The 118,248-nt window shown below is 52.5% G+C and overlaps 1 protein-coding gene, 1 non-coding gene and 1 pseudogene across 4 annotated transcripts; 2 read left to right on the forward strand and 1 right to left on the reverse strand.

Annotated features, from left to right (window-relative positions):
- Window positions 1-2,832: 2,832 nt before the first annotated feature.
- LOC142440998 (large ribosomal subunit protein eL28 pseudogene) lies at window positions 2,833-3,436 on the forward strand (annotated as a pseudogene).
- A 7,743-nt stretch (window positions 3,437-11,179) lies between these two features.
- On the reverse strand, window positions 11,180-11,343 carry LOC142441948 (U1 spliceosomal RNA). Its single transcript, XR_012783224.1, has one exon. It is a non-coding gene; the product is annotated as a U1 spliceosomal RNA (small nuclear RNA).
- Window positions 11,344-47,849: 36,506 nt separating this feature from the next.
- On the forward strand, window positions 47,850-95,094 carry JADE2 (jade family PHD finger 2). 3 transcript variants are annotated; one of them, XM_075541563.1, is made up of 12 exons: window positions 47,850-47,945; window positions 59,255-59,312; window positions 60,836-60,924; window positions 71,913-72,070; window positions 76,119-76,279; window positions 77,780-77,991; window positions 79,059-79,226; window positions 80,594-80,710; window positions 82,695-83,159; window positions 88,403-88,520; window positions 91,548-91,676; window positions 92,484-95,094. In XM_075541563.1, the coding sequence occupies exons 2-12, from the start codon at window positions 59,255-59,257 to the stop codon at window positions 93,299-93,301; spliced, it is 2,493 nt and encodes an 830-aa protein (XP_075397678.1). In that variant the 5' UTR covers window positions 47,850-47,945; the 3' UTR covers window positions 93,302-95,094. The 3 variants fall into 3 exon arrangements, with proteins under 3 accessions (XP_075397678.1, XP_075397677.1, XP_075397679.1); XM_075541562.1 differs by lacking the exon at window positions 47,850-47,945 and adding an exon at window positions 48,858-49,538; XM_075541564.1 differs by lacking the exon at window positions 47,850-47,945 and adding an exon at window positions 50,201-50,283.
- Window positions 95,095-118,248: the final 23,154 nt, after the last annotated feature.

Consider the following 118,248-nt stretch of genomic DNA (forward strand, 5'->3'; position numbering starts at 1 on the left):
CCTCCTGGAGCCTGGTTTTTCACCAATACCTTCAGGGCAGCTCCTGCCTTTCCTCTGCACCATCTGTTCTTGATCATATGCTACCTCTTGAAATTGTTGGACATTGACCACTTCTTGGGACAGTGTTCCTTCTATCTTCTTTTGATGCTTCCTGCATCATTCAACATTTTGGCCACAGAATTTTCAGATAGCCACCCTGTGTGTTAGGGGCCATCAAGTCAGTTCTGGCTCTTAACAACTCATATGTACAGCAGAACTAAACATTCCTGGTTCTGCACAGACCTCACAGTTGTTATGTTTGAACCCATTGTCAATTAATTAACCCACTGTGTTAATCCATCTTGTTGAGAGTCTATTGACCATCCACTTTGCCAAGCATGATATCCTTCGCCAGATAGCATCCTTCTCCTGATAACATGGCCCAAAGAGCAATTCATCTGTCCTCACAACACAGATGTGTTCAGTTTTCTGGCAGCCATATGTATTCTTCACCAACACCATCATTCAAATGTGTACATTCTTCTTTGCTCCTTATTCAGAACCCAGCTTTCACGTGCTCATGAGGTAATTGAAAATAAGAGGGCTTAGATCAGGTGCACCTTAATCCTCAAGGTGATATCTTTTTTTTTTTTTTCAGGGGATGTCTTATTTTTCTTTCTTTTTTTATTTTTTAATCATTTTATTAGGGGCTCATATAACTTTTTTTTCAATCACTTTATTGGGGGCTCATACAACTCTTATCACAATCTATATATACATCCATGTGTCAAGCACATTTGTACATTTGTTGCCATCATCATTCTCAAAACATTTGCCTTCTACTTGAGCCTTTGGTATCAGCTCATTTTTAAAAAATCATTTTATTAGTGTCTCATACAACTCTTATCACAATCCATACATACATCAATTGTGTAAATTACATTTGTACAGTCATTGCCCTCATCATTCTCAAAACATTTGCTCTCCACTTAAGCCCCTGGCATCAGTTCCTCACGTTCTCCCTCCATCCCCACTCTCCTCTCCCTCATGAACCCTTGATAATTTATAAATTATTATTTTGTCATATCTTACCGTGTCCGACGTCTCCCTTCACCCACTTTTCTGTTGTCCACCCCCCAGGGAGGAGGTCTCAAGGTGACATCTTTAATGAGATCTTTTGCGGCAGTCACGCCCAAGGCACTGCGTCATTTGGTTTCTTGATGGCTGCTTCCATGAGCGGTGCTTATGAATGCAAGTGAATGAAATCCTGGACCACTTCCATTTTTTCTCCATTCATCATGACGTTGCTCACTGGCCCACTTGTGAGAATTATGTTTTCTCTCCTCTGAGATGTAATCCATACTGAAGCTGAATGTCATCTTTGATCTTCATCCATAAGAGTGAAATGATCTCTCATTGAGAATCTTTTCCTGTCTTTTGGTGCCTACTTAACCTCCCTGGAGGTAATCCTGAATGTGGCTCGAGGTAAACGTTAACTGTCAGAAGTGGTAACCCCAAGCCACACTCAGGATTACACTGCAGAGAAATATACTGCTTGGTGATATGTCTTGTTTTTAATTTCTATTTTTTTAAAGTCCTTTGCTTATTTTGTGACTGGATTATTTGTCTTTTTGTTGTCAAAGGTTTATGTATATCATGTTAGATTCTTATCAGACATATAGTTTCCAAAAAATATTCTTCCAATTGGGAGCTTGTCTTCCCCCCTCCCCTTTTGGTAATCTTTTGATGTACAAAGGTTTCTAATGTTTACGAAGTGTCATTTATTTATTTTGTCTTTTGCTAGTTGTGCTTCTGTTACTATATTAAACAATCCGTTGTTTAAAGTTGGGCCCAAGAGCATTGCTCGTGCATTTTCCTCTAAAAATGTTATAGTTTTCGTTTTTACATGTAGACTACTAATCCATTTTGAATTTGTACTTGTAGATGGTATGAAGCATGCATCCTGTTTAATTTTCCTGCATGTGGAAATTCAATTTTCCCAACACCATTTACTGAAGAGGCTTTTCTCTCCCCATCAAATGGACTTAGCACCCTTGTCGAAAGCCACTTGATCTCTAACAATTAAAGAAATGCTCTCAATCACTAGCCACCTGAGATATGCAAATCAGAACAACCATGAGATGCCACCTCACCCAGTATTGATAACAAAAGTTCAAAGGAACAGGAAACAGCGGTGCAGAGAAGTTAGCGCACTCGGACACTGCTGGTGGAACTGTAAAACAATACAGCCAGTGTGTAAGACGGTGCGGCATTTCCCCAGGCAATTGGGAATAGAAATACCATGTGACTCAGCAATCCCTCTGCTTGGCGTATATCCTTCAGAAAGAAGGAACACAGCACAAACTGACATACGCACACCATGGTCACCACAGCACCAAACGCAATAGTGAGAAGTTGGGAGCAATCTATGCCCATCGATGGGAGAACGCATCAGTAAATTTGGTACATACACAATGAAATGCTATGTGTTGCTAAGATATGATGATGAACCTCTAGAACATCTCATGACATGGATGGGTTTGAAGGGCGTTATGCTGGGTGACGTTCCCAATCACAAAAGGACAAGTATTGTATGAGATCGCAGACTCTGCTGGTTCCCAGGGCAGGGGAGGAGTGGGAGGAGGGAAAGTCATTGTCTCGAGGGTGGAGAGGTGTTCACTTGCGTGAAGGGGAAGACGATATCCTAAAAGAGCAGATGAAAGAAGGGAGAAGGCAGCAAGCCAGAGAGAAGGCTGATGAGGTGTTTAAGTTGCTGAATGCAAAAATGATGATATGTAAACCCTCACTAATTCAAAATTTAAAAGTTTCTAGAAATAAGTTGACCATTCTTTCCGTCTCCGGCCGCGGTAGGGAGAGGAGCCGCCGCCGCCATGTCCGCGCATCTGCAATGGATGGTCGTGCGGAACTGCTCCAGTTTCCTGATCGAGAGGAACAAGCAGACGTGCAGCACCGAGCCCGATAACTTGAAAGCCCGCAACTCCTTCCGCTACATCGGTGGGCGTCGAGCCCGCTGCCGACGGCAAGGGGGTTGTGGTGGTCCTGAAACGAAGGACAGGTCAGCGGAAGCTGGCCACTTCCTACGTGCGGACCACCATTAACAAGAACGCCCGGGCCACGCTCAGCAGCATCCGGCACATGATCCGCAAGAACAAGTACCGGCCCGATCTTCGCATGGCTGCCATCGCAGAGCCAGCACCATCCTAGGCAGCCAGAAGCCTGTGATGGTGAAGAGGAAGCGGACTCGCCCCACCAAGAGCGCCTGAGCACCCCTGGCCAGAGCAATAAAGAGAACTGCCCTCCAGAAAAATAAATAATAAAATTTTAAAAAAGAAATAAGTTGACCATCGAAATGTAAGCCTATTTCTGGACTCTAAATTCTATTCCATTGGTCTATGTTACTAGTAGGGTTTTTGTTTGTTTTTAATAATTTTATTGGGGGCTTATACAGCTCTTATTATAATCCATACATATAACCATGTGTCAAACACATTTGTACATTTGTTGCCATCATCATTCTCAAAACATTTTCTTTCTACTTGAACCCTTGGTATCAGCTCCTCATTTTTTACCTTCCCTCCCTCCCTCTCCACGCTCCCTCCCTTATGAACCCTTGATAATTAATAAACTATTATTATTTTGTCATGTCTTAATTTACAATGCAATGAAGAGATATCTCCTTTTACCCACTTTTCTGTTGTCTGTCCCCCAAGAGAGGGGTGTTATATGTAGATCATTGTGATTGGTTTCCCCTTTCTCCCCACCTTTCCCTTACCCTCCTGGTATTGCTACTCTCATTATTGGTCTTGAGGGATTTTAGGTTGCCATTGTTAAACTAGTCCAAAGACATTTTGATAACTGTACCTTTATAATACATTTTAAAGTTGGGAAGTATGAATTTCTGTACTTTATTCTTCTCTCTAGACACTGATTTAGCTATTTGGGGTCTCATTCCATTTCTGTAAAGAACACCTCGCATTTTGATTGCATCACATTGAATCTGTAGATCACTCTGTTAAGACTGACATCTTAACAATACTGTCTTCCAGTCCACGAACAGTGAATATTTTTCTATTTATTTAAGTCTTCTTTAATCCTTTAAACAGTGTTCTAAAAGTTTTATTGTACAGGCATACCATAGACTAGGTTCAGTTCCAGACTACCATAATAAGGCAACTATCACAATATAAAGAGTCACATAAATTTACCCAGTACACATAAAAGATATGTTGACACTGTACTATAGTTTATTAAGTGTGCAATCATATTATGAAAAGGTTTGAAAAATTATAATTACCAACATCTAACTCAGAAACATTAATGGATCATATATTGTTGGAAAAATTGCACCAACAGACTTGCTTGATACAGGATTGCCACAACTTCCAATATTTTTTAAACGCGTTATGTGAGAAATACAATAAAGAGAAGTACAAAAAATTACTTGGAAAAGGATATCAAGAATGGTTGTACAATTTGACCTTGAGTGTATGCCACCTGAATTTCAAGAACATATCAAGAAGAGATTTAATGCATTGAACACAATTGACAGAATGCCTGATGACATCCCATGGTGGACATCAGAAACATCATTCATGAAACAAGGAAAGAACATTGAAAAAGACAGGAAAGAAGAAAAGATTAAAGTGGATGTCAGAAGAGACTGTGAAGCTTGTTCTTAATCATAGAGTAGTTAAGGCAAATGGAAGAAATGGTGACGTCAAAGAGCTGAGTAGAGCATTTCAAAGGGCAGCTCAAGAAAACCAAGTAAAATATTATAATGAAATGTACAGAGTTCTAGAGTTAGAAAGTCAGAAAGGACAAACAAGCTCAGCAGTTCTTAAACTGAAAGAACTCAAGAGAAAAAACTCAAGTCTCGAGTTGCAAGATTGAAAGATTCTTTGGACAAAACAAGAATGATGCAGGGAGCATCCAAAGAAAATGGATAGAATATGTAGAGTCACGGTACCAAAAAGAACTGGTTGACATTCAGCACATTTCAGGAGGTAGCATATGAGCAAGAGCCAATGGTGCTGAAAGATGAAGTTCAAGTTCTGCTGAGAGCATTAGCCAAAAACAAGGCTCCGGGAATTGATGGAATAACCGTTGAAATGTTTCAACAGGCTGATGAAGCACTGGAAGCACTCACTCATCTATGCCAGGAAATTTGCCAGACAGCTACTTGGTCAACTGACTGGAAGAGATGCATATTTTTACCCATTCCAAAGAAAGATGATCCAACAGAATACTCAAATTATAGAACAAGATCATTGATATCACATGCAAGTAAAAGTTTGCTGAAGATCATCTATCAACATTGACAAGGGTCTGCCAGAGGTTCAGGCTTGATTCAGAAGATGTGGAACAAAGACTATTATTGCTGTTGTCAGATGGATCTTGGGTGAATGGAGAGACTACAAGAAAGGTTACTTGTGTTTTATTGACTATTCCAAGGCATTTAACTGTGTCGATCATGAAAATTATGGACATCCTTGAGAAGAATGGAATCCAGAACACTTCATTGTGCTCGTGCCATTTGTCCATGGAACAAGAGGCAGTTGTGTGAACAGAACAAGGGCATACTGCGTGGTTTAAAATCAAGAAAGGTGTGTGACAGGGCTGTATCCTCTCACCATACTCATTCAATCTGCATGGTGAGCAGATCATCAGAGAAGTTGGATTATGTGGCATCAGGATTGGAAGAAGGCTTATTAACCACCAGATGACATACTTGCTGAAAGTGAGGAGGAGCTAAAAACCTTGCTGATGGAGAACAAGGACGGCAGCCTTCCAAAGTGGCCAAAAGGCAACAGCACAATAAGTGGAGAAAAGATTGAGGACTTAGCAAGGATTTTATCTTATTTGGATCCATAATCAAGGCTCATGGAAGTAGCATTCAAGAGATCAAACAATGTACAGATAAGAGCTGGAAACACAGGGAATCCAGGACAGATAAACCTTCAGGACCAATAGCAAGGGTAGCAGGGGGCTAAGGGAGAGGTGGGGGAAGAAAGGGGGAACTGATCACAATGAGCTACACAGAACCCCCTCCCAGGGGGATGGACAACAGCAAAATGGGTGAAAGGAGGCAGCGGTTGGTGTAAGACATGATATATTGATATATATATATATATATATATATATATATATATATATATATATATATATATATATATATATATATATATATATATATTCAGAGATTCATGAGGGAGGGAGGGGAGGGGGAAAATAAGCTGATACCAAGGGCTCAAGTAGAAAAATACTTTGAAAATGATGATGGCAACCTATGTACAAATGTGCTTGACATAATGGATGGATGGATGGATTGTGATAAGAGCTGTCAGAGCCCCAATACAATGATTTCTTTGAAAGAGAGAGATATCAAACAATGAATTCCACTAGGTGAAAATGCTGAACAAGACCCCTGGGACAGCTGACCTTACTGCTGTGGTATTTTCAATTTCTTCATATGCACGTGAAAGTTGTCCACTGAATAAGGAAAATCAAAGAATCGATGCATTTGAATCATGGTGCTGGCGAAGAGTATTGAAAGTAGCATGGGCTGCCAAAAGAACCAACAGATCTGTCTTGGAAGAAGTACAGCCATGATGCTCCTTAGAGGTAAGGGTGGTGAGACTTTGTCTCATACACTTTGGATGTGTTATCCGATGAGACCAGTCCCTGGAGAAGGTCACCATGCTTGGTACAGTCACGGGGCAGTGGAAAAGCTGAAGGCCCTTGACAAGTTGGGTTGACACAGTGGCTTCAACAATGGGGCCATAGACAGGACCAGTTGTGAGGATGGGGCAGGGCCAGGCACTGTTTTGCCTCGTTACACATCGGGTCACTCTGAGTCAGAACGGACTTGATGGCATCTGACGACAGCACCACGTAGGGTTGCAGTATTCTCCGCATCTGACAGCCAAACAACGAAACCGCAGTGAGACTTTTTAACTACGTTATTGGTGAAGACTATTACATACACCAGGGACTACCAGAGAGCAAATAAATCTGTCTTGGAAGACGTGCAACCACTTAGAAGTGAGGCTGGGACTTCGTCTCACGTGTGGCGGACGGGAGACTAGTCCTGGAGCAGGACCTGATGGAAAAGCCATGTCGGCGATGTAGAGGGTCAGCGGGACAAGGGAGAGCCTCGAGGAGGAGGACTGACACGGTGGTCTTAGCTAACATAGGGAACCAACAAAAATAAATAGGAAGAAGGCAGAGTGGGAAAGGGGGGAAAAAAGCCGTACTTCATAGATGCTGCAATTGTAAACACTGGAAAAAATGTGATGTACAGACAATTAGGATTAATAAGAGTTCAGCAGTTCTCCATTTAAAAACCTTAATCAATATGCAAAAATCAATCTGTTTAACAGCAACAAAGAGCAAATTACATTTTAAATGGATACCATTTATAATGTCATTTTAAAATACCCAATCCCTAAAAATAAATCTAATAAAAGTCGAGTCAGGCTCTAGTACAGAGCAGTCGAAAGCATTATTGACAGAAATGAAAGATCTTACTGAAGAGGAAGATATGTGATCTTTATGGAGCGGAAGACTTGACATTGTCAGTTCTTCCCACAATGATCTATAGATTTGATGCAATTTCTAATAAGAGCCTATCAGGATTTTTTTGTGGCATTTGACAAGATGATTATTAAAATGTTAAAAATCATTTTATTGGGGCTCATACAACTCTTATCACAATCCACACATACATCAAATGTGTAAAGCACACTTATACATTCGTTGCCCTCATCATTCTCGAGATGATTCTAAAATTAATATGGGCATGCAAAAGACAAAGAGAAACAAAGTCACACCAGGAGAAGAACCAGGAGAAGAATTGTTCTACCAGATTTCTATACAGCTATAGCTGTGGTAATGAAGAGCATGGCCTTGATTTGGACAATTAGTCCCATGGAGTGGAGATGACATTCCAGAAACAAGGAACTACTATTGGAACAATAGTGAGATGCCCCTACATATTTACTAAATTGGCTAAAATTAAAATCTGACAACACAAGGTTTTGACAAAATGCATCCATATGAATTTGTATAGATTTGTACAACCCCTTCAGAGAACAGTTCAGTATCCCCCACCAAAAATCTGAAAATAGTATACTCTTACTTGGATCCCCAATCAATGCTCATGGAAGCAGCAGTCAAGAGATCAAAAGAAGCATTGCATTAGGTAAATCTGCTGTATATGACCTCTTTAGAGTGTTGAAAAGCAAGGTTGTCACTTTGAGAACTAAGGTGTGCCTGACTCAACTAAGGTGTGCCTGACTCAACTAAGGTGTGCCTGACTCAGCCATAGTATTTTCAGTCACCTAAGATGTATGTGAAAGTTGGACATTGAACAAAATGGATGCATAAGCAAATGTGATGAAGAAAGTTGATGGTGCCCTGCTATCAAAAGATATAGCATCTGGGGTCTTAAAACCTTAAAGATAAACAAGCGGCCAGCTAGCTGAAAAGCAACAAAGTCCACATGGAAGAAGCACATCAGCCTGTGTGATCATGAAGTGTATCAGGCATCAAAGACACAAAACAAAAGAAAAAATCATTTCAATGTGAATGAGGAGGAGGGCAGAGTGGAGACCCAAAGCCCATCCGTAGTTAATTAGACACCCCCTGTCAGAAGGGCCATCAGGAAGAGACAGCCAGTCGAGGTGCAGTATAGCACCAACGAAACACACAACCTTCCTCTAGTTCTTTAATGCTTCCTCCCCCACCCCGCTATCATGATCCCAATTCTACCTTACAAATCCGGCTAGATCAGGACATGTACACTGGTACAGATAAGAGCTTGCAACACAGTGAATCCAGGACAAATAAAACCTTCAAGACAAATAAAGAGAGTAGCAATACTGGGAGGGTAAGGGAAGGGCGGGGGAGGGGGAACCAATCACAGTAATCGACGTATGGCCCCCCTCCCAGGGGGACGGACAACAGAAAAGTGGGTAAAGGGGACAGTGCTCGGTGTAAGGCATGAATATCTATATATCTATATATAATCAAATATTCATGGAGGGGGGATGGTGGGAGAGGGAGGGGGAAAATGAGGAGCTGATACCAAGGGCTCAAGTAGAAAGAAAGTGTTCTGAAAAAGATGATGACAACATATGTACAGATATGCTTGACATAATGGATATATGTATGGATTGTAATAAGAATTGTAAGAGCCTCCAATAAAATATTTTTTTTAAGTTGGACATTAAATAAGAACAACTAGAGAAGAATCAGTGCATTTGAATTGTGCTAGAGAAGAATGTTGGAAGCACCCTGAGCTGCCAAAAGGACACACCAATCTGTCTTGGAGAAAGTATACTAGAGTTCTCCTTAGGTGACCAGACATCCCACTTTTGGCGGGACAGTCTCAATTTTTAACAATTTTTTCCCACATCCCGCGGCATTTTGAAAAAGTCCCAATTTTGGAAAGAATGCACGACGAGCTAGGGTATACGGTTTCCGGCTGCCATGTGGCTATTTCGCCAGGATATGAGTTTTATCAATGGTGTCTCGCTTTACCAATGTTAAAATCTGGTCACCTTAGAAGAACAGCGAGACTGTCTTACATACATTGGACATGGAGTCGGGAAAGACCAGTCCCTTGAGAAGGTCATTATGCTTGGTAAAGTAGGGCAGCCAAAATAAGAGAGGGATTCAGGAAGGCCCTCCAGGAGATGGACTGGCTCAATGGCGGCAACAATGGGTTTAGGCATAGGAGCTATTGTGAGGAGCTACCGGACTGGGCAGGACTCTTCGTTCTCTTGTGCATGAGAGCCAACTGGATCGTACCCGACAGCAACAACAACCTGACCCAGCAATCCCACACAGAGGTAAATAGCCTAGAGAAAAGTATGCTTATGTGCCTCAGTATGCACAAAGAATATTCACAAAAACATTGTTTGCAGTAGCCTTGTCACTAATCAGGGTCCCAGTTAACAGGTGCTGAAATGGGGTTTGAGGTGCAAGCTATTCATCAGCATCAACATCTAGGAAAAGAAGAGAAGGAAGAAATACTGATCAGAAGTCAAACTGCAGTGCAGGCTGGACAAAGTTCAAGTCACCCCGGCACGGAACACAGTCGCAAATATTGGGCATCAGAGTTGTCCCTTCGTGGGTGAAAATGGCCCAGCCTTTAGACCAGCAGTTTTCAATCTTCCCCATGTCAGACCCTTTCATACAGGTCCTCACATTGTGGTGACCCCCAACCATAAAATTATTTCGTTGCTACTTCATAACTGTTATTTTGCTGCTGTTATAAGTTGTAATGTAAATATCTGATATTCAGGATGAATTTTCTTTTTTTATAATAAATCATTTTATTGAGGGCTTGTACAACTCTTATCACAATCCATACATACATCCATTGTGTCAAGCACACCTGTACATCTGTTGCCATCATCATTCTCAAAACATTTGCCTTCTGCTTGAGCCCTTGGTATCAGCTCCTCATTTTTCCCCTCCCTCCCCATACCCTTCCCTCATGAACCCTTGATAATTTATAAATTATTATGTTGTCATATCTTACACTGTCCGATGTCTCCCTTCACCCACTTCTCTGTTGTCCATCCTCCAGGTTATATGTAGATCTTTGTAATCGGTTCCCCCTTTCCACCCCACCCTCCCTCCACTCTTTTTTTTATAATAAAACATTTTATTGGGCCTCATACAACTCTTATCACAATCCATATATATATCCATTGTCAAGCACATTTGTACATTTGTTGCCATCATCATTTCCAAAACACTTTCTTTCTACTTGAGCCCTTTGTATCAGCTCCTCATTTTTCCCCTCCCCACCCTTCTTCCCTCCCTCCCTCCCTCCCTCTTGAACCCTTGATAATTTATAAATGATTATTATTTTTTCATGTCTTGCACTGACCGATGTCTCCCTTTACTCATGGGCTGTTGTCCATCCCCCATTGTGATCGGTTCCTTCTTTCTCCCCCACCTACCGCTTATCCTCCTGGTATGGCTACTCTCAATATTGGTCCTGAGGAATTTATCTGTCCTGGATTCCCTGTGTTTCCAGCTCTTACCTGTACCCATGTATATGCTCTGGTCTAGCCAGATTTGTTAAGTAGAATTAGGGTAATGATAGTGGGGGGAAGGAAGCATTAAAGAACCAGAGGAAGCCTGTATGTTTCTTTTTTTTTTTTTTTAGGGGAGAGCGCGAACGCAGTCCCCCACTACCACAAATTATGCAGTCGAGTTTCCCACATTTGGGGAAATCGCAGGGGTCAGCACATCCGGAGTGCCATGGATAAGCCTCGCCCTGGGAAAACCACCTTCGTGATCATGGTATCTCCCCTGCCAGGTAAGTATGCCTGTATGTTTCATCGGTGCTACACTGCACCCTGACTGGCCCATCTCCTCCCCACGACCCTTCTGTAAGGGGATGTCCAATTACCTACAGATGGGCTTTGGACTTCCACTCTGCACTCCTCTCATTCACAATATGATTTTTTGTTCTGGATCTTTGATGCCTGATACCTGATCCCATCAACACCTCATGATCACACAGGCTGGTGTGCTTCTTCCATGTGGGCTTTGTTGCTTCTCAGCTAGATGGCCGCTTGTTTATCATCAAACCTTTAAGACCCCAGATGCTATATCTTTTGATAGTGAGGCACCATCCACTTTCTTCACCACATTTGCTTATTCACCCACTTTGTCTTCAGCAACAGGATGTATTTTCATTGTTACAAATTGAACATAATTAAACATAAAGCATAGTGATTAATCACAAATCAATATGTAATTATATACTGTGAAATAGTTATGTGTTTTCTGATGGTATTAGGCGAACCCTGTGAAAGGGTCATTCAACCCCCAAAGGGGTCGTGACCCACAGATTGAGAACCGCTGCTTTAGCCCCTCACCTTGCTTAGTCACCAGATACTAGCTGCTGCAGAAGGCATGTGCTCTTGAGCAAGATAGCTCTGTGCAGCAGAGGCAGGCCCTGAAGGAGTTGCCAGCTGGAGGCATCTACTGATCACACTCCTGACAGCTGGACAGCAAATCTCTCCTTAGAGAAGGATCTGTGTGGCACATCTTCAGGTCTGCCACCAGCCCTTCGCTGGAAACAACTTAAAAGACCTGTCAAATGAAAGCGTAAACTGCTGCTCATGAAACTTACCCAGTCCCTCAGCATGTCCGCATGCCCCTCTGTGATCGAACCCTCTCTCCCTAAGTCTGTCTGCTTTTTTCTAGGATTTTGTATAAAGGGAATTATATAGTACATGCTCTTTATACTCTGGCTTCATTTTCCCCTCTTTTTTTGTTTATTGACATAATTCACACACCACACAATTCAGTGGTTTAAACACATTAAAGAGTTGTGCAATCGTCACCACTATCAATTTTAGGATGTTTTCTTCACTTAAAAAAAATCATTTTATTGGAGGCTCGTGCAAGTCTTATCACAATCCATACGTACATCCATTGTGTCAAGCACATCGGTACATTGGTTTCCATCATCATTCTCAGAACGTTTGCTTTCTGCTTGAGCCCTTGGTATCAGCTCCTCATTCCCCCTCCCCCTCCTTCTCTGGCTTCATTTACCCAGCGCCATTATTTTAAGAGCCATGCACATCGTTACATAAAACCATCATTAGCTGCCGTCCAATCAATTCTGACTGTGGTGGTTACATAATCTGGTGTCAACCTGGGACTTGTGTGGGCATGGCCTTCTCCTGAGAATTCTGGGAACTCTTGGATTTTTCTTCCTTGGAGGTGGGAGACACTTCCTCTCTCTCTGCTCACTCACTTGGAGATGCTCTACTGACAAGGCTGACTTTCTGCGGAACATTCCTGAGGAGAAGCCACATGGACCTACCCTGATGCAACCAGACCTCTGGAGCCGAGAAGCCACATAGAGACCCCTGCCAGCACTGAGCTGTTTGCAATGCCACTGGATCCACAAGACTTCCCACCCACTGGCCTGTGAGCTTCCTGCATTCTCTGTCATTGCATGTGTTTCTTGAGTCTGAAGAGAACTTTATAGATTCATATCAAACATATGGGCTAATATTGGGCTTACATAGACTTGATCTGGACTGGGCTGAGATGTTTTCTAAATATTCAACTGTTCTTGGATATAAACCTCTTTTTGATACACATGGGAGTGTCTATGAAGTTGTTTCTCTAGCCCTCCCAGACTAGCACAGGGCCCTTCTCTACAGCATCCTCACAATCAGGAGCAGGTTCAAGAGGTCTCCCACACCCTCATTGGCCCTCCCCTTCATCAAGCACAGTGTCCTTCTCTAGAACTCAATCTTTCCACATGAATGTGCACAAAGCAAGCAAATTGAACCGTGTTTCCTTGTGGTGCATATAGGTTTCATTGCTTGGTTTTTGAGGTGTATTGCCAGGTCTTTCTTCCTGGTCTAGCGTAGTCTAGAAGTGTCACAGAAACACGTTCACCATGAGTTACTCTGCAGGTGTTTGCAATGCTGGTGGCATAGCTTCCGGCATCATAGCAACATGCAAAAATAATAGAAATTAAGTCCTTTTGATTATTGATAGTACCCTATTTTATGTATTACTACTACACTTACTTATCAATTGATGGGCATTTGGGTTATTTTCACCTTGGGGGTATTGTGAATAATGCTTCTATGAATATCTGTGTCCAACTTTTTGTGTGGACCTATTCTTTCATGTCTGTTTAGCAAAGACATAGGAATTAGAGCTTCTCGACATTGTTAAGGCCCATTGAGTTGTCTCAGACCCATAGTGACCCCGTGCACAACAGTCCTATGCCATCCTCACAATTGTTCCAGTGCCTGAGCCCATTCATATAGCCACGGTGTCAGTCCAGCCCGTTGAGGGCCTTCCTCTTTTTCCCGCTGCCCCTCCACTTTACCAAACATGATGTCCTCTACAGGGACTGGTCTCTCCTAACAATGTGTCCAAGGTATGGAAGACGAAGTCTTCCGTGGGCTGGGAATGGCTAGGAATTTGTTTCTCTAGTCTACCCAGACTAACAGTTTAAACTCAGGAAAGGTGTGAGTCAGGGTTGTATCCTATCACCATATTTGTTCAATCTATATGCTGAGCAAATCGCCAGAGAGATTGCATTCGATGAAGAAGAATGTGGTATCAGGTTTGGAGGAAGGCCCACGGAAGGAGTAAGACGGAGTGCCTTTGGGCAGGAGGCCAGCTTGCAGAGCGGAGTGCCCTTGATGCCTTAGCCAGAGCCAGATGAGCCTTGTAACGCTTGCTGGAGTGGGACAGAGGGCAAATTACCACATGAACATGAGGCTGGAGACCAGAGAGCCGTGCCTGCCACCAGCGCGTCTGAGAAGGGGCACTCTGAATGGACTGTATCCTTCATGTTTTCTCCATCCTGACTTATAACCTGTAACCTTCCTAATAATGCCCCATGCTCATAAGTATTATCTGTGAGTTCTGTGCGGCCATTGCAATGGCTTCTCAGGCCCAGCCGGGGAGGAGAGGGCAGGGAGAGGATGGCTGGGGTCCGAATTGAGTACAGAAGGAGAGAAGGCGGGGAGTATCTGACTGCGTTGTAACCATCTGCCTCAAGCTGCTATGGGGTTGGGTTCTCCAATCCCGTCACAGGGATTGCCTGTGTCCCCTATAGCATCGCTTCACCACATGAGTGTATGTCTCGGACATTTCTCTTTCATGGACTTAGCTGCAGTTCTAGCATCAGTTCCATGATACGAAAGTGTTTTGGTTAATAATCTTCCCGAGAAATTAGAGGGAACAAGCCCAGAGTTCACTTGCTCTGGAAAACTGCCTTTCCTCACCCTTCATTCCACTCTTAGCTGAGGTAAAGAAGGTTCCAGACAGGTACCCTTCCCTTCCCACCTCCCAACAAGCCCAGCCTCGCCACCCCTGCCTCCGAACTCATCTCCTTCTTAGAGGAGGGCGCTCAGAACCCCTGAGGATCCTTCACCCCAGGACCCTAAGTCCCGTAGGGCTCTGTCTATCCCTTTTCTGACTCTATCTTTTCTCCCCCATGTCCAGAAAACCTTTCACTGGACTCTCCAAAACTCATAGCCTGCCATCAGTAAATCAGCCTCTTTTCTGAATGGCTCTAATGGAAAGCTAGCTTCCACTTCCCTTGCAGCCTTCCAAGTGGGGGCTGTTTTCTCCCTGTGGTCCTTGTTCCTGGGGTCTAGGAGTAGGGAGGTACCCACTTTGGCTTCTTAGTGCCACTTCTAGACAGTGCGTCCTCCCGCCTCCTTAGAAACACCATGCTTGGGATGTCATCGGGCTCCTGTCTGGGGTCATCTACAGACGCCTGGATCACTCCCCTCATTCTTTGACCCCCGAGCTCCTCGTCCACAGTCACGCTCTCCGATGCCACTCCTGGCTGTTGGTGATGTCAGGCTGGTTGTAGGCGAGCAGGCCTCTCAGTGGCTCTTCACCAACTTGGCTTCAGCCTCACATTCCCATAGCCAGACTTCAAACCAGTCATTATGTCTCAGTGCAATCCCTTCATCATCTCCAATTCCTGCAGCGCACTCCCTGATAAACACTGTCTGCCTTTCCAGCTCACTCCCCCCGCCACCCCAGACCCCTCAACTGCTCCAACACCTATCGGCCAGCCAGCCAGCAAATGTCCATTGCCCCGCCCTCCTTTCCGTCCTCCTTTCCTCCGACCTAGCTGGAAATCCATCTTCCAATACTCTTCTCCCCCCTTTGCCCCTCCTACAGGAGAGCCACCTGGCAGATATCACAGCCCTGGTGAGAAACAGCCCTCTGCCCACTCCATACCTCTGCCCAAGAGACTGGGCCGAACTGAAGGAAAGCCTACAGCTCAGCTGACGGGTCTCACTTCCAGTGAATGACCACAAACACTCCAGTGAGCCCTAAAAGCTGCCCGGAAATTCTACTACATCCCCCCAAGTGTCTTCACACCCTCTCTCAGAAGACAGCTCCACACCTCCCCTGCACCTCACTTGGAGCTGACAACCTCTTCTTATGTTGCTGAGAAAATAGAAGCCCTCAGAAGAGCTATACCGCGGGCCGCACCATACCTCTCGCCGCCCACCTGCATCTGTGCCCACCACCTCTACCTTCCACTCTGCTCGCATGGGGGGGCTGTGGGGCTCCTGTGCAACGGCGGCTTTTCTGTGTGTGCAGCAGACGCCACCCCCGCCCGCCAGCCGCCTACTCAAGAACTCCACGTCAACCCGGTCCTCTTCTCACTGCCATCTCCAAACGCGCCTCTCGCCAGCACTGCTTCCACCAGCACGCCAACATTCCCGAACCATTCTGGCTGCAAGGAAGACCGTCTCCTCCCCTCAAGCTCATTCGGACTCTCCTCCTCTTTCGTCTTTTTTTTTTTAATCATTTTATTGGGGGCTCATACAACTCTTATCACAACCCATAAATACATTAGTTGTATAAAGCACATCTGTACATTCATTGCCCTCATCATTCTCAAAACATTGCTCTCCACTTAAGCCCCTGGCATCAGCTCCTCATTTTCCCCCTTCCTCCCCGCTCCCCCCTCCCTCATGAACCCTTGATAATTTATAAATTATTATTATTTTGTCATATCTTACACTGTCTGATGTCTCCCTTCACCCACTTTTCTGCTGTCCATCCCCCAGGGAAGAGGTTATATGTAGATCCTTATAATCGGTTCCCCCTTTCCACCCCACCCTCCCTCTACCCTCCCAATATCGCCACTCTCACCACTGGTCCTAAAGGGCTCATCCATCCTGGATTCCCTGTGTTTCCAGTTCCTATCTGGATCAGTGTACATCCTCTGATCTAGCCAGATGTGTAAGGTAGAAATGGGATCTTGATAGTGGGTGGAGAGGAAGCATTTAGGAACTAGAGGAAAGTTGTATGTTTCATCATCGCTACACTGTACCCTGACTGGCTCGTCTCCTCCCCGCGACCCTTCTGTAAGGGGATGTCCAGTTTCCGACAGATGGGCTTTGGGTCCCCATTCTGCACTCCCCCCATTCACAATGATATGGTTTTTTGTTCTTTGATGCCTGATACCTCATCCCTTCGACACTCATGATCACACAGGCTGGTGTGCTTCTTCCATGTGGCTTTTGTTGCTTCTGGGCTAGATGGCCGCTTGTTTACCTTCAAGTCTTTAAGACCCCAGGCACTATATCTTTTGATAGCCTGGCTCTATCAGCTTTCTTCACCACATTTGCTTATGCACTCGCTTTGTCTTCAGCGATCATGTCAGGAACATGAGCATCATGGAATGCCCGTTTAATAGAACAAAGTATTCTTGCATTGAGGGAATACTTGAGTGGAGGCCCAATGTCCATCTGCTACCTTAATACTAAACCTATACATATATGCACATAAATCTATTTCCCCATTCTCATATCTAAATATATTTACATGTGTGCATGCCTTTATTTAGACCTCTATAAATGCCCTTTGCCTCCTAGCTCTTTCCTCTATTTCCCTTGACTTTCCTCATGTCCCACTATCATGCTCAGCCTTCATTTGGGTTACAGTAATTCCTCTGGGTTACATTACCCTGATCACACCCTACCAGGCCTCCTACACCCTCCTCACCACTGATCTGGATTACTTGTTGTTCCCTTGTCTCTGGGTTTGTTAACACCACTACCTTTCCCCCCTACCTCCCCTTCTCCCATGTCCCCCTGGAACTGTCAGTCCCGTTGTTTTCTCCTCCAGATTGTTCATCCAGCCTATCTTATTTAGACAGACCTGCGGAGATAATAACACGCACAAAAACAAGACAGAGCAAAACCAAGCAACAAAAGAAAACAAAACAACAACAACCACAAAAAGCCAATGACAAAAAAAACAAAACAAAAAACCCACAACACAACAACAACAATGGCCTTAAGGAGTGTTTTCCAGTCAAGTCTGTTGGGGCACCAAGCCCTGGCCCCAAAGTCTATTTTTGGTATTCCCTGGGGACTTTGTTGCTCTGTTTCCCTAGCTGTTCTGTTGCACCCCCTTAGTGTTTTGCGTCGGTGTGGTGGGATCAGATCGGGGGAATTCCTACACTGTGCTTCCAGTGCTGTCCCCTGTAGGGCTATGGGTCAGTGAGGGAGTTCGTGTTGCATGGTGGGGCGGGTCTCCTCTTCTTTCTGGTGAAGAGATTGTCCTCGGTTCTTTTTGGCCCTTTTGCCCACCCGCTCCCATTAGGCCCCAGCCCCAACACAGCCCCTTCACTGTCTGTCAAGGATTTGACGCGTGCTTACGCCCAGTGGTCAGTGTCCAGGCTTCGTCGCATCTGCCTCTGGCACCGGAGGGTTCCTCCCTCTCAGCGGGGGTCATATCGTCCCTATCCTGGCCCAGTTCCCCTCCTCTCTGCCTCTCTGATTGCTCCTCAGCAGTCACCTCCTCACCTCCTGGACCTCTTAGTAGGTGGGGAAATGGAGGGAGGAGGTGGGGGCGTGGCTTCCTGCTTGCCACCAGCTCTTCCTCACTTAGCCACGCCTCCTCCTCGCTTAGTCACGCCTCATCCTCACTTAGCCACGCCTCATCCGCACTTAGCCACGCCCACTCTTCACTTAGCCACGCCTGCGCTTTACTTAGCCACGCCTCCTCCTGTGATCATCTCCTCTAGTAGGCTGGCGTTAAATACCATTTCGTTTCTGACACGCTCAGATTTACCATCCCGGGCCTGAACCCTTTTCCTGCATTCCAGACTCAGATGGTCCTGGGACGGTCCCCTGAAGGCCAGCGCTGGCCGCCCCTTCCACCCAGACCAAGGCCCGCCAAGTCTCCCCAGTTTGGATCTGGCCCACTGGCCTCGAGACACTTAGGTTTTTTGTTCTCTTTCGTTCTTTGTCGCGGCGAAGGGCCGAGAACATAAAACCCAGCGTTGAGTGTACCATATAGTTGCATTCATTATGTTCGTGGCGTTGTGCCCTCGTCGGCTCTGGTTTCCTCCCAAGCGCCATCTCTCGGAACAGAAATACCGGGCCCATTAATGCAGGACCTACCCAGCAGACATTACGCCTGAATGCCCTCCGTGCCCTCTCCACTCGGCCCACGGTACCCACTGATCTGCCCACTGTTGCCGCGCATGTGCCTCTTTTGGGTATTTCCTATCAATGGCATCCCACAGGAGGCGGCCCTGGTTTGGCTCAGCATCAGGTTTGGAAGATTCATCCAGATCAGCAGGTGGATCAGAACCTCGCCTCCCTTCCTGACTGACCCATCTCCAGGTGCTTGCGTATACCATGTTGTGTTTATCCACTTGTTCACAAACACGTGCCTGTGGGGCTACTGTGATGGAGACTGATGTTCAAGTGTTTGTTTGAGTGCCTAATGCCAATTTTGGTGGGTTCTGAGGTTTTTGACCCCGATCTGCAAGAGGTAACGATGATCCTTCTCTGTACAGGCCTATGGGGTGAGGGCCGCTGGGGGTAGGGGTGGGAGGAGGTTAGTGACTGAATGAACGCTGGCAGGCTGCTGAGTTCACTCCCCACTGCGCTGACCGGGCAGGGGCCTCAGTGAAAACACCGTTGGCAGGGCTCAAGGTGACCCCTGTGGCTGTGGCTCTGCCCCTCACAGGTATGTAAACACCTGTCCCTGACACCTGCTCATCCTGCCAGCCCTCTGCGTCCCCTTCCTGTCTTTCTTCCCAGGACACTTCCAGGAGGACACTGCCTGCTAAAGGCCTCCTCCCCAAGTGGCCTCCTAGCCAAGCTGGGATGGCCCCTCCCCTGGACTCTAGGTCCTTGGGAGGCGTGGGAAAAAAGGTCACGTGGGGCACTTCACCAGAGCCCTCTGGTAGCTCATCCACTCTCTAGCCTCCCTCTCTAGGACCCTTGATGCTCTGGGGAAGCCACCTGAGCTTTCGAGGAGGGTTCTGTGGGCCGGCCCAGCCTCTAGAAGGAAGAGGGGAGAAGGACTCTCGCTGCCACCAAGCTGTCTTCCCGGAAACCTGGTGAGGGGGCTTCTCAGCAGTTGGTGGTGATGTCGGGCAGCCTGCCCCTCCCCGTAGCATTCAAGGCTGTAATTTTGGAAACCATGAATTAGAGCCCGGGTACTCAATGCCCTGCGGTCTCCCTTAGTGGGAGGGTCCCAAAGTCGCATCAGTTCCTCTCAGCAGCTTGGCAGACACGTTGATAGGTAAGCCAGCAATCGAGGGGCGACGTGAACCTGTTCTTTCCTCTCCTCCAGAGTGTCTGGCGGAGTCTAAGTTGAATTATTCATCTAGTCCCGGGTGCCTGGGTCCCTTTTCCAGGGAACCAGCTTATGCCTGCCTGACTCGCCCACTATCAATGTCAGCATGCAATTTGCAATGAAATTTGACTGATCAGCAATACTGTAACTAGTTACAAATGTCTGCGCTTGTATTTGGTTGGTATGGGGGCTTTTTCATTCAAGTGATGGAGGCCGGTAAACACCATGACGTTGCCTGGGGTGTGGGACCAGCAGCAGCTGTGTCATGGGCAGGGACAAGCTGGCCAGTAAAGAGATGGTGGGCACTGGAAGTCACACACCAGGAGTTGTGTTTTTACATGTGGTTTCCAAGAGTGTTCCAGGTGGGGCAGGTGATGACAGGCGCTGTCCAGGAGGAAGAAGGTTATCCTGCTTAGCCTCCCCAGATCTGCTTGCATACCTCCAGTAACAGGCGGCTTCCTACCTGACGAGGCAGCTCTGCTGGTCAGAAAGTCTTTCCTCCTCTGGGATCCCACCTCCCAATTATAGGTCTATCCCACCCCTGCCTGGAGTTTCTGGTCTCAACTCAGATATTACCACCACATCTCATGAACTTGGGCCATCTCTAAGCCTCATTTGATCCATTTGACACAAAGGGGATAAGCTACTCATCGGAGTCGAGTTCTCATTAAGTCATCGAAGATTATTAGCTGCAAATAACAGACTTAAGCAGAAAAATAACTCCTGATAAAAACCTGGGGCAGCTCAGAGACTCTCTGGCAAAGCAAACAGAACTGCCCCTGCGGGTTTCTGGAACGGTAACTCTACAGGAGTAGAAAGCCTCATCTTTCTCCCACAGAGCAACTGGTGGGTTTGAACTGCCGATCATGTGGTTTGCAGTCCAACGCATCCCACTGCCCACCAGAGCTCCCGAGATCCCCAAAGGGGAGTTAATAGCCGGAGGCGTCTGAGAAGACCCACAATTCCCCGGAGCTGAGCTGCAACCCGCATCGTCCCTGCTCCTGGAACCGCACATCAGTACCCTGGTGTCTCCCAGAGGCCTCCAACTCCAAACCAAACGCCCTGCCATCCGTCCGATGCCGGCCTCTCAGCGAGCCCATAGGCAGAGAAGAACCACCCCCTGTGTGCCTCCACGGCTGTAACGCTTTTACGGGAGTGCAAAGTCTCGCCTTTGTCCTGTGGAGCAGTTGGTGGTTTCAAACTGCTCACCGTGCAGTAGCAGCCCAGCCGCTACTCCACTACCCCACCAGGGCTGCTGAGAACAGCTATGGCTTCTGAGCTTAGCACTGATCCCTCTGCTTCTACGAGCGGCACCCCAGTGGTCATCCTCTGTTACTTTTAACACACAACTTTCAGGTGGAGTTAATTCCCTGAATCCAGAGTTAACAGGTGTGAAATGAACTTGTATGTCATTAAAGACTCCAAGTTTGCTTTGGATTCACTTTTCCTCCATTTTTAGCCACTCAGACCAATATTTAGATCTGAGGGGGGTGGAGTCTGTAGGCTTGTTTTTTGTTTTTTCAGTATGCAGTTTTTATTTATTTATTTTTTCATGCTAAACCCTCCATTTTTCTTGTCCCACCCCCTCCTCATCCCTCTCTCCTCCCTGTTCTCAATCCTCCCTGTTCCTGCTCAGAATTGTACAGTGATTGGTCGAATGGTGGGCATGTGACCCAGACCTAGCCCAGAAGTCAAATTAGCGTTACCCTTTGGTATCTAAGGGCCTCCTGCATCAGTGGGCTCAGGTATGGGGACCTTTGTGCGCATGGCACAGGACCGTGTTGTGTTTCGTTCTGTTGTTCACAGAGTCGCTATGGATCGGAGCTGGCTGCCAACTACATGGTACCTAACACCACCACCAACATTCAGCATCTGAGTGGCCCTGAAAGAGCTGTTCTCCTTCCACCTGTATTTGGACCTTTGTCGGGTCAGCCCGGAGCTGCTAGTAGCTGCCTTGCAGCCACAGTCGATCTGAGAACAAGGTCAGTGCTGGAGGAAGCAGAGATGAAGTAGGACCCGGTTCTGATGACGTTTTCCAGCCTCTGGATCCAACTCTGCCTCTGAACTTTTCCATCACATCAACCAAATAAATAAATAAAGCCACTTGGGGTGGGTTTTAGATCACTTGCAGCTAAAGGATTCTAACTGATTCTCTCACTCACACACACCTGCCAGAGCAGGAGCCTGGAGTCGGCTCCTTCAGAACGTCCACAGCGAAATCAGCAGATGGCCTTCACTGGTGCAGGTCTTCTTCAGAGCAGCCCTCTCACAGCGAACCCATTTTACAGAGGGAAATGCAGAGGCACTACTGACCAACAGCCAGGGTTACTTAGCAACCCTAAGATCAACTCCGAGGTCAGGTCTAGGGATGAGGGATGCTAGTGGCCTCCTGATTTCATCCTCCAACTCATCCCATCTCAGAAGTAAGTCCACAGAAGCCAGTCTGGAGGAAGCCCCCAAACAACCCAGCCACATGGTCAAGGCGATGGCCGGTAGGATATATAGTCAAATGTAAATGTTGTCTGAGTAGAGTTAAAGAAACTCACCTTGATTTGGTATAAAATTGTTCCTGGAATGAGTGTGATAATCAAACTCCAAGTCCCGGGCCATGTCTGGTCCAGGTCTCTTCAAAGACAGCTGTCAGAGAGACCAGCCTCTCGCAACAAAGACCCAGAAGTGGAAGAAGACTATGGGCTAACCTTCCTCACTCCCACCAGCGAGCAGTCAGTTCACCATATTTGTCCTTGATGGCCCGCCCAAAACATGAACCATGAGGGAGCCACCCTCTGCCCAGTAAAATACAGAGGTGTCAACGCCATTCTAGGGAGTGAGGGCTGCAGAGAGCAGGATCCACTTTGGGGGAACCCCTGAAGGTGTTGACAGTGGCAGGGAAACCAGGGTCCCAGGGCTTTCATAGCAATTCAGAAAGAACCAAACCAGACTCCAGGACTAGCCCGCCACCTCCCCTATGTCATGGTTAAGTCAGCTGCAGAGGTCGAGCCCTGGGACGGCCCTCAGGCTCCCTTCCAGTTGGATGCCCTGTGACGGTATTGGGTTGGCTATTCTTTTCCACAGAAAAGTGGCTTTCAGTGAAGGTCCCAGTTTCACTATTCTGCAACCATTGTAAGACCTTATATTGTTGCTTTGAAGGCGTCCTGGTGACCTACTGAGTGGCGCATTGGGCTGCTAGCCACACGGTCAGCAGTTCAAAACCACTAGCCTCCCCGTGGGAGAAAGATGAACCATTCCACTCCTGTAAAGAGTTAGAGCCTCAGAAACCCACAGAGGCAGATCGACCCTCTTCTACTGGGTTGCTGTGAGTCATAATCGACTTGATGGCAGTGAGTTTTGGGGACTGGATGTTCTCACCTGGAGTTCTGAAAGTATGGGTCCCATGGCGTTTGAATGGAACTGTTGCCGCAAGGGCCCGCGGCCTGACACTATGTGTCCTCTGCAGGCCCCGGCACCCACGCCTCATCAGCAGGGTTCACCGGCAGGCTGCCCAGGGGGCCACTTCTGCACCCCCTTTGGAGTCGACCTGGCAGGTATTTGCAGCCCGAGAAATAGATTGGCACTGCATTTCTACATCAATGTAAGCATTTCTGGAAACATCACCTGATGTTTCAGCTTGTGCTTAAAAAATAAAAAAGTTAACTGCCAAGTAAACCACTTAAAGAATTGTAGAGCAGTGTCCTCAAAGGCTGACACAGGGACAACCTGTGACCGAAGGCCTCCACTCCTACGTGTCTCTGTCCAGCAGAAAGGCACGCATATGTGGGTCCCCAAAGACATGAACTATTCGTCACAGCCCATACTGGAAACCAGCCCATTTCCCATCAGCCATGGAATGAATAAATAAGTAATTTATGGTAGATTCATGAAATGGAATCTAGCCATGCGAGTGAGCAAGGTATTGTATCCTCAACAACATGGATGCATTTTATGAGCATATTATTGAGTAAGAGAAGCCAGGTATAAAAATAGTGCATATTGTATGAGTCTGTTATAGAAAGTTCAATAGAGGCGAGGACAGCAGCAACCCCTGGGGACAGTGACTTAGAGGGAGCACAAGGGGCCTCTCAGGGCCCTTGTGTTCCTTGTGACACTGGGTTGGTTATACAGGTGTGGTCACGGGACCTGTATGCTTATGATTTCTGGGCTTTATGTATACTGTGCTTCAAGAAAAGGCTTACTTATAATAATATCTAACCTCTCAGACTTGGCCTACTCAAAGCGGGAGTTCCAGAAAGAGCCCCAAAACCATGCCTCTCTTTCTGTGGTGTTGCCTGCTGGGCCTCAGTAGATGGGCTTCTCAGCAGGCTGATGGCCAAGGTCAGCAGCCTGTGCTGTGGGGACATAGGCCAAGGGAAGAGGCCTGATGGGGTCACTGTCTCCGGGAAGAGCTTAAGAGTATGGAGGGTGCTCAGGAGGGGTTCAAAAGGGCCTCTCTAGACCGGTATGAGCATATTCCCTAGACCACTGCTGATGCTGAGATGGGGTTCGTGAAGTCCACACTGAGGCCGGCCCCTCGCATCTCTTCCAAGAACCTTGAGCTGTTCCCTTGCCCTTGGAACAAAGCTGGAGTGCATCTTGTCACACTAGAGCCAGAGCTAGTGGGGGCGAGCCTGCCTCAGAGTTGGCATTGGGTCCACATTCACCAGGTTCTTGCTGTGTTGATGGGGGCTCCCAGGCCCTCCACTCCCTCCCTCATGGCTCAGCTCAGCAGCACTCAGGACATGGTCTGACTCTTGGGAGATCCCCACACACACCTATCTGAAGAACAGTCTTGGCGTTCGTGGCTCCACCACCTCTCCCTCCCCAGATCTAGATGAACAGGCAATAGGGACTCATCGGAACATTCCAAGATTAGGAGCCCCTAAATGTGTCATAAAGAGCCCTGCTGGGGTAGTGGTTAGGCATTGGGCTGCTAACTGCAAGGTCCTAAGTTTGAAACTGCCAGCTACTCTGTGGGAGAAAACCGAGACTTTCTACTCCCGTGAAGTTGCGGTCTGGGAAAGACACAGGGGCAGCTCTACATTGCCCTATGGGTTCACTAGCAGTCAGAGTCAGCTTGATGGCAGTGACTTTAGTGAGTTAGTGCGTTCCTCGCACACAGTAAGTGCTTCCTGGCCCTTGTGGAGGGGCTAGATGGTATGGGGTTTCCTGTCCCGGAGTCGATAAGCACCCACTCACAGGCCGGAGAAGCCCCAGGGACGGGCCCAGGAGGGAGAAGCACCTCCCCTGCTAGGGGACACGGGAGCCCCACGGGAGCCCCTAGGGACGCTGCTATTGGCTGGGAGAAGAGTGTTGGTTGGTTTGGAAGAGTGGGTATTGAAGCCAGGGAGGAGCAGAACACCACCTCCCTTCACCCCACGGTACAGAGATGGCCAGTGGCCTGTCCAACTCTTAGTGAGTCTGCTGGTGCCGGCTCCTCTAAGCTCTCCCTCCTCCCCTACGTTGAGCATCTCCTCCCCTCTCCCGCTCCCTCACTCTCCCAAGCTCTGCTCCCTGTAGCGCAGGGGCCAACAGACTGTTTCTGTAGTGGGTCAGAGAGTAGATCGTGGTGGCTTCGCAGCCTCCCTAGCCGGGTGTGCAAGCATGAGAGAGACCACGGTTGGTGCACGCAGTCCCGGTTGCTGCCGCTCCTGTCTCCGCTCCTCGTCGGAGTGTGGACGGCATGGCCATCGAGTGTACGCTTCACAAGGCGTGGCTGCGCTGCTCTCTTGGTGGACGCTGGACTTGGAATGTCATTTTCACACGTCATGAGATATTATTCTCAATTTTATTTGCAACCATTAAAAAATGTACAAACTATTCTTAGCTCCCGGGCTGGACAAAAAAAACCAACAAAAAACAGGCACTGGGCCAGTTCTGGCCCTGGGGCCATCGCTAGCTGATTCCTGTTCTAGAGTGTACTGTCCTGGGGCCCAGATTCCCCAGAGTCCCTCATGCTGCCTCCTTAGTCAGGTCACACCCTGTCCCTCTGTCCTGGTTTGCCCAGGTTGGCATCCCCTGGATGCAGGACTTTTGATGCTGAACCTGGGGACAGGGGGTGACCGACTCTAGGTGCTCTCAGTCCAGAGGGCTGGCTCCTGCAGCCAGCCAGGGTTCCAGCAGGCTCCCTGGCTCCTGTGCCATCCCCCCTTCAGCCCAGGCGGGGGGGAGGGGGGCGGGGGCGGGGGTTGTGGCCAGGCCTTGCTGAACTCCAACAGGCCCTGGGCTAGGAGATGCCCCCTCCTCCACGCAGAAAACCTCTGTGGTCTGGGCGCTCTCAAAAGGCAGGAAGTTGAATCATCAACTCCAGTAACGTCTCCGTCAGCCTGTGGGGCTGCCAGGGGAGCTCGGGGCCCTGGGCCCAGGGGGCTGGCTCCACACTCAGCGGCCAGAGGAGTGCTGTCTTTGATCAGGGAAGCTCTAGAGGGAGGTTTCTGGAGGAAGGAGAGTTGTCCGGTCAGGTGGGGAGGAGAACTGGACAGCAGGTCCACCTGGCCTGTCCCCCAGCTCAGGCTGGGGTTTGCTGTGTGGCCTGCCGCAGCTCCCTCCCCTCTCTGTTTCTTGGCTTTGGCTTTCACCACAGAAATGCTGATTCTGGAAATCCCTTTGAATGAAGAATGTGGATGGTGACCCAAGTAAGCATGTCCCGGGTCCCTGGAGGCCTCCCTCAAGCTTAGCCACACACCACTGCCTCTGTGTGCCGCAGGCCTGCTCTGTGGCCTGCCACCTCAGTTCAGGCTCCAGAGACTTTAGGAAGACAGGTCTGATTCAAGTGGGCTGGAGGGGGGTGGGGGTGGGGGTGGGGGAGACCAGGTACGCCGCCTGCTGTTCCCCAAGCACTCACTTGGTGTCAGTCCCTGATGGCGTCATTGGACCCTGATCCTTGAAGAGGAGAGCTTTGTTTTGCTTAAATCATTTTATTGGGGGCTCGTACAACTCTTATCACAAGCCATCCATCCATCCATTGTGTCAAGCACATTTGCACATTTGCTGTCATCATCTTTTCCCAAACATTTGCTTTTACTTGAGCCCTTGGTATCAGCTCATTTTTCCCCCCTTGCTCCCCTAAGGAAAACTGTTTTTATTTGCATTTTCTAATGAACCCAGAAAGGGTGGGTACCTTGCCCAAGGACACACAGCTAACCAGTGGTGAGGCTGGCATGAAGAGTGACATTAGTCTGTGGTGCCCGCGTTTATGGGCTACAGCTCGGATGCGGGATGAGCATCCCACCGACTCAAGGATAGGGTGCGGGGAGCAAGTGCTCTGCCTTCCTGGTGCCCCACAAAGACCTGGTGGACAGTCAATGTCCTAGCTCTGGCTGGACTTGGTCACTTCACCCTGGTACAAGGCCGATGACCACTACCCCTCCGCCCCCCAGAAGTGCCCAGAGATGGCCTCTCAGGGTTGAGGAAGCAGAGATGGCCTCTCAGGGCTGGGGAGGCAGTGGACTGCACGGCAGGATTTCACTGCAGAGCCAGAGCTGGGCACGTCTTCTCTGAACACAGGCTACTGATCTGGGTGTCTGTATGCTCCCCACCCACCCGGCAAGGGTGCTAGGTCCAGGGTCCTGTGTGAGGGAGGGGACAGTGGGAATTTGTAAGGTTTGTCCACCCTTAGCAAAGTACCAAATCCACGAGGGGCCAGCAGGGCCACTGTTGGGGTATGCTCCCAGGTGAAAGCAGGCCCCAGTAACCCTGGACAGCCCCAGGGAAGATAGCCAAGTCAGCTGCCCCAGGTCACTGACCGATCCCCAGTGTAGGCTCAGACCAGGCCCTGGCCATGCCTCCACCCCGGCAGACAGGAGGCTTTGCCAAAGCCCTGGACAGTCCTGCTCTGAAGGCCCTAGGAGGGGTCAGGCCTTCTTAGGGTGGAGCTGAGTGTTCTGGAAACCAGCTGCCTGGATTGAAGCTGACCTCCAGAATCCCCCTGGGTCTACCCGGGTGCTCCATCCTCAAGAGCCAATGGCATTCTTTTTTAAAAAAAATTAATCATGTTATTGGGGGCTTTTACAGCTCTTATAACAATCCCTACATCAATTGTATCAAGCACATTTGTACATATGTTGCCAATCATTGTTTTCTAAACATTTACTTTTATTTGAGCCCTTGATATCAGCTCCTCTTTTTTCCCTACCTACCCCCCCCCTCATGACCCCTTGATGAATTATAAATTATTGTTTTCATATCTTACACCGACCACTGTCTCCCTTCCCCCATGTGTCTGCTGTTCATGCCCTGGGGGTGGGGGTATGTACATTGAACATTACAATCCCCCCACCTTTCTCCTACCGTCATGGTATTGCTCCTGTCATTATTGGTCCTGAGCAGTTTTTCTGTCCTGGATTCTGTGTGTCCAGAGCTCTTATCTGTACTAATGTACATGCTCTGGTCTAGCCGGATCTGTAAAGTAGAACTGGGGTCATGATAGTGGAGGGGAGGACCCATTAAGGGACCAGAGGAATATTGTATGTTTCATCGGTGCTATACTGCACCCTGGCTGGCTCGTCCCTTCTTTGTGACCCTTCTGTGAGGGGATATCCAATTGTCTACAGATGGGTTTTGGGTCTCCTTTGTGACCCCCTTTGTTTGTATCAAAATGTTTTTTTGTTTTGGGTCTTCTGATATCTGATCCCTTCGACACCTCATGATCACATTGGTTCGTGTGCTTCTTCCATGTGGGCTCTGTTGCTTCCCTGCTAGATGGCCACTTGTTTACCTTCAAGCCTTTAAGACCCCAGATGCTATATCTTTTGATAGCCCGACACCATCAGCTTTCTTCACCACTTTATCTTATGCGCCCATTTTGACTTAAGCGATCTGGTCGGGAAGGTGGGCACCACAGAATGCCGAGTTATTAGAACAAAGCGTTCTTGCGTTGAGGGAGGATTTGAGTAGAGGCCCAATGTCCATCTACTACTTTAATACTTAATCTATAAATATATGTACATAGACCTATATCCCTATCATTATATATTAATATATTGACATATGTACATGCCTCTGTTTATACCTCTATAAATGTCTTTTGCCTCCTTGTTATTTTCTCTATTTCTTTTATTTTCCTCCTGGCCCACTGTCAGCTTCTACCTTCATTCAGCTCTCTGTACTTCCTCTCAGCTACAGTTGATTGAACCCCACCAGGCATTCTATACCTTGCTCACCGTAGATTTTAGAGCTCTTGTTGTTCCCTCGTCCCTGGGTTTGTTGGCTCCCCCCTCCCTTTCCCCCACTTCCTCCGCTCCCCAGCCCCCCTCCCCAGAACCATGCCAAAGCCATTTTGCAGGGACTTGACTTCTATTACTTGACTCTTTCAGGCAGTCTTGAGTGAGACTTGATCACTACAAATCTGAAATGGTTCATTATTCCACATGGCCTGGCTCATCTTTCCAATGAGCCTTCATGGGTCCCTTGGGGGCTTGTGGTGAGCATACTCCCCAGCTTGCTCTCCAGTCCCCATGGCAGAAAAGCGGAACCGCCCAGGCAGCCCAGCTGTGCCAGGGCCTAGTGCCCAGAGTCCACTCTCCAGGGGTATCTGTGGGGGTGAGGGGCAGGGCAGCAGTGCCTCTGGCCAGGCCATGGCCCTGCCCCTTTCGCTGTCCCTGGGCCTGGCCCAGATGCCAGTTCCTCCCTAGGGAGAAGGGACAGAACAGGACCAGCCAGTTGCAGACTGTGGGCCTGAGCCTGGGAAGTGACCCTTTGGAGCCTCTCCCTCCTCCTCTTGAGCATCAGGCTGGGTGTGGTGACCGCAGAGGTCCAAAGGCCACCAACAGCTCTGTGTCTAGGAGTTTGTGGAGGGGCCCATCTTCAGCCAGGGAAGTGTGGGCGGGCCTGGGCACACTTCTGCCTGGGCAGGGCAGGCCCACCCCAGGGCTTCCCACAGCTCCCTGCCCCACCTTCCTTCGCTGCCCCGGACACAGCTCTGCAGGATCTCTGTCTTCTCTAACCCCTCTTGCGCTTGGTGGCAAGTCTCCTACAGGAGTTCAGTGATATGTCACCGGGCTCCCGGGCACCAAGAGGCAGAGACCCTGTCCTACTATTCTAGGCCTCATAGGGTAGGTGCTGTCAGACTTCCTAATTCATGGTGGTATTTCAGACACATGTCAGGGGCGTGAGGAACATGATTTGGGACCGGGGGCCCCTTCAAATGGCCTTAGATAAGCAATGTTCCATTTCAGCCCTGCACATGGGGCTACAGGTTGGGGGCCGAGGGGTGGGGGTCTCTAACTCCCAGGAAGCTCCACAGTCAAGGTGGTTGGGGGCTGGCCGGTTCTGCCTCAGAGGGCACAGAGTGAGAAGAGATGCTGCAGGGGACATTTGCCAACAGCCAACTCAAGGCACCCTGGTCCTGACTTCGGCACTGGTATGGGATGAGGAGGTGCCCACCTGGATGCTGTGCTGCCAGCTTACGTCTCAGAAATCCAGGGAAGGCGGCCATTCTGCGTTCTGCCGAGGCTTCCCTGTCAGAGGATTTCCTGAGGATGTGGGGCTGCAGGCTGAGGAAAGAAAGCATTCAAGGGGGTGGGAGGGGCTGGGGGGAGCCAAAGCCTGGAGGTAGGGCCCTCCCAGACAGGTGTAGAGAGAGGAAGCAACCGCAGGGAAAATGTTCAGAGAGGTGGTGTGGGATGAGGTGACCAATGCTGTATCTATGCTCCCTGCCCTCCCACGCCTTTGCCCAGGGACTCTGCTGCCCAGAGTGACCTTCCCCAGCTGACGCCTCAGCTCACCCTCTCACTGCCACGGGGCCCATCATCTGCTCCAGCTGGGCAAGCCTGGGCACAGCTTCTCTGTACTCCTGCCTCTCTGTGCCCAGCCCTGACCGTCTCCCTGGCAGGACCTCAGACTTTGCAGGGAAAGCAGGGGCTTAGGAGTAGCAAGACTGAATGAGGTTGAGGGGTGATGAGCCCCTATGAGGATGGAGTGCCACCGTCTGCCTGGCATGGGCTGGGCACACACAGACTCTACAGAGCATCACCCACGGGGCCCATCCCATCCCCCGCTCCCTCCGGGCCCCAAGGGAGTCTGACTTACTCGTGGAAATCCCTAACCTTCCCTTTCAATCGGCCACAGACCCTCAGAGTTTTGCAGCCACATGACTGTTCGGGTTCCTCTGTAGCCCGATGACTCTGCCAGGCTGAGGAGAGTGCCAGCCAGGGCAGGCTAGGAGCTTGGACATCCCGTGGCCCCAACCCAGTCCTCAGGAACAGAGTGTCCTCAAGGCTCCAGGACAAATACCGGTAGCAGGGCGGCCGCTCTCATTGGAAACCGAGACCCCGGTGAGGAAAAGGGGCAGGCAGGGCAAACAGCCAAGCACCAAGGCCCAGAGATAGAAGTAAAATCAAGAAATGAGATGACAGGTACCCTGAGACCAGAAGAACCAGATGGTGCTCGGCTACCACTGCCAACTGCCCTGAAAGGGGTCACATCCGAAGGTCCAGGGTAGAGGAACAGAAGTCCAAACCAGGAAAGAAGACCACCCAGCACATTGGTCGCTGTGAGTCTGGTAGTCTAGAGGAACAAATCCATAGAATCTCATATGTATATAAGAGAGTTTTCTATACAGGGTCATTGTACATTAAGAAAGTATCCCAACCCAGTCCAGTCCAATCCATAAGTCCAATATTAGCCCATATGTCTGATACCAAAATATAAAGTCCTCTTCAGACTCATGAAACACATGCACTGACACCGAATGCAGGATGATCACAGGCCAGTGGGTAGAAAGTCTTTTGGATCCAGTGGTGTTGTAAGCATCTCAGCACTGGCAGGGGTCTCTCTGTGGCTTCTCCGGCTTCAGAGGTCTGGTTGTATCAGGGTAGGTTCATGTGGCTCCTTCCACTCAAGACACTAACGTAGTTCCATGTGTCTTGTCAGCTGCAATGTCTCCCAGGGCATGAGCAGAGAAAGAGAGTCTATCTCCTGCCTCCTAGCAGGAAATATCAGAGTTTCCAGAGTTCTCAGGGGAAGGCCATGCCCACACAGAGGTCTCATTGGCTATGATCTGATTGACAGACTAGCCTCCACGCCTTCACTCTTTATCCTCTCAAGTCCCAAATTGACACCACATTATGTAAGTACAGTCATTCCCTGTCCCCCCTTCCCCCCTCCCCCACTCTGGCCTGGGTTGCCCTGTAGGTCTGGAACTTAACTCAGCCCCTATGTGAGAATCAGCAGCAGCCTTCACCCTTCTGATGAGAAGACAATGCAGAATGGAAACAGGAGCTGCTGGGAGTGAGTGGGATGAGGGGGACACTGAGGGGATTGAGATGGCCAGCTGAGAGAAAACCAGCTACTGGCCTGCTCCGCTGGCCTGCTCGGCAAACCTTCGCCGGAATCACAATGAAATGCTCCGGAAGGGTGGTGAGGGAGAGGTCAGCGGTATGGCCTGCCGCCCATGAGATCCATGGAGCTTCACCTGAGTCGTCCAGGCTTCTCTCACCATCTCCTTTAACCCCATCTCGCCCAAGTACCTTTAGTTGTGTAAAGGGACAGGTCCATCGCCAGCTTCAGGGATGAGGATGTCAGAGTCTTGGGGAGTGGTCCTCCACAGTTCTCACATCCTCCTCTTTCCCTCCTATGCTGGGTGACGTCTCTGTGTGCCTGTCTACCTATGTATTTGGAACCCACCATAGATCTATGGATCTATTTGGAAACTGACTATGGATCTATGCTCTCTCTGCCTACCCCTTTGAGGAGCCCTGCTAGGGCAGGGGTTGTGTGTTAAGCTGCTGAATGCATGGTCAACAGTTCGAAACCACCGGCCCACCCTGCGGGAGAAAGGGAAGGCTTTCTACTCCCAGGAAGAGTCACAGCCAGGGATCTCCCCCCTCCCCAACAGGGGCAGGTCTACCCTGTCCTATAGGGTCTCCATGAGTCAGAGTCAGCTAGATGGCAGTGGGTCCCACACCTGTTCAAGTATCCAGTTATTTTTGTGGTTGCTGTGGGGCTGGTGACCTTGCGATGTAGCATTTCTTCCAAGCTTCCTAATGACTGTTACCAAAACTAACTGCACAGCAAGCCTTTCTTCAGAAGAGCATAATGCTCAGGGCAAACATTCCTTTTCTACCTAAGCAAAATATTGTTTGACGTAAAACCCCCTTTCAGGAGACCAGTTTGCAGGTCAGTCATTTTTCAGGTGCCACAAGTTATCGATCGCTCCACCATTTCGGTAGGACTTTCGCCTTCCGTTCTGATAAGTACCTCCCTCCAGCCGCCTCTCTCTTTGATGAGCCAGCCCTTTCTCAAGCTGCCCCTTCGTTCGTTGTCCTGTGTCTCTGTCAAAATCGGTCACCGCACTCCACTCGTCCCTAATCCATGTCCGCTAGTAGGCTTGACGCATATTCATGAGCGCTGGCCTTGGGCCCAGTTCTGTCATGGATGGGGAAGACAAGGGACCAATGACACCTCAGTAGCCACATAGAGTCCTCTCTCTTCACTATCCTCCGCCGAAGCCACCACCGCCTCCTCCTCCTCCTCCTCCTCCTCCTCGGCCGCTGCTGCCCCCAAGGCCATCATTGGTCTTGTTTTCCATTACCCACGGGCTGTCTTTCATAGGGACCTGCCAGCCCATTCTAGGCTGTTCCAGTCTGCCTTTTGCTCACGCATCAGTCTGCGGGGAGCAGAAATAATGCAGGTTCATTTTAACTCGGTCTCCGAAAAGAAATGTGGGTAGAAAAGTCTATCTGCTGGGCAAGCATCTTGCACATCGCATAAGAAATCCTCAAGTTAAATGGAGACTATTTTTAGGGTGTCTGGGCAAGTAGCAAAGAAGATGGGGACTTCAGAGATGTGACAGCAGGCATGTGTGGGCACACACGGAGACACACAGCACACGCCTGCACATGGCACACACAAACGCACATGTGCATACGCAAGCACATGTGCACTCATGCTTCCCTCCCCCCTCAGCCCCCACAGTGCCAGTCCCTCCCTCCCCCTTCTCCCCACCACACAGGGTGAAAGTAGACCGGCCAGCACTGACTCATGTCCTACCTCATCTTGTTTCCAACGTAGGAATCTCACCTCCCTGCCTTGGTGGTGAGGTCTCCCAGGGCAAGGACTGGCACACCCTCCCAACCCGGCCAGCCAGAGAGGGCTGGACTCCAGGCGCTGCAGGCCTGAGAGCCTTAAGTTCTGAGGACAGTGAAGGACCTGAGCAATAGGGGATTCCAGGGCACCCCCTGCTGCTCCCCAGGAATCTGCCTGAACCATGTAGGGGTGCCCTTTCTTTGTGGAACTGTCCCAGTGAGCTGCCTGTGAGGAGCTGCATTAGGTGGGTATCCGGACTGGCGGGGCATGAGCTCAACAAGAATTCTCTGGTTTCCAAGCATCTCGGCCACGCAGGCATCCAGGCTCAGCTTCTGGCCCAGCCTCGCCCAGGGCCCTGGCGGGACACCCCCCACACTGAGGCAGCCTGCCACCTGCCAGAGCCATGGATCCTGGGCATCCAGCAGTCAGAGTACCCGAGGCCACCCCCAGCTCACAAATCACAGTGTCCACAGCCCAAAGGGAGGAACAGCTTGTTCACCAGGTCCTGCAGGGGACTCCCAAGACAGGCAAACATGCACCCTGGCACACGTCCTGGCAGCGAGCAGGAAGCTGTTCAAGGCCAGAAGGCCATTACTGAGACCTTGACTGTGCTGAGGTGTCTCAGGGCCAGCTGGCATGGCTGCTTCTGGACCCAGACTGTGAGCTCGGAGCCTGTCCATAGAATTAACCCCCCTCCAAATGCAGTGCATGGCCCTCCCCATCCTGTGGTGCCCGCAGGCCAGGGGCTTCACCTGACAGCTCTCTGTAGTCAGCAGCCAGCCTGGTGTGGAGCTCAGAGCAGCCAAGAGATGAGCGTACTGAGCAGAGCTGCATCTGCGCACAGCTCAGCCAGCATCCCTGCAGCAGGCCCAGAGCTCCAGGCCAGCAGCAGGCAGTCAGTCTCCGTTGCCCAGAATCCTCCGTGGGGCGGGCACGCTCTCACACATTGGATAGGAACCTACCAGGTACCGAATTGTTTCCACCTTGACTCTTTCTCAAGGACTCCCGGTGGAACTCTGAGGTAAGCACTGGACTGCTAGCCACAGGTCTGCAGCAGTGTCAAGAGTAACAGTTGCGGACACCAAAGGTGCAGTTCTATCTTGTCCTGTAGGGCTTGCTGTGAATCAGCCATGGGCCGGACCACCTCAGGAGCCAGTTTTTGTTAGTTGCCATTGAATCTGTCCCAGCCCCTGGTGACCCTTTGCACATCAGGAAACATTGCCAAGTCTTGGTCCGTCCCGGCCAGGCAAGGCCAGGCAGTTTCCAGTCTTGGGGAGAAATGACACTCCACTTGTGTGGGGGGGGCCCTTCGGGATGCCACACTGCCCCGAAACGTTCTCATCTAGGGACCCAGGTGAAGTCCCAGTAGGACAAGGTCAAGGCAGGCTTCCCCATGCCTCTGTCACTGCTCAACCTTCAGGAATAGACTTGGAATCCAAGGCTGGTCCACCTGGAGGAACCCAGAGACGTTGCCCCTGAGGTCTCAAGGGGGTCCAAAGGGCTGGCTGCCACCTTACTCCCACCTTGGCTCGGTTTCAAGAAGCCTGGCACTGCCACTAGCGCAGGCTGGCTCCCTGCTCTCAGGCGACACTCTAGCCCATCCCTGAGCTGGGGGAGCACATCTGCCCACCCCACAGCCTTTGTTTCTGCCCGTGGAGGAGTCTAAGCACTTGTGGTGCCAACCCAGAGTGCCAATCATATAAGGCCAACCTGACCACTGCCATCCCGTTGATTCTGATTCACAGCGACCTATAGAGAGAGAGCTTCGGCGGCTGTAGATCTTTAGGGAAGCGGATGCCTTCCTCTTTCTCCCTCAGAATGGCTGGTGGGTTTGAACTGCCAACCTGGCAGTGAACAGTCCACCTCTCACCTCACGGTGCCACTCTAGCTCTTTGGACCAGAGCCAAGGCACGACTGCAGGGGACAAGGTGTTCCCCTGCAGAGAGCCCCCAGCCACAGGCTCGGTTCTCCCTCTCCAATCCCACATCCCTCCCAGCTTCCCAAGTTCCCTCCCTGTGGGCCGACACAGGCAGCTGCTTTCCCCTTGGGCGGGGCTCCTTCCAGACACCCTGTCCTATGAAATCACAGACATGCGTGCTTCCAGAAAGCATAGACCTTTATTTCATAGGCTTTTAATGTTAACGGGTCGGGCTGCGCCCACCGCCCCGACTCTTGCTTCCCACTCTCACTGTTGTCTACCTAGCCAGGTCTTTAGCGAGCGGCATGCCAGTTGTTTGCAGGTGGGTGCTGTTCCAGGGTCTCCTCGTGCCCACACCGGGGGGGGGGGGGAGTGGGTAGGAGCTCTCAGGGGAGATCCCTGGGAGCAGAACTGCTGCGTCCAAAGGCCACTCTACCTCCCTGGCCAGCGGTCCCTCTCCCTCTCACCTCCCTCCAGCCCACGACAGCCAGTGGGTCCCAGCTTTCACCCTCAGGGTGCTTCCACAGGCATTTTCCTCAACAAAGGGCACTCTGTCCTGGAGGAGGGACCCCCAGAACGCTCCTTAGAAGCAAAGATGGAGAGACTTCGCCTCGTGTGCTTTGGACATGCTATCAAGAGGGACCGGGCCCTGGGAAAGGACATCGTGCTTGGTAAAGTTGAGAGGCAGCCAAGCGAGGAAGGTTCTCCACGCGATGGAAGGACACCGTGGCTGCATCGCAAACAGCCACGTTCATAAGAATGCGGCAGGAGGAGCAGTGCTTGGAATGGCTGTACCCACGGTCGAGATGAGTTGAAGCAGACTCGAGGGCAGCTAGGGAACCCTGAAGAAGGGCCTCTGGGCCATCCTGACCCCCAGCCTGCTGGTGCTGTGAGTTCTGTGGGCCAGGGGTCAGCAGCCATCATGGAACCCTCTGCCACGGTTCTCAAGAAACTCCCCATGACCGTTCCATCCCACCAGGCCTTTCTTCCTACATGGGCCCAAGTCTCTTAAAGACAGGCTCTGCCTCTGAGACTTCTTCGGGACTGAACACTGCTCTAAGACAGAGCCTTGCTTGTGGAGCTTCTGCAAAAGCATGTTGCTTCTAAGAAAGTTCTGTGACCTTCAGCTTGGCTGTGAGCTCATCGGTATACACACTGTCCCTTTCGCTTTGTCAGAAGCTCTAGGAAAACGCAGAAGACCATCTTTCACCCCGGTGGGATTTTGCTTACGCTTGTGGAAGTCAGAGCCAGGGCCCTTGCTAATAGGTCGTTCTTCGACAGGCAGGCTTCGCTGTTCCCCAAGCTCAGGGTGGGGCGTCTCACACTTTTGACTGGCTGAGCTGGCCCCTGACTTGGCTGGAGTCACTGCCTGCTGCCAGTTGGGGGGAGGTGTTTGGAAGCCCCAGGGATCCTCATTGGCTTCTGCCATCTGTGGCCACTGGGCCGAGTCTGAGAGTCTGAGAAGGGACAGGTGGCCTGGCTGGCACCTCCCTCAGACGCGTCCTGGGGTTGGTCAGCGCCATCTCTGGACCAGCTGGTCAAGGCTTTCGAGGGGTGCCTTTCTCAGGCATGCATTTGTGGTGTTCCCTGGTAACAGCCAAGTCTGGAGTTTGCCAGGGTAGCCCGGTCAGCCACAGACACAGCTCTGGGCAGCAATTCTCCCTGCCCAAACCCAGCTGCAGCCTCTGCCTGGAGCCCAGAGACCCAGCTTCTGGATTTGTTCTAGCCTGACAGCACAATTGATGACTTTTACTCGGTGCCTGGCACTTAGTAGATGCCCAGGAAATGTCTGCTGAGTGACCAACAGAATTGAATGTTCCTCCTTGCTTAAGGAGGCCACCTAAGGCGACTGTTGTTTTTGGGTGCCTTTGAGTCGGTTCCTACGTACAACCGAAGGAAACCCTGTCCAGTCCCGTGTCATCTTCACTATCGTTCTTCTTCTTCTTTTTTAAAAAATACTTTTATTGGGGGCTCTTACATCTCTTTTCACAATCCATACATTCATGCAGTGTGTCAAGCACATTTGCACATATGCTGCCCTCATCATTTTCAAAGCATATTCTCTTCCTACTTGAGCCCCTGATATCAACTACCCATTTCTTCACGAACCCTTGATAAGTTATAGATTATTATTTCCATATCTTACATCGTCCTCCATCGCCCCTCACCCACTTTTCTATTATTTGTCCCTCCTGGGAGGGGGTTCTAGATTGATCCTTGTAATCTATTCTCCCTTTCTCTCCCACCCCCAGCCCCTAATCCTACTGGTATCTCTACTCTCCTTGTTGACCCTGAGGGATTAATCTATCCTGGATTCCCTGTGTTGTGGGCTCTTATCTGTAGCAGTGTGCATGCTCTGGTCTAATCCCATTTGTAAGGTAGAATTGAGGTCATGATAGTGGGGGGAAGGAAGTGTCAAAGAACTAGAGGAAGGTTGTGGCTTTCATCAGTGCTATACTGCACCCTGACTGGCTCATCTCTTCCCTGTGACCCCTCTGTGAGGTGATGTCCAATTGTCTACAGATGGGCATTGGGTCTCCATGACACATACCCCCACTTCACTTTGGGTATGATTTTGTTCTGGGTCTTTGATGCTTGATATCTGATCCCATCAACATCTCATGATCACACAGGCTGGTGTGCTTCTTCCATGTGGACTTTGTTGCTTCCCTGCTAGATGGCTGCTTGTTTATCTTCAAGCCTTTAAGACTCCAGACACTATATCCTTTGGTAGCCAGGCACCATCAGCTTTCTTCACCACATTTGCTTATGCACCCACTTTGTCTTCAGAGATCGTGTTGGGAAGGTGAGCATCACACAATGCCGGATTGTTAGAACAGTGTTCTTGTGTTAAAGGAGTACTTGAGTCAAGGCCCAATATCCATCTGCAGCCTTAATTCTTAACTATAGATATGAGTACACAGCTCTATTCCTCATTCGTTATATATGTATTTATATATGTACATGCCTGCATTTAGGCCTCTATAAATGCCCTTTGCCTCCTGGTTATTTTCTCTATTTCCTTTTACTTTCCTCTTGTCCCACCATCATGTTCAGGCTTCATTCGAGTTTAGTAATTCCTCACTGCTACGTTGCCCTTGATTAGGCCCCACTAGGCATCCTACGACCTTCCTTCCATTGATTATAGTTCACTTGTTATTCCCTTGTCCCTGGGTTGGTTACTGCCTCCACACCCATTTCTCCCTTCTCCCCCAGAACCATTGGTCCCGTTCTTTTCATGTCTGAATTGTTTATACCGCCTCTCTTATCTAGATAGGCATGCAGATACATTAATAAGCACAAAAACTAGGCAGAGTCAAAGAAAACAAAGGAATAACAACAACAACAACCAAAAGCAAAATAACTATAATATAAAGAAAGCCACTGACAAAAATGGAAAAGCCTATAAATAGTTCAAGGTCTGTTTGTTGGCCTTTACGAGTGTTTTCCAGTTGAGTCGGATGGGGTGCCACACTCTGTCTCCAAAGCCTATTTTTGGTATTCCCTGGGGGTTTCATGGGTCTGCTCCCCCTGCTGCTCTGCCGCATGCCCTCAGTGCCTCGCTCCAGCGTGATGGAGCCAGACCATGCACTGTTCCCGCACTGTGTCGCCAATGCTGTCTCCCACAGCACCATGGTTCAGGGAGGGACCCCATGTCCCAGGGTGGAGCCAGCTCTACAACCCTCCCCGGGCATTGTCTGCTCTACCAGGAACATCATACTCAGGGTTTGGTGGGCCAGGGTGTCCTCTCCTCCCTCTCCATCCCTTTGCATTTCTCCCGTGTGCTATACCCTGACATGCCCTTCTCCCCAAGCTGTAGCCTCAGTGCTGTCCTCTGAAGTGCATTCTTCTGAGGGGGTGGGGGTGTCCTCATAGTTGGGATTGGGGCCGGCCCCCGCAGACCTCTCTATTGGTTCCCTGGAACGTGCCTGTATGTTGTATTCGTATCTTGGTGCATCGGGTTGAAGCCTGGTCTCTCTTCCTCTCCTGTGGAGAGAGAAACAATACCCTCCCCTTGGGTGGGTTAGTGCCTGCTCCCCCCCACCCATGTCTTTTTGTGTGTGTGTTTCTTTTCCCCTCTTATTTAGCTGGCTGCTGTATGGATCCTTGGATTGTGTTTGGCCCCTGTCATAATTGCTGGACCTGCCATAATTGCTGGACCTCACCCCAGGGATGTATGTATATAGTAGCTTTTCCCCTATGCCCCATTTTGTTTTGTTTTAAACTTACCTCGGTAGACTCAGGTTGTACTTGTCCTTTTGTGCTTTACTTACTTCACTTAGCATGATTTCCTCCAGTTCTTGCGTACGGCAATGTGCTTCATGTGTTCATCGCTGCTTTTTAGGCACGCGTAGTACTTCGTTGCATGTATGTACCACAGTTTTTTGACCCATTCGACTGCTGATGGAAATTTAGGTTGTTTCCAAGTCCTTGCAATTGTTCACAATTGTTCTGATGTTGGAGCCCATCAATGCAGTCATTGTGTCAGTCCATCTTGTCAAAGGTCTTCCTCCTTTTCGCTGCCCGCTACCTTACCAAGCGTGGTGTCCTTCTCCAGGGACTGGACGCTCCTGCCAATGTGTTAAGGCAACTGGAAGAAATGGTGAAGTAGAAAAGATAAACAAATATTGTCAAAGGGCAGCTAAAGAAAGCACACTAAAATATTATAATGAAATGTGCAAAACCTGGAATTAGGAAACCAAAAAAGAGCATGGCCAGCAGATCTGAAACCAAAAGAACGCAAAGAAAACATTCAAAGGCTCAAGTTACAATACTGAACGATTCCATGGGGAAAATAGTTAATGATGAAGAAAGCATCAAAGGAGGATGGGAAGAATACACACAGTCACTATATCCTCCCCCCCCCCCCCCCAACCCCGAAAAAAAACCCAAAACGCTTCAGGAGGTAGCATATGAGCAAGAACAGTGGTACTGAGAGAAGTCTAAGCTACACTGAAAGCATCAGCCAAAAACAAGGCTCTGGGAGATGATGGAATATCAATTGAAATGTTTCAACAAGTTGACATAGCACTGGGAGCACTTGCTTATCTACGCCAGGAAATTTTGAAGACAGGTAATTGGCCAAATGATTGGAAGAGATCTATATTTGTGCTAATTCCAAAGAAAGGCGCCCCAACAGGATACTCAAGTTATACAATAATATCATTAATATCACATGCAAGTAAAATTTTGCTGAAGATCATCCATCCATGATCGCAGCAGGACATTGACAGAGAGCTGCCAGAGGTGGAGGCGGATTCAGAAGAGGGTGTGGAATGAGCGATATCATTCTTGATATCAGATGGATCTTGGCTGAAAGCAGAAAATACCAAAACGATGCTGACTTGTGTTTTATTGACCACGGCAAGTCACTCAGCTGTGTGGACTATAACAAATTATGGATAGCCTTGAGAAGAATGGGAATCCCGGAACACTTCTTTGTGCCAGTATGGAACTTGTGCATGGATCAAGAGGCAGCTGTGTGAACAGAACAAGAGAATGGTTTAAAATCAGGAAAGGTGCGTGTCAGGGTCGTGTCCTCTCACCAGACTTATTAGCTGGATTATAGAACAGGAATGTGATATCAGTATTGAAGAAAGGCTATGTAATACCACTGAGGACATGTGAGCGAGCAAGAATTGGATTCCAGAAGCAGAGGAGACAGAAGAAAGTGTGCACCAACCTCACCTGGAACCAAGAAATCAGCAAGTTCCCTGAGAGCTTCCTATGTTCCCACCCTTTCTCCCCAAGATTTCCAGGAATTCTCAAAAGTTAAAATAGGTGTGGTGACCGAATTTCCCTGGTCCTCTAACCCTTGTGCTACTTTGAGGATGGTCCATAGACCAGCGGTTCGCAGCAGCAGACCCTCGGAAATGCAGGCTTGCCAAATCAGAAAGCTCACTATCACGAGAGTCCAGGTGATTCGTGTGCGTGGTGCCACTGGAGCAGTGGTCTAAGCAGCTAGGGAGCGAACACGGGTCACATCCCTAAACAAGGACTTCCCACCTGGCACAGCTGCAGGCTGCTGAGGAGCATGCCAACTGGGGCTCCTGCCTGCCTCAGTGACTCGGTCAAATCAAGAGTGAAATATCGCCTATGTCTCTGGCCCTGGACTATTACCAGGAACATAGTATGCGCTCAATAAATAGTCAATGAAGAAGTGCTGAATGGTGCTGTGTTCTCCGTTTAGAATGTGTAGATATGCTGGACCTCCCATCGGGACATGCACTGCAAGTCATTTAAAGAATCTTTCTGTGCAACAAGCGCTGCTGGACTTCTAATGAGAAATTACTGAGTGCTAAGCCAATGCCTGATAGCCTATGGAACAGCATATGGTTCCAGGCTGAGGGCATCAAAAATAACCAGGTGTTTGTTAAAAATGAAGATTCCAGGCAGACGCTGTCCCAGGCCCATCGCTTGAGAGCACTTGCGTGATTTTGGCAGTCGCAGGGCTGGTGGATGATGGAGACCAGAGTCAAAGCCAGGTCTGGCTGGCTCTGGAATCCACGATCTTAACCATCTGCCAAGTCCCCTAGAAAAACGGATGCCCCAAATGACTTTGTATATTGAACCATGTGCTGTGTGTGTTTCATGTGTCACAGGGGTTTGCAAGATTATAAACTCTGGGAAGGCAGTGAGTGTGTTTCATTTCCCTCAATATTTATAGCATCCATCACCACGCTGAGCACAGGGAGGCTCCTCAACAACCGTTAGTTGAATTGAGTGTCTGCAGATACAGGGTTCTCCATCTCTATACACACTCACAAATACACACTAGAGTCGGTGGGAAAGCACTGCTACAAAATCATAGTGACCCTTAAGCAAAAAATCCGAAGGTGAAGCTATTGCTTCTTGAAGCCTCCTCCTTCTAGGTCTATAGACTTCTGAGGGTGATGCTTCCTTCTCTCCAGCCCTTCTCCCAAGAAGCCCTGGGGATGCCGAGCGTCGCTCATTGGCCTGCTAACTGTCAGTGCGGCAGTCTGAAACACCAGTTGCTCATTGGGAGAAAGAGGAGGCTTTCTATTCACATAAAGATTTCATCTTCAAAACCCACTGGGCAAGTTCTACTCCGTCCTATTGAGTCGGAATCGACAGCTTCAGTGAGTTTAAGGCCTTACCCCAAATAATTCTGTGCTCCTGGATTTATACCGGGTCCAAATGTCAGTTTGGACATTCTTGAGGAACTCGAATTGCATTCCTTTACAGTGTTCATTGAATTTGGGGAACAAAAAGGTGTCTGAAGGGACAAGATCAAGGCTGTAGGATAGAAGGAGTCTAGGACAGATGAAGTAAATTTTTCCAATGAAATTCGGCTAGCAAAGCCCTTGCTCCTAAAAAAAAGAAGCAAGTTAATAATAATAATAATAATAATAATAATAATAATAATAATAATAATAATAATAAAAACCTTGCTCCTCTTGAAGAATGAGCAGAGAGATGAACTGTCTGATGGGGGGTGGAGTGGGGTCAGTGGGGGATTCTACAGGGCAACTCTTTCCTGGCCTTTTTCTCACAATGCAGTTTTCAGTTTCCATAAAACTTGTTCATAATATGCCCCTGTGATTGGTCTTTGGGAAAATCTATCAAGATGAACCCTTTGAGATCCCCCAAGATAATTTCTTGCCAAAGCCGTCTGGGCCAATGCCTTGGATTTCACTGGTCCAGCAGGTCTCCTTGAAAACTTTCTGACTAGATTTTGGTTTTATATTTTGTTTTTTTTCCCCCTGAAGGCACTCTAAGGAGCCTAGGACCAGTAGGTGGCTGAGAGAACTTGTGTGCCCCTCCACTGGCTGCAGAGCCATGTGTCAACAAGCTGGGCTGGAATAAACCTGTGCCTGTATGACTGGGACCTTAGCAACAAGCGCTTTGGACTCACCCTCGTGTACAAGACACCTTGCTGTTGGCCAGTAGCTGGAGAAAAACTGATCAAGTGTAAATGGTTTTTTTTTCTTTTTAAAATAATTTTATTGGGAGCTCATACAACTCTGATCACAACCCATCCATCCATCCATCCATCCATCCATCCATCCATCCATCCATCCATCCATCCGTCCATTCATCCATCGTGTCAAGCACTTTTGTACATTTGTTGCCATCATCATTCTCAAAACATTTTCTTTCTAAAGTGTAAACTTTCTCACTCTCTCATGAACCCACTCTGATCAAACTTGTGCTGAAAATACTCCACTGACATCGCTGTGGTCAAGGTCATCCGTGACCTCCATGTTGCTGAGCTGGCTGCTAATGAACTCTCAACTCTGGTCTGACCCATCAGCGGCTTTGGACGTTAGCCTTTCCTCCCTCGTAAAGCTCTCTCCTCACTTGGCTTCCAGGACACCATCCTCTCTAGACACCGTCCCTCCTCCCTCTGAATGCTTCCTGTCTGTCAACCTCTTGTTAATTCTTCAGCATCTTCCAGACCTCTCAACCTTGCAGTGCCCAAGGACATCACCGCTGGACCGCTTCTCTTACACCACTCACTTCCTATAGATTAAAATACCGTTGATCAGCTGACAGCTGTGAAATGGCATCATCTGCTCAGACCTCATCCCTGAACTGAGAATCCATGGATAGCTGTCTCCAAGATGGTTGCATGAGGGAGTCTAATAGGTCTCTCGAGATGGTTGCACGAGGGCATGACACTATGTTCCTGAACATCCTCCAAAGTCGGATGTTGCCCTCGTCTCCATGAATGGCAACGCCATTTGTTCACCGGCTCAAGACCAAAGTGTGGAAGGCTTCTCGACTTCTTTCGAGCACGCACACACCACAGCAGATCCCGCCAGAGCTACCTGCCAAACAGACCCAGAATTCAGCCCACTTCTCACTACTTCCGTTGCTAACCACTCTGGTCCAAGTTCGCATCAATCGCCTCTTGCTGGCTGATTGCTGAAACCTTTCCATTGTTTTCCTGTCTCTGCCCTTGTCCCCTTCAGCCTGTCCCCCGTCAGGATTTAGTAAGTCAGACCATGTCACCCTCCTGCTTAAAACCTTCCACTCACTTCTCAGCTAACTCCCAGCAAAAGGCAAATTTCTAACAGTGCGCTATATAATCTCTTCCCAGGACATAAAAAGCGCCTTCCGACCCCAGGGCCTTTGTGCTTGCAGAGACAGGGATTCTTTACCTTTGTGCTGTGTGTGCCAGTCTGTAGTGCCCATGGACTCGTTCTGAGTGTGCTTTTAAATCTGTGAAACACATTGCATAAATTACGAGGAAGACCGATTCTCTTGAAATACGACTGAAATATTTTTAAATGTGTAATGTAGTAATTAATGTATGTGCTTCTCATTAAGTCATTAAATTGCAAGAGCTCGCAGCGTAATTTAGAAGTGCTGGTGAGGGGACTATATGGGAAGCTAACGGCAACAACCATAATGTGATATGGAAATATCTGTGGTTTTGGTTAGCAGCATCACAGGTGCTACGAATCACCACTGTGATCTGCTGCCTGCACTCATAACGGAAGAACATGCTACATTCTAATTAGTTCAATAAAGATGGAATTTCTTTTCTTTTTCCTGCCTGCCTAAGATCAGGACTCTCTGAACTATATCCATAGACCTCTTGGGGGAATCTCCAAGTTAAGAACCTTTGGCCCAGAATGCTCTTCTTCCATCTGCCCGCATAGCTTTCCTTCCTTCTCCTCATAGCCAGCTTCTGGCTGATGTCCTTAAATTGCACCCCCTTCCTTCTCCCCCTTTCCTTGTTTTCCCCTATACTACGTAGTCACCTTCCAACACAGGACATAGTTTACTTTTTTTTCAATTGTCTAGCTCCCTCCACTCGTAAGTCAGTCCCCCAAGCGTTGAAATTCTTTTCTGATGTGTTGTGCTCTGATCCCAGGACTTAGAATTGTGTCTGGCATAGCCCACTCCCCTCAATCAGTGGCCATCAAATAAATAATCACATCTCCAAACTGCTCCATATCCATCCCCCCGCAAAGGGTTAATGAATGATTTGTGAGACTTTTAATAAAGATTAAAGTGTTAACAATTAACCTTATCGTTATCATTATGCTAATAGTGCTAAGACTAAACTTAAACAGCAGCAGGGGCTCAACGTGAGAAATCCTGGTGGGGCTTCCAGACTTCTGCAACAGGTGTCTCCCATGAACCTTTAGGGGGTCTGGGACCCACTCAAGCCCCGTAAAATCCTGCTCAGTTTTCCACGATGGCAGTCGGGCTCCCAGCCCCAATCAAACCATTACTAATGCATTGATGTATGGCCTCGTGATCAGTGGAAGCCGGGATGGTTTCCATAGGCCTTTGGGGTTACCTGGACCTAAGTACCCCTTGTGTCTCCACTTATAAGCAGTGTCCCCGTTGATATGTTCTGAAACCTTTCCGAACACTTGAAGAGAGGCTTTGGTAAGGATGGACTGGCTCCATGCACCACACAGAGCAGGTGCTCTGTACATGGTCTTCGACAGCACATTTTATCACCATGTGCCAAGGCACTGGAGGAGAGAGCCTGGCTTGTCCTCTCATGCATGTCAACACTCTGCAGCCACACTCGACCACTGTAGATGCTGCCACTGTAAGCTGACCCTTCCCTCATCCCGCTGGACCCCAAGCCACAGAGCTGCGGCTAACGTTTGGACCACCGTTGCTATACCTATGGTTCTCTTGCTCATCCTTGGAGACCGCGTGTGTCTTCAAAGAGAGAAAGATGGCAATGACGGTCCCCGGTTTCCCAGTGTCAAGAGCGTCTCAGGAAGCACATGCAGCCTTCCAAGCACAGACTTGTGGGCAGGAGCACACCCAGCCTCAAGAGCCCTCCAACCACTCCATTCTACAGCTGAGAAAAGAGAGGCCCATTCACTGCCCACATCAGGTCGGCTCTCTTCTACTGACTGGCAGAATCAGGATTCATAAGCAGGAATTTAACCCTTTCTCCACAAGACCACAGCCTGTGACACCTGTTTCCAGGCACTGGGCGTGGGTTTAGGAAAATCCTACTAATTGCCCACAAAGAGCCAGAGCCAGGTCTAATGGGTCGTGAGCCCCAGTCCCTCCTCCCCCTTCTCCTCCAGGGGCCTTCCCAGACTTTGTGAATGAGCCCAAGGAACAGAAGCAATGCAATGGCTCCCTTTGAGCTCATATTTCTCTCTCGTTGCAAAAAGCTCTTATTTCAGCATCCATCATCTCCCTCTTTGTTGTGTAGACAATCCGCCCTGTCGGAGGATTGGTGCTGTTATTATGAGTTTGTTTATTATTAGATTTATTTTTCCTATAAGCAAATGTGTTCACAACATTCCATCGGGGAATCTTCTTAATTGTCACATAAATGTCATCTCATGTAAATTGAATATTTATCTTTCCATGGAAGGGAAGGAAAGAAAAAACAATCTTCAGTCTTGGAGAGAGAAGGCGGTTCCTGTTCCCGGTTAACACAACTCACTCATGTGCCTTCAAAGTCAAAGGTGAGCTGAGCTGGGGGGGGTGGGGAGGGGGGAGAGGGGAGAAAAAGAAAATCACTGATCATCTTTTGAGGGCAGCCAAGGAGGTGTGGGGGAAAGGGGAGGAAAAGTTGGCAGTGATCCTAGACCTAGGGGGATGTTGGGCCAAGCTCCCACATCTTCCCTTGCTCCCCCGCCAGAGGCCAGACCACCCCCCTGCCCAGCTGGGGGCATCCGGAGGAGGTGGCAGCTTGCCCTCTCCTCCCCATCCAGGAGCACAGCCTTTCTCCTTCCTCGAGAGAAGGTGAGCGCCGAGGCGGGCTGGGTGGGTGTGGCCGGCGGCTCTGGGAACGGCCCCAAGGCCCCGCCACCGCCCGCGCGTCGCCCGCCAGCCCGCCCGCCCGGCAAGCGCAGGCTCTTCTTCCAGAAACTGCGCGGATCCGAGCGCTCTGTTTGTGCACCACAAGGTCAAGTCGGGAACTGGAGCCGGAGGAGGAGGGGCGAGGAGGCGAAGGGTGGGGAGAGGGGCGCCCTGCTTCCTCGCCGAGTGCCAGCCTTTGGAAGTTGCCCCTCGGTTTTTAACCCTTTCGTGGCATTGGAGAAAGGGGTGGGGTACAAGGGGGATGGGATTAACCTGGGGCGAATGAAAACTCTTACAGGGTCAGACGTGCCACCAACCCACCACCCATCACCGCGTCCCCTACCCCCCGGAAATGCAGGGCAGCCCTGGGCGCCTGGAGGCCACGGGACCTGAGGGGGGGGAGGGGAGGGGTCGGCGGGCCTGTGGGGGACCCTCACTACGGCCCGCCCCTCCATATTCCTGAGGTTGCCCACAATTTCAAGTTTCCCCCGCCCGGGCTGTTAGTTTCCATCTGGTGTGGGTGGGGGAGGAGGGCCGCGCCCCCTCCCCTAGACTCCGGCGAGCCCCTCCTCTCCGCTCCTGCCAGCACTTTCAGCTCACTTCTGGCGCTGCAAAACGCCACGCGATTTATTCCAGTCGCATTTTTAAATCAGCGATTTAGGAGCTAGGCCTTGGGCGAGGGTCTTCTAGCGCTGGAGCCCCGGGGGGCGGGGTGCTCAGTGCAAACCTCGTTCCCTCCGTGAGTGTCGCCTTCAGGCTGTTATTTGCAAAGAAACGTCTTTTTGACGCAGGGAGAAATGGCAAATTTTAAGTACGTCATTAATATGGCGCCAAAAGATTTTTTTAAGTATAAGCTTGTCTTTTTTTTTTTTTAAAGGTTGCGGGGGGCGCCGCCCGGGTCTGGGGAGCGAAGGGGGCGGGGTGTGAGCTGAAAGTGTGAGTGAGAGTGGAGGGGCGGGGTATGAATGTGAGTGTGTGAAGTGTGAGCAGACCTGATGGGACTTGCACGGGCGCTGCCGCCGCTCAGGCCCGGCCCTGGGGACAGGACGGGCTGGGGGCGCCCTAGAGCCTATGGGAAGTCTGGGCCCGGGGTGCGGGCGGCGGGCGGCCGGCCCGGCTGGGCACCCTCACCCTGGGGCGGGCAACGCTACCTGGACTCGCCGCGGGAACCAAACAACTGGGCTGGGGGAGGGGGAGCGGACGGCGGGGGGTGTCAGGAGAGGAGATCGGAGTGAATAAGAAAAAAGTGGCTACTCCCCCTCCCTCGCTCCTCCCGCCCGCCCCCACCCCCACCCCAACACATTTTTTTTTTCTCTCTAAAGAGATCACAAGGAAGTCTTGGTTTAAAAAGAAACAGAAACACACACAGGGGGTTGGTGAATGGTGCCGACCGCGGCCATCGCAGGAGGAGGCTGTATTTATTGGGGGTGGGGGGGTAGCGTCCATGGAGTTACTTTGCGCCCACTCGTAGCGGCACCGGCTTTGGCCCGGCAGCTTGACGGTCCCCGGCAGGGCCACGGGGCTGGGGACGCCGTGGGCCAGGCTGCCTCCCTCGCTGCAACCCCGGATGGATGCGCGCCCCCCGCCCGCCCGCGCCGGCCCCTGGAGCTCCGGGTTTCGGGAGCATCCTTCCCGCTCCGGCCCCTGCCGCGGCGCGTAGCCGAGGGCAGCGCCCTTCGGGAGGGCATCGCGGAGCAAGGTAAGATTCAGTTCACGGCGGATGGGCCCTGCGCATCTCCACGGCGTTATTTTGTGTTTTTGCAACAGATCTGCCAGCGCTCCTTGCTCTCTCTCTTTCTCTCTCTCTCTCGGCTTGCTCGCTCTCTTTCCTGCTGGCTGCCTGTTCTAGGAAGCTAGCGCGCGCGGGGGGGGGGGAGGGGGGGATGCACAGCACAGGGGAGAGAGATTGCGCATGTTGGTCAGTCGTGTTTAAAGAGTACAGTGCGGGGAGGCTGAGAGGGGCGCATGCAACAACTTTTGGAAGGGTGAGCTCGGCGACCTTCTTTATTAATGACTGCGGCAAAGCGCCCCCAGGCAGGCAAGGGGGCGCGGGCGGGCGGGGGCGCGCCGGGCTGCAACTTGCCCCGCGGGCTCGGGCCAGGAGGAGGAGCTGCGGCGGGGTAAAGGTGCGGGGCGGCGCGGGGGGGCGGTCAAGCGCCTTGGGGAGGGCACTCGGAGCTATCTGCCCTCCGGTCGCCGCGAGTTTCATTTTGTTGATACGCAGCACGTCCGGGCGCCGAACCGGGCTTAGCCGGTGCACATGACCCCGCTCTGAGCTCACGTGCAGCCGGTCCGGCCCCAGATACCTTCCGGGGGCCACCGCCTCCGCCCTGTCGCCCCCTCTCCGGGCTGGGTGCACGCGGGGGCAGCATGCTCGGCTGCAGGGCACAGAGGCGCTGCACAAATTAGGCAGTTTTTGGAGGGGCGGGGGACACCCTTTTCAGGTGAGTGTGGCCGGTGCTCGGCCCCGACGCTGGGGGCGCGGGCTGGGATCTTGAGGTGCTCCCCCTCCGGAGCTGCGCGGGAGTCCGGCTGGGGAGAGGCTCTGGGCGAGTGGAAATGTACCGGCTGCGGCCGGAGCGGCGGGTGCGCGCCCGCGGGGCGACGGCAGGGGGCGTGGCCCTTGTTTACCTTCTCCCAACTCTGCCGGTTCGGCTCCCGCTCTGGGGACGGCTTCGCAAACCCCCCCCCCCCCCCCGCCCTCCCTGCCCCTGCACCTTGGGCGGTACTGGGAAGATGCAAGCAAGTGGCGGCCCCCGCCAGGGACGCACACACCTGACCCCCAAATGAGTGACATTATAGCTCCCGCCCCCACCAAGCACCGCTGCAGTCCCTCTGCCAGATCCCCGGCCCCGCCCCGCCCCCGGCAGTGGCATCTTCCCGGCCTCACCTCCTTCCTCCCTCCCTCTCTCCCTCCCTCCCTCCTTCCCACCCACTCGCCTGCGTATGCGGAGCGGCTCCCGCCCGCCGCCTCCTCGCCTGGGTGCAGACTTCTAGCTCCCTCCGGTCGGTCCCTTCCCGCCTATCCCTGGGCTCTGAGACTACCTCCTCTCCCGACCCGGAGACTGGAGTGGGTTCGCCGGCGAGTGTCGGCTTTCTGCCGGAGGAAAGGGCTGTCTATGACACAGGCAGGAGGGGTTCGGTTCACTCTAGCTCCTTAGCCGTGGTCCCCCCCCCCCCCACGACATCCAGTTGCCCACTCCCCAAGGGGGAACAGCTGCCCTTTTTGGCATCACCTTCCCCACCGGCGTCACGCCCACCTCCCGCGTCGCCCGAGTCCTGCACCGCCTCGTGCCCTTCCATCTCCCGAGCCGGAGCACCCCCCCCCCCCCCCCCCCCCGCCAGCCACCTCCGGCTCCTCCTCCTGCTCCCGCGGTCGGAATCACGCCGGCGCGCCTCCAGCCTGCGGTCCCGCCGGCTGCCTCCGGGGGCAGGCTGGAGGCGCGCCCTCCCCTCCCAGTCCCCTTAGCCCGGCAGCCCGCCGCGCCAAGCACCCCCCAGCTTGGCGACAGGCCTCTGGCGGCACTGGGGTGGCTGGGGACAGGGGAAGGGAGAGGTGAGGGGTGCCTAGTCACCCCTTGGTCCATGATGACTGCTCGCTGCAGCGGGTCCCTGCAGAGTTCCAAACCTCCTCCCTCGGCTGGCATTACTGGTTCATCTTCGTCCAGGATTCCGACACTCAAAAGTTGTATCCAGGGGCAGAATTTTCAGGGGTCACCGCGAAACCCCAAGTTTATTTCCACTACTGCGCCAAAAGGGATCGGAGAAGCTGAGAGAGTCACTGTGGGCTTTCCAGCCTTCTGGCCCCCTTTGTAGGACTGGTGAGGAGACCTGTTTGAGTTGAGGCAAGCTCTCCAGACACCCCCTTAACTTTAATAGTAGGTGGTAGCCAGTCCGTCCTTTCCCAGGGTGGCATTAATTTATTCCCTCACTGCACTGGTAAAGTTCCCAGTAGGACATTTGGCAAAAGAGTGTGGCAAGGGGCTGCCAACCAGGCCTGGCCCTGTGTTCTGGGTTCCCGGGGTACTTGGCTTCTTCCCTACCCAGACTTCCCCTCGCACCTTAAATCCCCAAGGGAACACAACAGCCCCCCTGTCCCGTCTTCCTCAGGCGGGCTGGGACTTGCTACCTCCAAGCAGCAGAGGAGGAAAATAACAGTAACTGTAAGGGGAAGGGATGAGTAATAAAGCGGACCCAGGCAGGGAGGAGGGCGCTCATGTTTTAAGAGATGCTGTTTGCTTTTTGGGTCACAGGCTGCAAAAACAGGCTTTGATCCGAAGTGGGCAAAGAATTTATTGAGAAAGTTTGCATGGTAGGGGAAAAAGGCCGTTTGTTTGATCTGGAGCCCTCTCAGTTGTCCCGAGTGCTTCGGGCTGTTGTTTGGAGAGGGGAAGCATTTGGTTCCACAGCAAATGCCTCCCAGAGGGAATCCTTGCCCCGGCGGGCAGCAGGACTCACAAGTGAATATTGGTTTAGAAACTGTTTAGCCAAGGGTCTTCGCAGCACTTTGGGAGATGAAGTGTTTAAAGACATGAGTGTTTGGGTTTGCGATGCTGCAGCAAATGTTTCCAGAATGTTTCCCATCCAATGTGCTTTTGCCTCTCGCTCAATTGCCTGGCCAAACAGTAACACGGAGCCAAGAGGCTGTCACAAATTGCTGACTACCTTTCATTGGCAGGTGAGGTGGGGGTCAGCTGGTTCCCAGCCCCCAGGTGCACCTCAGGATCTTAGGGATTCCCCCCATCCTGGGGTGCGAATCTGGGTGATGTTTTGGTTAACTGGGGTCCTCGTGAATGGAAACATTGACCCGGGTCAGAGGTCTCCTGTCCAAATTCCAGCAGGTTCTTTGAGGGCCTCACAATTTTCCCTTGAGGTTGTCCTCTGCAGAGAGGCCAGGTACTACTGGGGAGGGGAAGACCCATGGCTTGCCTTGTGCTCGATGCTGGACAAGAGCTTAACCATGTGGCTCAAAGCTTAGAATCCCAGGTTCCAGCTCAAAACTTGGAAGCGCAGAAATTTTAGTCCTGAGGGAATCCACTTAGCCTCCTCTTCAGACATCCCACAGGTCTCTGGACTGCCTAACTCCTACCCTGGAGCCGTAGACCGCCTCTCTGTACTTAAGCTTAGGGGGGATCAGGATATACCGACTGGAGTCAGATTTGGGAAGTTGGAATCATGTGCCCCCATCCCTACATCTGTAAAAATGGGATTCATTACAGTACCTACCGCCTGGTCTGGACTGAGGACTCATGCCAGGCACGCTTGGTTAGTGTGAGCTGGTCTTATTCACGTCCTAGGGAGGGGTCCAATGCAGCTCTGACCTTTGATCTCTCACCTTTAGCCTAGGCCAGGGAGCCAACTTTCTTTTCTGAAGACCCAATGGGCAGCCAGCTCTGGGAGTGAGCAGACTAAGCGGTACCTTCCCCGAGGAAGAGAGGAGAGTGAGAAGGGGCTGGAGGGCTGGAGGACATTAGGCATCAGTCCTTTTACTCTCTCAAGGTCCCGGCTTATGCGCCAAGAACTGAGTCAGGGGTAGAAGTCAGCAGCATGCTGTGTGAATCCAGTGCCATCTGGGCCACTTGGAGTGGCAGGTGGGCGGTGATGGGTGCTGGAGGACGTTTCAGGCTCCCCTAGGCTTAAAGAAGCTGGCTGGAGAAACAGGTTTGAGGAACCAAGGCTGCAGCCTCTCTGTTCTTGTGACTGCAATTACTGTCCCCGAGAAGGCATTAAAGTTAATGAAAGATGGGAAAGAATGGGGCTCTGACCCTCGTTTAAAGCGATTTTAAGAGTGTGCAGCTCTTGTTTTCTGAAAGTCTGGCCTTCCCGACACAAGGAGGCTCTGAGGACAGGTTTTCCAGCCGAAATATCATTAAATTGTATTAGCATCTTATTACACACATGCCTTAGCGGTCTGCCTCAGACAGGGAGAGTTTTTGTTTCTCTTTGAAAGATTGTGTCTGGAATGGTAAATTGCCTGTTTGAAAGCTGCTTTTTTTTAAGGAGGAGGACGGAATCCTGCTGTGTGTGGTGGCAGGGAGGCAGGCCTGGTGGCCCCTGGAGAGTGAGATGGAGGCCAGGTTGGGGTGTTTTAACTGCCCAGGGAGCTGCTGCTGCAGCGCGCCTGAAAGGCCCACTGTTCCTAGGGTCGCCTCGAAGGGCGTTAATGGAGGCCCAGAGTGTTTATTTGAGTTTATTTGCAGGAGAGGTCTTTAAGGGGGCTGGCAATGGGCATGGGTGTTTCAAGTGCAGGCCCAGGGCCCCCACTAAAGACCAATGGTTAGTGCAGCCAAGAAAACATCTGCCACCAAATTGCTGCCCTGTTCCGGAGTTGACATTGATCATTAGCCCAGGTCCAACCAAGTAAGCCTCCTGGAAAATGTGAGCCTAAGGCGGGGAGGGTGGGCTGGGGAAACAGGACAAAATCCTGGGCTGGGGTGTTTGTTCTTGCAAGCTGCTGGTGGGCCAGCTGGGCTGTTGTGGTCCCCATGCATCTGGACAGAGGGCCTGAGAACAGAGCGCACTGTGCAGCCGGCTGGCGTTGAGCCCCTTGTGTGTGCAGGGTCCGAGGCTCTGGGCTCCATCTTCTGACTCTCCTGGAGCGCACCTTCCCAAGGAGGAGGATGGGACAGCAGCAGCTACCTGACAGTGTGACCGGGGCTCTGAAGAAATTGAATGGCAGATTGGAGGACTTTCTTTAGCTAGAGTGACAGGCAGAGAGACTTCTAGTGACACTGGAGCCTAAACCTAAGAGGAAAAGTCATGCTTCAGCCACCGGAGAAACTCTGCAGACAGAGGGACCAGCCTGAGTCCAGTCTTGGATCAGGGAATGTTGGGACAGTGGTTGATAAGAATGTGTCCAGGCAGCAGATGAACACAACCTTGTGGTCCAGAGCTTGTGTTTGGTCTTTTGAGCAAAGGGAAGCCTTTGAAGGACTTTAAGTCGGGGCATGGTGTGATCTGATTCCTGCTTCCTTGAAGAGCATTCGATGACTTAGTTATCCAGTGCTAGCTACCAGAACAGACCAAGCATCCGTGCCTCTCCAAAGTTCAGTGTTGGCGAAGAATATTAAAAATACCGTGGGACAAACCAATGTGTTGAAGAAGTACAGCCAGAATGCTCCTTAGAAGTGAGGCTGGAGAGAACAGACATCGGGAGGGCCCATCACGTTTGGTGCACGAGAAGGGCGGAGGAAAAAGGCAAGCCTTCAACAAGGTCGACTGACGCAGTGGCTGCATGGGCTCAGACATGGGCACAATTGTGCGGGTGGCCCAGGGCCGGGCAGCGTTTCATTCTGTTGTCTACAGGGTCTCTCCGAGTCAGAACCAATTCGACGGCCCCTACCACTAAGAACTATAACAAATACCATGAGCTGGGGGCTCCATCAAACATATTTACTTTCACACAGTTTTGGAGGCTAGAAGCCCGAATTCAGGGTGCCAGCCATCCCCGCTTGCTTGGGTTTGGCCTATTTTATATCTCAAAAAGCTGGCTCCCGTTACACCCTCCACACATCCTGCTTCAGTAATCTACCAAACATGGCTCATTATAATCACAGGCAGAGAGATTAGGATTTACAACACATCTTCTGGGGGGACATAACACTCTGGCTGCTGTGTAGAGCCTGGGTTATAGGGGAGCAGAGGTGGAAGCTGAGGATAAACAGAGGGATCCAGGCAAGGGAAGAGAGTAGCACAACTTTAGTAGTAGGCTTCCCACCTGGGGGGTGGGGGGGCTAGCTTTGGCAGGCTGTGGCTGCCACTCCATCACAGGGACTCTGGCACACGCACCCTGCATCCTGGTGCCGTGTGCAAGGCTGGGGCTGGTCTGAATGACTGGAATCGGAGACCATTTCTTTCCCAAGGTCTCCTTTGTAAATACAATCTAGGGTGCACTTTCCGTCTCCCAAATGGAGACAGGTGGCACGGTCAGGTAACCATTGGACTGCTAACCACAAGACCAGCAGTTCAAACCCACCGGCCCCTTCTTGAGAGGAAGACACAGCTGTCTGCTTCCAGAAGTACATACAGCCTCCGAAACCCTCTAATCCAGTGCCTGTGAATCAGAATTGACTCGATGGCTGTAGGTTTGGGTTTGGGTTTGCTTTCTGTCTCCTCAAAGCAAAACCTTGTTCTCAGAGGGGCCTGAGCTAACTGGGCCAGGGAGGACAGAAAACCAAAGTCCAGGATCAAATCCTAACCCTCACCTGGGCCTTTGGGTGGGGCAAAGAATTAGCCCACGTTTTGGGGAGGGGGCAACCCAAGCCTCATTCAGGCCTTCATTTATGACTGTGACTGTTGGGGTGGGGGACGGCTTACCTGAGACAGGGAGGCCTTTGGAACAGACTCAGTTCAAAGGAAGAAGCTTCCCTCACAAAATCCCTGCGAAGCCTAGTGATTATTTTAATTAAATCACCACAAAATCTTTTCCTTAATAACAGCCTCCAGTGGGGTGGGGGTGGGGGGCCCTGGCCCAGGAGTGTGATCTGGGAGTGGCACCCAGAGTGTCTCATGAAAGGCAGGTTGGAGGGGAGCGGGCTGAGGGAGGGGGCAGGGCTGCATGCTGACGGGCCACCTGCTGACCAGTCACTACCTGGTCCCTGGGCAGCAGGAGACATCACTTTGGGGAGAGAGGAGCATGGGCCGCGAGGCATGCCGGTTCCAGAGAACATTCCTGACAGCAGAGGAGGACTGGCCTCCCTCTCCGTCTGGGGCATTGAGCTGCCTGGGTAGGCACTGGCCAGAGCCCTCTGCGCCTGACCAGAAGCTGCCGTGGGATTGCTAACGAGCACCAGCTCTGTGGTGCTTCTGCCCCGGTGGTAAAGGCTGTGCCCTGTGCTCCTTTAGCCTCACCAGATGACTCTGGCCCACAGATGTGTTTATTTTGGCCCTCTTAACGTGTTTTTAAAATCCCAAAGCTACATATAATCTCCTCTCTGGGGGACAGACAGCAGAAAAGTGGGTGAAGGGAGACGTCGGACAGGGAAAGATATGACAAAATAATAATTTATAAATTATCAAGGGCTCATGAGGGAGGAAGGAGCGGGGAGGGAGGAGAAAAATGAGCTGATGCCAGGGGCTTGGTTAAAGAGCAAATGTTTTGAGAATGATGAGGGCAATGAGTGTACAAATGTGCTTGACACAATGGATGTATGTATGGATTGTGATAAGAGTTGTATGAGCTCCTAATAAAACAATTAAAAAATCCCAAAGCAGTTGCCAATATTTTAAATGCAGGAGATTTCACCCCAAACTCCAGGTCCTGTGTGTGTATCCCCGGGGAGTTCTAGGTCTCCCAAGGTGCCTGGACTAGTGAGGGGTCCAGTGAGGATTTGAACAGAGCACCCTTGCATCCAGATCTCCTGCCTTGAAAGTTTGCTCTGAAAGACCCTGGCCTGGAAGCCAGAACCCCGGGGGACTTGGAAATCATGGACTGTTTGCAGGAGAACGTGTCTGGCTGCAGGGAGACCCCTCTCCCTGCTTTCTTACATGGGAGCTCTGGTGGTTACCTGTTGAACTGCTAATTACAAGGTCAGCAGTTTGAAACCACCAGCTACTCCTCCAGAGAAAGACAAGGCTTTTTACTGCAGTAAAGAGTTCCAGTCTTGGAGACCCACAGGGGCAGTTCTACCCTGTCCTATAGGGTTGCTGGGAGTCAGCAGTGAAGATTATTTTTTTACCTTTTATTTTTCTTCCCTGCTCTCGCCTGGTCGGCGGCAGAGCTGGGAGAGATGTGGGATAGAACCCAGACTGTCAGAAACTTTCCTGGAGGACAGCAAGAGAAGCAGCTGAGCACAGTGTGGGCGGCGGTACATAACCTCGCTCAGTCCATGACCTGGACCGCCTGCCCTGCACTGCTCAGAGGCAGGGGTGTCTGAAGGCCAAGGGCATTGTCTCCTTAGTCAGACCCGGTACAAGCATCATGGCCACTGAGGAGGCATGCTGGTGTCATAGTGGATTACACAGCGGGCTGCTAACCTCGTGGCCAGCGGTTTGCAATCACCAGCCGGAGAGAGACGAGGCTTTCTAGTCTTGTAAAGAGTTCCAGTAGTTCTACCCTCCCCTCTAGGGTCTCTATGCTTCAGAATGGGCCCAGTGACACTGACTGTTTCTATGACCCCTGCTCCTCTGAATGCCACTTGCTTCCTCTAAAATGAGGATGCAACTAGTCTACCAACCCACAGGCGTTTCTGAAGACCTGGTCAACTCCCTGTGCCCCACGAGCCTAGCTGTCATTCTGATCCTGCCCGATCCTGCCCTTGTAGGCCACTGGTTGGAAAATCCTAGGGAGGTTGGAGGGAGCGCCTCCCTGCTCACCTAGATCTGGGTGATCACGATCATGCCCCACCTGAGGGGAATGAGTGCTCCTGGTCTCTGCAAGGCTGCGGTCAGATAAGGGGCAGCGCGGGGTTCAGCAAGAAGAGACCAGACGAGGAGTGGCCAGCAGGTGGATCCGGGCTCCGGCTTTCTCCACGCTGATTCGCACCGCTAGTGAGGCACCCTGGAGCCCGTGACCAGCTGGGACTGGGCGGAGAGCACTCTCCACCCCCTGAGCCCCCAGATCTGTTCTCACTGAAGGACTCAGTCATGGGGGTGGGGGGTAGGGGGGTGGTGTTTAACCAGCACCCCACCCCCTTGGTGAGCTCTGGTCAAGGAAACTGGCTGCCTGGGACTACAGGATTAGGGGGGGGCGGAGGGAGGGGGGACTGAGCTGACTGAGGTCTCCAAGGCCGCTCTGCGTGGGCAAGGCGATCAGACCAGCGGAGGATTCAAACCCCTGTCCAGCCAGTGACTAGCAGCTAGGCCCTGAGTCTCACGGGTCAATGGAGCCTGCAGCCCACATCTCACAGGGCCACTGGGAACAAGAATTGCGAGTGGCTTATTACTGAACTTGAAGCTACGGACTGATGTTGAGCAAAAGATGGTTTATGTTTTGCTCTGAGAAAGGGGTATGACTGGGACAGGGGTCCGGGAGAGCCTAAGAATGTATTCACTGGAGAAGCCTGTGTCCCATGCTCTCAGCCCAAAGACTTCCCCCCGCCCCTCCCTCCCCCCCACCCCACCCACCCCCCCCCGGCTCCTCTTCTCTCCTTGGCATCCGTCAGGGCACTACTGTGGAAGGGGGGACTCTGGAGGGGAAGCCGAGGCCCAACAGCTATCAGCACTGTTCGGTTTGGGGCTGCTGGCCTTCTTGTCCTCCTCCTCGGTCATCTCTGACCAGACGCAAGGGCTATGGGCTCAGGAGATGGGAGGTGCAGGCCCCTCTCCCAACCCCAGGACCCCCTGGGGTGGAATGAGACTCACGGAGACCAGGAGCAGGGCTGCTGCCGCTGCAGTCTAGCGAGTGTGGGGAGGACTTTGTGAGCGTGAGGATTTCCTAAGCCTCTGTGAACGTCACTGGCCTGTCTTTTGTTGCAGATGGAAGAGAAGAGGCGAAAATACTCCATCAGCAGCGACAACTCTGACACCACTGACAGTAAGGCCTTGGGCTTGGGGTTCCTGCCGGGAAAGCATTAGAGTCCTTCGCAGGCCCAGGTGGGGGCAGGCTGCCCTGATCAGGAGCAGGCTGGTCACAGAAGTGTGGTCATGTCGCTCTGCTCCTGAGGAAGCCCTGCCCTTTACCCCTTCATCGTGGCCTCTCTGCACTCCTTCCCTGTCCCCTCTGGCCCAGTTAGAATATCCCAACACATCAGACACAGGCCTGTCCTCCTCGGTTCTAACGCCCTGATAGGTGTCACCTCCTAACCTCACTGATTTGAGCGGTCATGTCTGCCTGGTGCTTTTTCAGCTCTCAGCTAAGGTCTGACGCACCGTCGGTGTTTCGTCGGTGTTTGCTGAGCTCTGCATGGAGAAATGTGGCCAGTTTGGCAGCTCGGGGTAGAATCTCAGAGGTAGACTTGTGGGTGGGCGGGCGTGGCGTGCAGTTGGACATCTGGTGAAGGAGGCTATCAAGGAGAGAATGGGGCTTGGGGGACAAACATCTACTGGAATCTGCGACAGAAGGAAGCCTGTCTGCCCGTGGTGAGAGCTCTTACCGAGTAAGGTCACAAGGCAGCTCCTTAGGTGGCCCAGGGCGCCAGGCGTGCCTGGGGAGAAGCACCACCCTTCAGGGAACATCCCAGCCAGCCGTGCTGGCCCTCAGAGCGTGGGCTGCAGTACCAGAGACCTGGCTTGGCTTCTGTTTGGTCATAGTCTGTCTGCAGGTGGAATTAGAAAGATGTCTCAGGCCCCTTACTAGCATCTCATGCCCTGCAGCTTCCTGGGAGCCTGAGATCAGATGACCGGGATGGTGGGTCAGGTCCCGTCCCCTTCGCTCTCAGTCTCTCTGTCCTCTGAGGTCTGTTTGTTCAGCGTGGCTCCCATGTCCGAGCCGGCTAGCCCTTCCTCTCTGTGGCCACAGCACACTGCGTGTGGCCTGGCTCGGGAGAGCTAGCAAGAACTGCATCCTCCGTTTCTAACTTTATGTCAGGCAAGGGAACCCAGTGAGGGCCAGATACCGCTCAAGGGGGCATGTCAGGGCTGTGAACCCCGTAGCTTCATTAAGGTTGGGCCAGGCTAGGGAGCACTCACCCCCACCACCATGCTTGCTACCTGCTGCTGCTCCATTCACTCCAAAGGACCCGAAGTCACAGACTTGTAGTCCAGCAAGGACCTTAGACCCTAATAATGGCCACTAACGGGCACTGTGGTACAGAGGGTCAGTAAGAGTCGGAAGAGACTCAACGGCACCTGACAACACCACTGGGTTTATTGAGGAATCGCTGTGTGTCGGGGCTTGTGTTAAATGCGGTATCACGGCACCCTTTCAACCTCCTTTGAAGGTAGCTATTCTCCTGCCCCCTTTTATAAACGAGGAAATAAGCTCAGACAGATTGAGTCATTTGCCCAGGGTGACACAGCCAGTAAGTGGCCACGGTTTCCTTTGAGGCTTCCTCTCCTTGGCCAGGGGTGGGAGGGGTAGCCCTCAGGCACTCCTAACAGGCTGTGTTCTCTCTGCAGGCCACACTACTTCTGCTTCAAGATGCTCCAAACTGCCCAGCAGCACCAAGTCGGGCTGGCCCCGGCAGAACGAAAAGAAGCCCTCAGAGGTGGGTAGAGTGACCAGTATCAGAAAGGACAGGAGGTGGAGGAAGGGGATTCCTGGCAGGGCATACAGTCAGTGTGGCGTGAATGGGAGAAGGGTGACAACGCAGGTGCCCTTGCATGTACGCCTTAGAAGTCATAGCTACAATGGTCCTACTGGTCTGAGCAGGAGGGGCAGCTACTGAAGGACCGTGAGCAGGGTAGCTGGACCGTTTGGTATTTAATACAAGGCCCCGTGGCCCCTGTGAGGAAGAGGGGAGATTGTAGCAGGGTGGGCAGAAGGCATCAGGAGGGCCACCAGAGAAGCTGCCGTCCTTCCAGCTGAGCCGACTGAGGGCTGGTGGTGGAGTCAGAAGCTGGAGCTTGCTGTACGTTTGGAGGCTGAGCCACGGGTGACATGGTTTGCTGATATGGGGATGAAGGGAGTGCCCTATTTTTTAAAGTCACCCCCTTCTGCTTACTTCACACACATCTGCACTGGAAGCCTTCCTTACTTTGATCTGATCCGGACGCAGAGTGCTGGGGAGAGAGGGATGGACATGAGGACACCCCATAGCCCCCAATAAAACTCAAACAGCCAATTGCACCACCGAGACTCATAGCTACCTACCCTTTAGCCTAGGCTTTCTCCCCAGAGGGGCTGATGGTTTGCAACTGCCTATTTTGCAAAACTCCAAACCTGCTAGGACTCTACTCCCTAATGCTGCTCAGGCCTCTCCACCCCACCCCCGCCCCTTCCCCCACGACAATGAGAAGGATCGGTGCTGCTCAGCTCCGGGCCCAGGGTCACAGTCCTCAATGCTTGTCAACTACCTGAGGCGGGAAAGAGGTTCTCCGCCAGAGTGGATGGGGCTGACATGTGCCAGGCTCTGAACCTGAACCTGGTTCGTAACCCGGCCATTGTTTGGTAACCTGCAGGGCAGCTAGCCAGTGGGTCGAACACTCTCACAGACTGCCCCCTCGTTAATGTTTAAAACGAACCCCGGTTCTCAGTCCACCTGTGGACGAAGGTTGCCCAAGGGCACAGAGCTAGCTCGCGTTTGAAGTGCTCGAGGTCGGCCGGCCCGGGGACTGGGAGACCAGCGTTCCAGGGACAAAGTCCCTTGAGGTGGCAGGCCCTTGTTCCAAGCCAGGCTCCTCCACTGCCCAACAAGCCCTCACCACGGGGCAATCCTGGTGACACCTCTCTCGGCCGGCCCGGGGAGGGTCTTCCTTCCAGACTAGCATCTGAAAAAGGGGTCCACCTCCGGAAGCTGCCCCCGCCGGTGGGGGCAGCAACTTTGTGATCTGCTGCTGCTCCCGCCCCCCTCCCTACCATTCTCTCCGTCTTTCCCCTGCCCCCACCCCATCCCCAGCTTAATTACCCTGGGTCTTGGGATCCCAACGTGGTGCCTTCCCAGGGGTCCTTGGGAGTGGTGGGTGGAGAAGGATGGAGCCATCTCCAGGAATGTCGTCCGGGCAGGAATGCTGGGCTGGGGGATGGGAGGACGCGCTCCAGACCTGCTGGGAGAGGGGGAGGGGTCCCTAAGCTGGAGGCTGGGGGTGCTGGGCCTGCCTCCTTGAGTGTGTTTGGTCCGCTTTTGGAGACCCCTGTGGCTCTTCACTTGTTGCAGTGAGTAATGGTCACCTTTCTGTGCCCATTTTGAAGACGGGGGCCCTGCCGCTCTCGCTCTCCGTGGGGAGGGAAGGGGCGGGTAAGCTTGACTCCTACCCTTGATTTCCGAGCGTGCTCAGCCAGCCCCTCCCCCTGCTCAGCTCCCTCCGAGTCCCCCCTCCCCCGGGGGCGGGGCCACCTGGGGGGCGGGGGGCTGGAAGATCCCAGGGGCTGGGCTGCCTCCACACCCCGGCCGGGGCGGGAGGAAACAGGTGTCTGCGGAGGCCTGGGGAAAGAGCGATTTGCATGGGGCCGAAAATTCCCCGGCCTCGGGTTTTCCAGCCCAGAGCCTTTGTACCTTTCCTCACCCAAATTAGCCCATCCTCTGTAAAGGGTGGCAACGCCTGGTCCCGCCGGCGCAGCCCTACCCCCACCCCCACCCCCATCCAGTGCCCGCCCAGGAGCTTCTGCAGGTGGCTTTGAGGGTGAGGAAGTTGTCCCCACCTTGAACCTTTGCCAGCGCAAGCTCCCGCCCCCCCCACCCCACCCCCAGAAGGGCAGCCTCTTCCTCCAAGGGTGGGGGAGGCCGAGCCGAGGCCGGCATAAATTCCGAGTTACCGTGTGGCGGAGAGGAAACCATCAATGAAAGCTTCCAAATTATTTGGCTCACAAGAGGGAGGAGATGTAAACGAGGGTTTGGCCGCAGATACGTTGGCACTGCATCTCCTAGCTGGGCTGCACCCTTGTCGCCCTGAATGGAAAGAGGGGCGGGACTCAGAGACTACGCCTGGAGTTACAACTCCATGACTTACATGACATTAGAACTGCCCCCTGTGGGTTTCCAGGACTGTGACACAGGAAATAGAAAGCCTCATCTTTCTCCCTCAGAGTGACTGGTGACTTCGAACTGCGGTTCACAGCCAAACAAGTAACCAGTGCTCCACCAGGGTTCCGGGAGAAGGGCGGGAGAAGGGTTTTATAATCTGCTGGGGGGCAGGGTCTTCAGGCACCCTGCAGGAAGGGGGTCGAGGCTCTTCGTATACCCCTTGAGTAAGTCCCCAGTGGGCGGGGTGGTCGACAAGGCTAGCCACCCATTCAGAGCCCAACCTGGCAGTGTCCTGCACAGAAGTTGTTGCAAAGTGATGTGTGGGGGTCAGGAAACCCCTGCCTGGTGGAACCAGGAGCTAGGATGTGAGCGCAGCGTTGCTTGGCAGGGTACCTGTCCTGGGCCCATAGTCAAGCCAATGGCTATGGGGCAGGCAGGGTTTGGGCTTGGGTACTGCCCAAGGTTTGCTCCCTCAGGTGCCTGGGGAGGAAGAGGGTTCTCAGAGCAGGAGTCAGGACCCTGGACAGAGCTGAGACCCTGAGGGCCAGCTTCCCATCTGGCCTTTTACCTGGTGGGTAAGCCCTTCTTCAGCCAATAGAATGGGGCAGGGGACAGACCTCAGTACTGAGAATAGAAGGCCCAACTTGTAAGTCTTCTAGGAGGTTGGGTTAGTATTTTTAGTGGAAGTGCATAAAATGTGGTCAGCTCAGGATTCCACGCTTCATACACCCCTACTCCCCCAGCCAGTGGGGGGGGGGGGAAAGACGGGGTTGACCCCCAGGACTCCGACTCCTGCCTTCTTCAGACCTGGTGGGTCCCATCCAAGTTGAGGTCTGTCCCGTGGAGCCCAGAAGGAAGGGGAAGGGATTGATCAGCGTGTTCAAGACAGTGATACTATTGTGTAAACAATGTTGAGGGAGGCCTCATATTTCTGTCCTGGTTCGCCAAATGGCATAGCTGTTGTTGGCACTTAATCCTTTGTGGGACATGGAGCTCTGAGAATCTGCCGGAAGCCACAGAGAATCTTTCGATACTAACGCCAGCAGCAACCTCCCTGCTCCCCTCGCTCCCGAGACTGAGTTAGGAGGTGCAGGACTGGGTGCCTGTAAAGCAAAAGGGAATCATAAATAAATAGAGAGTTGCCAAGGAGGCTCCTGACCCACAAGTCCCATGTGTGCAAATGGTTAACAGAGCGCAGCTGGTAGCCCAGCGGGACCTGCTGATCCATTTCCAGTTGGCCATTGAGAATCCCAGGGGACACAGTTCTCCTTTGATACATGGAGTTGTTGGGTACCTGTACCCTTTTTCGGTGTGTTTTTTTGTTAAATCCCTTCTGCTGGGAGCCATCAACTTCAATGTGCAGTTTGCTTAAGCCAAGGATCCCCTGTCTAGGTTGCTCTTGGAAGCTTCTCAGTGGATGGAAGCTGAGTCTAGGCGGAAGGGGGGTGAGAAGCGTTTCTGCTGGAGTCAATGACCTAAGCAAAGGCAGGGGATGTAGGTGGGGGCAGTCCCTGTTCTGCCCCACGCCACACAGGCAAGGGAACTGACTAGTTTCTGTGAAGCCCTCGGCCTAGAGTGGGCCTTGAGGGCAGCTGGGAAGAGACCCAGAGGCCAGCCCTGTGGTTCAGAGGTTGCTGTGAGAGGCCGTGTCATCCTCAGGCCTGGGGCAGAGAGACAGGCATGGGGTTTCCCCTGGGCAGTCTGTCTTGAAGTATAAAACTGTGTTTTCAGGAAGTGAGAGTCCCCAGCAGTCAGCCAGCAGACTGAGACATTGGCCTTGCCACCCAGGACCCTCTTAGACTGACACAGTTCCGTCAGCACTTGCGAGCACTTAGTTGGCAGAGTCCAAGCACTAGGGGGACAGAAGGAGCAGGCCCTGCCCCCGGGGGCTCGTCCACGGAGTGGAGTGTCCACAGTACACAGGTGCCTCGTAGGAAAAGGTGCCTCTGGGAAGTGCCCCCAGGGTGGCCTTTGCCTTTGCTGCTCACGTGCTCTTTGACTTTGGTCAAGTGACTGCCCCTCTCTGAACCTTGGGGTCCTCATCTGTGAAATCCTGCTCCTGCCATGCCTGTGTACTGTTTCTTATACAGGGGACCAGGGCCCAGAGGAGGGAGGGGTCAGGTGAAGCTGACCTCTGAGGGCTGGAACCCTGGACAGGTCCCAGAACAGGATGGGTGGGAGCTGGGATCCAACTGTTGGCTCCTTGCATTCCCTAGCCAGTGCCGTGTTAGTATTCCCCAGGGGGCAGAAACAGGCCTCAGTGTGGGCTGACCTGCAGGGCAGCTTCCACAGGGGCCTTTGGAAGAGCCCCATCCCTCTGGGAACAGGGCCTAGAGGAAAGAGGTGTTCTCTGTAGACAGCTTCTGCCACCGGAAAGGGGTTGTCCTGGAGACCCAGTGTCCATTCAAGGCCCCAGTTGTAGACATCATTCCCTTGGAAAAGGCAGCAGGTGACGATAGAGCCCATTGGCTTGATTCCAGGAGTCCCTGTATCGTCATCCCTCAGAACCACTGAATAAATAAAGGATGGCCCAGATGTTTTCAGCTGTCTGTTACAGCAGTAGCCTGTGGTCGCGTGAGAGGCAGAATGCCCGCAAGCTGGAGTTAGAGGACACGATCACATCCGAGCACAGGTCCTGTGTCTGTCTGTCATTCTGAGCCGGCTGTCCAGCTCACCAGCAGTTCCACTTGGACCCTGTGAGGTGCTTGGGGCTCTGAGAGAGTGTTTCCACTGGTCTAGATGCCTGCTTCCAGAGGCCCACACTGCCTGTCTCTGGTCAGAGGCAGAGCCCATATCCAGGATGGTCGGCAAGCATAGCTGCTCTCACCAGCTGGAAAGGGCTCCTGGCCTTTGGGGCTTGTCTGGCAAAAGATATATGTGTAATAAATTCTCTTTCAGAACGGAAGGGCCGTGATCCTTGTGAGAGAAAGAGAGGTTGAGTGGGTTTGTTGTGTGTGTGTGTTTTTTTTTTAAGCCTCTGACCATCTCAGTCTAGTGCCAGTGTGAAATGAAGCTGGGTTCAGTGTAGCTGTTCCTCGTGCCCTTTTCGTGTATTCTACATCCAATTTAAAGCTAAAGAACTAGCCGGCTGGCATAGAGGCAGCACAGCGGTGCTTGAAGGACTGACACAACAGGTCCTTCCCCAAGGTCTCTTACAAGTGTTTTCAGCTCTCTGAGCTTCAGGCTCCACATTTGTGAATGGGTTTGGTGAGAAGGTGTAGAACAATAAGTACCTAGTTTTCCCTGACCAGGCAGTTGTTTTCACTCTGGGCTATGATGTCTAATGATTCAAGGGACTCCATTTAGCTGTGTTAAACTGGGGTGTCGGCCCAGGTGGTCCAGAGGTAGCATTCTCACCTTCCTCGAGGGAGACACAGGTTCGATTTCTGACTAGCGCACACACCACCGACACAGCCTCCGCCCGTTACTATGATGCTGAACACGCTTGAGTGGAGCTTCCAGACTAAGAGAGCCTAGGAAGAAAGGCCTGGCAAACTACTTCTGAACATTAGCCAGTGAAAACCCTGTGAATCCCATCAACCTGACCCCACCGCTGGTCATGGGATGGGCACAGGACTGGGCAACGTTCCGCTCCATTGTGCATGGTTCTCCGTGAGTCGGGACCCACCTCAATGACAGCAGACAGCAGTAACAACCAACCCTGTCATCAAGTCCATGCCGACTCACAGCGACCCTATAGGACAGGGTCGCTGTGAGTTGCCGATACTATAACCATTGCCGGAGTAGAAAGCCCCATCTTTCACCCGAAGAGCAGCTGGTGGTTTCAAACTGCAGACCTTGTGGATCTCAGCCTAACTTGTAACCACTATGCCACCAGATAGCAATTCGCTCCTACAGCGGGTCAACAAACATTCCTTGATAGGAGGGGGTGGGCGAGGTGGAGGTCATGCCTGGCTCTGTGTTGAGAGACATCTGGTGTAGGCAGGGGACAGGGACACCATTCTGGCCACGGCTGGTTTTCCTTGGCTTTGGGACAGTGACCACTTGGAAGAGCCCTTGAGCCTGCCTGCCCTCATGTTTTGGTGGCAGGACAGGAGGCTTCCGAATTGTATCATAGTTCAGAGGGATCCTGGCGTCCACTCAGTCAGTCATTCGCCCTCTCAGCCCCACAAGCAGGTTTGAATGCCACAAACAGGCACAATGAGCAGGGGACATGTAGTTTCTGCCTTCTTACAGTAGAACTATTAGGCATTAAACACATAATTCCACAAATAATTGTAGTTTGTGGTTGTGCTGAGTGCTGGGCCCTTTGCTGAGGTCATTGAGCTGCTTTTTGGTGCACCTTGGTCTGGACTGCTCTTCGATGGGATAGTTCACACTTGACAAAAGGAAGCAGGGAACCAAGTCCCAAGGGTGCCAGTCGGAGATGGCATGCCTGCATCATATAGGCATGCCTGAAAACCCTAAACACCGTGCCTTCCGGGCCCAGGGTCAGCTCTGTCACTTTCTTCCTTTGCTCTTGGGGTCATCCCACCCTGCAGGAGAGCCTGGTGTTCATTCCTCTGCGAACCCAGGTGCAGAAAGGTCGGTTTGTGTTGTGGTCTTCGATCTGAGAGAAGGAGCCACACAAGGTGCGGTCTTTCAGGAGCAGTGACCTGACCCCACGTCAGGGCAGAGCAGGGCGTTCAGCCCCTCAAGAGCTGCAGCCAGGGCAGATTGACTGTGAAGTTCATGTTTGAGACTTTTAAACATGCTTCAGACTGTTGGAAGAACCCGTGGGTAACATCTCCAAAGCAGTTCCGTAGAACTTGGTCACCTGGCAGCAGACCCTTCGGGACAGATCAGTCCATTTCTGCTGCAAGAGTAAACATTCCCATTCTGAGAAAATCCCAGTTTTCTTTCATACAAAGCCTGGTGGCGTCACAGTTGCACTTTGGGCTGCTAATCATAAAGTCAGCAGTTTGAAACCACCAGCTGCTCTGTGGGTGAGTCGAAGCATTCTACTCCCAAAAAGAGCAAAAGTCTTAGAGCCCCCGGGGCAGTTCTGCCCTGCCCTAGACGGTCTCAATGAGTTGAATGGACTTGATGGCAGTGAGTTTGAAGTTGTTTGTTTGGTTTCTTATGATGCCAAGGCCTTCAGCTTTCCAGTGTTTGTTTTATTCCTTATTTTGTTTCATAAACAAAGACATTTTAGGAGACTGATTGAGCCTTTCCCCAAACCTAACCTTGGCAATCCAAGGCAAGTAAGCATTTGGATGACCACTCGGATGCTCTTCCTGTGGACAGCGTTTATATTCCTGTGCAGAGAGGCTCCTTGGGTGGGTCTAGAGGGCCCAGAGGTGACCAACCACGGCCTTGAGCATCACCAAAGAAAGCATTGGCAGACCCACTGGCTGCCAGTCCTGAGGCCCAGCCAGACCACACCAGTCCTCACTGAACCTTGAGATTCTAATTCAGGAGCAGACAGTGCCCAGAACCCGGCCTGGGATTGGAGGAGGCTTCCTAGAGCCGCTGTGGCCTGCGGTGAGAGCCCTAAAGGTGCAGGGGGACGGCCCATTTGGCACGGAAAGAAGAGCGTCCCAGGCCTGGAGGCACCCTGTGTGCAAAGGGCAAAAAGTGCCTGGGGGGTCCCAGGGCGCAGGACAGCTCCGGGAGCACGCCGTCCTCCCTGCTGCGGGGAAGTGGAGGCTGGCTGCAGTCACATTTGCATGTCCCAGCCAGTGGGGGAAACCACTGATTTGGACCCAAGTGGACTCCGAGGGTGTGGAGCCAGCGAGTGCCCAGAGGGGCAGCGAGGCCCACAAGTTGTGTTGGTCCGGCGTTCATTCCCAATTCCAATTCCAGTCCGTAGCTTCCCGACAGTGGTGGCAGCACCGCCCTTAGGCTGGTAGTTGGTACCCACTGCTCCGTGGCCGCCATCTGCTGCCTTCCCAGGGCTTCCACGAGGCCTCTGCCTGACAGGGTCAGCAGTGATGGCCATTTGCTCCTGACCTTGAGGGACCCAGGACAAAACTTAGGACATTGTTAGTGCCAGACTCCTCTCAGCCCTCTCTAGACGCTCCCCGACTGTAACACAAAGGGGTGTCTCAAGGTGAGCCCAGGAGCCCTTTCTTCCCCGAGTCCTTGGTACCAAGCGTGTGTGTGCCCAGGTCAGCTCCCCCGACCCGCCACCGCTACTGGTCTCTCACTCTGGCTTGATCAGGGCCCTGGGTCTGGGCCTGGGCCTGCCTTACCTGCAGTCTTGGGGTCATGCGGTTGAGTGTTTGAGCCTCTGGGGGTGTCCCCGAGGTGCCTTAGGCAGTCAGCATTGTTGCTACAGGCACAGAGCTGATTTCTAACTCTCAGCAACCCCATGGGACAGACGAAGCAGCGCTGTGGGGTTTCTGGGTCTAATCTTGATGGAAATAGATTGCCTGGTCTTTTCTTCCACAAAGCCACGGGGTGCGTTCAAGCCACCAGACATAGGGCTCCCGGCTGAGCACTTCAGTGTGGCGCCACCAGGGCTCCTTGCAGCCAGTCCTTAAGGGGTGGAAAGGGGGTGGGTAGTTCCTGAGCAGGATCTTTCATTCACTCGGCCGCTGTTGACTGAGCACCTACTGTGTGTCCATAGCCAGGCACGGAGGCCGTGGCAACGGGACTTGGGTGACTGGGGAGGCAGCAGGCAACAGCACCCAGGCGTGAGCCGGGCCGTCGACCGGAGTATCAGTTCTGGGAAGAAGGTGAAGGAGAGGGATCTGGTGAGGACAGCATCTGTGTCAGGGACCGGTGACACACTCGGGTCTGGCTGGCCGATTGGGAAGGAATCCCAAGGAGGTGACATGGAAGCTGAGGAGAAGAAGCCCCTGGGCTCCAGGACACCTCGGCCTGTGCCAAGGGGCAGCAGCAGCCCGGCTCGGGAGCATCTTAGCCGTGGCATTCTCTCCCAAGCCCCCCCCAGAAAAGGGGGGCTGCTGCTGGACCCAAAAGGCTGCCAGAGTCCGTACTCCTACATTAGCTGTCTGACTGCTTGCTAATAAGATATGCAAATTATCAGGGCTGTGAAATCTTCGCCACATTCCATCTTCTGTTTAATTAGCATTTAATCGTAATCTCGTTTTAATTTTTTTTCACACTGGCACCCTAATTAAATGTTAGGGTGTTAGTCTTAACAATTAAATTATATTGGCAAATAGAGTCTTCAAAAAACTTGACCTTTTTCAAGCCAGGGCCCTCTCCAGCTACATGCAAACGTTAATTAGATTTCTGCAAGAGACTGCTTCCAACCCCCTTGGTGCCCCCATTTCAGTCTTCTCCTTGTGGGTATGGTCCTCGATTCAAATGAGGCCCCCACAGCCTGCCAGCTGGGCCCCAGCAAGCAGAGGGCACCGCTGCCAGGGCTTCGGGATGCCTGAGCGAGCTGACGTGGTCCCGGGCCCAGAGCAGCGGGACCGGAGAGGCTTAGTTACCTCCGAGGCCCTGTGCTTCTCCTTGCGGTGGTTTCTTGACTCAAAGATGCAGATCCTTCTTTGACGTGTGATTCTCAAGTCTTGCTGCCTGGGAATGTCAGGCTCTGGTCTCATGCTGCCTGGAGCCCACCCACTTGTCGCATCCACTGCGACCCACAGCGACCCTGGAGCACAGAGTACAGCTGCTCCTCAGGGCTTCTGAGACTGACTCTTTATGGGCGGCAGCCTGCTCCTCCCCAGGTGGCCCAGTGGACCAGTGTTGAATTGCTAACCGCAGAGCAGGTGGTTGGAGATGCTGTGTAGGGAAGACATCCAGTCCCACGACAGCCCCCTTTTGTAGGGGCCGCAGTGAGATCAGCCAACAGGCAGGCAGCATTGGAGGGGGGTGGGACAGCAGGAAGCAGCCAATGTCCCAATGTCGGAAAGAGCCGTTGACTCCCCAGTGAGCAGGTGAAGGGATTGAAGCAGCATTCTGCGCTGTGGCCACGCATGACTGCTTTGGAGGTTTGGATGTGTTTGGTGCAAACAGGAGACAGCCCCCACCCCCAGACACTGGGGGGATTCCGAGGAAGTCACTGGAGAGTTAGGAGACATGCATTCCTGCCCTCTTGGGGTCCCTGTGAAGCCCTGCTCTGGGCTGCTCCAAGCCCCGCCCTGGCCCTCGCCTACTTTGCATACGCTCCTGGCACTCAACCCGCTGCTCAGCCTGGGCCTGCGGATGCACATCTACCGCGAACGAATGTTGAAGCCTCAGTGGAAATTCCCCTCGCCGTCACTCCGTGGTAGCCCTGCGTTCGCAGAAGCCTCTGGCCATCCCATTTCCCTCCGTTTTCCTTCCTCAGCTGTCCTGCCCTCCCCCCCCACCCACCCCCCGCCGTGCCACCACCCCTATCCCTTGATCACACGTTGTCCATCGACAAGTTAGAGTGCACTGCTGGGCTGCTCCCGCAGGGTCAGCAGTTCCAGACCCCCAGTTGCCCCACAGGAGAAAGACAGTTCTTCCATTCCTGGAACAGTTACAGCCTCGCAAGCCAGCAGGGGCCAGTTCTACCCTGTCCAGCCGGGTCGCTGTACATCGCCGTCAACCTGATGGCAGTTGGGCTGAGTGTTGAGGGTTTGCCGAGCACCGTGCCGGCTGCCGTCTGAAGTCGCTCTCCCTCCCGACAGGTGTTCCGGACAGACTTGATCACAGCCATGAAGATCCCAGACTCGTACCAGCTCAGCCCGGATGACTACTACATCCTTGCCGACCCGTGGCGACAAGAGTGGGAGAAAGGTGTACAGGTGCCTGCGGGCGCAGAGGCAATCCCAGAGCCCGTGGTGAGGTGAGTCATGGGGCCCCAGCTGGACACCCACATTGACAGGGAGAGCAAGGAACGCCCCGCTGCTTCCTGGGCACGGGGCCTGCCTGTCCTGGTCTGTTTTTCTGGTCCACCTCCACACTGCCTGTGCTCCGTTTGTCCCGTGAGACCCCTGAAGAGCCTGCGCTCCATCCAACCCGTGAGGTTTGAGACGCCCTTGGAGCCAGACTGGCTGGGTTCACCTCTTGCTTCTTGGCCCACGCGTTCCGCAAGGATCTAACTTCCCTCGGTCTCAGCTTCCTTGCCTGTGAAATGGCAGGGTTGGCGCCACCGCCTGAGTCGCACGGTGGTGATGGTGGTCTGGGAGAACGTCGTGTGGGGAAGGCTTGGCACGGGACTCGGCACGCAGCAGGCTGCCCAGTCCACCCGGGGTGGAGTCCCGGCCATGGAGGGCGCTCAGGGGGAAATCTCCAAGCTCTCCTCATGTTCTCCAGGCAACCGAGCTCTTGGTGGACCTGCTAAAACTTTTCAGAATGTCCTCAGAGCAGCAGTCGAGAGCCCTGCACGGAACGAGGAGCCTGGTACCATTCTCTGCTGGGCAGCCCCAGCTAGGCAGGGGCAAAGCCAGTTCTCTGCCTGGGCTCAAGCTGCGTTCTGGGTCCTGTGGATCAGAGAGCCCTCCCGGTGTCTGGAGGCTCCCGTCAGGAGGCAGCACATGTCTTGCCGCCTCCAAGCCAGCTCAGGGACACCAGGGACAATGGCCCTGTATTGTCCTCGTAGCACCCGGTCTGGGCAAATTGGGTCATTGGCCATCTACTTATAACCTTGACAGTCCATGGCTCTTGCTCAGCTTCATGGTGACCGGGCCTGAGGCGAGGACAGAACTGCAGCCTATCTCCTCCATGGACACTGGCACGGTTGCTTCCCTGGCAGCTGTTCCCATCCATCTACCCACTGAGTGCCAGCTGGCCGGCCCTGTGCTCTGCACGGTTCACACAGGCTGAGTACCTTCCGAGCACCCACTCGGGTCCTAGATCAGGACTGGGCAATGGGCAGGACCAGTCCTGCTCCGGTGTCTCCTGCCCCCTACCACACTTGTCCAGAGCCTTCTGAGAATGGGAACCCCAGGGGCAGGGACCTCGGGGGAGGTGGGGTGGTACTTGTAAAATTTGGAGAATGGATCTTTTCTCCATGGCCTTGCCCGGGGTCAGGAACTCAGGCTCACCCCCAGCCAAGCTCACGCCAACATCTCTGCAGACTCGCGAGCTATGACTTGACCAGCCTGTTTCTTCACCTGTGAAATGGGTACATTCACAGTAGCTGCCTCTGGCTGGGTGCAAGGATTCGTTCAGCCAAGTTGGCACCTCCGTGCCTGGGATGTGCCAGGCTGGGGCAGTTGGGGAGGGCTGGCCACCAGCTGGACCAAGAGGGGATCCCTGATCAGGCTTGGCCCAGCAGGTGTGTCCTCTCTCCTTGATGCAAGGGTCAGGTGGTTCTGGAAACATCTGCTGGCCTGGGTAATTAGCTGCAGGTGCTCTCCTCCCCGCCCCCCTGTAGCCGGGCTTCCGGCAGCCTGCCCGGTGCCTTATCTGTTGACATCAAGAGGCAAGCACGTGTTCGGGCGGCTTTGGCCGCCGTGGTACATTCCCAGCAGGCGCATGGCTGCCTGAGGCAACACCAGCCCTGTGCCCGGGGTTCCAGGGAAAATGCAGAGGGTGGGAGGGGTCCCCTTGGCGAGAGAGCCTGCCCCCTTCCCTCTCCAGCCCAGCCCCATGCTTGTCCTGGGGGTCTTCTCCTACCAGGCCCTCACCTGGAAGCGAGCCTGGCCTCAAGGTGGTCATAATCCGTAGAGGGCTTCTGTTTCTGAGCACTGGCTAAGCCGAGCAGTCTCTGTTGTCTTCTCATGGGGTGATCGTATCAGCCCTCAGAAGCACTTCTCGCTGTCCTTGTTTTGTAGATGAGGAAGCTGGGAAATTCTGGGGACTTCCCTGAATGACTGTCTGTACTTGGTGGGCTGGGTTAGGAAACAGACAGGCCGCGGAAGGACTCCAGGGTGCCCCCATGAGGCCCAAGGAGAGGACGACCAAGGGTGCTCTGGGTACCCTCCCCCTCTGGGTACCCTCCTCCTGCCACTAGCTTGCCCCAAGTCCACTGAGTCCACCCCACGCTAGAGAGTGCTTCCCTGGGGACCCTGAGCTGAGCAGCGAGGCCCACCCACTGTGTCCAAAAGACGCAGACTCGGAAAAGCTACTTCTGGTTCCTGGTCCCTCTGGGACAGAGCTGCATCTCACCCCCTCCAGGGACCTCAGCCCCACCCTCCTTGCAACTGACCTCGGTCTAGATGCTCTGGCTGAGAATGCTCTTTGCCTTAGGACTGGTCAGCCTGCGCCAGGGACAGGCCTTCTTCAGAGCCAAAAGTCACCCAGGTGGAAGGGGAGCTCCAGGGAATTATCCTGTATAAAGCCATCCAGAGTGGCGATTTGATCTTGGGCCACATGCGGACTGGCCAGGTGGTGCCTGCAGGTGTGGTTTGTTAGGACAGTAGGTAGTGGGCATTCCTAGGAAGGCTGCCCAGAAGCCATGCCCAGCACATGCTTGAAGCACAAGCCAGCAGAGCCCAGCAACATCAGGAGCTGCTGCTGTTGGTTTTTAAAGAGTATCTGCATGCAAGGAACAGCCTCACAAGTAAAATCAGACCTTGGTGGGCTAAGTAATAGTGTTGCTTTTATTTGGGAACACCACCCGCCTAGTGAAAGGAGGGGCTCTATTATCATTGCCTGAGGTTTTGCTTACTCTCGCTCCCCCTGGCCCCCAGAAACCTCACCTGGCACCCTCCCCACCCTGCTTGGGCCCCTGTCTCTGTCAGCCTTCAGACCCTTCTTGCCAACACCCGGGGCATTTCCTGGAGTCCAAGAGCCCGTGCCACAGCTCAGCTGTGCCTCTGTGCCAGCCAAGGCCCTGCCCTGCTCTCCCCTCTCCTGTCAGCAGCTGAGTCACAGGCTCTGGCAGCCCTGCCTCCGACCCCCAGGAGGCCTCTCCTGGACAAGTGAGGGGCCTCTCGGGCCTGGCAGGGCTGGCCAGATGGAGGCCAGGCTCTACAGCAATAACCATGGCAACCGGTGGGGGGTGGGAAGAGTTGGCACTTGGAGCTGGCATCGGGAGCTGAGGGGCAGCCCGCAGCGGAGCCAGGAAGGGGAACTGTGCAAAAGCCAAAGCAAAAGGCTCCTGAATTGCACCTCAGACACGGGCGGTGACATCCAGGGGCCTCACCCACCGTGCGTACTGTGTGCCAGGCCCACGCACCGTCCCCCCAGCGCTACAGGATGGAGCCATCACTGCTTCCCATTTTGTGGGGGACGATGCTGGGCCACAGAGAAGTGGCTTGTTCAAAGTCACTCCATCTCGCCCAGAACCCAGATCCCTCGGGAAGGATGCTGGGACTGGTTGATGCATCTCTGTTCCAAGCCTTCCGTGGGGAGGGCAGTGTAGTAAAAGATGCCCTGCTGATGGAGCAGCGTGCGGAGTGCCCGAGGGTGGCCGTGACCTCTGTTCTAGAGTCATGGGGGCTGCAACTGTAGGGCCACTGAAGACCGTGGAGTGTTCAGGCTGTTGGGGAAGGAGGGGCTGGGGCGACTGAGGGCATGTGGACAATCTCAGACCCTTCCCAGCCTTGAGGGGTATGCTGGAGTGGCTGGCACAGGGGACATAGTCTGGGCAGATCCAGCTCAGGACCTGCACCTATGTTTTGGGGGGCACAGGGAGGGCTAGTGGAGATGTTCTCCAAGCAATTGGGATGTTTAGAGAGTGGGCAGGGGCTGTGGGTTAGCCTACTCCCACCCCCACTATGCCTGAGTCCCCTGAAGCTGTGCAGGCCAGGGAGGTGGGCAAGGAGGAAGTAGAAGTAATGGCTGGGGTGAGGGGCTGCTGCAGATCGAAGCAGGGGTAGCCTCTCTTACCTGTGATCTCCTTCACCAGCCAGTGTGGGGCAGGAGCTCTCTGTGGGCATCCCTGCACCCAGTGGAGATGGGAGCCGCAGGTCCTCTGCTCACAGTACCCCTACTTGGTCTCCTAGGATTCTCCCACCGCTAGAAGGCCCTCCTTCCCAGGTGCCCCCGAGCAGCTCCGAGCTTGGCGAAGGTTCCCATCCTGACTGGCCGGGAGGCAGCCGCTATGACCTGGATGAGATTGACGCCTCCTGGCTGGAGCTGATCAACTCGGAGCTGAAGGAGATGGGTAGGTGACCCGCCAGGCTGAGAGTGGGGGCATAGAGAGGTCACTTGGCAGCACCAGTGTCCTGTCTCAGCAGGGCCGTGGTGGCTAGGACCGGGCTCCGGGGCAGAGGGAGAAGCCCCCGTCTCCGTGTCAGATGGAAGGGAGGATGTAATAATGTGTGTGTACCTCCGAGTGTGTGTGCGGCGGTCCCGTGGGGAGGGTGCACTAGCACGTAACTGACCACCCTCGCTCTGAGGACCATTACTCCCTGTCACCGAGTTGCTGCTGACTCACAGCGACCCTGTAGGATGGGGCAGAACTGCCCCTGTGGGTTTCTGAGACGGTAACTCTATGGGAGTAGAAAGTCTCATCTTTCACCCCCTCCCGCAGGGTGCCTGGTGGCCTCTGACTGCTGATCTCATGGTTGGCAGCCCAACATGTAAACGACGCCCCCGGGCTCCTTGGGACTATAGTAGTTGGTGTGACTGTTAGGTGAAGAATAAGGGTGGCAAAGGGGGCTGAGGGGCCTCTGATAGGAGCCTCCTGACCGGAGCCCAGTAGCATAGCCCAGGAAGGGCCACTTATGTGATATTCGGCCCCCTTCAGACAGACAACACCGACAGTGGGTTCCGGTGGAGCAGCCGCATCCCAGGGCCAGTCCCCCTGCGGCCTGTGATCTGCCTATGCAGTGACGTCTGTGCGCTGGCAGGCAGGCTGTCTATGCCTGAACACCACAGCAGACTGGGGCTTTGCCATCTGTAGATAACTGGACATCCACTCGCAGAAGGGTCACAAGGAAGGGACAAGTCCGCCAGGGTGCAGCGTAGCACCGATGGAATACACAACATTCCTCCAGTTCTTTACTGCTTCCTCTCCCCACTACCATGACCCCAATTCTCCCTTACAAATCCGGCTAGACCAGAGCATGTACACTGGTACAGATAAGAGCTCTCGAAACACAGAATCCAGGCCAGATAAACCCCTGAGGACCAATAATGAGAGTAGCGCTACCAGGACGGTAGGGGGAAAGCGGGAACCGATTGCAATGATTTATATATAAATCCCTCCCCCTCCCCCGGAGGGGGGGGGAGAATAACAGAAATGTAGGTGAAGGGAGACAGCGGACAGTGTAAAATATGAAAAAATTTAAAATGAAAGTAATAATAGTTTATCATTTATCAAGGGGTCTCGAAGGGGGCAGGGAGGGGGAAAAAGCTGATACCAAGGGCTCAAGTAGAAAGAAAATGTTGGGAAATGATGATGGCAACATGTGTGTAAATGTGCTTGACACAATGGATATATGGATTGTGATAAGAGCTGTAAGAGCCCTCGATAAAATGACAGGGGCTTTGGAGATGGCTGAGTCCAGCCAGTCTATTAGACCGTGAAGCCCAGGCCAGAGACAATGGCTGCTTCTTCCCAGGTCACAGAGCTGATGAGAGGGAACTGCCCGGGGCAGCCCCAGAGTGCAGCCAAGGGCTCCCAGAGCTCCCTGACCCGGCCCCGGCTGTTTCCCTGCAGAGAGGCCCGGGCTGGATGAGCTGACACTGGAGCGCGTGCTGGAGGAGCTGGAGACGCTGTGCCACCAGAACATGGCTCGGGCCATCGAGACCCAGGAGGGGCTGGGCATCGAGTACGACGAGGACGTGGTCTGCGACGTGTGCCGCTCTCCCGAGGGCGAAGACGGCAACGAGATGGTCTTCTGTGACAAGTGCAACGTGTGCGTGCATCAGGTGGGTGGCCCCAATGTCCCACCCCGCCACCCACACACACAGAGCCCGGGCAGGCCTCCATCCCTCTGCCCGGAGCTGGTCTAGTGGCCTCAGGAGTGCCAGGCACTGTGAGCCAAGACCCCTAAGGAGGACGAGGAGAATGGCCCGAGTGTCCCGTGGGAGGAGGGACATCCAGGACCCCTTCACCCAGTCCTGCCAGCCCCGAGGGCATTCTCTCATCCTCTCCCAGAGCGCTCTGCCCCACCCCAGGCGCACCCCTCCCTTCCACATCCTCCCAGACGCACAGTGAGGGGAGGGAGAAAAGCCTTCCCAAGCTGGGTGGCTCTGGCAAGGTTCTGAACTGCTCTCGGCCTTGTTGCCTCGAAGCTCAGTGAGGTGAGCGCATTAAGGTCCTTACCACAGCTATTGGCTTAAAACGGCAGCTCCCTGAAAGGCCGTCAATATGTGTCACCTAAGCCAGGTGTCATCTAGCCGGTCCTGTCCTCTCACCTTAAGCCCCAAAGAGCTAGGGTTTTTTGTGTCTCTGAGCCTTGTTTACAAAAGAGCTGAGAGGACTCAGGGGGCCCTCTCTGGGAAAGCCTCTTGGAGCGTGACTTCAAGATGCCCTTGGCTGGTGGACTCGCCCCTGGGGAGCTCAGAGCCCCAGCTGCCCCTGCCTGACAGGTGGGTAGGCGTGCTCTGGTGCGTCAGCCTGCGTCCGCGTGTCGCTTCCTAAGCCCGAGGTATGACAGCAGGCGCCTTCCTCGCCAGCCCCTGTGTTGATAAATGAGAGTTCTGGGCCTCGTCTCTAGCAGTTTGCTTCCACGATTGTGCATTCAACTTTAAGGGACTTCCTGGACAACCCCCCCCCCCAAGTCCATCTCCCACTGTGAACCTCTGGCTAAACCCCAGCAGGGGCCAGACCTGACCACCCCCAGGGTTCCTCTGAATGGTGATATTTCAGGCTCTCGGAGGAATGCCTCCCCCGGGGCCGGAAACAGCAGAGGTTCAGGCCCGGGACTGGACTGAGACATCCAGGTGTGACTTGGCACATGCCAGTGGCTCACCACACCCCGCTCTCTCCCCAGGCCTGCTACGGGATTCTCAAGGTGCCCACGGGCAGCTGGCTGTGCCGGACATGCGCCCTGGGTGTCCAACCAAACTGCCTGCTGTGCCCCAAGCGAGGAGGGGCCCTGAAGCCCACCAAAAGTGGGACCAAGTGGGTGCATGTCAGCTGCGCCCTGTGGATTCCTGAGGTGAGCAGAGGGCGGGAGCAGCTGCTGGGTCTGCACACACTGGGGGACCCACGACAATGAACCCATGGTCAAACAGGAGAGTGTGTGGTGGCGGGTATCGGCAGAACTCAGTCAGTAGCGGGGGAGCAGAATGCAGAGGCCGCCTGTGGAACCACCGCAAGCTAGGCAGTGGGCCCAACTCAAGGGAAGCCACACATTCCAAACAAACAAAAGCCACTGACCTTGAAGAAAACCCAGCATCAAGCAGACTTGGGGGTCTGTTCCCCCAGATGAGGAGAGGCTCTGGGTTCACGGAGAGCCCAAAAGTCAAGTCCATTGCCATCCGATCCATTCAATGTGCCGTGGCCTTCCAGAGCATTTCCCAGACTGCCCATCTTTCCTGGAGCTGGAGCAGACTGCCTCCTCCTTTTCCCTGGGAGCGACAGATAGGTTTGCAATGCTGAGCTTGAGGTTAGCAGACCAACGTCTACCCTCCCAAGCCACCCCCTCCCTGCCACTGCACCGATGACGGCGCCTGGCGACCCAAACCCACCCAGCCCGTTTTAGTTGAACTGTGAAATGCTGCAACTCAGCACCTTTCAACCCCGCCCTACTGTGTGTCCTGACGCAGCGGGTGGCTCCCCCTTGCTGGAACTTGTCCCCAGCTCAGCACTAAAGGGCTAGCCCTCCCTCAGGGTATCCTCTGGACTAGACACGTTAGGGACAGAGGCAGCAGGGAGGGCTCATGGCGGGCCCTCTCACCTCAGGGCATGGTGTCCAGGAGAAGGGTCTATTCAGGACCTGGGCAGGGCCCTTCTTCCAGTCTGAGGCGTGGGCATGGTCCTGTTTCTGGGGTGGACAGATGGGCTGTTTCCAGTAGACGTAGGAAGGGTTGTAGGAGAAGGGAGTGCTGAAGGGAGGTTGCCACGAGGCCCTTGCTGGTGCCCAGAGAAAACCACATAGACGGTGTAAAAGTTGGATAACGAGATCGAATCAGCCGGATACGTAAAGAAGAACTCTGGAGAGGCTGTTCACCGAGACTTGAGGTGTTCGAGAAAGGGGGTCTTTCATGTGAACATGTGTGTGCACACACCACACACACACACACACACGCAGCTGCACCTCTGTCCTGAGACCCAGCCAGCCAGTCTGACACGCAGGTGCACGCTGACGCACTGACCAGCTGTTGGAAGGCACTCGCTGACGAGTGCTCATTGTATCAGAAACATGGTTGGCTTGGGCCAGCGAGGAGGGGCTTGACCTGGGGCCATGCTGCTTGGAGTCAGGAAGGACCTGCGATTCAGGGCCTCTCCCCCTCCTCTGAGATCCCTGGAGGCCGGCGTGGCATAAGCAAAGGCTCTGATGTCGCTCCCCCGTGTCCTGCCCAGGTCAGCATCGGCTGCCCGGAGAAGATGGAGCCCATCACCAAGATCTCTCACATCCCGGCCAGCCGCTGGGCTCTGTCCTGCAGCCTCTGCAAGGAGTGCACAGGCACCTGCATCCAGGTACGGAGCTGGCGCCCTTCCTTCCTGGGCTTCCACGATGCCGCAGGCCTGTGGGACTGGGACCCCACCGAAGGAGCACTCCTCCAGGGAGGAGGGGAGCCTGTGGAACTAAGGTTCCCTGCACCATTGTAGTATTGAGAACTCTGGTGTGCCCCAAGAGTAAGACGCTGAATCCCCTCTTGACATCAGACTTGATTTGTAGGAGGGCTGGAAATTACACTCCAGGTAAGCCAAAGGGCTCGAGACACAGGACAGGGCCGCGCTGTTCTGTCTGCAGCAAATTCTAGTGTGCATCGAACCCTTGGCACCCGCCGCCCTGGTCAGTTCTCCCGCTCAGGGAGCAGTGTGCTGTATCCCGTAGGTAGGGCCTCTCACTACGAATTCCCAAGCAGGCGCAGCTGGCCTCTTCTCTCACCTGAGGAGCTGCTGGTGGTTGGCATTGCTGACCTTGCAGTACGCAGTCCCATAAGTGGTGGTGGTGTTAGATGCCGCCGAGTTGTCGGTTTGGCTCAAGGCGGACCTACAAACAACGAAACCCCTCCGGTCCTGTGCTCTCCTCCCAGCTTTCCTATCTGAGCCCAAGGTTTCAGCCTCAGTGTCCGTCCATCTCGCCGAGGGCCTTCCTTTTCTGCACTGCCCCTCCGCCTTACCAACACAACCTCCTTCTCCAGGAACTGGTCTCTCCGGACAGCAGGCCCTGAGACCATGCTCTAAGGAGCATTCTGGCTGTACTTCTCCAGACAGATTTGTTTGCTCCTTGGGCGTCTGTGGTAGTTTCTGCAGCCAGCACCATAATTCAGATGCATCGATGGGTCTTTCTTACTCAGAGTCCAGCTTGCACACGCATGTGAGGTGGTTGAAAACACCGTGGCGTGGGTGAGGCCCCATGAACCAGGCCTTGCTAAGTGAAACGCAGATCACTGGGTCCCTCCTCCCAGACTTTCTGATTCAGTGGGTTGGAACGGGATCTGAGAATTGGCTTTTCTGACGAGTTTCCGGTTGGTGCTGATAGTTCTGGTCCGTAAGTCACAGAAGGAGGTCTGTCGGGTAGAGAGACGTCATCTTTTCTCCCTCATCAGTCCAAGAATCGAGCTGTCCTGGCCAGCACTAGATATGCCTGCCCTGCCCAGGCATCACCCTCAAGCCGGGCCCCTTGTCCGAGTCAGTTCAGGCTCATCGTGACCCCCTGGCATCGAGTGTCCAGAGGGGCTCCCTTCCCAGCAGCAGATCACCAGGCCTTTCTTCCACAGAACCCTTTGATAAGACCTTCAGCATGCCTTCCGATCAAATCACGGTCCCTCGTCGTTCGATGGACTGTCGCTACACTGGTCCTCAGCTGCTCCCAGCTGTCATTTGAGTAGGGGAGGAGGAGGCGGAGCAGGCCCTGAACTGCCAGGGCAGGGGGACAAAGAAGGGGCCCTAGTCCAGCCCCTCCTCCCAGGAGACAGCAGGTGGGGGCAGGGGCTGGACATAGTTTTCATCTTAGATAACCTTGCAGAAGAGGCAAAGAGTCAGCTCAGCTTGTTCATCTGATCTTTCTGATGTTTACCCCCCCCCCAAGAAAAAAACTGCAGCTTGTTCCTAGAGCAGCTGTTCTCAACCTGTGGGTCAAGACCCCTTGGGGGGTGTCGAATAACTCTTTCACAGGAGTCACCTGATTCATAACAGTAGCAAAATAACAGTTATGAAGTAGCAATGAAAATAATGTTATGGTTGGGGGTCACCACAACACGAGGAACTGTATTAAAGGGTCACGGCATTAGGAAGGTTGAGAACCACTGCTCTAGAGAGTACATGACACCAAGCCACCACGCTGCCCTCCCTCATCACCCAGAGCTCCCTGCTTCCCACCTGCTGTGGCTTCATACTCCTCAGAATGCTGGAAGCCCAGCACCTTTGATTTAGAGTCTGAGCTGTCAGTGAAATCCTATCCCCCAGGATCCCCCCCCCCCCGCTCAGCCTGACACCCATCTTCCCCCTCCAGTGCTCCATGCCCTCCTGCATCACTGCATTCCACGTCACCTGCGCCTTCGACCACGGCCTAGAAATGCGGACTATATTAGCCGACAACGATGAGGTCAAGTTCAAGTCCTTCTGCCAGGAGCACAGTGCCGGGGGCCCGCAGGCCGACCCCACTGCCGAGCCTGCCGAGCCCAGCCCCGCTAGTGAGGACCTGGAGAAGGTGACCCTACGTAAGCAGCGGCTGCAGCAGCTGGAGGAGGACTTCTACGAGCTGGTGGAGCCAGCCGAGGTGGCCGAGCGGCTGGACCTGGCCGAGGCGCTGGTCGACTTCGTCTACCAGTACTGGAAGCTCAAGAGGAAAGCCAATGCCAACCAGCCACTGCTGACCGCCAAGACTGATGAGGTGGACAACCTGGCCCAGCAGGAACAGGATGTGCTCTACCGCCGCCTCAAGCTCTTCACGCACCTGCGGCAGGACCTCGAGAGGGTGAGTGCCCTGCTGCCCACCCACCGCCTGGTGGGAGGGAACCCCAGGAGCTCTGGCCCCACCGTGGGGGGCTAGTTGGGAACTGAGGACGTCTGGGGTTTGGAACAAGGGGGCTGGCTGGCACTTGGAGGAACAGGGAGGACCCAGTTTGTTGAGTCTGTTGTAGCAGCGCATTTGCATCCCTGGTGATGAGCAGGGACCCAGCCAGTGCCAGGAGGCTAGGGAACAGTAATGGGGGGCCAACAGCCCAGGCTTCTGGCTTCTAGCGAACGCTGCCTCCATCTGTGGCCCATGTGGGCCCAGCCTTGCCCCAACATGTGTGCTTCCAATTAGACTCTGAGGCAGCAAAGAACTTGACCTGCCAGGCTGCCACCCTCACCTGGGCGGAGAGGCTTGTGCAGGCAGCCCAGCTGACGTGTGCTGGGCCGAGCCGGTAGACCAGGTGCATCGGAGCAGCAGTGGCAGGGGTGTGTGGCATCAGGTCAGTGAGGGTGGGAGATCCCGACGGAATGCCCCCATGGGGTCAGAGCTCGGAACACACCAGGAAGAGGGCTCACAGAGTCTGGGGTGCTCAGTGCTGAGGTTGACACCGAAGTTGTGTGCACGGCTGGGGAGGGGGCACTGAGTGCAGCTGACAAGGGGCTCAGAGGCACCCCCAGGAGGACGGTGGGAGAGGAGACCCTGGCTTTGTGGACCCTGGGTCCAGTGCTGAGATGCTTCTGGTCCCCTCTTCCTCTCGGGAACATTCCGCCCTAGGATTCCAGCCGTGTTACAGCTCCCCCTGTGGACACACCCCCACGATCCAGGCCGAGACAGGAAACAGCCTTGCGTGGAAGGAAGCACTGAGCAGGGTTTTGCATGGCCTTCGGCAGCTGGTTTTTTCTCTGCATATCAGTGGGCAAGTCTGTAAAACGGGTAGGGCGAGCTGGCAGGTGTGTATAATGGGCAGTAAGAGCTGGAGGTTCCAAATCTGGCCCACACTTGGACCTGGTCCAGGGGGAGATGGCCTGCCCCCAGCTGAGAGCAGGGTGTGGAATGAATAGCCTGGCAGGGCGGACAGAGGAAGAGCCGGGTGGATGCCAGCTCCACCCCAGGTCAGGAAGAGACAGGTGTGAATAGGAGAGACTGCATGTCCCAAGCTCTACGCCGAGCAGCAGGGTTGGGCCACCTTCACTGCGGTCCCCCTCTCCTGGGCACGTTCAGCAGGTGCATCCCGGACAAGTCCTCTCAGCCACAGCTGTTTTCTGAGACATCCTCGGGTCGCCACGTCTTTGGCTTAGACCTGCCTTTCACTCCGGCTGTTTCCTAAGCAAATCACAGCCTGACCTCCCCTCCCAGCTGTGCTGGACAGCGGGGAACCTGCCCGCCTGGCCCTAGCTCCCTTCGGAAGTCATCAGAGTCATCCTGGGAGGAGAAGGTGATGCAGCATCTCAGCCCTGCTGAGCAGATAAGGACCCTAGGCTGAGAGTGAAAGTGTCCGGGGGAGTTCAGGGCAGCTGGGGTCTCCTAGGACTGGAGGTCAGATGTGAAGTTGTTGGGAAGAGACGTGTACCCCATGCCATAATGCAGGAGCACCCCTCATCTGTCCCCTGGTACTGGTAAGGCCAACAGCTGGGACGCCTACAAGCCTGGGGTCCCAGGGCACCCAGAGCTGCTGCACAGACCCAACTAATGGGGGCAGGGTCCCTCAAGTGTGAGCCTATCACCACTCCGCTAGGCAGAGACTGCCAAGGAGATGGAGTGTGTGTCGCCTGGGGCTCAGGGGCCGCTGGGCGGGGCTGGAGGACACCAGCTTGACAGGCTCTGGCTGGGAGGAGTGCAGGCTCCAGCCCCAGGGGAGAGCAGGGCGTAGAGAGGAAGAGCCAGTGCCAGCTCCACCCCGGTCTCCAGGTCTTTCGTGGCCACGCGTTGGAGACAGCCAACAGAGTGCAAGCCGTGCTTGTGGGGGAGGCTTTCTGCGGAGCCCCAGTACTGCCAGTGGCCTTCTTGGCCCAGGCTCTGACCAGAGCCGAGTGCCCAGCCTGGGCCTGGCAGCTGGCCAGCGTTGGGCGTTGGTGCAGAGGCTAACCGCAAGGCCCGGGTCGACTGGATCTGTGCCTGGTTCCAGCAGGCCCCACTCCTGTTTTCGGTTCCCACTCTGGGGTTTCCCCTTTTGGTCTGTAAGATGGGGCTAAGGATCTCCGTGGGGTCTCAGGAAAGGCGAGTGCAGGGCTTACTTCGCACTGAGGTGCCCTCGACTAATGGCCAGGACTGTCACTGTTGCCCTGGTGGGACGGCCGGGGCCGGGCCCTACCCTCCCTCCGAGGGCGGGCTGCACAGGCTCAGGGTGTCTTCCTGATGGCGCGCTGGCCCCTCTCCCTGAGCCTGGGCGGGGGGTGTGCAGAGAAGGAGGCGCGTGCGAGGGCTGTGCTGCTGAAACCCCATTGTAAGATCAGCCCGGACAATTTGCTCTCCTACGATCAGCCTGAGGCCTTGGGCCCCGTCAGGCAGCTCGGGAAGGCATGGCCGCTGCAGCTGCCCAGGGTTACCCTCGACTAACAGAAAAATCCCAGCAGTGTCTTTGGGCCGACGGGCGCTGACTCGTGTCCCCTAGCAACCCCACCTGCAGCTACGGGTCTGGTTCCAGAGTGCTCGGCCTGAGGAGGGGCCTGGAGAGGTGGGCAGGCACAGCCACCCTGGGTGACAAGCAGGTCAGACCTCACTTCTGCGAGCTCTATGGAGAAGAGGAAGGTTTCCCAGGAAGTGCGCCCTACGCTTGGCTGCCCACTCCCGTCTCCCTGTCCCTTGGCCACGCCCCTCTTGTCTGTGTTCAGTGCCCAGGGTGAGTTCCCTGGGGCACTGTGGGGTAGGCTTTGGGTTGCTGACTGCACAGCTGGCAAGTTCAAACCCACCAGCTGCTCCTCAGGACAAAGATAAGGACGGCTCTCTGTCTGCTCCCGGGGAAGCCCTGTGCGGGCTGCCTGGGAGTGAGTTGCAGCTGACTTGATGGGGAGGAGGGTGAATTCTCACGCCTTCGCCCCAGGAAGCGTCTGGCTCCTGACTCCCACTTCTGAGACCTCTCCAACAGTCTTGTCCCCATGATTGTCACTCCAAGTCCCCTCTGGGCTGTGGCTCTTCTGGCCTCCCCCGCACTATGTGGAGGCTGCCTGCCGAGAGCGGCAAGTCCGCCAGGAGGGCCCTGGACGGGGAGCGGGCGGTGCTGACAGTCCGCACGCACGGCAATGGGAATGGGAAAGGGCCTTCCCCGGGGACTGTTTGCCCCTCTGTTGCTCTGGGCTTGGTACCGACTCGTGGTGGTGCCGTGAGTGTCAGAGTGGGACTGCCCACCATGGTGCCCAGTGTTGGGGCCTCCAGAAGGAGACTGTCCACCCTTTCTCCTGAGCGACCCCCACTGCACCCGCACCTGTCGACTTGAAGGACCAACCTTTTATTTAGCTGCCTGCCAACTATCGACTACCCCCACCCCCCACCCCACCGGAGACTCCAAGTCTTGGAGATGAAACTCCTGCCACGGAGTCCCTTCTGGCTCAGAGAGACCCCGCAAGACTATCAGGGATGTTACAGAAGTGGGCAGAGGAATGTCCTGATATCTTCATTCCATTCCTCCAGCAAGCTTGTGGGGCCCCGTGGCACACCAATACGCAGAAAGGTGTCGTTTTACTTACCTGCCGTGCCCCTCTCCAGGAAGCCTTCCTCACTGCCGTGCCCCTAGGCCTGGCCCTGTCAGTGTGTGCTCAGCACCTGTGTCCAGAGAAGTAAGGAGCCCTGCGGTACTGTCCCCGTTGCGCCCAGCCTCTGTGCATTGTGAGGGAGGTGTGTGGAGAGGACCCTGGGAGTGGGGGTGGATTTGAGGAGAAGTCAAACCAAGCCAGGAGACCTTAGCTAGGGGCCACAGGCTAGACCCAGGCGGCCACAGCCCATGACTGCCCCTTGCAGGGTGCTGGAGTTGGGTGGGACAGTGGCTTGGTCCTCCTAGTTGTGCCCAGGAAGTGCGGTGTGCAGTGCCACCAAGAGTTCCGTGCAGAGCCCAGCCCCCGGATGCCTGGCATGGAGCCTGGCTTCCGGAATCTCCTCCGGATGCAGCTCAAGAAGGGAAAGAAGACGGTGGGCCGAGAGCTCTGAGACGGCTCCCACCGCCGGCCTGGAGACACAGGGCACGTGCTCAGAGGCAGGGGCTCTGGGACCCACAATCATTCCCTGGCAGTGGCTTCAGGATACGAACACTGAACTCCTCCTGAAGAGAGAACCCAGCTGGAGACAGAGGGGCTAACCTCGGCTGCAGAGACCCCGGTGGAGGGGAACCTAAGATTCAAGTTCGACAACGCTTGGCCAGCTGGGCCCACTGCTGAGATGCTCTGTCCTGAGCTGAGTGACCCCCAAGCCAGGAGGTTTCTCGAGGGAGGAAGCCGATGTTGACCCCTGGAGCGTGGGAGCCGTTGGCGAGGGTGGCACACTTGGCGAGGTGTTGGGTGGGCAGGCAGCAACGTGGCCCACCCTGCATTCATGCACAGTCATCAAGCAGACTGGTTTCTGAGTCCCTAAGGGGCTCGCCCGGGCGCCTGAGGGAGCTCTGTCCCTGGCTACGCCCACAAAGGTCTGTGGACATGGGAACCTTAGCCGAGTAGCCGGGCCATGGCTTGGGTCCCCTGGATCCCAGGCCGGGCACTCGTGGGCCAAGGACTGCCTGTGTACTCAAGGCTAATGTGCTAGGCTCTCACATCGAGCTCCGTGGTCACTGGTGGTAGCCCAGGGTAGATAGATGTTGGCTTGTGCTGTGGGGTTTGTGGCGGAAGCGCTTCTTTGATGTGAAATTGTGGCTGTGGACAGGAAGCAAGGGGTCGGCGCCTGAGAGCCTTTGATGTGCCTTGGACCACTGGGTCTGTGAGGGAGACCACCATGTTGGATGGGTGCTGGGGGGCAGCATGCTGATGCACCAAGGAGCTCATCCGAGAGGACAGGCGGCATTACCAGCGTGAGCTCGCCCCTGCCCACACTGCCCTGTCAGGGGCCACGGCCACAGCTGGGCCTGTGGTTTGGATCAGAGTATCACGGCGCAGTGCGGAGGATGCACTCTGGGGTCTGGAAACTGGTCCCCAGGTGTCCTAGGCAGGATAGACGGTGGTGGTGGCAGGGGCCTCCACCCTGGGCACTGCTTTCATCAGCACGTGGTGCCCAGAGCCAGCTGAGAGGTCAGGGGTGGCTGCCCGGGAGTAAGGTGAGAAATCTTTCTTGTGTCTCCTCAGGTTAGAAATCTGTGCTACATGGTGACCAGGCGCGAAAGAACAAAACACGCCATCTGCAAACTCCAGGAGCAGATATTCCACCTGCAGATGAAACTTATTGAACAGGATCTGTGCCGAGGTAGGCCTCTTCCCTGCCCGCTGCCGTGCCGCACGCACCCTCCGGAAGGGGCTCGAGGCGGGCGTGTTTTCAGGGCCTGTGTGGGCCCAGAGCCTGGGGGCCCACCCTTACCCTCGGCCACCAGTTAGTTAATAGGCCTAGAAGGGGTCTCCCAGTGTCTTCTCTGTGTGTTGGTAGGCAGGGAGCCAGAGGTAGGAATGTGGGCATCAGGCTTCCCAGGGAACACGGGCACACAGCGGTTCGGGAGCGAATGGCGTGGGAACGGTGCCGACGGGAGGTGTGAATAGTTCTATGCTCATGTGGAGGGAGGAAGGGAGGGCCCGAAGCCGGAGACCCTACCAAAAGCCACCCCGTCTGCTCTGCTGTTGATTATGAAGATGCACCTGCACCAGAGATGGAACGAGACCTCTGTGTTCTCTCTCCCTGGCTGGTCCTGTGTGGCCGGGGATTCTGACTCCGTGCCAGTGGGTGCTTCTCCGGTTCTTCTGATTCTCCAACCATCACATGTGTTCCTGGAGACCAAAGGCCCTAGAAGCCCCGACGTGGTTCTGGCTGTGCACTGTGGAGATTGCCAAACACAGGGCCCTTCCTGGAGTGCTGGCCCTTTAAGGAGGACCGTGCTGGGCCCCGAAGCGTGGTGCTCTGACGTCAACTGACACGCAGCAGAACCCCACTGCATGAGGAGCTATGGAGCTCTGGGGGAGGCTTGGCCTCGAGTGGAGACGAGCACTGTTGGAGCAATGGATCTTGGACTGGTACCGACCAGTTCTGCCCAAGAGCTGAGCTGCCTCCATTGTACTTGGGTACCACCGCCCGCTCCAGCCCGAGGCACCAGCACTGCGGAGTGAGCATGCTGGATTAGGCACAGACAGCCATGCAGAGGAGGAAAGCGCCCACCATGGACCCCAAGGCTGAGACAGTGCCCTGGCTTCCAGAACTTTCCATCCTCCCTCTTCTGTTCATTTGTTCAGTGGGCACACTGCAATTGGATAAGACTCCTGCGCTACAGAAAGCTCACTGTCTGGCAAAGTGAAGGAGTGGACACTTTGATTAGAGAGGCAGGGACAGACGGTATTGGGTGGCTGTGCTGGCTTCACGTCTCAAGGCCTCCTAGGCCCTGGTTCTGGCCGCACGTACAGAAGGCTCCAGCAGCCTCTCCCCCTTGTCGTCCCCCCCCCCCCTGCAAGACACTTACACTCCTGGAAGGCATGAGTAGTGCCCTTAGTCACAGAATTCTAGAAATGCGTTCAGAGAAGCCATGGAGGAGTGCACGCGGATCTGCACTTGTGGTGTGCTGGGACAATCGCCAGAAGGGGAAACCTGCCAGGTGTGATGCCCTGCTAAAATTAGAAACTCAATCTTCCTCGTAGAAGGCAAGGTCAGCGGGCACACCGCATAGCAACCACATCTCTCGACAGGTACAGTTGCAAACAGCGGTGCCCAGCTCCAAAGTGGAGGCAGACTTTGAATGTGCATCACTCTGGACAGTCCTAAAGGGGCTCACTGCACCCCTTCCAACTCATCTCTCATCCTACTTACCTCTCCAACTCCAATACACCCGTATCCTACAGATAGGGGCTTGTCCTGATTCCTCTGGGTCGGCCATGACTGCACTAGTTCAGACCCCTCCAAAGCCCTGCTAGAAACGTGCTCAAGAACACGTTAGCAGTGGTTCTCAACCGTCCTAATGGCGTGACCCTTTAATTCCGTTCCTCATGTGACCCCCAACCAGAACGTTATTTTTGTTGCTACTTCATAACTATAATTTTGATACTATTATGAATTAGGCGACCCAGTGAAAGGGTCATTTGACCCCCCAAAGGGGTCACGACCCACAGGTTGAGATCCACTGGCCTAAAGGGACACCCCCACCTCACCCCCACATTGCACTAGGGACACTTTCAGCTCCTGGACCTGAGGGGCATCCCTGTGTCCAGGGCGTGGCGTTTGCATGGTGGAAGGCCACGCTATCGTGAGTCCTGACCATGGGTGTGATGCTGGCTGCAGGCCCCCTGCCTGGGCCTGTTCTGGTCTAGGAACGGAAGAAGGCCTCCGTAGGAGGTGGCATTTATGCTGTGGGCAGAACCACGGGAAGGAGCAAACAAGGGCTCTGCAGATCTGGAGATGCAGTGGCCGGTGTCTGTCTGGTTAGAGAAATGAGAAGGAACGTGGGCGTGGCTGCACCCCAGGCCAAAACTAGATGTGTACAGCGAGGCTGCAGGGAGGTTGGGGGCAGGGGCAGGTCTCGGGGCCTGGGGAGGAGCCCAGTCTATTCTGAGGGGAGCACAGAAGTCTCCCCTGTGTGCCGAGGACCTCGCGCTGACCGCATGTGTGTCGATGAGGGACCAGCAGTGAGGAAGTGTCCAGCCCAAGGTGGCATGCAGGGTAAACAGCAAGACCTTCCAGCCAGGGGCCTTCGAGCTTCTCTCCAAGCGCTGTTTGGGAAGCCGCCTCCCCTCTCGCTCGACCACTGGGCCCAGAATGCTGCGGGCTGCCCCGCTCACAGCTCCCGCTCCCCCACCCCACCCGATGCATGCCCCTGTGTGGTCACGGGGCTATAAGGTCTGCACTCTGAATCTCCGTCTGCGGCCTGACCCGGGAGTAGACCAGAGGCCTAGGCTGAGCAGGCCACTGCATCAGGACCGGAAGCCAAGCCTCTTGACTCCTCAGGTGCTGTTCTCTCCACTTGCAGGTCCAGCTCCTTGATCTAGCTGCCATTCAAGGCTTTGCCCTGCCCAGCCCCCACCCTCCTCCGTCAGCCTTCCCACCCACCACGAGACCCTGCGGGTCACTTCAGGCACGATCACTGTGGGGGTCAGGTCTGCCCAGGCCTCTCCTGTACCTCTGAGCCTCCATGATCGCAGTGGGACGGGACCCCATCCCTGCCCCATTGGCTGCCCTCTGGCCCACGGGTGGGTGAGGCCCTGGGTTGGTGGAAAATTCCTGGGGTCATGTGCAGTGGTTCCGACCAACCGAGGCCACATCGGGTAATCACCCCCTGCCCCCCTCTCGCTGTCCCCCGTGCAGAGCGGACTGGAAGACGAGCAAAGGGCAAGAAAAACGACCCCAAAAGGAAAGGCCGCGAGGGCTCCAAGAGCAGCCCAGAGAAGAAAGAGCAAGTGAAGGCAGGCCACGAGTCTGTGCTGGGACAGCTGGGTGAGTGAGGGCCCCGAGGAGCACAGGATGGGAGGCCGCGCGCGGCTCAAGAGGGGTGTGACCAGACCCTCCCGCGCTCACAGCGTCCATCAGAGGCCCCGAAACACCCTGAGAAGTGGCCCCTCCTGTCCCCTGGAACTGCGTGGTCACTGAGGTCCGTTGGCACTGAGGTCCGTTGGCACTGGCTCTGGCCAGTCTGTCCCCCGAGGTCCCTTCTCAGGGGCCAGAGCGCCCCTCCTGAAGCTGCCTGTCATCCCCTCCCCGGGCCTCAGTGAAGGAGGGAGGGGCTGGAGCCAGAGCCCAGCTGGCCTTGACACCCAGGAAAGAGGGTGTGTGCAGATGACCCCCACCTCCCCATATATGGGCGGCTCAGCTCATAAAGGTCCAGACCGCCTGAGGGTCTGAGGCCACTGCTCTCCATCCGCTCCCCAGGACTGGGCTGGGTCTGGGGCCTGTGCAGGTGGTACCCAGAGCCCTGCCCTTAGAAGGGCCTTGTGTTTGACTGAATGCCTTGATTTCTTAATAATTCTTTAATGAAGAACCCCACGTTTTCATTTTGCCCACTACCCCACAAAGCAGCCATGAGGGTGAGTAGTTCTCCCAGGGAGAGGAAGGTGGGGCACAGGTAGGGCCCACGCTGCGGACCCCACTCTGGGGGCACTTGCCAAGGGGTGGACTTAGCAGGACACCTGACAGGGTAGCAGAGCGACTGCGGCACCCCACCCTGCCCTGGGGGTCGTCTCCGAGCTGGGAGGCACCCACGGGCTAGCCGAGTCTCACCTGCCTCCTCTCTGCCCACCTGTCCAGGCCTGTCCACGCCGTTTCCCATCGACGGCACCTTCTTCAACAGCTGGCTGGCGCAGTCCGTGCAGATCACGGCGGAGAACATGGCCATGAGCGAGTGGTCGCTGAACAACCGGCACCACGAGGACCCGGCTCCAGGGCTGCTCTCGGAGGAGCTGCTGCAAGACGAGGAGACGCTGCTCAGTTTCATGCGGGACCCCGCACTGCGACCCGGGGACCCCGGCCGCAAAGCCCGCGGCCGCACCCGCCTGCCTGCCAAGAAGAAACCGCCGCCACCACAGGATGGGCCGGGTCCGCGGACCACCCCAGACAAACCCCCCAAGAAGCCCTGGGGCCAGGATGCAGGCAGCGGCAAGGGGGGCCAAGGACCCCCCATGAGAAAACCACCACGACGGACACCTTCTCAGCTGCCGTCCAGCCCAACGGCCGGGGACTGTCCCATCCCCGCAGCCCCCCACAGCCCGCCCCCACTGGCCCCGGAGACCCCAGAGGAGGCATCCCCCATGGCTGCCGACTCAAATGTCCAAGTGCCTGGCCCAACGGCAGTGAGCCCCAAGCCCGTGGGCCGGCTCCGGCTGCCCCGAGAGAGCAAGGGGAGCCGGAGGTCGCCCGCGCGCAGGCCCGATGCTGGGACAGGACCACCTTCTGCTGTGGCCGAGAGGCCAAAGGTCAGGCTACACTTTGACGCGGAGACTGATGGCTACTTCTCAGATGGGGAGATGAGCGACTCAGACATCGAGGCCGAGGACAGTGGGGTGCAGCGGGGGCCCCGGGAAGCAGGGGCTGAGGAGGTAGTCCGCGTGGGTGTCCTGGCCTCCTAACTGCCCCCTCACCCTGCCCTGGTCACCCACGAGGCCTCAGCCCAGTAACAACTGCCATTCCCAGTCTCTGCTGAGTGCCCCATCCCCACGAGGCTGCCCCCTGTTACGGTTTTAGTTCTTGTAGAGTTTCCGATTCCACACTGTTGTCTCCTCTGTGCTGGCCTAGGACGCCGCACTCCTCCACGGCTCAGGCCGCAGGGGCCCTGCCAGCTCCTGCCAGGGCAGCCTTCTTTGCCCAGGCCCTCGCCCGTGGTCCCAGGCGCCTAGATAGACATAGGCAAGGTGACAAGAGCCCAGGACTCCAGTCCGCTGCCACTGGGAGGCATACACACTTGTTAGGGCATTATTTCCTGGCAGATGGGCCAGCCCTGGCCTGCCCCGCCTTGCCCCCCAATCCCAATGGAATCCATTTGGGGGGGTCCTGCTGCACTCCACTGATCCCTAAGGAAGTATAACATGTGACACCACCCCCACCCCCCCACCCCCCGGCCAGAGTCTACTCACAGTCACAAGCACAACGAGCTTCTAAGAGAAAGCACTGAGGGGGTGCCAAGGGACGGCCAGCTGGTTCCAGGGGAGCCCAAAGCTGTTCCTGCCCGACCCAAGACGTCTGAGGTCTGCCCACCACCCCCGCGCCCCTCCCTCCCTCCCTTGCTGCTCCTCCCCTGCCAACAGCGCCCAGCCCAGCCCGGCCCAGCCCGGCGGTTCTGGGAGGAGCTTCCCAATATCCTTCCTAGGCTGCGCCATTTACTCAGGGGAACTCCCAAGACAGCCAGCCGCCAGTGCAGGCCGGAAGCTGTAAGGGAGGGCCAGTGCCCAAACGTGGGGTGCCCACCAAGCCCACCGCAGAGCAGCACTCTGGGGCTCCTACTTCCTTCTCCCTTTGGGGCCAGTCTCGGCCTAAGTCTGGTCCCTCGCAGACAGCTGACCAGACCAGACCGTTTGCCTTTTCCAGTTTCTCAGTCCTGCTAAGAGATGAGCTTCTTCCTTGGTTTCCTTTGGGAAACTTGTCCTTCCAACAAGCAGTGGGATCCCGGGGCCCGGGCAGGCCAGTGTGGGCTTGCCAGGGTTGGTTGAAAGCGCGCTGGATGTCCCCATGTTCCTCTGTCCCTTACAGCCTTAAGTCCCCCTTCCCACCGGCCCCGCCTGCTCCCACCCACCACTTTCTGTCCCACCTCCATGTCCCAGGTAGTTGCTCTGAAGAGTTTTAGCAAGTGGCCCCAGGGTGATAGCTCAGGGAACTAACAAAAAAAGGAATTCCGTGCAAACATGTTTCTTTTCTTTTTACCAATTCCTCCTGGGTCACTTCCGCCACTGGCTCGAGCCAGAACTCCCTCCTGCAAGGACCTTACAAACGCCCCGTGAATCAGTCGAATCATTCTGTGGATGCCAAAGAATATCTTCACCCTAAACACAGCACAGCCTGGACCTGACGACTTGTCACTCGGACTCTTTTGTAGCACGGAGTTCCCTAGCGGCCAAGTGCAGCTTCGTGCTGGCCACACACGCCCACGGAGCCGCAGTCCAGGCACTTCGGAGCGCATGCTTTCCTGCAGGTGTGGTTGCATTTCCAACCCTGCGCTGGGCTTTCCTGGCCCTGCGAGTCCCCGCGGGGCACAAGACCGGCCGAGAAAGAGCCTCATGTGAGGTTCACACGCACACGCACAGAAGGCTGAACTCGGGGAGCAGGCTGGAGAACAGCGTGACCACCCCCTACCCCTGATTCCAGAATGATCGCGGTACAAATCTGAATTTTAGCAACATGGGAAACAAAGATCATGACTCCGCTCAAAGGCTCGAGCAAATGTGTCTGGCGGGAGTGGGTGGCCTGGGTGTTGGGGTGGCCTGGGACACCCCCATGGAGCTCAGTCACCTGCCCCGCCTCAGTAGTAGTGGCCAGTGCTGTGTCAAGGTCAGCATCGCCCAATCCCAGCCTGGGTGTGCTGCCTTTGAACAGAACGTCCTCCCATCGTGTTGTGGGTCACTACCCACGTGCTAGCTAGATAGCCCGTCTGACCCCTCAGGAAGCAAAGGGACAAGCTTAAAGAACAACCACTTCCTGCCAGAGGTTGGGCGTGCCAGGCAGGACTCGGGTCCAGCAGGCTTACAGCCCTTGCCCCCTTCCCTCTAGCCTGGATGGGGTTCTCTGGGGGAACTGGGGAGAGTGCAGTGGGGCTGGATCGGTCAAGGCAGCAGCCACCCTCCACAGCCTCCGCTCCACTTGGCTAGCCTCTGGATTCTGATCTCTGCTTGATTGGTTGTTGCTCTGGACTGGCCGCCTCCAGGGCCTGCCAATGTCCTGTGTGTGGCAGGTGGCACCTTCATTCCCAGGCCAGACCCCAGAACTGTCCTTAACTAGTCAGCCCTCCACCTCCAGCATGTCCACCAGGCTGCGAGGAAGCCAGGCTGCCTGTCCCTGCCCCGTTCTCTCCCACCAGCCACGATCACACCACTAGTGTTCTGACCTCTGTCCACAGTGTCGAGGGCTTGGCCACCCCTGAGGTCAAGGTGGGCAGCAGGGGGAGAAGGCGGAGGCCTCTTCCAGGCCGGATGCTGAGCAAGGTCTTTCCTTGACCCCCTCTGCCCACACTCATTGGCCCTCCTCAGGAGGGAGAAGCTGCTCCGTAACTCATTCTGGCTGTTGCCCCTCTGCCCCCTTCCTAGCCTCCCCCCAGGAGGAACGAGTCTCTTAACCTGCAGTGGAGACCCCCCTCCTTCCCCCTCGTGGAGAGAAGGGACGACATGCAAGGAGAGTATTTTTGTGTATCATAGATGTATTTTGAAACAAGGAGAAGCGGGGTAGGAGGGTTTATTTTGTTAAGTGAGCTCTGACTCTGACAGTGCGTACGCACTTGTGAAGCCGGGGCCTCCGTGTGTCTGGAGAAGACACCCAAGTACCCGGCCTGGCTGCTGCACTGGGTGTGCGAGCATGCTGCTGGTTTGTGGGCGCACGTCCTAAACCAGCTGCCCCAGTCTGACGGGCGCTGGCAGCAGCTGGACTTGCACTCCCACCAAATGCGGCCCACCTCTGCCCAGGCCCGCCCACAGCTCTGCAGAGTGATCTGGACCCCCAAGGCCAGGCCCTCGGGGCAACCACTCTCCCATGCCCCTGGCCCAGCTGGCCACATTGGCCAGAGAGCCAGGGCTGGAGGCTGGAGCTTCTGGTTCTCTGAGGCACTTCCTGCCCCCTTCTCCCGCGGCTGCACACAGGACTGTGCCCCACGGTGGTGGTGGTGGTGGTGGAGGGGGACGGACGCTCTGAATGTCACAGGAGGGGACACCTTCTGTCTTTGTCTCAAAGAAAGTGATGTGCCATTTGTTAATACACAAGAGAAATATTGAAAAATATATTGAAAAGAGCAATTTTAAATTATTTTTGGCTTATGTTGCAATATTTATTTTCTTGTATTAGAGAAGATTCCTTTGTAGAGAAAAAAATGTATTTTTCATTAACGCAAAGACCTCTTCCTCCCTTTTGTACATCGTCCGTGTTCGCAACCCTTAACAAGCAATAGAATGTGTGGCCGCGTCAGGGTGGCCGAGGCCCGCTGTGCCCTGCATGAATCTGTGTGGCCGCTGCTGCATAGCCCCCAGCCCGTCCTGTCCTGCTCACTCCAGGGGGCTCCCAGCCCCCTGCAAGGGCCCGTGTCTTCAAGAGCCCTCTGCACTCCTTGTGTGTTGGCAAACGCAGTTAATAAAGCTGTTTTCCGTGCTGGCTGGTGTGAGGCTCTCGTGCTTTAGGGAGGCGGACCCTGGGGCTCCAAGGGGCTCTCTCCTGCTCAAACCGGTGCTAGCAGCTGGTGGTCCATGAAGACCCGGTGGCCTTGGAGTTTGCCTGGGGTTCTTGCTCCCTCCTGAGAAGCAGGAACAGTGGGACCGCGTGCACCCCAGGTGCTGTGTGCTGGCTCAGGCTGTTTGCACCCCTCTGGTGCAGGGAAGATGAGACACGGGATATCACACCTCTGGGCAGAGAGAATGCTGAGCAGACATCTGAACCAGGGCCCTGGATCAGTTCCTAGGGAGCCTGTGGAGTCTGCCCTTAGGCCCAGGTGTGTTTCTGTCACTTAGGGGGTATGTCCTCCAATGTAGGGTCAACCAAGAATGTGGGGGATGGAGCGGCCACCCTGCCCTGGGGCAGCATCTTGTCCTGCAGAGACATATCCAGAGGGACAAATATGCAGACAGCAGGGACCCTTCTCTGAAATACGCAGACAGCAGGGACAGCGACATTCCTTCATTTAGCAAGTCATTTATGGACCACACCACTCACTGCCAGCAGATGCCTGGTGTATACCAAGCACGTCCCTGGCCAGGGACCCTGCCGGGCAGTTTCCTCCAGCTGAGCTGGCTGAGCCAAGGGACGCCGGATCAAGCCCATGCGGAGTAGTGGTTGTAGGCAGTGCTGCAACCCTCAGTTCAAAACCACCAGCCGCGCCACAGGAGGAAGACTGGGTGCTCTACTCCCATAAACAGAGCCCCAGGAACCCACAGTGGGGTGCAGTGAGTCAGCACTGACTTGATGGCAGCAAGTTTGGTTTGGTTTGTTTTTTTGGAACCAATGAATACTTTTCTGTACAGGACTCAGCCTGGACAAAGATGGCCCAAGCAATTCTGAAAAGGGTCTTGAAGCACCCCTTAGAGCCCGGGGGGAAGCTGTGTGGAAAGGGGGTGGAACTAGGACACGGGGCATGTAGCTTGTGTGCCCACCAGCTTTGTTGTCGTCTGTGTGGCATTGTGCCAGTAGAATGGGTGGGAGGTCACCAGGAAGTCTTACGAATCCAAGGTTCTGCCCATCCACAAGGCCCATGCTCCTGTTGATGAGCCTGAGTGGAGTGTGTGCCCAGCTCTGAAGGTGGCTGGGGCAGGGAGGGTTTCCAGTGACGGCCGCCCCCTCCAGGGGGCCATGGGAAACACACCTCTACTGTCTGGGCCATGTGAGTGTCCACCAGGGATGCAGCAGGCCAGCTCAGAGCCCTGGGCAGTGGGGTCAGAGTGAGGTGCTGGTGGGCGATTGGGCCTGGGGTGGAAGGAGCTGTAGTGCGGGGCTTCCGACAACCCAGCCCCTCCCAACTGCCAGCCCAACCAAGGTGAGGCCTGCGGTGGGACCACCAGTCAAGGTAACAGAGTGCTACAGGGGCCCCTCCAAGACCTACAGCTGGTAAATATGGTGGGGGAGGGTGTGGGGGCACCTTGTGGGCCCGAACCTGTGCTAGCCCGTAAAGCTGGTACCAGCCACATACAGGATTCTGAAGTTCCTGGAAGCTCCTGTTTTGAAAGTAATGGAGAACGGATGGAATTAATTTTGATATCATTCATTTAACCCATTACACCAAAAAAAAACCCTGATCCCTTCACCTCGCGATCAGTACAAAATAACATTTTACATGCTTTCCTTGGACTAAGCCTTGTGCTCAGTGTAAGCGTGGCTTTTACACGTACAACACGTCTCCATTAGTCACACGTCAGGTGCACAATTGCCGCATGTGGGGAGGGGCTCATTGGACCCGGAGCACGCAGGCTCTCTGATTCCCCCTACTTGTCTCATTTGACTGAGGGACAGCGGACCCTGGCCCTCCCTTCTCCGCCCAACCCCCTCCTCTCTGCACCCATCTCCGCGTCCATGTGACTGCTGTCCAATGGGCACCCCTGGACAACCCTGCTGCCGCCCCTGCTCTCGGAGAGGAGGCAGGACGACCCCCGGGCAGGCAGACTTGCTGGCAGCCAGCAACATGGAAATCTGCAGAGATGGCTGGGCGTGGGTGTCTCCTGGACAGGCCATCACATGTATGCCTGCACTGATTCAGCCTTCATGGACCACCAGCTGCTAGCAGGGGGCACACACGAACCACCGTTCCCTCTTGAACAGCTGGGCCAGTGCAGGAGACAAGCGTCTCGGACCATCCCAATCAATGTCAGCAGTGAGCCAGGACCTGAGGCAGTGAGGGAGACCAGGGGACTGGGGGCCTTCTCTGAACTCCCTGATCCCCCAAGCCAAACCTTCTGAGGATGAGTCTGGGGCGCCACCTGCTGCCCGCCCAGGCCAAGTCCAGCCTCCGCCAGCTCTAGCTGCCATGGCCCACAGGCCGGCCGCCCTTGGTCCTCTGCCTCAAAACTCCAGCCTCCCTGTTCCACTGTCCTCCTTCAGGCTCCCGCATGCCGGTGCCTCCCTCTCCTTAGCCAGCTCGGGCAGAGACAGAGCTGGTCCTCAGGGACAGGGACCCAGAGAAGGGGCAAGTGCCTCTGGGAAAATAGGGTTCACTGAGTGCTGCTGGAGAGCCAGCCCTGGGTAGAGAGGGAGAGGCTCCTTGGCCGGGAGCTGAGCTGGGAAACGCAGTTTCTTCCAAGGGGTCTTACAGATACCAGCCCCCTCCTCATTTCAGCCTCGCCTGGCCAGGCTTTTGAGGATGTCCCCCAGGTGAACTAGCTTTCCCACACTCTGAAGCCTGAGCCACTCGCTGTCCCCGGGTGTGTGTCTGCCCCGGACAAGTGCTTCCCCTAACCAGAGAGACATGCTGGGGGACGGACATGAGGCTTCTAGAACGCCTGATGGTGGTGGCCGGATCCAAGAAGGGTCATCAAATGGGAGTGTTAGTGTAGCCTTTGGGTGTTGGCGCTGGTCTTCCTGCAATCCATCCAAGAGAGAGGGGAAAACGCAGGGGTGAGGACCAGGGACAAAGGATGGGGCAAGCTGGTGCATGCCACCCTGTGCTCTCGCCTGGCCCCAAGCCCGGACACATCTGGGCTCTGCTGGTGAGCAGACGTGGTCGGTAGGGTTGCCAGATTTAGCCATATGAACACATGACAGATCAATTCAAATTTCAAATAGATGACAAATAATTCTTTATTATGCCTTTTGAAATTTTAAACATAAATGAACCCATTTATCACAGGCCACTGATGTTTCCAATCGTGGAGCTTGGGCCCGCCTTTCAGGCCCTCAGTCCTCTGCTGGCGACTTTCCTGGGACGGCAGAGGGGGTGTTGTGGGTCCTGGCTCACCAGCTACTCTTCTCAGCAGGGGCCGCAGAGCCAAATGCCCACAGGACCCTTGTCTCTTCCTTTGGGTATTGCCACAGGTGGAGCAAGTAGACTTGGCATGTTGGCTGATTTCCGTTTTCGCCACCATTTTCCCGAGGGAGGTCCCGTCATGGATCGCATATTTGCCCAACGATCCTGACTTTCTTGGTGCGTTTGGCCATCTCGCCTCAAACTAACTCCAAGCCTGAGAGCACCCATGTCTACATTACTACACGGTGTCCTCCATCCCCAGGCTGGGGGCTGAGGGCGGTGAGTGAATGACCACTGCTGATAAACCGGAGTGAATCTAAGACAACGCTGATCGGCGCTCTGGGGTCACCTGCAGGGTGCGAGCAATGAAAAGGAGGCCACAGCCAGGGGTGCAGGGCGCCGGACTCACCACCGCTGCCAGATGTGCTCGACAGCCGCTGTTGCACCTCATACCCCGACCCAAGGCCGAGCAGAGCTCCATGGTATCGTGCGAGGCCGCTGCTCCCTAGAGCCCTTTGAAACACGTGCCCTTTCCCTCCCGGCGCAACATCGCAAGAGTTCAGGTGGGTTCTTGAATTTGCTGGGGGCACCCCTAATTCGCCGCGGTCCCCCGACACAAACTCAACCCTAAGCCTTTATAAAAAAACAAAACTATTAAGCACCTTCCCCCAACACTTTTTGTGCAGTGCTACGGGGAAATCTGGTTGACCCAAGACCAGGGTTCTAGTCCCCTCTCTGCCACTAGCACGTTGAACCTCAGTTTCCCCATCTGTGCATAGGGAGAAGCGGTAGGAAGGTCCCCGGTGATCTCCAAATGCCCACTCTTGAAAGGAGGATCTGCGGTCAGTGTGGGCCCAGGGCTCTTTATTTTACCTTGTGAGGCTGGCCAGGGGAGGTGGAGCCTGCTGACAGATGAGGCTAAGTGACCTGAACTGAACTTGGCAGAAGGAAAGAGAAAGGAGGCTTTATGCACTCAACTTAAGGCGTTCACACAGGCAGGTCGCCACAAGTGCAGAGCCATTGGTCACCAGGAGAGGGGGCCAGTGGGAGCACGGGATTAGCCCAAGGAGTGATCTTGGAATGAGGCTGGCCCTGGCTAGGAGGTGAGGGGGTGACTGACCCCAGTCACCTACAATCCTTTCTCTACCTTCGACTTACATTAAGCAGCACACAGGCATTCAGAGCTAGAGAATTCCTTCATGAATACACCATGACGGAAGAAAAGGCTAGAAATGGAATTTTCTGGGCGTTAGGGTCATGGATAAGCTAGGAAGCCTACATTCTGGCCCTTTCTGGCTCTGGTTTCCTTAACTGGGGATAAGTTGCTACTGGACTCCCCACCATGCAGGGTGGTGGAGGGACTCAAAATGGGCCGATGAGTTTAAGGGGAGGACGGAAGGGGTCCCTGAGGGTGTTAGAGGAGGTGGAGGAGGGGGGTGACAAGAAGATTGCACTCAGCTGGCAGACTGACAGGCAAGAAGGCCAGAGGGGCGTGTCCATAGCACTCCCTCCCTGGAATTTGAGCCAGTGAATCCAGTTTGTTTACGAGTTCTCCCAGGCTGGACTAGGATGAACTGTGGTTTGGCATCAGTGCGGGGACTGGCCACTCACAGACCTTAGAGAGGGACTGGCTGTAAACAGCTGGCAGTCATCAGGGTATCGGTCAAGTAATGTGTGTGCCAGGACCAAAGATCTGAGTCTAAAACTCCCTGGGCTCAAAGCATTGTATGCACCCTGGGCCCCTGCCCGGGACAGCGATGTGAGGCTCGGCCCTGGGGAGGGCCTGTGCACCTGAAACCTTGAAACCCAAGAAGGGGGAGGGAGTGGAATAAAATGTCCCTTCTGGCCCCCCCTCATCCCTTCTTGCAAAGAAGAAACATTCCATTGCCAGGGATTGGGTGTTGTGATCAACATGAGCCTCAGAAGTGCAGGGGAAACCGGGGCCCAAGAGTGACTCAGCATACTCTCAGCTGGTCCTGGGAGTGTTCAGCATGGACATTTTGGAACTCTCAGAGATGCCCTGGTGCTGGTGCTTGGCATACACAGCCTCGCTCTCTGCATGTCAGACAGAATAGTCATGATCCAGTTGTGAGGGGGGTTGTTTTCTTTACATTGAGTTCTAATCCTCGATCTTCCTCAGCAAGCGCTTCCAGTCCTCCTCCCTTTCAGCAAGCAAGGCTGTGTCCTCTGCACATCGCAGGTCGTTAAGAAGTCTTCCTCTGATCCGGATGCCGCGCTCTTTTTCATATAACCCAGCTGCTCAGATGATTTGCTCAGCACACAGTATAAGGATGGTATGAGCATACAGCCCTAACACGCATGTTCCTGGTGTTTGACTCCGCAGCAGTCCCTTGTTCGGTTTCCACAACTAACCGCCTTTGACCCAAGTCCAGGTTCTGCAGGAACAGAACGAAGTGTTCTGGAATTCCCGTTCTTCTATCCACAGGTTGTTATGACCCACATAGGCGAATGCCTTTGCGTAGTCAATGAAACACAGGTGAACATCTTTCTGGGATTCCCTGCTGTCAGCCAAGATCCAGCTGACATCAACAATGGTCTCCCTTGTTCCACGTCCTCGTCTGCATCCAGCCAGAACCCTTTTCGATTCCCTGTCAATGTGCTGGGGCTACCATTGTTGGATGGTTGCCAACAGAATTTTACTTGCGTGTGATCTCACTGATATGGCTCTATAATTTGAAATTTCTGCTGAGTCATTTTTCATTGGAATGGGTACAGATATGCATCTCTTCCAACCAGTTGGCCAAGGAGCTGTCTTCTGAATTTCCTGGCACAGAAAAGTGAGTGCTTCCGATGCTTCACCAGCTTGTTGAAGCATTTCAGTGGGTACGCCATCAATATCTGGAGCCTTGATTTTGGTCATTGCTTCCAGGAGAGCTTGTACTTCTTCCTTCAGCACCAAGGTTCTTTCTTGCTCATGTACATCCTCCTGAAATGGATGAATATCATCAACTAGCTCTTTTTGGTACAGTGACTGTGCATTCTTCCCATCTTTTTTTGATGCTTCCTGCATCATCCAATATTTTGCGATAGAAATTTTCAATATAACAAGGCTTGAATTTTTTCTCCAGTTCTTTTAGTTTAAGACACACTGAGCATGTTCTTCCCTTCTGGTTGTCTAACTGTAGGTCTTTGCACATTTCATTGCAATACGTTACTTTGTCTTTTCAAGCTGTCCTTTGAAACTTTCTGCTCAACTCTGCAGGGGCAGTGAATTCTTTCATGTGGCTCTCCTAGCCAAAGCCTCTAGCCCTCACCAAATGATCTTCCCCTGATGGGTCTGGTAAGAAGGTGGGGGAAGATACTCATAGGATTCACCTGTGAGTAATTGTGAACAGGCTACTCCTGGAATAGCATCTTGCTGTGTATAAAATGAGCGCACTGTGAAGCAGGAGGAAAGATGTCATTACCAGCAAAAGCCAGGGGGGAAGTGTGCTCGCTGGACCCCGACGTCAGCTTTACCGTCAGAGGGGCAGCAGCTGAACCAGGAGCCAGAGCGTGGAAGACAGTCAGGGACTGCCCACCCTACCGGACAAGCTCAGGTGAGCACTTTCGTGCAGGAGGCTGGCTTGTTGAGTGGGATGCCTTGGGGCACTTAATTGGGGAAGCTGGACTTGCTGACCCACAGAAGGGGAGCTGAGACTTATGGAGTGGGGTGCCTAGGCACTAAATTCAGGGAGCTGAATGCCTTTGGTCTGAGGCTTCCAACAGAGTGGTATACCCCTTTGGGCATTTATTAGCAGACCTGAAACTTAGTAGCATGTCCTGGTGAGCAACTCCCCAGCAGGTCTCGCTGGCATGACAGTTGTTTAACTTCCCTCCTAAGCCTTTCATCGTGAGGTCCATCTTGTAGCCACCACTGCAATGGACCTTAGACACTAGGAAGGTAAAGTAGTGGAAACTAATTAAGGCGACACAAGCTCTTTGACGTCGTCATTGTTTCCATTTGCTTCAGCTAGTCTATTATTAAGAGCAAGCTTCACAGTCTCCTCTGGCATCCCTTTGATCTTTTCTTACCTGTTTTTTTAATGACCTTGTGCTTTCTTTATGAATGACGTTCTTGATGTCCTCCCCCTGCTCCTCGAGTCTTCTGTCCTTGATGTTCCGTACATTAAATCTGTTTTTGAGATGTTCTTGGAGTTTGGGTGAGACATTCTACAGGTGGCATTTTGGCTCTCGTGAACTTGTTTTTATTTTCTTCAACTTCAAACTGACTTACATATGAGCAATTGATGGTCTGTTCCACAGTCAGCTCCTGGCCTGGTTTTAGGTGCTGGTATTGAGTTTTCCCTTCATGTATTCCAACAGATGTAGTCAATTTGATTTCTTTGTATTCCATCTGGAGAGTCTGTGTATATAATCACCTTTTGTGTTATTGAAAAAATATATTTGCTATAACAAGCCATAGGTCTTGCAAAATTCTATTATGTGAGCTCCAGCTTCATTTCTATCACCAATTCTATATTTTCATACTGTTCCTTCCCCTTTGTTTCCAACTTTTGCATTCTAATTACCAATAACTGTCAATGCACCTTGATTATATGTTTGATCAATTTCCAACAGACGCTTTTGGTAAAATTCTTCCATTTCTTCATCACTAACTTTTGTGTATTCTGCATACATTTGAATACTAGTTGTATTGATTGGATTTCCTTGTGAACAGAAAGACTTAATTCTATCACAGATAACCTTGTACTTCATGAGTGATTTCACAATGTCCTTTCTGACTATGAATGCCACACCATTCCTCTTGATTGTATCATTCCCAGCATTGTAAACCATGATGTTCTGATTCAAAATGCCCAATGCCAGTCCATTTCAGCTCGCTAATGACTGGGATATCAACCTTGATGAGTTCAATTTCAGCTTTAACATCCTCCAATTTTCCTACATCCATACTTCATACATTCCAATTTCCAGTTGTTAGCTAGAGTTTGTAGCTGTTTCTGCTCATTTTGAAAAGTGCTCATCGGCAAATGAAGGTTCCAAGGCTTTCCTCCATCCGTCTTCTTCATGCGGGTCGACTCTGAGAAGGCAGCTCTTCCTCCGTCATCTTTTGAGGGCCTTCTGACCTGAGGGGCTCATCTTCTGGCACAATCTCTGACATTGCTCCGCCTCTGCCACTAGGTGTTTGTAAGAGACAAGGTGCCCATGCTATCCATAGGGTTTTCAGTGGCTAAATCCTCTGAAGTGGACAGCCTGTTCCTCTGCACAGTCTGCTCAGTGTGTGGAAGCTGCACTAACATCTGTCCACCTTGGTGATGTTTGAAATGCCAGCGACACCGCTTCCAGCATCACAGCAACACACAGGCCACCACACTATGACAAACTGACGCACAAGTGGCGTGTGTCTGGAGAACCCAGCCTAACACAGAGGACCTGGTCATTTGTCATAAAACGTTAGTTCTGGTATTGGTATGAGAAATAATGGACTTACTATGACAGATGAGATTGGTTGAGAGATGGGAATGGACATATTTGCTTTCTTTCTCCCTCTTTAGTTCCATCCTTGCCTCTCCACTCTTGCTTCCCTCTAAGACATTCTCCACACCACCTCCCTTCAGGCACCCAGAGCCTGAACAGCTGCAAAATAGTGTGTCCTTTCTACAACCCTGTCTTTGTCTTTGCTGGTCTATCTGCCAGAAAGAATGTTTCTCACCCCTTCTCTGTATCCTCCCAGTTCCGACTCCTCCAAGATTCAGCTCTGATGTCCCTTCCTGGAATCCTTCTCCATCGTTTGTGTTTGAGACCGTATACTTTTGTCTTCCCTGTCTTGGACAGATTCCTACCTAGTCTTGTCAATGTCACTCCAGCCTGCACCAGTAGGCAGGTGTTCAGGAGAGTTGGCTAGCTAACGAAAGGAAAGATAAACAGAAAATGAGACAAAGTGCCCAAGCTCGAATCCAACACTTGGTAGTAATGGTCTCCCATATACAAAGCTTTGTGTGTGAGAGAAAACCCATTAAGCATGGACCAGCCTAGCTTGGCACTTGGACTGCTAAGTTAAAAAATGAAAAGGTTGCCTCTTCACCATGTAATCAAGAGACGGATCAGAGTACTGCTTCGCCAAAGCAGGCAAATGAGGCTGCTGAGAATCCAAGAGGGAGGGATCCAACTGCCAGCAGGCACACTGGGCCTTAATATTCTGAGCCCCAAATATAGCCCAGGGTATTTTTAAAATCCCACAAATTTTTTCTCTAAATAGCTTTGTCGCTTCCCCATCTGCTGTGGGCAACCAGGAGAGAACCTTGCATCACACGGCTTCCCTGTGGAGGTGCCAGGGCTGCGTCTTGCGTGGTGTGTGGATGGAACTAACACAGGCCACCTCTTTGGGTCTGGGGACAGGCCTAGAGGCCTCCTACCTTACTCCTTTCCCAAAGAGGGTGCCTTGGACTCTGATGCCAACACTCCACCCTGTACCCTTTCAAGGATCCTAAGCCCTACCACTCCCACTCTATAGTGGAGGGGAAAAAAATCAACTTCTCTCTATCTTCCCATCAGTCTGGTCTGGCTCTGAAACCAGGAAGTAGGTTGAGAGAGGTTTCAACTCAAATCCCGGGGCCAGAAGAAAGTCCTAAAAAATGGTGCTTTAATGTATACGAACTCCCTAAAGTGGAATCTGACTCACAGTGACCCTAGGAACGGCCTCCTCTGGGTTCCTGAGACTTCCCATCTTTCGGGGAGCAGGCACCTGCATCTTCCCCTGCAGCCTTGAAACGCTGCCCTGGAGGCTAGCAGCTCAGGGTCTAGCCCATGGCGCCGCCGGGCTCCGTGAGACATTGCTAGTCCCACATAAAATGGGGCTAAAATCCCCCTGTTGAATGTCACAGAAGGTCCTCTTTAGCTCAATAAAGTAGTTGATACCCAGCTCCATATTGAGCTCTAAGTGTTTCTCTCTCAGTTCACCTCCAATTATTTTGATCCATCTTCATGTTTGATAGGTACCATGCTGTATCCAAGGGCCATTGACAGAGAAACGTACTAAGCATTAACACAATCAAGGAAGAAAGCTCCCTGTCTTCTTTTGCAATGTGATCAACTTGTTTGTAGTGGCTTATTGCCAGCACTTAAAATCATAAAAGACATTAATAAACATCTTAAATTGTTCTCCATAGGCCCCAAATAAAAGCTCACATTCCATCGCAAGGTCTGTTTCATTTTACTAAACAATAGCCAGAAATGTATCGAGCCAGGGTGTCTAATTTTAAATAAGCAAGAAGAGTTAGGGTTAAGAGGCTTTGTAAATATAAGCCCTGGCCTTTGTCAATTAACTGAATCCTCAAGCGAAGCCTGCAGAACAGACTCAGCCGAAATGAGACCTGGGTTAGTACCTTTGCATGACTCTGCTTTCAGAACCTTTGTTTTCATGACCCGCTTCCTGAGCTGTTGCTCTGTCCCTTCAATGAGGACAGCGCTGTCGCCAGCTCCCCCTAACCTAGGGCCCGTCCCACCGCGCTGAGGGCTGAGACACTTGCTTGTATAATTTATGCCTTTGGTACCAATATCAGATGTCCCAGGACCTAAAATATCTTCTGCAAACACATTCAACTGTGTGGATTATAACACACTATGGACAGCATTGAAAGGAAGGGGAATCCCAGAACACTTTATTGTGCTCATGCAGAACTTGTCCAGGCACCAAGAGGCAGTCATTTGAACAGAACCCTGCCTAGTTTAAAACCAGAAAAGATGCATGTGTGTAAGGATTGTATGTTTTCACTGCATCTATTCAATCTATATGCTGAGCAATTAATGCAAGAAGCTGAAGTATATGAAGAACCATGGCCTCAGGAGTGGAGGGTTTATTAACAACCTGCAAATGACACAAGCTTGTTTGCTGATAATGAGGACTTGAAGCACTTGCTGAAAGATCAAGGATTGCATGCAGCCTTCAAGATAAATTACACATGATCGATTGCAAAAGTGAGGTTGGTGATTGTCAGTATTTCTTCTTTGTGAGTGCTTATTGAATATCTTTCCCTTGTTCATATATAATATTACCAGATACAAATAGGTTCAGTGTTTTCGTGTATATGTGTATGCTAGCTATATGATGTTGGGTGTAAGCATAATTTTATTACTGCCTAGGAATTATATATGACTAAAGAATTATATACTAGTGCCAAGTTGGCAAGAGGTAGACTGTAATAGTTAGGTTTATTGTGTCAACTAGACCTACATAGGAACACGTGGGCAGGGTTAATTAGGTCTCAGCTTGATTGGAGGGCAACTGAGATAAGTATTTTGTGCTGCCAGCATTCGCCTTTTTCTCCTCTGCTGCCTAGCTAGTCCTGTGCCTCAACTCTGTGCTGCGCTACTGTAGACCGAGTCAACCCATGGAGTGGATCGTGTGGCCTTGCCTTGTGTGCATCATTCATCACTTGTAGTTCCATCAAGACCTGCTTCCCTTCTTGAGCATCCTACTGACCACTTCTACTCAACTCATCTTCCTGCTGCTGTTGCCATACCCTGCTTGTCTTGCCTGAGGGCAGACTCCACTGTCTGCTTCCTTGACCTTGGACCAGGACCCTTCCTTACTTGAGGGACCTTCCGTATATTAAGTGTTCCATAAAAGTGAGGTGAACTGAGCCCTCTGAACTGCTGTGTGGACTAATTAGCTGTTATATTCCTTCTTGCTATATAAACCTATCATTATATAGATATATAATTATAAGTATCATGGTTTTCTTTCTCTAAAGAACCCTGCCTAACACACTGAAGTATATGAAGAATGCAGTATCAGGATTGGAGGGTTTATTAACAACCTGCAGATGACACAATCTTGCTTACTGATAGTGAGGAGGACTTGAAGCACTTGTTGATAAAACATCAAGGATTCCAGCCTTCAGTATATATTACAATTCCATGTAAAGATAAAAATCCTTACAACTGAACCAATAGGTAACAAGATCATAAACAGATAAAAAATGGAATTGAAAGATTTTTCTTGTTTGGATTCAATAATCGCTGCTCACAGAAGGAGCAATCAAGACCCATTGCATCAAGTCAAGCCGCTGCTTGTAAAAGTTCTTTAAAAGTGTTGTTGACTCCAGGAGCGAGGACCAGGTAGCATGGCAGGGGCCAGATCAAATCCAGGGGTACACATGGTAGCCAATTAAAAAGGAGGGGTGTGGTGGAAAGAAAGGGGAAAAAAGAGATATGTAGCAGGGGAATAGGACACTGACACAAGAGGAAGGTATTGTTTGTGTCTCCACAGGGAGAGAGAGACCAGACTTAAATCCACTGTTCCGGGATGCGAGTGCAGCGTGCTGGCATGGAGATGGGAGCCAGTGGAGGGGTCTGAGGGCTCAGCCCCCATACCAGCTACATAAGACAACTGTCCCTCCCCCCAGAAGAATTTAGAGGATGGCACTGAAGCGGCAACTAGGGGAGAGGGACATGTCTTATCAGTGCACTCAAGAGCAAATGAATGGGAAGGAAGAGAGAGTGGAGCACATCCTGGCCCATAAGGCCTGGAGGACAATATCCCCGCTCAGAGCAGCCAATGCACAGAGAGGACTATATGGCTGATCCCACTATGAGACACCACGTCCCTCGCTGACCCATGGCCCTACATGGGACAACACCAGAGACAGTGTCGGGATTGGCCCAGACTGACCCTGTGACACTGAGGCAAAACATTAAAGGTGTGCAGCAGAACAAAGGGGCAGGGAGCAGAGCAGGAAGCTCCCGAGGGAGAGCAAAGGAGACTCTGGGGCCAGAGCGTGGCACCCCATTGAACTTGACTGGAGGACACACCTAGAGGTAAAAAATCTGACCTTGATCTATTTGTAGGTTTTTCTTTTTTTTAAATTAATTTATTCTTTTATGGGTCATTGGTTTTCTTTTTTGTTGTAATCATTGTGTTCTCTTTTGTCACTTTGTCTTGCTATGCCTTGTGTTTTGGGTGCATATTATTATCTCTGCAGATCTATCTAGACAAGTGAGGCTGAATGAACAGTCTGGAGGAGAAAACAATGGGATCGATGGTTCTGGGGAGACAGGGGTAAGGAGGTGGTGTTGACCAACCCAGGGACAAGGGAGCAACAAGCGATCCAAAATTAGTGGCAAGGAGGTTGTGAGAGGCCTGGTAAGGGCAATGTAACTGAGAGAAATTACTGAAACCCAAATGAAGGCTGAGTATGATAGTGGGACAAGAAGAAAGTAAAAGGAAATAGAGGAAAGAACTAGGAGACAAAGGGTATATGTAGAGGTCTAAATACAGACATGTACATATATAAATATATTTATATAGGATGGTGAGGAAATAGATCTTTGTGCATATATTTATAAATTTAGTATTACGCAGATGGACATGGACCTCCACTCAAATACTTACTCAAAGCGAGAACACTTTGTTATATTAAATTGGCATTCCATGATGCACACCTTCCTGACACGATCACTGAAGACAAATGTGTGTATAAGCAAATGTGGTGAAGAAAGCTGATGGTGCCCGGCTATCAAAAAATATGGCATTTGGGTCTTAAAGGTTTGCAGGTAAACAAGCAGCCATCTAGCTCAGAAGCATCAAAGCCCACATGGAAGAAGCATACCAGCCTGTGTGACCACAAAGTGTCAAAGGTATCAGGTATCAGGCATCAAAGAACAAAAAAATCTTATTGTAAATGAGGGTGAGTGCAGAGTGGAGACCCAAAGTCCATCTATAGGCAACTGGACACCCCCTTACTGAAGGGTTGTGGGGAGGAGCCGAGCCAGTCAGGTTGCAGGGTAGCAATGATGAAACATACAACTTTCCTCTAGTTCTTAAATGCTTCCTCCCCCCACTATCATGATCCCAATTCTACCTTACAAATCTGGCTAGACCAGAGGATGTACACTGGTACAGATAGCAACTGGAAACAGGGAACCCAGGACAGATGATCCCTTCAGGACCAGTGCTGAGAGTGGCGATACCTGGAGGGTGGAGGGAAGGTGGGGTAGAAATGGGGAACCGATTACAAGGATCTACATATAACCTCCTCCCTGAGGGATGGACAACAGAAAAGTGGGTGAAGGAAGATGTCGGACAGTGTAAGATATGACAAAATAATAATTTATAAATTATCAAGGGTTCATGAGAGAGAGGGGAATGGAGAGGGAGGGGGGAAATGAGGAGCTGATATTAAGGGCTCAAGTGGAAAGCAAATGTTTTGAGAATGATGATGGTAACAAAGGTACAAATGTGCTTGACACAATGGATGGATGGATGGAATGTGTTAGGAATTGTACGAGCCCTCAATAAAATGATTTTTTTAAGTGTTTGGAATAAGGACATCACTCTGAGAACTAAGGTGTGCCTGACCCAAGCCACGATATTTTCAATGGCCTCGTATGCCTGTGAGGCATATGACACTGGACATTGAATAAGGAAGACTGAAAAAGAATGCACTTGAATTATGGTACTGGATCAATTATGGTCAAGGAATTAGGTCACAGCCTTGATATATAGTTGGAAAAAAGATTCCTTGGGGTTGTGACCTGCCCCCTTTTAAGTAAATTCTGTGGGAAAGCTTGTCACTTTTGCTGAATCTGGGTCCTGCATCTGGTTTGATTACCTTTTGCCATATTTCTTGCTGATCTCAGGAGCCATCAGCAGACTGCCATCCTTGGATTTATCCAACTCTGTAGCCACTAACCTGGTTCATCAGGCCTTGGAACTACAGGAGTCAGGAGAAGGCCTCCTGGATTCGCCCACTTGTGCAACTGTGTCAGCCATTTCTTGATACAAATCTCTTTCTGTACATATACTCAGACAAGTGGTTAGTTCGGCTTCTCTAGAAAACCTAGCACCCAGCATCAACCATGTTGAGAAAATTACCTAAACAAACTGGAGTTCCACAGCTTTCCCCCGGATCCTGGATGCTTCCTCCCCCCAACTACCATGATCCGAATTCTACCTTGCAGGGCTGGATAGGACAGAGGCTGTACACTGGTGCATATGAGGGTTGGAGGTACAGGGAATCCAGAGTGGATGATACCTTCAGGACCAAGGGTGTGAGGGACGATGCTGGGAGAGTGGAGGGTGAGTGGGTTGGAAAGGGGGAACTGATTACAAGGATCCACATGTGACCTCTTCCCTGGGAGAGGGACAGCAGAGAAGGGGGGAAGGGAGACTCCGGATAGGGCAAGATATGACAAAACAACGATGTATAAATTACCAAGGGCATATGAGGGAGGGGGGAATGGGGAGGGAGGGGGGGAAAAAAAAGAGGACCTGATGCAAGGGGCTTAAGTGGAGAGCAAATGCCTTGAGAATGATTGGGGCAGGGAATGTATGGATGTGCTTTATACAATTGATGTATGTATATGTATGGATTGTGGTAAGAGTTGTATGAGTCCCTAATAAAATGTAAAAGAAGAAAAGAGAAAAAAATGATTAGGGCAAAGACTGTACAGATGTGCTTTATACAATTGATGTATGTATATGCATGAACTGTGAAAAGAATTGTATGAGCCCCAATAAATTGTTAAAATTAAAAAAAACAAAAAACAAACAAAAAAACAAACTGGAGTTCCTATTTCCAGCATTGGTCTCTTCAGTGAATTCATGATGTCTATTTGTCATTTACAGCTCAACAATAACTGAGGACCCAGAGATGAATCTCTACTTTGATGGGACGTTGACCCTGTATCCAACAGAAACCCTGTCTCATCTTACACCCTACTCCCCACCAATGCCACGCTTGAGTCCATCGTTATGCTCCTCTTTTGTGCTCACCCTCTATCCAGCATGATGCCTTTCTCCGGGGACTGGACCCTCCTGTTAACTTGTCCTAAGTATGTGAGATGAAGTCTCACCAGCCTTGTTCCCAAGGCTCACTCTGGCTGCACTTTTTCCAAGACAGACTGATTCATTCTGGTAGTCAGTCCATGGTACATGCACGATTTTTGCCAACAGCCTAAGTCAAAAGCATCACTTCTTCAGTCTTTCCTAATCACCGTCCAGCTTTGCAGGCACAAGAGGTGATTTAAATGACCACACCTTTGTCTTCAAAATGACACCTTTGCCTTTGAACACTCAAGAAACCTCTTGCCTAAGGCATTGACAGATTCAAATAAGATGAAATCCCTGACAACTTCAGTCTTTTTTCCATTACCATATTGTTTATTGGTCCAGTTGTGAGATTTTTCCCCCCATTATGTTAAGGTGTAATATGTGAATAAGTGCCTCTCGGTCTATGTATAGGTTCCCCATGAGCACAATTAAGTGTTCTAGAATTAGCATTCTTCATGTTATGCATACATGTTATGCATAATTAGTTATGATCCAGTCAGATGCCTTTGCACATAAAACATGGGTCAATATCCTTCTTTGCTTTCAGCCAATCTGATATCAGCAATGAACTGCCTTGTTCCAAGTCCTGTGGCTCTGGCTAGGATTTCTGGAAGCTCACTGTCAATCCTTCTTAGATTTGTGCGTGGCGTCACTGACATTGTTTCAGTTTTTGTGTTCTGTTGGTTCACCTTTCTTTGGACTAAGCACAGACATGGATCTCTTGCAGCCGACTGGCCAGGGAGTTGTCCAGGGAGTTGTCGTCTACATTTCTTAGCACGGACTGTCGCACCATCTGTTGAAACATCCCGACTGATATTCCACCAATGCCTGGAGCCTTGTTTTCCTCTTTGGGCTACTGCCACAGTGAAGCTTGGACTTCTTCAAGATCACCAGTTCTTTGTACTTCTTAACAGTTTTATTGGCATATAACTCACAATTCAACAGTTCAATCACATCAAGAAGAGTTGTGCACTCATCAGCACCATCAGTTTCAGGGCCTGTTCTTCATTCTTGTCCTCATCCTTGTTAGCTCCCCATTTCCCCCCCAGCCTCTCCTGGTACACCCCCAAGGGGCCAGTCATCGGTTACTGTCTCCATAGACTTACCTGTCCTGGATTGCATATTACAGAATAACCTTTTTTAAGAAAACAAAAGTAACCAGAACAAGTAAAACAGATAAAAACCTCAATGGAAAGAAAGCAGAAAGTATTAAAAACTAGAATAAATTTAAACTGATCATAAGGAAGATCAAAGGACAGAATACTAAATTTTAACCTAATTGTATCTTCAACAATCCACCTTCCAGTACATTCTGCATGATAGCATGACCATTCACAACTCTGGCCCATGGGCAGAGGGAATTAATTCACCAGATTATTCCCTGGGTATTTCCTTATTTATTTTTAAACTGGAACCACTTTAAAATGGGTCAAAAGGGAGATCAAATGACACACTGAGACCTATGTCTGCCTTGGGAGCCCAGTGGTGCAGTAGTTAACACACTGGGCTGCAGTCAGCATGCTCACCAGCAGCTCTGAGGAAGAAAGCCTGGGCTATTCACTGAAGTAAACAGTCCCGAGAACCCACAGGGGTCACTATTGACTTGATAGCAGTATATCTGCCGTAATTGACTTTACACCTCTGTCTGGTAACAGGAGCATTCACATCCCTCAACTACGATTGGAGGGAATTAACTAAAGGCTTAATCCAGGTGTGGGCCCTGCAGGATTTGGGGCTTCCCCTGTCATCCATAGCCTTCCGCAAACCAGGTGTTCACAACTTAAGCTCTGATACTATTCTCTCCTTTATATTTAGATTATATTACTTACAACCCTTGGATCACACCGACTGGTTGCTTTTTCCATGTGGACTTGACACCTCACTCAGATGACTGCTTGTTTGATGCTATTCTTTCTGAAAGCCAGGCACCATCTAGTTTCTTCACTTTGGTACAGCACCCTTGTTTTCAGTGATTTCCCCATGAGGGTGAGCATCAAGCAGGGCCAAGGATCATCAGTAGGATAGTGACCAATTATTCTTGGTCCAGTGAATGTATATCCCTTTCAAACCTCCCTTGGTGCTTCCTGCATCATTCACTATCTTGCCTATAGAATCCTTCAATATTGCTACTCAAGTATTTTTCTTCAGTTCTTTTAGCTTGAAAAATACAAAGAGTATTTCATTTTCTTTTTTTAATAGAGAGGTGTATTTCATTTTCTAACACCAGGTATTTGTACATTTTATCTTAATAGTTTGCCTTTTTAAAAAAAGAAATTGGTAATAATTGCTTGATACTAATATAATTGTATTGTCCCCTCATTTTTTTTCTCATCTTTTTTTCTAATCGTTTTACTGGAGGCTCTTAGTCTTATAACAATCCATACATCCACTGTCAAGCACATTTGTACATGTTGCCATTATCCTTCTCAAAACATTTTCTTTCTACTTGAGCCCTTGTATGAGCTCATTTTTTTTCCTCCCTCCTCTACCCAATACTTTTTCATCTTTTCAAGTTGCCTTATGAAATCTTCTGCTCAGCTCTGTTATTTCACCATTCAGCTGAACTACTCTACATCCAAGAGCAAATTTCATTTTATTATCACATCCAGTTTGTTCTTTGCTTCCTCACGTTGTAATGCCCGTTGTTCTCTTCACGTAGACGTCTTTGATGCCATAGCACGATCCCCTGGGCTTTGTCACTCGTGGTTAATGTATCACTTTTATGTGAGATGGTGTTTAAATTCAGGTGGGATACACAAAGGTTGTCCTTTGGTTCTCGTGAATTAAAAAAAAGTGTTAAGCTTTGGCATGAATTACCATACGAACAATTTATGTTCGGGTTTGCTATTGGCCTTTGACCTTGTTCTAACTCATGATACTGAGGACACACCCAACTGTGATAAAAGTTGTGATTGCTTACATTAAAAGATCTAGCACAAGTTTGTTTCAGTGCTGCACATTATTAATGAAAGCATAAAGACATGGCTGTAGGAAGGTTTTATATACTCATAAAGTATCAAGGGTGCATGAGGGAGGGGGGAAGGGAGGGGAAAAAATGAGGACCCGATACCAAGGGCTCAAGCAGAAAGCAAATGTTTTGAGAATGATAATGGCAACAAATGTACAAATGTGCTTGACACAGTGGACGTATGTATGGAGTGATAAGACTTGTATGAGCCCCCAATAAAATGATTTTTAAATGTTAAGTTTTATATTTGCATTTAAGTCTCAAAAGTAGCTTGATAATCCTTAGTGAGTTTTTCCTTCCATAATTGGTCAATGATCAATTGTTATTATTATTTAGTATTGTTATACTGATGTTTGGCTCAAACCCAATGAGCCAGAATCTCTAGTGAGAATGTTTTTCTATTGTAATTTTTAAGCTTCTGAGGAAATACAAAAATCTCAATGGAGATACAGCCAACTGGTGGCCTTTTTTATTTTCAGGATCAGCATTATATAAATCCTACTCCACTTACCCATAAGCTACTTCCTGTCTTATGAGGCTGTACAAGGCTTTACATAATTTGCTAAGGTAAATCGGGCCTAAGTGCTCCAGCAGTTTCCTTGTGATACTTTTACAAATGGAAACCTGTATTATCTTTACAATTTCAAAGCCCAAGAAATCCCTACTGAGCAAAATGCAAAAATGATAAAAATGAACTTGACACTGTAGTTCTTTACAGAACAGGTTAGCATTTTATTTCTCAATTATTGACAGTCAAATTCATAAGGCATGAAAAGATAATAGAACATAATCGAAATAGCATACAAATACAACTCAAAAGAACATTTAACCATTATAACTGTTCTTCGTCAAATACATAAAGGTAAACAGAAATATATATAAGTTATGCTTAACAATCTGCATACACTGTAAACCAATTGTTAACATTCACAATAAGACGCTAGTGCAAGCAGTGGTGTACAAAAGTGCAAATAAGATTAGTGATGAACAACTGATCACTGACTTACCCTCCAACAGTCTGCATTCAGCAAAGTACTGAAGGCCTCATCATGGGACACTTGATCCCTTTAAAGTAGTGTAGCGACATTCATCCTGAGTGCTCTTGCCTCAGTATGGCGGCAGATTATGAGTTCAGGTTCAGAGCAGCACCAGGGAACACCCACATCCACAGGAAGTTGGCTGTTCTAAAGTGAATCAGTACGCTTGCTATTGGAAACAATTCTGAAGGAAATCTATATGCCAAAAAGTACAGAATCTTTACCTACTCTTACCATACAGCATTTAAACCTAAAAGGAAATCCAATCCTGGCTTACAATGCAAGCTGAAGAACACATTCACCTCATTGCTGTTTTACCCCAAATAATTCCCATTTCTGTCCTAAAATCCATCGGATAGAGGTAATCCTGAACAGCATTCGGTTTGGATAACTTTCATTATTTTTAATTCTATTTAACAGCATGGTTAGAGCCCTGAACCATAAAGCAGTAGCATTAAACATATCAGCTATTAATATTGTAAATTATTAGGAGAAAAACGTGTTTGTTCACAACTGTACCTTTAATAGTCTAGATTCCCTTCAGACTGGGGGGATCTTTTTACCCAGGTATAGTTTGGAGGTGCGTGTGAAGGGGCATGGCTGTAGGGTCTGAATTGAAACTTAGTTTTAATAAAATCCCCAATCCCTTTACACAGAGATACAGTCATATTCTAAGAGATTATTCAATTTTATTATTGTTAAAAAGTACTAACTTGCATTTTAAAAGGAAGAGCAATAGAAACAACCAGAAACACATCAACATGTACCTTGGAGAATCTAGTGCTTGACTGAAGCTATACCATTTCCTGAACTTTCACATTTATAGCGAAAGCTCTGGCGGCTTAGTAATAAAATGAAAACAAAACGCACTGCAATCAGGTCGTTTCCAACTCATAGTGACTCTATATTAATGTAGGCTACCTTTAATTCCCTACCAATGTCGCATTAAATAATTTAAATGTTAATCTCTTTTTTAAATGTTTTCTTGAAGCTTCAACATTTTGTTAAGCTTAGTTAAATTATTGAGATCCTATTTGAGGCGACATGTAAGAAAACAATGGGAATAAAAAGAAGAATCACACATGGTCACGTTACTAGCAATTCTGTCCCTCGCGCCCTCCAACACAGTCAGAATCACA

The sequence above is a fragment of the Tenrec ecaudatus genome, chromosome 2, assembly GCF_050624435.1.
Source record: "Tenrec ecaudatus isolate mTenEca1 chromosome 2, mTenEca1.hap1, whole genome shotgun sequence".
Lineage (NCBI taxonomy): Eukaryota > Metazoa > Chordata > Mammalia > Afrosoricida > Tenrecidae > Tenrec > Tenrec ecaudatus.

Bases quoted from the DNA above. Each gene is read 5' to 3' on its own strand.
- JADE2 (XM_075541563.1), top strand. From the start codon at position 59,255: ATGGAAGAGAAGAGGCGAAAATACTCCATCAGCAGCGACAACTCTGAC. The intron at 80,711-82,694 runs GTACGGAGCTGG...TTCCCCCTCCAG, and splicing joins GCACAGGCACCTGCATCCAG to TGCTCCATGCCCTCCTGCAT. The intron at 88,521-91,547 runs GTAGGCCTCTTC...TCCCCCGTGCAG, and splicing joins TGAACAGGATCTGTGCCGAG to AGCGGACTGGAAGACGAGCA.